General features: G+C 45.5%; 1 protein-coding gene and 1 pseudogene across 6 annotated transcripts; both read left to right on the forward strand.

Annotated features, from left to right (window-relative positions):
• The first annotated feature begins 8,913 nt into the window (after positions 1 to 8,913).
• SLC41A3 (solute carrier family 41 member 3) lies at positions 8,914 to 103,455 on the forward strand. Of its 6 annotated transcripts, XM_041764152.1 has the most exons (12): positions 14,921 to 15,077; positions 33,182 to 33,336; positions 33,425 to 33,468; positions 56,653 to 56,760; positions 73,479 to 73,550; positions 82,060 to 82,204; positions 85,141 to 85,287; positions 86,701 to 86,845; positions 87,991 to 88,070; positions 90,088 to 90,222; positions 101,194 to 101,342; positions 102,561 to 103,455. In XM_041764152.1, the coding sequence occupies exons 4-12, from the start codon at positions 56,731 to 56,733 to the stop codon at positions 102,768 to 102,770; spliced, it is 1,113 nt and encodes a 370-aa protein (XP_041620086.1). In that variant the 5' UTR covers positions 14,921 to 15,077; positions 33,182 to 33,336; positions 33,425 to 33,468; positions 56,653 to 56,730; the 3' UTR covers positions 102,771 to 103,455. The 6 variants fall into 6 exon arrangements, with proteins under 6 accessions (XP_041620083.1, XP_041620084.1, XP_041620086.1 ...); XM_041764149.1 differs by lacking the exon at positions 14,921 to 15,077 and adding an exon at positions 8,914 to 9,134 and having other exon boundaries at positions 33,182 to 33,468; XM_041764150.1 differs by lacking the exon at positions 14,921 to 15,077 and adding an exon at positions 14,535 to 14,613 and having other exon boundaries at positions 33,182 to 33,468.
• Positions 103,456 to 104,187: 732 nt separating this feature from the next.
• LOC121495156 lies at positions 104,188 to 110,778 on the forward strand (annotated as a pseudogene).
• Positions 110,779 to 144,179: the final 33,401 nt, after the last annotated feature.

The following is a 144,179-nucleotide window of genomic DNA, read 5'->3' on the forward strand; positions in this document are numbered from 1 at the left end:
ATAAAACTAAATGAAATGGAACGAACACACAAGTGGCAAGATAGTTAAAATCTGTGGTGACATGCTCATAAATTGAATCAGTCTATATGTGGAGAATAATTCATTATGGCCAAATTGTGTGCATCCTTGGAACACAAGGATGATTTAAAGAAAAACAGAATCACCTCCACTGACCATGAAAGGGCATTTTCATGTACCTGCATTCAAATATTCACTCTGTCACTTAATAACTCTGTGACATTGGATAAGTATATAACTTCCTCCCTGATCCTTAGTTTTTCACATCTATAGAGTGCAATCTTCATAGTCCTTACTTCCCAGGGTAATTGCAAGAGTTAGAAGACAATGAATAATAATAAAAAAAAAGACAATGAACCTGATGTGTTCAGCATGTTTATCTGTGATGTCAGTGCTCAGTGTCAGCAGATTCTGTTACTATTATTATCAGATTGAATCAATAGCTGATTCAGATATCTATCCATTTCTTTATTCCACAATTAGATTGAGTACCTACTATGTGCCTGATACTTTCCAAGAGGAAGTTTCTGCCCTGGCAAATTCTGGTAGATGAAAAACAGGAAACCAACAGTAAATAAGTCTAGTATATATACTGTAGTGGTAAGTATTTGGATAAAAATACAGCAGTGAGGGAATTGGGAATGCTGTCTTTGGGCGAGAGTGGAATGGGAGAGGTACTATTTATATAGATATTTGGGAAAGATCCTTCTGATTAGGTGGGATTTGAGTAGAGATCTGAAGGGAATGGAAAGACATAGGACATTGTTCAATATGTGACACTGCTTCCATCAAGAAATGGAGTTTATTTCTCCATCTCTTAAATTTGGTTGGCCTTGTGACTTTCTTTGACCAGTAAGATGTGACAGATGTGACGTTGCACCAGATCCAAGGCTTGGCCTCAAGAAGACATGAAGATGTCACTCCCTCTGCTTGGAAGCACCTCCTACCCTGTAAACAAGCTTGAGCCAGCCTGGTGGAGGTTAAGAGACATGTGGCTCAGCACTGATGGGCCCCAGAGGCATAGCCACCTAGATGGTCAGCAGCTGACTATGTGCATAAGCCCCAGAGGAGACCAGCAGATAGGCCACTCAACTGGGCTCAATCCAAATTATTGGCCCACAGAATCATGAGATAAATAAATGAATGTTGTTTCTAGTCATGCAGTTTTGGGGTGGTTTTTTATGCAGCCAAAGCTAACTGATAGAGATGATTTTAAGAAATGTAGTATCTGAATCAATGTTTAAGTGTGGCAATTAGACTCTAAGGGACATATGTAGAAGCAAGAACACCATTAGAAACCTACTCCTCTACTTTAGATGACAAGAGAAGGTAGTGGTGGAAGTGAGGGGGATTGACTTTTTTTTTTGACAATTTTTGAAAGTAGAACTAATAAGATTTGCTGATAGATTGAGTATGGGAGTGTGAAAGAAAGAAGAGTTGAGAATAATGTCAAGATGTTTGGTTTGCACTACTGAAGCCTGTAAGTGCCATTTAGTCAGATGCAAAGGACATAGAAGCAAGTTGGGAAGGAAGGTTTAGTGAGCTGGTTTTGGATGTGTGAAATTTGAAATGCCTATTAAGCATCTGCACTAGAGATGCCAAGGAGACAGATTACACAAGTGAAATTAAGGGGAGTGGTCCTGGTTGAAGATGTGGATTAGGGCATCATCGCCATTGAAACGGTGGGGTTGCTTGTTGACCCAGTTTATTCTGAGGGCTACAGTGATACATGGGTATTCCCCTGGCCCTAATACATAATAAAACTCTATTACATATATTTTAGAGCAACCAAAATGTCAAATGGTGGGGGAAGACTTGAATTAATGATTCTCAACCCTGCTTGTTCCATTATCTTTATTTTCTATGACAAATATTTTCTATCACTTTTTCATATCCCCCAAGATGGACAGATCATATTTCCAATCTATACATGTGACCTCAATGAAATTATTATTTTGCCCTCACTTTACTATAACTGAGAAATAAAGGAAAGGCATTTTAAAATAAATCATAAATGCTTCCCTGTATTGGTGTTGGGAGAGCTGGGGTTCCACCTAGGCTCTCGGCACCAACCTTAATGCGAATTTTACTCACAGCGATTGCAGACCGGTATCTGACCAAGGAGACCCGTGTGCCTTTGGCTTTGACCATTCGTGGAAGTCTCCAAGCACTGACTTTTTAAAAAGTTGCGGGGAAGGCAGGGCAAGATGTTGGAAGAGTAGGGTCCCCAAGTCACCTGTCCCCACCAAATTACCTAGATAACTTTCAAATGATCCTGAAAACCTATGAATTCGGCCTGAGATTTAAAGAGAGAACAGCTGGAATGTTACAGTGAGAAGAGTTCGCGCTTCTATCAAGGTAGGAAGACAGAAAAAAACTAAATAAATAAAAAAGCATCCAAGGGGGAGGGGCCCCACGAGGACCCAGGCTAAGGCTGCCCGGCCAGTGCCCCCAGGACAGGAAAGCCCAGGCCCGGAGAAGCAGGAGCTTTACCAACCTTACCGGACAGAAAGGCGCTCACAGGGAGCTCGGGCAGGACCCCAGGAGGGGCAGGGTTGCCCGCAGGCTCCCAGGGACACGAACAGAGGATCTGCGCCCCGAGGGAGAGCGCACCAGACCCCGCAGCCGAGCTCCCTAAAGGACTGCAGCCCCCGCCTGGTGGGGACCCGGGAGCAGCTGGGGGGGCGGCTCAGGCAGCGGCTCCACGCGGGGGTGCTGCGCGGCCCCGGGAGCGCGATTCCAGCAGCGCAGGCCCCAGAGCCCAGGGCGCCAGGGGACAGAGCCCAAATCCAGCTCTCCCCCCAGGATGGGCAGAGGCTAGGAGGGCCCAGGACAGCGAGGACGCTCCTGCCCCCAGCTGTGCAGATCGGCGCCCCCCGCCCCTGGAGCATCCAGGTCCCTGCAGACTGAGAGCTGCGGTAGTTACTGCGGGAGCTGAATTCAGGGCTGAAGAGCTGGCAGCCGCCACTGTTGTTCCTCCTGGTGTCACCTGTGCCTGGGACTGAGCAGGGGCCTCACAGGATAAACAACCCCCACTGAGCCCTGCACTTGGCAGGGGGCTGGGCAGCTCCCCCAGGTGCACACACCTGAGAATCAGCACAGCAGGCCACTCGCCTAGAAGACCAGCTGGAAGGACAGGGGAAAAGCAAGTTATTGACCAAGCAGCACTGGAAAATTCCAGGGGAAGTTGAGGGATTTACAGCATATAGAATCAGAAGATACTCCCCCTTGTTTTTTGTTTTCTGTTTGCTTCCCACCAACTTTTTTTCTTCTTATTTTTTTTCTTTCTCTTTTTTTCTCTTCTCTCTTTCTCTCCTTTTTCCAGTACAACTTGTTTTTGGCTACTCTACACTAAGCAAAATGACTAGAAGGAAAAACTCATCTAAAAAGAAGGAATCAGAAACAGTCCTCTCTCCCACAGAGTTACAAAATTTGGATTACAATTCAATGTCAGAAAGCCAATTTAGAAGCACAAAGAAAGCATAAAGGATTCAAGAGACTTCACGACTGCAGAATTTAGATCTAATCAGGCAGAAATTAAAAATCAATTAATTGAGATGCAATCCAAACTAGAGGTCCTAACGACGAGGGTTAATGAGGTAGAAGAATGAGTGAGTTACATAGAAAACAAGTTGATGGCAAGGAGGGAAACTGAAGAAAAAAGAGAAAAACAATTAAAAGATCATGAGGATAGGTTAAGGGAAATAAATGACAGCCTCAGAAGGAAAAATCTACATTTAATTGGGGTTCCCGAGGGCGCCAAAAGGGACAGAGGTCCAGAATATGCATTTGAACAAATCATAGCTGAGAACTTTCCTTTTTTAAATATGTAAATTTATTTTTTTATTGGTGTTCAATTTGCCAACATGCAGAATAACACCCAGTGCTCATCCCATCAAGTGCCCCCCTCAGTGCCCATCACCCAGTCAAATACAAAAGCTAACCTTACTCCTAAAGGAGCTGGAGAAAAACAGCAAATAGATCCTACACCCAGCAGAAGAAGAGAGTTAATAAAGATTCGAGCAGACCTCAACGAAATCGAGACCAGAAGAACTGTGGAACAGATCAACAAAACCAGGAGTCGGTTCGTGAAAAAATTAATAAAATAGATAAAGCATTAGCCAGCCTTATTAAAGAAAAGAGAGAGAGAAAAGACTTAAATTAATAAAATCGTGAATGAGAAAGGAGAGATCACTACCAACACCAAGGAAATACAAACGATTTTAAAAACATATTATGAGGGATCCCTGGGTGGCGCAGCGGTTTGGCGCCTGCCTTTGGCCCAGGGCGCGATCCTGGAGACCCGGGATCGAATCCCACATCAGGCTCCCGGTGCATGGAGCCTGCTTCTCCCTCTGCCTGTGTCTCTGCCTCTCTCTCTCTCTGTATGACTATCATAAATAAATAAAAAAAAATTAAAAAAAAAACATATTATGAATAGCTATACACCAATAAATTAGGCAATCTAGAAGAAATGGACACATTCCTGGAAAGCCACAAGCTACCAAAACTGTAACAGGAAGAAATAGAAAACCTGAACAGGCCAATAACCAGGGAGGAGAATGAAGAGTCATCAAAAACGTCCCAAGACACAAAAGTCCAGGGCCAGATGGCTTCCCTGGGGAATTCTATCAAACGTTTAAAGAAGAAACCATACCTATTCTACTAAAGCTGTTCAGAAAGATAGAAAGAGATGGAGAACTTTCAAACTGGTTCTATGAGGCCAGCATCACCTTAATTCCAAAACCAAAGACCCCACCAAAAAGGAGAATTCTAGACCAATATCCCTCATGACCATGGATGCAAAAATTCTCAACAAGATACTAGCCAATAGGATCCAACAACACATTAACAAGATTATTCACCATGATCAAGTGGGATTTATCCCCGGGACACAAGGCTGGTTCAACACTCGTAAAGCAAACAATGTGATTCATCATATCAACAAGAGAAAAACCAAGAACCATATGATCCTCTCAATAGATGCAGAGAAAGCATTTGACAAAATACAGCATCCATTCCTGATCAAAACTCTTTAGAGTGTAGGGATAGCAGGAACATCCCTCAGCATCCTAAAAGCCATCTACGAAAAGCCCACAGCAAATATCATTCTCAGTGGGGAAACACTGGGAGCCTTTCCTCTAAGATCAGGAACAAGACAGGGATGTCCACTCTCACCACTGCTATTCAACATAGTACTGGAAGTCCTCGCCTCAGCAATCAGACAACAAAAAGACATTAAAGGCATTCAAATTGGCAATGAAGAAGTCAAACTCTCCCTCTTCGCTGATGACATGATACTCTACGTAGAAAACCCCAAAGACTCCACCCCAAGATTGCTAGAACTCATACAGCAATTTGGCAGTGTGGCAGGATACAAAATCAATGCCCAGAAGTCAGTGGCATTTCTATACACTAACAATGAGAGTGAAGAAAGAGAAATTAAGGAGTCAATCCCATTTGCAATTGCACCCAAAAGCATATGATACTTAGGAATAAACCTAATGAAAGAGGTAAAGGATCTATACCCTAAAAACTATAGAACACTTCTGAAAGAAATTGAGGAAGACACAAAGGATCCCTGGGTGGCGCAGCGGTTTGGCGCCTGCCTTTGGCCCAGGGCGCGATCCTGGAGACCCGGGATTGAATCCCACGTTGGGCTCCCGGTGCATGGAGCCTGCTTCTCCCTCTGCCTGTGTCTCTGCCTCTCTCTCTCTCTCTCTCTCTCTCTCTCTCTGTGTGACTATCATAAATAAATAAAAATTAAAAAAAAATAAAGATTGAGGAAGACACAAAGAGATGGGAAAATATTCCATGCTCATGGTTTGGCAGAATTAATATTGTGAAAATGTCAATGTTACCCAGGGCAATTTATACGTTTAATGCAATCCCTATCAAAATACCATGGACTTTCTTCAGAGAATTAGAACAAATTATTTTAAGATTTGTGTGGAATCAGAAAAGACACCGAATAGGCAGGGGAATTTTAAAAAAGAACACCAGAGTTGGGGGCATCACAATGCCAGATTTCAAGTTGTACTACAAAGCTGTGGTCATCAAGACAGTGTGGTACTGGCACAAAAACAGACACATAGATCAATGGAACAGAATAGAGAACCCAGAAGTGGACCCTGAACTTTATGTCAACTAATATTCGATAAAGGAGGAAAGACTATCGACTATCCACTGGATGAAAGACAGTCTCTTCAATAAATGGTGCTGGGAAAATTGGACATCCACATGCAGAAGAATGAAACTAGACCACTCTCTTGCACCAGACACAAAGATAAACTCAAAATGGATGAAAGATCTAAATGCGAGATGAGATTCCATCAAAATCCTAGAGGAGAACACAGGCAACACCCTTTTTGAACTTGGCCACAGTAACTTCTTGGAAGATTCATCCATGAAGGCAAAAGAAACAAAAGCAAAAATGATCTACTGGGACTTCAAGGATACAATCAGTAAAACTCAAAGACAACCTACAGAATGGGAGAAGATATTTGCAAATGACGTATCAGATAAAGGACTAGTTTCCAAGATCTATAAAGAACTTATTAAACTCAACACCAAAGAAACAAACAATCCAATCATGAAATGGGCAAAAGACATGAACAGAAATCTCACAGAGGAAGACACGGACATGGCCAACACGCACATGAGAAAATGCTCTGCATCACTTGCCATCAGGGAAATACAAATCAAAACCGCAATGAGATACCAACTCACGCCAGTGAGAATGGGGAAAATTAACAAGGCAGGAAACCACAAATGTTGGAGAGGATGTGGAGAAAGGAGAACCCTCTTGCACTATTGGTGGGAATGTGAACTGGTGCAGCCCCTCTGGAAAACTGTGTGGAGGTTCCTCAAAGAGTTAAAACTAGACCTGCCCTACGACCCAGCAATTGCACTGTTGGGGATTTACCCCAAAGATACAGATGCAATGAAACGCCGGGACACCTTTATAGCAGCAATGTCCACAATAGCCAAACTGTGGAAGGAGCCTCGGTGTCCATCGAAAGATGAATGGATAAAGACAATGTGGTTTGTGTATACAGTGGAATATTACTCAGCCATTAGAAACGACAAATACCCACCATTTGCTTCAACGTGGATAGAACTGGAGGGTATTATGCTGAGTGAAGTAAGTCAATCGGAGAAGGACAAACAGTGTATGTTCTCATTCATTTGGGGAATATAAATAACAGTGAAAGGGAATATAAGGGAAGGGAGAAGAGATGTGTGGGAAATATCAGAAAGGGAGACAGAACATAAAGACTCCTAACTCTGGGAAATGAACTAGGGGTGGTAGAAGGGGAGGAGGGTGGGGGGTGGGGGTGAATGGGTGACGGGCACTGAGGGGGACACTTGACGGGATGAGCACTGGATGTTATTCTGCATGTTGGCAAATTGAACACCAATAAAAAATAAATTTATTATTAAAAAAAAGATGTGGTCTATGTATACAGTGGAATATTACTCAGCCATTAGAAACGAGAAATATCGACTATTTGCTTCAACATGGAGGGACCTGGAGGGTATTATGCTGAGTGAAACAAGTCAATCAGAAAAGGACAAACATTCTATGGTCTCGTTTATATGGGGAATATAAACATTAGTGAAAGGGAATAAATGGAAAGGAGAGAAAACGAATGAAAGTATCAGTGAGGGTGACAAAACATGAGAGACACCTAACTGTGGGAAATAAACAAGGGGTAGTGGAAGGGGAAGTGGGTGGGGCGTTGGGGTGACTGGGTGATGGGCCATGATGGGGGCACTTGGCGGGATGTACACTGGGTGTTATGCTATATGTTGGCAAATTGAATTCAAGTAAATAAATAAATAAATAAATAAATAAATTAAAATTAAAAAGTTGTGGCAAAATACACATGACATAAAATTTACCATCTCAATACTTCTTTTGTAAAGATTTATTTATTCATTTGAGAGAGAGTACACAGGGGCAGCAGGGAGAGAGAGGGATGGAAGCAGATTCTGCATTGAGTATGGAGCCCAATGGGGCTCGACCTCATGACCCTGAGATCAGATCTGAGCTGAAAGCAAGAATCCAATGCTTAACAGACTGTACCCCCTAGGGCGCCGGCATCTTAACCACTTTGAAGCATGCAGTTCAGTGGCATTAAGCATATTTACATTGTTGTATGATCATCAGCACTATCCATCTCCAGAACCTACTCATCTCCCCAAACTAACTCTCCCATAAACTTTTTATTTTTTTAAAGAGTTTACTTATTTGAGATAGAGAGTGAGAGTGCATGAGTAGGGGTTGAGGGAGAGTGAGAGGCAGGCTCCCTGCTGAGCAGGGAGACCAATGCAGGGCTCCACCCCAGGATCCTGGGATCATGACCAAAGGCAGGTGCTTAATTGACTGAGCCACCCAGGCGCCCCAACATAGACTTTTTAATAACAATGGCACATAAGGGGGCTCAGAGCTGATATGTCACTTGCAGCCAGAAGAAGATGCACATTATACAAGTATATCTGTGTCCTTGTACTACATACTCTACAACAATTTAGAATTTTGATAAATCCTACCATGCCTTAATCCTAGCTCAATTATGTTACATTATATTTTTCAGCATTAACGTGTTCCACATTAATATTTAAAACACACCACAAATTTTGTAATCCTTCATCTTTTTGATACACTGGTAGCCTCCAGGCATGGAGGGGGCCCAGGCTTCTTGGGCCTTAGAGAGCAAATGGTCTGCATCTCCCAGGTGAGGAGGCAGGCTTTCCTCAGGCTCTCATATTTGGTGAGTGGCTGACCCTTTGCCAGTTGCTTTTTATAGTGAAGTCAGCAGAACTTGTGGGACTATTTTTAGTGGCGGGCTCAGTGACCTTAGGCCTTCCTTCTAAGACCTGGGGCCTTGAAGCATCTTCCCAGCAGCCTGGATGTTGTGTCTCACGGTCCTATGAGCCCTGACGTGGCAGCAGCTGCGTGTGCTATCCTCCTCTGGGGGGCTGTTCCCTCCCGCATCTCCTGGCCTGAAGGATCCGGAATGTTGGCCTAGTTGCTCCTGACACTTCCACCTGGAGGGAGAACCAGCAGCTTCACGGAGGCCAACCCCGAGTCCATGCCCCTACCCAGTGCTGTAAGTCCCCTTGCATGATTCTCAGCAAAGGCAACAAGTCCATCCCTGGCTGTTAAGTAATTTGGAGGGTGGAGAAGACTCAGGTCTGCTGTAGGGATGTTTTCTAACAGAGGCATGAGCACCCCTTGCATTGTAAATGCAGCACTGCCGGACACTCCCTGGTGGGCAAGCCTCCTGCCTCCAGTCTGTTACAATGATTCTATGACATCGTGGATGTGAGCATGTGTTGGAATGTCCTAGTAAGTGCAAGGTACTATTTCCATTACAGCATGAACACTTGTTCATTTTTGTGCTTTTGCAAATTGCAAGAGGGTTCCATGCAGTGGCGCTGTCTTCCTTCCTGGTCGCTGTCGGTGCAAGGGTGGTGGTCTGGGCCCAGGGCAGAGAGAACTACTGCATTCCCGAGCCACCTCGAGACCTGTGTGGTTCTTCCTGTTGTCACTAAATCTCCATTAGTTCCCTGCAGAGCTCTGGAATGGGGTCACTGATTTGGCAGGACAAACAAGAACAATGGCTCACTTCTCCACATGTGAGTGAAGCACAGAATGGCCCTTGGGTATGGGAGGACAGGCAGGGGTGGTGCGCACTAAGCCAGCCCTGGGTTACTCAGCATGCCAAGCAGGGAACCGTGAGGGGCAGGTCCCAAGTGATCTGGAAATATCTTCATCATCATCACAGACCAAATTTCATTCCTTGGAACTTTACTGTTTCCTGTGCAAATCTGATATTACAAATTTAATATCAAAAAGCAGCTAATCCACTGAGCAGTCATCTTTGAACTGGGACACTAGATGAACCAGAGCATCTCCCTTATAAGCATGCATTTGTTCATGCATTCATTCACTTGTTTGTTTGAGAGCGGTAGTCTAGTCATCTTCAGATTCAGTCAGAACAGAGTGTGAATCCTGGCTCTGTCTCTCAAGGCTGTGACCTTGAACAAGTGTAATAGCTCTTTGGGACCTCAGTTTCCTCATCCATAAAAAGGCAGGTGACATTCCCCTCATGGGCTTGCTCCAAGGGTTAGCACTGATGGGCAGACAGCCATCTGCATTCAGAGTGAGTGGCTGGGAATCAGACTTCTGCTCTCCATCATTGCACCTTTTCATTTTCCTCAATCAGTAAATGTCTTTCCAGTGCTGCAGATGTCCCACTCAGGTTCCCCTCCATCCCTGGGCACACCTGCCTGACTTCCTCATGTGGGCCAGCAGTGATGCCTAAGAGGGCTTTCCCTGCCTGTGGGAGCCACCTGGCCCACCTTGTCTGACAGTTCATCAGGCCTGAGGGTCCAGCACTCTATTGTGCCCTGGAAGTAGCCTCTAAACCCATAAAACTTGGCAGAAGCTAGGATTTGGATCCCCTGCAGGAGGGGTATGTCTGAGGTTCCCAGAGGTCCAGACAGGACTGAGTTGCCCTCAGTGGTAACTTGCTTGGTAATGAAACTTTATTGACTGCCCTCCTTTCCCTGCCTCACCTCCCCACCTCCCTGGGATCACCTCCCAGATAAACTACTTGCACTTGGGTTCTCATTGCAAGGTCACTTCTGGGGGCTGGGAGGGAGGTAACTTAAAGCAAGTGTCTAATATATACTAGTGGATATGTTCAGAGATGGACAGATTCTCCTTATAGTCTAAGAGGTAATACATAGTCTAAGAGATAATATAGCACAATGACATAGTTAAGAGGCATTGTGGGGTTGGGAGGAAGGAGGCTAAGGGGCATGTTCTTGACTTTCCCAGGGGAGGACAAACCGAGCAGAGGCTCAGGGAGCCATCGCAGGGGCAACTTTACAAGGACAGGACTGGGCAGGAGGCTGACCTGCCTGCAAGGTGTGGTCTCTGCAGGGATGGCCCAGGGGCAGGCAGGCTTGTTGTGGGAAGGCAGTCAGGGCCCTAAACTTCAAATTCATTTTATGGGGTCAACCTGCGGGGCGGGGCACACCCCTCTGCTCTGGGCGGAGGGGTAGTCAGGGTCAGGGCTTGGCTAGCCCATCACATGGACCCTGGTGGGGCAGGGTGGGGGCCAGGGCAGGCCTTGAACTGGGGCTGCTGCCACCAAGCTGAAGGCCATCTGGGGAAGAAAAGGCCTGGCTGGGAATGAAGGATGGGTGCTGTGGTGGCAGAGGTACAGCAGGAAGCTGGGACAGACATAAGAAAAGCTGTGGGCAGGGTAAGGCCCAACTTGTGCCCCAAGCCTCCTGCAATGGTCCAGCCATATGCCTGGAATCAGCCCCTGCTTGTGGTGTGTCCTGTCAGAGCTTCAACAGAAATAACACAGTAGCAGGAAACATGTGAAGCCCTCACCACAGGCGAGGCACTGTGCTGAGGGCCTTACGTTGACAGCTTCCTTCCGTCCTCAACTCTCCGAGGTAGGCACTAATATTAACACCACTTCACAGATGAGAAAACGGAGGTTCATCCTGTTCCTAAGCACAGCTTGTGAAGTCATTGATCCCTTGCAATTATCCAGCTCAGGCCGCACAACAAAGTGTTACAGACCCAGTGGCGTATCCCATAGAAATTGATTTCTCAGAGGTCTGGAGCTTGAAGCCAAGCTAAAGATGCCAACAGGATTGGTTTCTGGTGAAATCCTCTTCCTGGCTTGTAGATGGCCACCATATTGCTGGGTCTTCACATGGCCTCTTCTCTGTGGGCACAGAGAGGGAGGGAGAGAGCGAGCGAGCCAGTTCTTGAGTCTCTTCCCCTAGTTGTTGGGATACCAGTCCTATCTGGTCAAAGTGCTGCCCATAAGACCTCATTTAACCTTTATTGTATTCCTAGAGGCCCTATATGCAAGAAGTCACATTGAGGATTAGGGCTTTACTATACAAATTTGGGGGTGGAGGGAACCAACATAATTCAGTCCACAATATCCTCTAACATTGTATAACTTTATTATTTACAAATGTCACTTAGTAAGTAGTGAGATCTATATATCTTAAATTTCCATCCCAGGACTACGTTTTGGCATAGTAGCTCTGTGCAAAAGCTACTCTGCTTAAAATTCAGATAGGCCTGCAGAGTCCTGAGGCAGTACTCTGGGCACTTATGAATGCTGTAAATGAGGAGAAGAGAATGGGGCACGAGCTAGGACCTGGTGCATACCACCTGCCACGTACCAAGGCCCTAAGGAATGGGTCCTTGGGTCCTAGCATGGCAATTGTCCTTTGGAGCTTAGCTGAGGCTGCGCCCTTTGCAAGAATGCTACATTCTCCATGTGGTTTCTTTACAACTGAGTTCAACTGTTAGTTGCTATTCATCAAGACACTTTTGTTGTTTTATTTTTCTCGCATTAGAGTTAAGTAGGAAATAAAATGTTTCCTGTACCCATAGTTATACTGAAACAAGATAAGCCCATCTCAAAAGTTACAGAGCCCAGAGCAAGATTACCGACGGGGGCACACAAACCATATGTTTAACGACATAGGCATATAAAACATGGCTGTAGAGTTGAATTGTTTTTCTTTTCTGGCCTTGACAAATGTAGCTCCATAGCAATTTGGGAGGCTGGGTTCAAGTGTAGAATCCTCGGACTCCTATGTAAAGATACAGGTGTGCCCCCAGCCTGTTCCTTCTCTAGGCACTGATCTGGGTGGGTATACATTCTGGAAGTGGGCTTAGAGTCACTCAGAATTCCCAGATCCTGGGGAGTTGGGAGCTTGATCTGGAAAGTTTAGGGTAGGGTTACTGGCTGCCGGTGGACATGATCCCTCTTTCCGTGGGGAGGGCAGGAGGTGTCAGGGGATGGCTGGGCCCTGAAGCCTAGCTGTGTACAGAGGTGTGTAGGCCATACAAACCAGGGATTGGGCAAGATGGCCTATATCCAGAGGCCCTCCTTATACGCAGAGTTGTCTTTGCTGAAGTAATATAATGTAGTACTAAATCTTGTTAAATATTTAGCTTTTCACTTGTCAATGCATTTCCACCCCTGTTTTGGAGTATCCTGCCGTTGGACTCATGTTCTGGCTCAGACCATGAGGGTGAACTTTACCTGAGGCTCTCTCCCTCCAAAATCTCTCATCCCTCTTTAGATCTTGGTTAGAAGAGGCCGCAGTCAAGACATCTTTGAGTCGTCTGGGAAAGTAGAACCAGACTGGGTATTGCTTATTTTTTTTTTTTGTTAGGTGCGATATTATGGGGATGTTTGAAAAAACAAACATTTATAGATTAGATAAACATACTCAAGTGTTTATTTATTTATTTTTTATAATCATTTATGATAGTCACACAGAGAGCGAGAGAGAGGCAGAGACACAGGCAGAGGGAGAAGCAGGCTCCATGCACCGGGAGCCTGACGTGGGATTCGATCCCGGGTCTCCAGGATCGCGCCCTGGGCCAAAGGCAGGCGCCAAACCGCTGCGCCACCCAGGGATCCCATACTCAAGTGTTTAAAGGTGAAATATGTTTGCTAGAATGTCTTAAAGTCACTCTGGTGGGGAGGGATATAGACGGGAACAAAAAGGCAAGAGGCAGACCATGATGGAAGCTGACCACGGCGGTGTGGGATCAGTTTACTGCCATACTTTTGCATGTGTGAGCATTTCTACAATAAAGAGGTCACCGCAAGAAGAAAGCGCTGTTCCTGGAGACTCAGTGGAGCAGGGGCTGCAGGCGAAGCATCCATTCCTTGGGAACGGCCAGTGTGCACAGTCCGCACAGCTCCTCTAGAGGCGGGATCCTCCAGGCCCCTTTCCTCCGCGATGTTTCACAGCCCGAGAGTCGGTTCTCTTCTTTGGAAACCAAGCCTCGGATGATTCCCTGCAACACACGAGGGGGGAGCTCAGAGCGCTCGGCCTCGGGGAGCCCGACCTGCGGGTCACTCCTGCTCCCGCGCTCTGCGGCCCGGGGCGGGGTCTGCACCGCCCTGACCTCCCGCGCGCTGCACCGGCCGCGCGACTGTCCGCCTGGGGGCCCGCCCCGCCGGGAGGGGAGTCTACGCAAGCCCGGCCTCCCCCTTTCACCCGCGCCCCGCCCCGCCGGGAGGGGAGTCTACGCAAGCCCGGCTTCCCCCGCCCCGCCGGGAGGGGAGTCTACGCAAGCCCGGCTTCCCCCGCCCCCCGCGCCCCGCCCCGCCGGGAGGGGAGTCTACGCAAGCCCGGCCTCCCCCTTCCCCGCCCCGCCCCGCCGGGAGGGGAGTCTACGCAAGCCCGGCTTCCCCCGCCCCCCGCGCCCCGCCCCGCCCCGCCGGGAGGGGAGTCTACGCAAGCCCGACCTCCCCCTTCCCCGCCCCGCCCCGCCCCGCCGGGAGGGGAGTCTACGCAAGCCCGGCCTCCCCCTTCCCCGCCCCGCCCCGCCCCGCCCCGCCGGGAGGGGAGTCTACGCAAGCCCGGCCTCCCCCTTCCCCGCCCCGCCCCGCCCCGCCCCGCCGGGAGGGGAGTCTACGCAAGCCCGGCCTCCCCCTTCCCCGCCCCGCCCCGCCGGGAGGGCATCCGGTCAGCCGGCCCTGCGCCGCGCGGGCGGGGACAGAGGCGCGCGAAGTCCGGGTAAACCGGGCTGGGGTCCAAAGGGGGGAGTTCGAGGGCGGCGGCGTGGCGGGGTGGCCCTCAGGGGGGGTCCACGCGAGGCGCCGGGTGGAGCCTGGGGTGGGGGAGGCGCCGAGAGGAAGGACCGCTCCGGGGGATCGCGGGGCCCGGCGGGGCACCCGGGGAGGCTCGGGGCTCGGGGAACGCGGAGGACCTGGGAAACCGAGGGCCGGGGTTTTAGAGGGGAGGCCCGGGGCCCGAGGGACGGTGATGTAAGGGAAAACCGGGAAGGGGAAGAAAAGGTGGTCCCGGGGGACCCAGGGCGGAGGCGGCGCCGCAGGAGGTAGCCAGGTGAGGACCAAGGCGGGGGCAGCGCTGGCCGAGCACCTGAGACCGACGGAGGCGAACCCAGGGCCCGGGGGCGCCACGCCCTTGCGGGTGGCAGGGGGCGTCCAGGCCGCGAGGAGTGCGCAGGTCTTGTTCAGGTCCGTCTGCGGCTCCCTCTCCCCCAGAAACTACCGAGGGGAGGGGCGGCCCTGCAGGTGCTTTTGATGCAGCTGTAGCTTGAGAAACACTGGTCTGAAACTTCCGAACTTTGAGGGGTTTGGACTGCGGGTGGGACTGGCCAGGTGTCCTGTGATACAAAGGCATTATTACGCTTAATCTTCACAACTCTGAAGTCGGCGCTGTGGTCCCCATTTAACAGAAATCGAACTTTTCCAAGGACCCGCATCTAGGAAAGGAAAGAGCTGGATTTTAGACCCTCAGGTAGGCCCCAGGGTGCTTCCACTGAAGCCCGTCCCCTGTGAAGCCCAGAGGCACTTTGACCTCACAGCCAGGTAGCGGGCTGCTGAGTGGAAATGGTTGTTCAGTGAGTAGTTAGGAGTGGCCCTGCCTCCTGGCTTGCAGTGAGCACTAGCGTGTATGAGGTACTGGTGACCAGGTCTCAGACCTGTCGTGCTCTGGAGTGCCCAGAAGGCCTTGGATTCAAGGCCAGCTTCTCCTTGACTCACTGGGATGCATACAACCGATGGGACGGACCCCTGAGAGGCATCTGGAAGGTCAGTGACCTTTATAGACTCATGTGACTGGCAGCCAGGTGGGCTCGGTCCCCCTGCCCAGCCACTCTCATGGCCTGTGCCCAAGGAAGGGGCCCCAAGCACTTGGACCCTGCAGGGCTCTTGCTCCACACTTTGACACCTTGGCCAGGTAGTTGCCTGTGGTGGGGGCTGTCCTGGAGCACTGCGTCCATATCGCATCCTCTGTGGGACAGGCTGGGTGGGAACCCCTGCCCTGGAGCCAGTGCCATCTCCCCGCAGCCTCACCCTTCTCCGTGGGCTGCAGGACAGGCTTTACCTGTGTCCACAGCCCACACTCCCGACGGGAGCCTCCCTCCGCAGCAGGCCTGTGCTCCAGGACCTGGTGTGTCCAACTGTACTCGTTGCTATTGATCCACATTTGAACACATCCTGCTTCTGAAATGCTCCCAGTTCTCGAGGCAGCTGAGTGCCTTTGACCACCATCCACGGGAACGTGAGGTCGCTGTGGGTGGGTCACGGTGTCCCCACATGTAAGGGGCACAGAGCAGGTGGGAATGCCTGCTGGGTGCCGACCACACTGGGCCTCGGATGCACGTTAGATGACTTTAGAGGGCCTTCCTCAGTGTGCTTGCCTCACGCGAGTTTCTCTTGGAGCTGCTCTGTGCGGTCCGCGTAGCTCTGCCTCGCACCTTGAGACACAGCCTCTTTCTCCGCAGTGGGGGAAGCCTTCAGTTTAGCACAGCTGCCGGCAGTTGCCTCCTGTGCCAGCCTGGTTTCTTGGCATATTTAGAAATCCATTTGTGTTCCACTTGAATCTGAACATGGTGTGGGTCATCCAGAGGGTTTTTCTCCCTTTGGGAGGAGAGAAAGAATCTTTGGGTTACATGTTTCTCTAATTACCTAGTTTTTCTAAATCCTTTTGGTCCTCTTTTTAATTAGTTATCTTGTCTGGCCATCTGTGCCCTCTAGTGGGTGAGCTTTCCTGCTGCCTGGTTATCCTGTGAGCAAGGGTGCTGGGGGATTTCTGCTCTTTCCAGCACTGTCTGCCTTGGCCACTCCTTCCTGTTTACACGCGAGGGGTCAAGGATGTGTCTTCTCTTGGTGAAGTGATTCAGTCGTGATCAAGCCGACACAGGGCCCAGTTCATTAAAGTTAATGAAGGAAGGATTCTCTAGTAGGCTATATTTCATCCTTTGTTGACTCTAATTCGTGACTGGTTTTGTCTGCTGTTTCATTTTATTCTTTATTGGTTTTATATGTTTTGTATTAATTTACCTTTTGTGTTTGGATACCATGAACTTGTGGCCCTTTGCAGATTCAACTTGTGAAGTGGCAGTTGTACTCTATTATTATTAAATGCTGAAGTTGTTGCTGATTGACTGTGGTGGTCTGTTTACATTTCGTTCCTTTGTCATTTAATAGTCCTTTGTCTGACGCCTTTGAAAATCTCTTATTTTCTGGCAAGCACAGAATGTTCCGGAGCCATCTTGATTTTTCTTCTGCCTCAAGTTAGAGGATTTATTGTCCTCCAAGGGCTCTGTCTCTGAGTACGGGAGATGAAAATCTGAGTGTCAGAGGTGCATGGAGGTATCCCCAGACTAAGGGGAATTGTTGCTTTGGACTGCTTTTAGAAGTGTCAGAGGCAGAAGGTAGATCCTTTTTTAAGGCTGGAGCTCACGTTGACTTTTAGAGTTTTGATGCTAAGTACCCAGCTATTCTTGAAGGACATAGGGTCATGAGCAGCTAAGATTTTCTCCCACATTGGCAATCCTCAACTCTCTCGCCCCCAGAGGGCAGGTGGAATGTAGCTGAAGTCACAGAGCTGGCCCATTGTCAGTTATCCTTTATGGGGGTCATTTGGGGTCACTCATGGGCCCTGATTCCTTTTAGTGGGGCAACCAATAGTGTTGCCATTGGTTTTTATGTTTTCAACATAAAAAAATCACTCTGAGGAAGAAACATGAACTTGCTTTGCCCGTAAGACCCTACAGGACTGGCAGCCCTGGGCTCACATCCTGCCATCCTCTTTCATCCAGGTACCCCAGACTTGTTGGCCTCTTTGCTATTCCTTCCTTGGAATTGCCACATTTGCCCTACTTTAGTGCCTTTATACTTGCTGCTGTCTCTGCTTGCAGGGCTCTTTCCCTAGACCTTTGCACAGTTGACATTTCTTTTAAGTTTTATTTATTTTTCAGTAATCGCTATACCTAACATGGGGCTCGAACTCACAACCCCAAGATCAAGAGTTGCATGCTTTTCCAGCTGAGCCAACCAGGAGCCCCTGTGCAGTTGGCGTTGTTGTATGTATGTATGTATGTATGCATGTATTTATTTATTTATTTATCAATGGGGGTTTAGTAAAATGTCACACCTTCTTCTAGGGCCTTCCTTGATCCTCCATCTGTTCCCTACCCTACACTTTCCTGGGATAGTCCCTGACAGTTCACTGTATTTAATTTGCCTCATTTATTTATTTGTTCTCCTGTTTATTTCTATCTCGGCCTCTAGAATACAAATTTCCTGAGAGTAGGACCTTTATCTGTCTTGCTTTTCAGTGTATTCTCAGTACCTGGAAAATGCCCAGCATAGAAGGAAAGAACAAAAGGTTATTTGTTGAATAGATGATGAATCATTCATGTACTGAGGGGGAGAGAAGGATGAATAGGTGGAGCACAGGGAGTTTTTAAGGCAGTGAAACTACTCTGTATGTTATTATGATGGATACATGTCATTATACATTTGTCCAAACCTATTGAGTGTACGGCGCAAGAATGAACTGGACTCAGGGTGATTATGATGTGTTGGTGTAAGTTCAGTATAACATGCTCCTCTCTCGTGTGGGATATTGGGGGGGGGGGTTATGGAACTCTGTATCTTTCACTCAAATTTTTTTATAATAAATTTATTTTTATTGGTGCTCAATTTGCCAACATACAGAATGACACCCAGTGATCATCCCGTCAAGTGCCCCCCTCAGTGCCCGTCACCCATTCACCCCCACCCCCTGCCCTCCTCCTGTTCCATTACCCCTAGCTCGTTTCCCAGAGTCAGGAGTCTTTATGTTCTGTCTCCCTTTCGGGTATTTCCTACACATTTCTTCTCCCTTCCCTTATATTCCCTTTCACTATTATTTATATTCCCCAAATGAATGAGAACATACACTGTTTGTCCTTCTCCGATTGACTTACTTCACTCAGCATAATACCTTCCAGTTCCATCCACATTGAAGCAAATGGTGGGTATTTGTCGTTTCTAATGGCTGAGGAATATTCCATTGTATACATAGACCACATCTTTATCCATTCATCTTTCGATGGACACCGAGGCTCCTTCCACAGTTTGGCTATTGTGGACATTGCTGATAGAAACATCGGGGTGCAGGTGTCCCGGCGTTTCATTACATCTGTATGTTTGGGGTAAATCCCCAACAGTGCAATGGCTGGGTCATAGGGCAGGTCTATTTTTAACTCTTTGAGGAACCTCCACACAGTTTTCCAAAGTGGCTGCACCAGTTCACATTCCCACCAACAGTGTAAGAGGGTTCCCTTTTCTCCGCATCCTCTCCAACATTTGTGGTTTCCTGCCTTGTTAATGTTCCCCATTCTCACTGGTGTGAGGTGGTATCTCATTGTGGTTTTGATTTGTATTTCCCTGATGGCAAGTGATGCAGAGCATTTTCTCATGTGCATGTTGGCCATGTCCATGTCTTCCTCTGTGAGATTTCTGTTCATGTCTTTTGCCCATTTCATGATTGGATTGTTTGTTTCTTTGGTGTTGAGTTTAATAAGTTCTTTATAGATCTTGGAAACTACCCTTTATCTGATAGGTCATTTGCAAATCTCTTCTCCCATTCTGTAGGTTGTCTTTTAGTTTTGTTGACTGTATCCTTTGCTGTGCAAAAGCTTCTTATCTTGATGAAGTCCCAATAGTTCATTTTTGCTTTTGTTTCTTTTGCCTTCGTGGATGAATCTTCCAAGAAGTTACTGTGGCTGAGTTCAAAAAGGGTGTTGCCTGTAGGCAACTCTAGGATTTTGATGGAATCTTGTCTCACATTAAGATCTTTCATCCATTTTGAGTTTATCTTTGTGTATGGTGCAAGAGAGTGGTCTAGTTTCATTCTTCTGCATGTGGATGTCCAATTTTCCCAGCACCATTTATTGAAGAGACTGTCCTTTTTCCAGTAGAGAGTCTTTCCTGCTTTGTCAAATATTAGTTGACCATAAAGTTCAGGGTCCACTTCTGGGTTCTCTATTCTGTTCCATTGACCTATGGAACAGGCTTTACCTGTGTCCACAGCCCACACTCCCGACGGGAGCCTCCCTCCGCAGCAGGCCTGTGCTCCAGGACCTGGTGTGTCCAACTGTACTCGTTGTTATTGATCCACATTTGAACACATCCTGCTTCTGAAATGCTCCCAGTTCTCGAGGCAGCTGAGTGCCTTTGACCACCATCCACGGGAACGTGAGGTCGCTGTGGGTGGGTCACGGTGTCCCCACATGTAAGGGGCACAGAGCAGGTGGGAATGCCTGCTGGGTGCTGACCACACTGGGCCTCGGATGCACGTTAGATGACTTTAGAGGGCCTTCCTCAGTGTGCTTGCCTCACGCGAGTTTCTCTTGGAGCTGCTCTGTTTTTGTGTCAGTACCACACTGTCTTGATGAGCACAGCTTTGTAGTACAACCTGAAATCTGGCATTGTGATGCCCCCAGATATGGTTTTCTTTTTTTTAATTCCCCTGGCTATTCGGGGTCTTTTCTGATTCCACACAAATCTTAAAATAATTTGTTCTAATTCTCTGAAGAAAGTCCAGGGTATTTTGATAGGGATTGCATTAAACGTGTAAATTGCCCTGGGTAACATTGACATCTTCACAATATTAATTCTGCCAATCCATGAGCATGGAATATTTTTCCATCTCTTTGTGTCTTCCTCAATTTCTTTCAGAAGTGTTCTATAGTTTTTAGGGTATAGATCCTTTACCTCTTTGGTTAGGTTTATTCCTAGGTATCTTATACTTTTGGGTGCAATTGTAAATGGGATTGAGTCCTTAATTTCTCTTTCTTCAGTCTCATTGTTAGTGTATAGAAATGCCACTGAATGCTGGGCAATGATTTTTGTATCCTGCCACACTGCCAAATTGCTGTATGAGTTCTAGCAATCTAGGGGTGGAGGGTTTTGGGTTTTCTATGTAGAGTATCATGTCATCGGCAAAGAGGGAGAGTTTGACTTCTTCACTGCCAATTTGAATGCCTTTAATGTCTTTTTGTTGTCTGATTGCTGAGGCGAGGACTTCCAGTACTATGTTGAATAGCAGTGGTGAGAGTGGACATCCCTGTCTTGTTCCTGATCTTAGGGGAAAGGCTCCCAGTGCTTCCCCATTGAGAATGATATTTGCTGTGGGCTTTTCGTAGATGGCTTTTAAGATGTTGAGGAATGTTCCCTCTATCCGTACACTCTGAAGAGTTTTGATCAGGAATGGATGCTGAATTTTGTCAAATGCTTTCTCTGCATCTAATGAGAGGATCATATGGTTCTTGGTTTTTCTCTTGCTGATATGATGAATCACATTGATTGTTTTACGAGTGTTGAACCAGCCTTGTGTCCCGGGATAAATCCTACTATGTCATGGTGAATAATTTTCTTAATGTGTTGTTGGATCCTATTGGCTAGTATCTTGTTGAGAATTTTTGCATCCATGTTCATCAGGGATATTGGTCTGTAATTCTCCTTTTTTGGTGGGGTCTTTGTCTGGTTTTGGAATTAAGGTGATGCTGGCCTCATAGAACCAGTTTGGAAGTACTCCATCTCTTCCTATCTTTCCAAACAGCTTTAGTAGAATAGGTATGCTTTCTTCTTTAAACGTTTGATAAAATTCCCCAGGGAAGCCATCTGGCCCTGGACTTTTGTGTCTTGGGACGTTTTTGACTGCTTCAATCTCTTCCCTGGTTATTGGCCTGTTCAGGTTTTCTATTCCTTCCTGTTCCAGTTTTGGTAGTTTGTGGCTTTCCAGGAATGCATCCATTTCTTCTAGATTGCCTAATTTATTGGCGTAGAGATGTTCATAATATGTTTTTTTAAAATCGTTTGTATTTCCTTGGTGTTGGTAGTGATCTCTCCTTTTTCATTCATGATTTTAATAATTTGAGTCTTCTCTCTCTTCTTTTTAATAAAGCTGGCTAATGGTTTATCTCTCTTATTAATTCTTTCAAAGAAGCGACTCCTGGTTTTGTTGATCTGTTCCACAGTTCTTCCGGTCTCGATTTCGTTGAGTTCTGCCTGAATCTTTATGAACTCTCTTCTTCTGCTGGGTGTATGATCTATTTGCTGTTTTTTCTCTAGCTCCTTTACGTGTAAGGTTAGCTTTTGTATTTGAGTTCTTTCCAGTTTTTGAATGGATGATTGTATTGCGATGTATTTTCCCCTCAGGACTGCTTTTGCTGCATGCCAAGGATTTTGAACGGTTGTATCTTCATTCTCATTAGTTTCCATGAATCTTTTTAATTCTTCCTTAATTTCCTGGTTGACCCTTTCATCTTTTAGCAGGATGGTCCTTAACCTCCATGTGTTTGAGGTCCTTTCAAACATCTTGTTGTGATTTATTTCTAATTTCAATACATTATGGTCTGAGAATAAGCAGGGGACGATCCCAATCTTTTGGTATCGGTTCAGACCCGATTTGTACCCAGTATGTGGTCTGCTCTGGAGAAAGTTCCATGTGCACTTGAGAAGAATGTGTATTCAGTTGAGTTTGGATGTAAAGTTCTGTAGATATCTGTGAAATCCATCTGGTCCAGTGTATCATTTAAAGCTCTCGTTTCTTTGGAGATGTTGTGTTTAGAAGACCCATCAAGTGTAGAAAGCGCTAGATTGAAGTCACCAAGTATAAGTGTATTATTATCTAAGTATTTCTTCACTTTGGTTATTAATTGATTGACATATTTGGCAGCTCCCACATTCGGGGCATGTATAGTGAGGATTGTTAAGTCCTCTTGTTGGATAGATCCTTTAAGTATGATATAGTGTCCCTCTTCATCTCTCACTATAGTCTTCGGGGTAAATTTTAGTTTATCTGATATAAGGATGGCAACCCGTCGTTTCTTTTGAGGACCGTTTGAATGGTAAATGGTTCTCCATCCTTTTATTTTCAGGCTGTAGGTGTCCTTCTGTCTAAAATGAGTCTCTTGTAGACAGCAAATAGATGGGTCCTGCTTTTTTATCCAGTCTGACACCCTGCGCCTTTTGATGGGGTCATTAAGCCCGTTCACGTTCAGAGTTACTATTGAAAGATATGAGTTTAGTGTCATCATGATATCTATTCAGTCCTTGTTTTTGTGGATTGTTCCACTGAACTTCTTCTTAAAGGGGAATTTTAAGAGTCCCCCTTAAAATTTCTTGCAGAGCTGGTTTGGAGGTCACATATTCTTTCAGTTCCTGCCTGTCTTGGAAGCTCTGTATCTCTCCTTCCATTCTGAATGAGAGTCTTGCTGGATAAAGTATTCTTGGTTGCATCTTCTCATTTAGGACCCTGAATATATCCTGCCAGCCCTTTCTGGCCTGCCAGGTCTCTGTGGAGAGGTCTGCTGTTACCCTAATACTCCTCCCCATAAAGGTCAGGGATTTCTTGTCTCTTGCTGCTTTAAGGATCTTCTCTTTATCTTTGGAATTGGCAAGGTTATCTATCAAATGTCGAGGTGTTGAACGGTTTTTACTGATTTTAGGGGAGGATCTATTTCCTGGATCTGAATGCCTGTTTCCCTTCCCAGATTAGGAAAGTTTTCAACTATGATTTGTTCAAATATATATTCTGGACCTCTGTCCCTTTCAGCGCCCTCAGGAACCCCAATTAAACGTAGGTATTTCTTCCTCAGGCTGTCATTTATTTCCCTTAATCTATCTTCATGGTCTTTTAATTGCCTGTCTCTTTTTTCCTCAGTTTCCCTTTTTGCCATCAACTTGTCTTCTATGTCACTCACTCGTTCTTCCACCTCATTAACCCTTGTCGTTAGGACTTCTAGTTTGGATTGCATCTCATTCAATTGATTCTTAATTTCTGCCTGATTAGATCTAAATTCTGCAGTCATGAAGTCCCTTGAGTCCTTTATGCTGTTTTCTAGAGTCACCAGTAGCTTTATAATAGTGCTTCTGAGTTGGCTTTCTGACATTGAGTTGTAATCCAGATTTTGTAACTCTGTGGGAGAGACGACTGTTTCTTTTGAGGTGAGTTTTTCCTTCTAGTCATTTTGCTCAGTGCAGAGTGGCCAAAAACAAGTAGTATTGGGAAAAGGAGATAAAGAGAGGAGAGAAGGAAAGAAAAGAGAAGAAGAAAAAAGAAAAAATGAAAAAAGAGAAGAAAAAGAGAAAGAAAAAGAAAGAAAGGGAAAAAAAGGGTGGGGGAAGGAAACAGAAATGAAAAAGCAAAAAACAACAACAAAACCAACAAAAAACCACGAGGGAGTATCCTCTGATTCTGTATACTTTAAGTCCCTTGACTTCCCCTGGAACTTGTCCGTCCAGCTGGTCTTCTGGGGGAGGGGCCTGCTGTGCTGATTCTCAGGTGTTAGCACTTGGGGGAGCTGCTCTGCCCCTGCCTGGTGCAGGGCTCAGTGGGGGCTGTTTACCCCGTGAGGCCCCAGGAGGAACAACCGCAGTGGCGGGGCCAGCTCTGCAGCCCTGGAGTCAGCTCCCGCAGTAACTCCAGGGCTCTCCGTCTGCAGGGCCTGGAGGCTCCGGGGCGGGGCCGCTGATCTGCTCAGCTCGGGGCAGGAGCGTCCTCGCCGTCCTGGGCCCTCCCGGCCTCTGCCTGTCCCAGCGGGGAGGCCGGATCCTGGGCTGTGTCCCGGCGCCCTGTGCTTGGGGGCCTGCGCTGTTGGATTCGCGCTCCCGCCCTGCAGCCCCCTCCACGGAGTCGCCGCCCGAGCCCCCCCGAGCTGCCCGAGCCCCCCCGAGCTGCTCCGGGTCCCGCCGTGCGCGCTGCAGCCCTTAGGGAGCTCGGGGCATCTCCCGGGGCGCAGGTGCCTGTTAGTGTCCCCGGGAGCCCGAGGGCATCCCCACCCTCCTGGGTCCTGCTCTAACTCCCTGCGGGCCCCTTTCCGCCCTGGAAGGTTGGTGCAGCTCCTGCTTCTCCGGGACCGGGCTCTCCTGTCCTGGGGACACTCGACCCGGCTTCAGCCCGGCTCCTTGGGGGCCCCTCCCCCTTGGAGGCCTTTGGTTTCTTTATTTCTACCCCACTCCCCGTCTTCCTACCTGGATAGAAGCGCAAACTCTTCTCACTGTAGCGTTCCAGCTGGCCTCTCTTTAAATCTCAGGCCAAATTTGTAGATTTTTCAGGATGATTTGAAGGTGATCTAGGTAATGTGGTGGGGACAGGTGACTTGGGGACCCTACTCTTCCGCCATGTTTCCCCTCCTCTCCACTAATTTTTTTTGTAAATAGCGTGCATCCATTGGGGAAAAGTCTGAACAATATAGATTTGTACAAAATCCAAAGGATTATATCTATGCCTCATGTCCCTCAAGCCATCCCTGTTTATATCCACAGCCCCTGTGTTGGCTGGCTGGGAGGCTGTGGTGCCTTTCAAGGGAAAGAGGAGATTGAGAAGCAGGATGGGGAAATTGAGAGATCTGTGTTAGGCCTCAGGTGCCTGAGACACCTCTCCAATCACCGAGTGGAGAGTTGGCTTTCCATGTCTGGATCTCGCCTGAGCTAGAGTCCTGTGTTCAGGAGGTAGCAGCAGCACATCATTGTTACTTTAGGCCTGGTTCTGGAGGAGGTCCAGACACAGCCTGTGCACAGAAGTGAGGAGCATCTGGAGTGTCAGCGCTGGAATGGGGGCAGAAGCCACACCAGGAAAAGAGACAGTAGGACAACAGTGGATAGGACAAAGTGAGGCATGCATGGAAACCTGGGAAGGGCCACCAGGAAAGACCCAGAATTTCAGGTAAACAATGAATCACTCTTCAGCATAAATGTGTCCCATTTGATCTGCTAAATCTGGCAGCCCAAAGCTGGAAGGAGAAGGGTGTGATGTCTATCTCAGCCTTCCCACGGTGATGCTGTGCAGGCCAGAGAGACCTGTGGGCCTGTACCACTTGTGATGAGCCCCCAGCCAGTTCCCCATTGTTGAGGCTGGACTGGCCCTCGTGGTTTTGTCATCACAGGGAGCACCTTAGCAAAAAGCATCAGGGAACTTGGAAGAATGAGCTCTATTGCTCACAGGTCCTGGAAGGGACATGGCATGCTTGTGAACCACACAGTATGCTCTTAGGGAGAGAGGGAGGGTGTGAGGACACGGGGCTCTGCTTTGCTAGGGTGGGATGACTAGGGTTTCATGGGTTCACTGTTGATTGGTTGACTTAAAACCTAAGAGCAAGAATTAGAATGAGGGAAGGGAGAAGTGGGATCCCTCAGGCAGTCAGCGATCAGGTTAGCCAAGACTTGCTGACAGAGGGCTCCGTGGGCGTGGTGGCCCGGCTGTTCGGTTGGTTTATTAGGAGCTGTGTCATACAGCTGGGTTCGTGGATGTCTTTGACATGGACACCTTGGCCATCGAAGTCTTCGTGTGAGGCACGCACTACAAAGGAGCCTCAGGGAGCCTCAGCAGAAACACAGCCCCAGCACCAGTAACACTGCATTTATTCTCCAAAAGAGCATTCTAGTTTGGAGAAGGAGGGTGGAATGCTTTACGGGCTTTAGCAGGAAGGTATTGGTCCGAATTTCCCTAGACTGAGCAGGAAGGGGGCAGTCCCAGTCCAGCCAGTTTCAGAACTGAGAGCAGGGCATTGTTCTTGAGGGTCAGCAGACTTTATCAGGAGGGATGAAAGGAGCAGGAGTTAAAGTCACAGGCAGGAGGGGGTGGAGGGCACACTGCTGGGGCCAGGATGTGGGGAGGCCCGGGTGGCAGGTCTCAAGTCCCTGAGAGTGTCTCATGGCACACTGAGGTCTGGGGAAACTGTTTGGCAGCATGTAGGTGACCGCTGGCCTTGGCAAGGGCCACATGTGCAGGAAGGAGCCAGATGGGTATTGAGCACAGAGACAAGGACACAGAGACAGTGAGGATGTGTCTGTTTCATTGTGTCCTGGGAGGGAGGAGAGAAATAGTGTGCAAGCTAGAGGGTGGGCATGAGGTCAAGGGAGCATGTTTGAGAAGATTCTAGAACAAGGACCTATTTTCATCAGATGATCCCACAGAGGTAGAGGGGGAGAAACTGAAAAGGCAGGAGAGAGGAGACCCTGGTGAGTGCAAGTCCTTGAGAGGCTGAGGTGGGCTTTGGGACTCCTCGCCCCCTTTATCCTGTTTCCTCTGCCATGTGATGCAGGCAGTAATAGACCTTCCTGGTGGGGGTACAGGGTATGGAGGTATGGACCGCATGGGTCATGGGTAGCTGTGTCTATTATTTGTTTGAAGAGATTGTGGATCTGGCACTGCAGGGACCCAGAGCCCCCCAGCCCTGTTCTAATTGTCCTTCATCCCTGTGGGTTCCAGGGGAGCTGCATAGAACGGCAGAATGGGGACCTGAGCCCAAGTTGACAGCTCTGCATGTGCTCCCAGTGATGGTGGGGCTGGGACTCATCTCTCTACCATGACCCACTTTGCCGCAATGGCCAGGCCTCCCAAGTGGGCCTGACTCAGTTTACCAGCATTTCTGCACAGCATGTGATGAATTTAAAGAGAGTGGTTGGTTTGTCTCAAGGGTCTAAGGTTCAGGCTTAGAGGGTCTAGGACAGGAAAGCCACTGGGAAGGTGGGGTGTGGGTCTCAGTTCTAGCGAATGACCTGCGCCTGGACCAGCCAGGTAAGGGTGGCTCCTGTGGGGGGCAGGACCAGGGAGGAGGCCAGGGTGGCACTGCCCTGGTGTGGCAAGAGGAGCAGACATTTCCTATCCCACTGCTGGCGCTGCTACAAAGCCTTTAGGACAGTGGACTCATGCAGGAATAAGTAATTCCCATTACCTTTTTTTTCTTTTCTTTGTGTGTGTGTGTGTGTGTGTGTGTGTGTGTGTGTGTGTGTGGTTTACTGCCTTTTTGAGCCGAGCAAAGCCTGCCTTGGCCCAAGTTCTATAGGCTTGTGTGTGGGGATTGTTCCTACCTTCAGAGGTGTCCCTAAAAGATGTGAGGCTTCCCCTGTGCCCTGCTTCCCCATTGCTCATTCAGACTGTGCTCACAGGCCCAGCGTCTCTGCTGACTCAATAAACCTGCTGTGCACAGTGCAGGCCCTGGCCCCTGCCAATGAGGAAATGGGGCTGGTGGCCTTGGGCAGCTTGTGGATACAAGTTAAAACATATAGCAACTTGTCTGTGCTGGGTTCTTCTCTCTGCTCTTCTTCAGTCTATAAATCCTGTGGAAAAGAAAAGTTTTACCAACACCTAGGCGCACTGTCAAGGATGACATAAGAAGCCATAAAAATTACATCTGTGCTAAAACTAGAGGTGGACAGGTATATACATTTTATTAAATAAAACAGCCTGGGATCTAGAACATTAAAAAAACAATAGTGTGTGTGTGTTTGTGTACACTGGAAGGGTATATACTAGACTTAGCGTTACTTATTTGGGGGCAGTAAAATTGTTGATGACTTGGGGTGCCACAGTGGCTCAGGCAGTGAGGCATCTGCTGTGAGCTCAGGTCATGATCTCAGGGTCCTGGGATGGAGCCCCACAACCGGCACTCTGTTCAGCCTGGGGGGGGGGTGCTGTTTCTCCCCCCCACCCGCACTCCCCATACTTCCTACCAAATAAATAAAATCTTTTAAAAAATGTTGATGATTTAAACTTCCATATTTATACCTTTTTGTGTTTTCTAAATTGTATTTCTTATGAACACATTACTTGTGTATTAAAAATCAAGTGGGTTGCCTGGGTGGCTCAGCGGTTGAGCGCCTGCCTTCGGCCCAGTGCATGATCCTGGAGTCCCGGGATCAAGCCCCACATTGGGCTCCCTGCATGGAGCCTGCTTCTCCTTCTGCCTGTGTCTCTGCCCCCCTCTCTCTCTCTCTCTCTCTCTCTCTCTCTCTCTCTCTCATGAATAAATAAAATCTTTAAAAAAATCAAGTGATTTTTATTTTGGAAAGGATGTCCTTTGAGAGTAGAACAGGGGGGATCATGGCATGTCACATTCTATGTGGCAGTGAAAAGAGATGGTCCCACAGTCTGGCTGATCATCTTAAGATTTGTGTGGAATCAGAAAAGACCCCGAATAGCCAGGGGAATATTAAAAAAGAAAACCATAGCTAGGGGCATCACAATGCCAGATTTCAGGTTGTACTACAAAGCTGTGGTCATCAAGACAGTGTGGTACTGGCACAAAAACAGACACATAGATCAGTGCAACAGAATAGAGAATCTAGAAGTGGACCCTCAACTCTATGGTCAACTAATATTCGACAAAGCAGGAAAGACTCTCCACTGGAAAAAGGACAGTCTCTTCAATAAATGGTGCTGGGAAAATTGGACATCCACATGCAGAAGAATGAAACTGGACCATTCTCTTACACCAGACACAAAGATGAACGTGAGAAACTTAACGTCGGGATAAACAAATCAGACACGGATGGATGGAGTGTGACTTTGCTAATCTAAATTGTAAAGTGAGCAGTACAGTATGTTGAGGACTGCACTCACAGTTGGTAACACTAAGGAAGGAATGAAACAAAAACCGAGGAGCTTGGACACTGGGCCTCTGTGATAAAGAACAGGGGCTATTATTGGACAGGGGCTCAGACACTTTGGGAAGCTGGTGGCCTTCTGTTTCTTGATCTTATTTTCCATAAATAATTCACGAATATTTTTTATTGAGCTACGAATCACATACCATAAAATTTACCCCTTCAAAATGTATGATTCAAGAGAACAGAAAATACATGTTTACACCAATATAATTGCTGAATTACACAGCTGTCTTTGGATTGGATAAGAGAAAAAAGAGCTACTAACAAAAATACATTTATACTGTTTTTTTTGTTTGTTTGTTTTATTTCTTTATGTAGTTACCTTTGCTCACGCTCTGGATTTCTTTTTGTCGATAAGAACTGCTATCTGGGTCCTGTCAGTTGAAGCCTGAAGGACTTTCTTTGGTGTTCCCCGTAGGCAGGTGTACTAGTGTCAAATTCTCTTGGTCTTTGTTCGTCTGGGAATCTCTCAATTTGGTAGCGTGGCAGGATACAAAATCAATTCCCAGAAATCAATGGCATTTCTATACACTAACAATGAGACTGAAGAAAGAGAAATTAAGGAGTCAATCCCATTTACAATTGCACCCAAAAGCATAAGATACCTAGGAATAAACCTAACCAAAGAGGTAAAAGATCTATACCCTAAAAACTATAGAACACTTCTGAAAAAAATTGAGGAAGACACAAAGAGATGGAAAAATATTCCATGCTCATGGATTGGCAGAATTAATATTGTAAAAATGTCAATGTTACCCAGGGCAATTTATACGTTTAATGCAATCCCTATCAAAATACCATGGACTTTCTTCAGAGAGTTAGAACAAATTATTTTAAGATTTGTGTGGAATCAGAAAAGACCCCGAATAGCCAGGGGAATTTTAAAAAAGAAAACCATAGCTGGGGGCATCACAATGCCAGATTTCAGGCTGTACTACAAAGCTGTGGTCATCAAGACAGTGTGGTACTGGCACAAAAACAGACACATAGATCAATGGAACAGAATAGAGAACCCAGAAGTGGACCCTGAAATGTAGGGTCATCTAATATTCGATAAAGGAGGAAAGACTATCCATTGGAAGAAAGACAGTCTCTTCAATAAATGGTGCTGGGAAAATTGGACATCCACATGCAGAAGAATGAAACTAGACCACTCCCTTGCACCATACACAAAGATAAACTCAAAATGGATGAGAGATCTAAATGTGAGACAAGATTCCATCCAAATCCTAGAGGAGAACACAGGCAACACCCTTTTTGAACTCGGCCACAGTAACTTCTTGCAAGATACATCCACGAAGGCAAAAGAAACAAAAGCAAAAATGAACTATTGGGACTTCATCAAGATAAGAAGCTTTTGCACAGCAAAGGATACAGTCAACAAAACTAAAAGACAACCTACAGAATGGGAGAACTCTGCTCACTCATACAGCCATTTGCAAATGACATATCAGATAAAGGGCTAGTTTTCAATTTGTCCTTCATTTTTGAAGGCTACCTTTGTCTTTACAGAGCTTTTGATTGGTGGTCTCATTCTTTAAGCACTTGGAATACGTCATCCTGTTGCCTCTGGCCTTGGTGGTTTCTTTTTTTTTTTCAATAAATTTTTTATTGGTGTTCAATTTGCCAACATACAGAATAACACCCAGTGCTCATCCCACCAAGTGCCCCCCTCAGTGCCCGTCACCCATTCACCCCCACCCCCTGCCCTCCTCCCCTTCCACCACTCCTAGTTCGTTTCCCAGAGTTAGGAGTCTTTATGTTCTGTCTCCCTTTCTAATATTTCCTACCCATTTCTTCCTTGGTGGTTTCTGATGAATATTAAGCTGTTAATCTTCTTGAGGAGCCCTGGTGCATGAAGGGGGGCTTCTCCCTGCCTTTAAGATTCTTTGTCATTGTTTGATGATAGTGTGTCTTTGTGTGGATCTCTAAATTTACTTTACTTGGAATTTGTTGAGCTTCTTGAATATGGAAATCTTTCTGAACATATCTGGAAAGGTTTTGCCTGTTATGTCTTCAGATATTCTGATCTCTCATCCCTTTCTGAGCCTCCTGTTATGCTGGCTGCTTTGATGGTGTCCCGTAGCCCACTGAGGACTGGTTCATTTTTCTTCATCTCATTTTCTTTCTGTTCTTCGGGTTGGATAATCTCTGCTGATTTATCTTTCAGTTGAGTGGTTCCTTACTCTCCCACCCAGGTCAACTGGCGCACTCCTCGAGGGAATTTTACATTTTGGTTATTTTATTTTACGACTCCAGAATTTCTATTTGGTTCTTTTAAAAGTAGTTTTTATCTCTTTATTGATAGTCCTTATTTGGTTAGACTTCATTTTCATACTTTTCTAGTTCTTCATGCATGGTTACCTAAGTTCTTTGAACGTATTTAAAAAGTTGATTTATTTTTTATTTTTTTAAAAATAGCTATTTAAAGTTCTTGCCTAGTTAGTCCAATGTCTGGGCTTCCTCATGATATATTTTATTAATTGCTTTTTATCCCTGTGCATAGCTCACCATGTCATGGTTCCTTGCAGGTCTCATATTTTTTTAAATTTATTTTTTATTGGTGTTCAATTTGTCAACATACAGAATAACACCCAGTGCTCATCCCGTCAAGTGCCCTTTCAGTGCCCACCACCCAGTGACCCCCACCCCCCGCCCACCTCCCCTTCCACCACCCCTAGTTCATTTCCCAGAGTTAGGAGGTCTCATATTTTTTGTTGAAAACTGGACATTTAAAATTCTGGAATGTGACAACTCTGGAAATCAGATGCTCCCCTCTTCTCAGGGTTTCTTGTTATTGCTGCTTGCTGGGGTTGTTGTCTTTAGTGACTTTGCTGAATTCTTCTTCAGCATTGCATTCTTGCTTTGCATTCTTTGTTGTACCTCTGCTGGTGGTCAAGTAAGGCGTGGCAGGAGATCTCCTGGAATGATGTGCATGGACCCCAGGAATCTCACTGTCTTTGCCTGGGGGACTCCGCACACGTCAGGCAGGCGCTGGCAGTGCCACCCCCCTCCTGCTCCTGCAGAGCCTCCAGATGAGCTGGAGGTCAGAGCTTTGGGCCTCCTCAGCTATTTCCTGAGCAGATGTCCAGCTGAATGTGAGTGGCCAGCTAGATTCCCTGCAATATTTAGCAACTGTTCAGAATTTACAAAGACAGCTCGTTCCCCAGCTTTTCCTTTTAGGCTTTTTGGTTAGTTATTATGGGCCCCAGCTGCCACCCATTGCCTCAGCCAGCTGTGTAGTACCTCTGATTGCTTCAACCAATGTTCCCCAGGCAGAAGGCATTTTCTCCTGAATGAATTGTAAGTTGGGTGAGATACCGCCAGTCTGTACATGGCAATTCCACCTGTTGGGTCAAATAATGACCATTTTTTTTTTTTTGAGAATGAGGCTTTGAAAGAGCTGGAGCTCATTCTGTTCTCCCTGGGCTGTTGGTTCTCAAGACTGCTGCAGAGCCAGAGAGCAGGGGTGGGACTGAGGCACAGTTACCTTATCACAGGCACCCATGTTGCTGTTCCTGCTGAGGACTCAGCATTTCTTTCTTCCTTGCACTGCTGCAAGCCTTTGATTAATTTCCAGATTTCTGAACAAGTGGATCCTGATAGTTTTTACTGGCTTTCTTGTTCTTTTATGGAGAAGAGAATTCTCAGAGCTCCCTATGCCACCAGTTTTGCTAAGTGTAATTTGTAAATATTTAGTGCTCTCTTCTAGAAAGTGTTTTTTCCTCAAACATGTGCCAATTAAATAAAAAGCTGTTTAAATAGGGGTTGCAGGAGACCATTGGAGCAGTCCCTGGGTGAGCCGTCTGCTGGGCAGGAGGGCCCAAGGACATCAGCCCTATGGTCAGGCGCTCTACTGACAGCCTCTGTTACCTTGTGTCTCCCAGGTTAAGGCTGCCCGGGGCTCAGCTCTGCTCACATGGATGGGACAGAGACTCGACAGCGGAGGCCAGAGGAGCTGGTTCTGCCACATACCCTCAGTCCTGGAAGACTCTCTGCAGCCTCAGAAGATGGACCTCTGAGTGTATCAGAGAGCCATGTGGTAGTCCTGAAACCACCGGGGTCTGAGCTTAGCAGGGAGACTGCCTTGTCCATTGGCCTTCAGGTGATAGTGCCTTTCCTGTTTGCAGGACTGGGACTCTCTGGGGCTGGCGTACTTCTGAACTATTTCCAGGTAAGAGGGAACTAAATGGTAATGGTGCTGTTTGGGGCATTGTTGAACTTCATACCTGAAGAGTAGGCATGTTGAGTCTAGCTTGAGAGACAAGGGGCAGGGCCTTATCTTCGCAAATACCATTTTGTTACAAATTGGGCAAGATTCTTGTAGTTCCTGGTGACAGAGACTAAGTTTAACCCAGGTTAAGCTTTAAAAAGACAATTTATAAGCTCATATAGTCGAAATAGCCAAGGGGTTGGATTTCAGGCGTGGCATGATCCAGGTGCTTAGATGATATCAGGATGCTGGCCTTTTTTCTGTCATTTAGCTGTGTTTTATTTTCAGGCGAGATTCCTTACCTAGAGGGGAGGATGGCCCTTGGCAGTTAATCCTTAGTACATGTGTTCTTAGAATAAAGAGAGACCACTTTGTCAATCTCTAAAAATTGATCCTGATGTCTACTCCTGTTCCAGTCACTATTCCCTGAGGGAGGACATTCTCTGCTTGGCTAGCTGGACTCATCATTTATTGAGTCATCATTTATTGTCATCATTTATTGAGGGGAGGCAGGGCCCCTTGATTTGCAGCCCTACCAGAATGCCACCTAGTGAGAACCCATCAGACAAAAAAAGTTACCAAAGTACCATGCCTTTCCTGTTCTACCATTAAAGCCTCAGCCTTCCACCAGGGAGATCATCAGAACCCCTCCCTGGAAAAGCATAATACCTAAGAATATTCTAAGTCATGACTGGCCAGATCTGTCCTATCACTCAGCAAGCAACAGAAAACAAAGATCATAGAGTGGGGCAGGCTGGAGGAAGCAGGACTGACACACGTGACAGCTCCCAGCCATGCCTCACTCAAGGCTCTAGGGACTCTGTGTGTGTGTGTGGGTGTCAACTTAGGCCCTGCCCCTCACTGATTTGAGTCCCAGTTCTGCCACTTAGCTGTAAGGCTGGTGGTTTATTTCTTATTTTTTTTTAAAGATTTTATTTATTTGTCAGAGAGTGAGCACACAAGTAAAGGGGAGCGGCAGGCAGAGGGAAAAGCAGGCTCCCTGCTGATCGAGGAGCCCAATGCGGGACTTGATCCAGGACTCTGGGATCCTGGTCTGAGCTGAAGATAGACACCCACTGACTGAGTCACCCAGGCGCCCCAAGGCTGGTGGTTTACCTCTTTTTTTTTTTAAGCAATGCTAATATCAGATTTCATATATAAGTCTGAATTTCTGTTTCCTCTTGAAAATTTGGTAACTATGTTGAACCTACATTGTCTCATGGCCATAGGCAGTTGTTGCTGCCTCCTTTAGATGCCACTATCCCCACACTCCCTCTTATCAAATCATCCCACTCCACTCCATCACCTGCATGGCCCCACCCTAGTCTGAGGTTCTCAGAGACCCTTCCAGCACCCAGTTGTCCAGTTCCTCATGACATCACACCTGTGACCACCAGCTCCATTTCCAGGATCCACCTGGACCTTGTCAGGCCCCAGGATGGCTCTCCTAAACTGGAGTCCCCATCCCAGTCTGATTCAGCCCCATTCCCCATGTTCGGTGTCCCCGTGACCTCCAGATCCCTCAGCCCCCTCTCCCAGTGACCTGGTGCCCATAACTGGTTGATTCCTCCCCACTGCACTCCCATCTCCTCCCCTGCCTCCTCACCACCCTCCTTCCTTAAGGTCCTGCTCCCTGCAGTCTGTGCTCTACACCTGAAATTCTCAAAAAGCCTCTTTTATTGCATGTTCCTGTCAGTATGACATCACTGAGCACATGTCCCTCACACACACACACACACACACACACACACACACCCGTCACACGTGTGCATGTATACATACATGTGTATATGGTCTCCCACAGTGGTTTAGGAAATGTGCGCCACACACAAGGTTATAAATTACGTTGGGAGAGGTCGCATAGCCATGAGCAGAACATTTAAGCCACTTTGTGACGGCAGCCTTAGCACACTATTATATTAAATTTAAAAGCACATCCGAACAGAAATGGCTAAATAAATTCTGGTGTATTTCTATAATGGAACACTGAACAACCATTAAAAATGGCTTAAATGAGAGAGACTTATTTTCTCATGGTTCTGGAGGCTGGAAATACCAAATCCAGGTGTCTGTCCTCAGGTTGGTTTCTCCTGAGGCCCCTGCCCTTGGCTGCCGCTGGCCATCTTCTCCCTGTGCCCTCGTGTGGCCTTCCCTCTGTGCTGTCTGTGTTCAAATGTCCTTTTCTTGTGAGGATATTGGTCAGATTGGATTGAGGCCTCCGCTTATGACCTCATTACAGTTTAATACCTCTTTAAAGCCAAATTTGGGGCAGCCCGGGTGGCTCAGTGGTTTAGCGCCGCCTTCAGCCCAGGGTGTGTGATCCAGCTAACCCAGGATCGAGTCCCACGTCGGGCTCCCTACATGGAGCCTGCTTCTCCCTCTGCCTGTGTCTCTGCCTCTCTCTCTCTCTCTCATGAATGAATAAATAAGTAAAATCTTTTTTTTTTTTTTAAGAAGCCCAATTTGTTGGCACCACATACAGTCATATTGTGAAGCATGGGGGCGGTTAGAACTTCAGTTTAGGGGAGGGGGTACGATGCAGCTCCTGACAACTTCAAATGATATTCCTCTCACAAAAGCTACAATAAATCTTCTTGACATTTAACAGGCTCCTGAGTAAGTGAGTTGGATGAATTATTGCCAGTAGAAGTGCTTGTGGCTACAAAGTGCCTGCACTTTGACAGATATCTTCAAATCACTTGCCCTGGGGGTGGGGACAGTTCTACTCCCTCCAGAACCAAAGGAAAATGCCTGATTCCCAGCATTTGGCAACACAGTTTTTATTATCAGATCCTTTGTTTTTTTTTTTTTTATTTTTTATTTTTTTAGTTTCTAATTAACTTTTATTGGTGTTTAATTTACCAACATACAGAAAAACACCCAGTGCTCATCCCGTCAAGTGTCCACCTCAGTGCCCGTCACCCATTCCCCTCCAACACCCGCCCTCCTCCCCTTCCACCACCCCTAGTTCGTTTCCCCGAGTTAGGAGTCTTTATGTTCTGTCTCCCTTCCTGATATTTCCCAACATTTCTTTTCCCTTCCTTTATATTCCCTTTCACTATTATTCATATTCCCCAAATGAATGAGAACATACACTGTTTGTCCTTCTCCGATTGACTTATTTCACTCAGCATAATACCCTCCAGTTCCATCCACGTTGAAGCAAATGGTGGGTATTTGTCGTTTCTAATTGCTGAGTAATATTCCATTGTATACATAAACCACATCTTCTTTATCCATTCATCTTTCGATGGACACCGAGGCTCCTTCCACAGTTTGGCTATTGTGGCCATTGCTGATAGAAACATCGGGGTGCAGGTGTCCCGACGTTTCATTGCATCTGAATCTTTGGGGTAAATCCCCAACAGTGCAATTGCTGGGTCGTAGGGCAGGTCTATTTTTAACTCTTTGAGGAACCTCCACACAGTTTTCCAGAGTGGCTGCACCAGTTCACATTCCCACCAACAGTGTAAGAGGGTTCCCTTTTCTCCGCATCCTCTCCAACATTTGTTGTTTCCTGCCTTGTTAATTTTCCCCATTCTCACTGGTGTGAGGTGGTATCTCATTGTGGTTTTGATTTGTATTTCCCTGATGGCAAGTGATGCAGAGCATTTTCTCATGTGCGTGTTGGCCATGTCCATGTCTTCCTCTGTGAGATTTCTCTTCATGTCTTTTGCCCATTTCATGATTGGATTGTTTGTTTCTTTGGTGTTGAGTTTAATAAGTTCTTTATAGATTTTGGAAACTAGCCCTTTATCTGATATGTCATTTGCAAATATCTTCTCCCATTCTGTAGGTTGTCTTTTAGTTTTGTTGACTGTATCCTTTGCTGTGCAAAAGCTTCTTATCTTGATGAAGTCCCAATAGTTCATTTTTGCTTTTGTTTCTTTTGCCTTCGTGGATGTATCTTGCAAGAAGTTACTGTGGCCAAGTTCAAAAAGGGTGTTGCCTGTGTTCTCCTCTAGGATTTTGATGGAATCTTGTCTCACATTTAGATCTTTCATCCATTTTGAGTTTATCTTTGTGTATGGTGAAAGAGAGTGGTCCAGTTTCATTCTTCTGCATGTGGATGTCCAATTTTCCCAGCACCATTTATTGAAGAGACTGTCTTTCTTCCAATGGATAGTCTTTCCTCCTTTATCGAATATTAGATGGCCGTACATTTCAGGGTCCACTTCTGGGTTCTCTATTCTGTTCCATTGATCTATGTGTCTGTTTTTGTGCCAGTACCACACTGTCTTGATGACCACAGCTTTGTAATACAACCTGAAATCTGGCATTGTGATGCCCCCAGCTAAGGTTTTCTTTTTTAAAATTCCCCCGGCTATTCGGGGTCTTTTCTGATTCCACACAAATCTTAAAATAATTTGTTCTAACTCTCTGAAGAAAGTCCATGGTATTTTGATAGGGATTGCATTAAACGTATAAATTGCCCTGGGTAACATTGACATTTTTACAATATTAATTCTGCCAATCCATGAGCATGGAATCTTTTTCCATCTCTTTGTGTCTTCCTCAATTTCTTTCAGAAGTGTTCTATAGTTTTTAGGGTATAGATCTTTTACCTCTTTGGTTAGGTTTATTCCTAGGTATCTTATGCTTTTGGGTGCAATTGTAAATGGGATTGACTCCTTAATTTCTCTTTCTTCAGTCTCATTGTTAGTGTATAGAAATGCCATTGATTTCTGGGCATTGATTTTGCATCCTGCCACGCTACCAAATTGCTGTATGAGTTCTAGCAATCTGGGGGTGGAGGCTTTTGGGTTTTCTATGTAGAGTATCATGTCATCGGCGAAGAGGGAGAGTTTGACTTCTTCTTTGCCAATTTGAATGCCTTTAATGTCTTTTTGTTGTCTGATTGCTGAGGCGAGGACTTCCAGAACTATGTTGAACAGCAGTGGTGAGAGTGGACATCCCTGTCTTGTTCCTGATCTTAGGGGAAAGGCTCCCAGTGCTTCCCCATTGAGAATGATATTTGCTGTGGGCTTTTCGTAGATGGCTTTTAAGATGTCGAGGAAAGTTCCCTCTATCCCAACACTCTGAAGGGTTTTGATCAGGAATGGATGCTGTATTTTGTCAAATGCTTTCTCTTATCAGATCCTTTGATCTTGAATAATCAGGTAGATGGAAAATTGCATTTCATTGTACACTCTATTAGTTTCCATCTGGATGTAACATGTTATCACCAAAGTTAGCAGCTTGGAATGGCATTCACTTATCATCTTGTGGGTGCTGTGGGCCACGAACCCTGGTTAGCTGGGTTTTCTGCTGCCAGGCGTCTCAGGAGGCCATAGTCCAGGTGTTGGCCCATGGTGGAGGCATCTTCCTGGAGTGCTCACATGGCTGTGGGAGGGATTCAGCTCCTGGTGAGTTGTTGGACTGAGTTCCTCACTGGCTGTTGCCCAGAGGCCACCTTCAGTACTTTCCCCACTGGACGTGTCCAGCATGGCTACTTCATCAAAGCGTGCAGTCTGAGAAGGAAGCAGCGTCTGCTAGCAAGACACAAAAGCCTGCCTTTTGTAACCTCCCCACAGAAGAACATCTTTCTTCTTTTGGCTACAAGCAAGTCACTGAACTCAGCCTGTGTTCAAGAGGAGATTACATGGTGTGTAGGCACTGGGCCGTTCTCGAGGCCCCTTGCAGTGTAATTTGCATTTCTTAGATTAATGAGTAAAGTTGAATATCTCTGGGCATTTGCTTCTATTCTTTGCCCATATTTTTATGGAGTGGCTGTCCTTTTTCTTATTGATATCTAAGGGCTCTTTATATATAGGGCAATTGGCCCTTTAATTGCAATATGGATTATAAATATGTTTCTCATTTTTCTATCTGTCTTTTGACTTTGCTTTTGGTGGTTTTTTCGCCCTGCATATTGCTTTAATGTAGTGAGATAAATACTCTTTCTTTTAAGGCTCTGAGCCCGTGTCTTTTGTAGAAACAGGAGCTGCCTCTCATCCAGCCCTCCAGCCCCTAGGTGCCCATATATTACAAGGTTTGGGAATGTGTTCACATGAAGAAGAAAGAACCCCATTCTTTGTGATGAGTCTGCACTACACATAGCAGAAGTTCAAACTGGTGGTCCACAGACATAGTGCTGGTCTGTAGAGTGGTCAGGAACCTTGGGCCCCATGTAAGTAGGGTCAGGGTAGAGAGGAGGGAGGGTCTGACACGGATCGTGCCTTAGAGATATGGAGCAGCCTAGACAGGGAGGAGGGCAGGGGGCTGGCAGGAGGGAGAAGCGAGGATGTGGAGAGTTCTGTGAGGTAAGGGATTGAAGCCTGGATTGAGTGCCACAGGGGATGAGGCCAGCCTGTTGCCTTCCCTTGGTGAGGGAGGATTCCCATCCTAGGGTTATGGGGATGACTGAACCCAGGGCACCCAGCCCTGGACTGTTAAGAAACACAGCAGGTTTTCCATTACATGTCCCCCTAGCCTGAGAGGGGATAGCAGATGCTGTGTAGGGCCCGCACAAGGGACTCCTTGGGAGCAGCATGAGCCTGCAGGGGCTGTGGGAGGCACTCTGTGATCTCAAGAAGGTGGAGGAGCCCCTGTTTCTGCAGGAGGGTGTGATTGGCTTATTCACGGGCTGGCAGGGAAATAGATGGAGCCCACTAGTCAGGGATAATAAGGTGCCATGGTAAGAAGGGCTGTGGGCACATCAGGGTGGAACTTGGGGTTTAGGCTACTCAGAGTCCTCCTGCTTTGCCCCCATTCACAGAAGCACCTAATACTGCTAGTTTGAGGCCTCACACCACATTGAGCCAGTGATGCCTTCACACTAACTTAAGCCTTGGTGGTGACTGGGACTTCTAGGGAACAGGCACACTGCCTCCCGCCCAAGTGAAGAAGTCTCTTGACCTGAGGGCTGAGGGCCCCATGGTGAACTTATAGGGCTTCCCCATTGCAGCTAATAAAGGCAGTGGAGGGGCCTGTGTTGGGGGTGCATGGAGTGTGTGTCCCCAGGAGCGTGAGTCCAGATTTAAACCAAAGCCAGATTAATCATCCCCCTGGCCCCACTGGAGGCTCATTTGACACCTTGTAGCTTAAATAGGAGTGGTTTGAGGAGACAGTGTGTGCCTCTCAGTTCCCCTGGCTGCTTGTGGTCTCCAGGGGAGGTGGGATTTTATTTATTGAGTCCTTCCTGTAAGGCCAGCACTATGTATCCTGAGAAGCAAAATGAGGGTCTGGCCATGATTTGTAATGTTGGAACACCAAGGAGGACAAGTGGTGTCCCAGGGAGGCCTTGCATTGTGGCCTTACTGCATGTGGGGACCATCTGTGATTTTGGTTTATATTTGGGGTGTCTCTGAGGCAAGAGTGCCCTGAGTTCCTTACCCTAAAAGGAACAACTCTTAGACAGTGGCCCAAGAGTTTCTAAGAGGTGCTGATGGAGCCATTTGCTGACCAGGGCATCCAGTGCTAAATGGCAGCCTAAAGCTTGGCTTCTTTTGCTGACTGTCGGGTGGGTTGTGTCCTTTATTAGGGACGTAAATATTCCACATGAGCTCCCCCCTGTAGCATGGTGCTCATACCATCCATAAAGTAGACAAACTCCATTGCAGTTCACTCAGTTGATGTCATTGGGGCTCCCTACATAGCCAAGGGGACTGGGGAGGGGTGACCTCCTCTGGTATGGTGGCATCCAGCAAGGGACTGAGGAAGAACAGGGGAGACCTCCCCCTGCAGGTGGGATAAGCCAGTGGCCTCAAGCTTGAGTCTCTCCTGCATTGAGGAGACCTCAGTAGCTATGCCTCCCAAGGCTCAATGCACAGCTGGATGTGGAGGGTCACACGCCAGTGTCTATAGGAACCTCTCTTTCCAGGAGAGCCCAGGATGTGGGCAGCATTTGTTACTTGGTTGGTGTATAGTGTAGACAAGGAGGATATTTTCTTGCATCTGAGGGCCTTGGGCACTGTATGTCCATTATGGATATGTGGTCCAGAGACTCCAGGAAGCATACGAGGAGGTTGCTAATGCTCTATCAGTGGAGTATTTGAGGGCACATGGGAATGCCTGTTGATTTTAATTGGGACAGATTCTAGAGCTTTTTGTCGGAGGTGTCCATTCAAGGCAGGCTTCTTTACAAGTGACAGCATAAACGGGCATAAGGAAAATGTGTAGATGAGGACTGTTGCCTCTGGAATCCAAAAAGCACTAAAAGATGTTGGTCTTGTATTAACTGTGTATGTGCTGAGAGTTCAGTAGCTGTTTTCTGATAGTATCATGAATGGAGTTGCCCTTGGTTGACCAAAATAATTTTCATGAATTTGCCAAGATGGCCAGCTTTGCCCTACATGTAGAGTAATGGCCCATCCTCTTTTTGTGAGCTCCTTTCTGAGTATCTGGATGTCCTTAATGAATGTGTCATGTGAGTCTCTTTGGAGGAGGACATCAGAATGTAATGTCAGATCTGTGCTCTTAGATAAAGGTGCAAATAGTTGAGAGTGTGCACACTCTGCAAAGAGTGTGCATGGAAGAGCTGGTGAGGTAGTGAGTAGCCTGGAAAAGTCTACGGTGCCCATTTGGAGTTGAAGGTCAACTGCGCCTAAGAGGCTGTTGAAATAGACACTGAGTAGAACATATTAGCCAGATCTCTAGTAGCAAAATACTGGTTGCTGATTGGGTGGAGTCAGTAATCTCAGTAATATTGGATGGGGCCTCAAGGAATGGAACCAGAGCATTGAGGCTGTGGTCATTCACTTGAAAGCACTGTATATTCTTTCCACCTTAAAGAACAGGCCAAATTTGATTTTTAAAAAGGAGAAACAGTAGCAGTCATCAACCCTTTACCAAGTAGGTCTTATATGATTAATTTCAATCCTTAAAGACCCTATGTTAGTTTATGTTGGACTATGTGAACTATTTGAGTTCAGCAGAAGGGGTTGTTTCATGGGATCCCATTTTGGCAATTTAATTTATAAGTCAGACTAGGTACCCCGAGTATCATAGAGCATTTGCCAAACACAGACTGCCCCTGACGGCACCTCCTGCTGAGGATATGGCCAGTTGGCAATAGTTCTTGGGAATGAGAGGAGATGGCAGTGGAACATGGAGCAGGCTAATACACAAGCTGGCTGGCAGTTAGCAGCCCCAGCCCAGGCAGCCGTGGCCATGACAGGAGCTGGTTGGTCAGCAGAGAGCAGCTGGAAAAAGCTGACCAGACTTGGGCTGTCCTCTTCATGATGCCAGGTATTGGTTCCCACCCTAGCATTATGGAGATGGCCAAACACATGACAAGCCAGCACTGAACAGAGGAAATCACAGAGTTTATCAGTCACATGTATTCACAGCCTGGGGGAGGAGGACACTGCCTACCACCCAGGGACACACAAGGTAGCACCGGGGAACAGAGTGAACTGCCAGGACCTTGAGGAGGCAGGCTTTGTAGTAACAATAGAATGAAGTGCCCTTGGTTCCCATGGGAAGGTGTGGTTGGCTTGTTTGACTAATTCTGTGGGATGGCGGGAACTAATACCCCGTACTGAGAGATAAGTGGGGACTATGCCTGATCTCCTTGATGAGGAGGATTTTTTTATAAATTTATTTTTTATTGGTGTTCAATTTGTCAACATATAGAATAACACCCAGTGCTCATCCCATCAAGTGCTCACCTCAGTGCCCATCACCCAGTCTCCCGCATCCCCCACCCACCTCCCCTTCCACCACCCTTAGTTCGTTTCCCAGAGTTGGGAGTCTTCCATGTTCTGTCTCCCTTTCTGATATTTCCAACTTATTTTTCCTCCTTTCCCCTTTCACTATTATTTATATTCCCCAAATGAATGAGAACATATAATGCTTGTCCTTCTCCGATTGACTTACTTCACTTAGCATAATACCCTCCAGTTCCATCCACATCAAAACAAATGCTGGGTATTTGTCATTTCTACTGGCTGAATAATATTCCATTGTATACATAAACCACATCTTCCTTATGCATTCATCTTTCGATGGACACCGAGGCTCCTTCTGCAGTTTGGCTATTGTGGACATTGCTGCTAGAAACATTGGGGTGCAGGTGTCCCGGCATTTCATTGCATCTGTATCTTTGGGGTAAATCCCCAACAGTGCAATTGCTGGGTCGTAGGGCAGCTCTAATTATAACTCTTTGACGAATCTCCACACAGTTTTCCAGAGTGGCTGCACCAGTTCACATTCCCACCAACAGTGCAAAAGGGTTCCCGTTTCTCCGCATCCTCTCCAACATTTGTGGTTTCCTGCCTTGTTAATTTTCCCCATTCTCACTGGCGTGAGTTGGTATCTCATTGTGGTTTGGATTTGTATTTCCCTGATGGCAAGTGATACGGAGCATTTTCTCATGTGCGTGTTGGCCATGTCTGTGTCTTCCTCTGTGAGATTTCTCTTCATGTATTTTACCCATTTCATGATGGGATTGTTTGTTTCTTTGCTGTGGAGTTTAATAAGCTCTTTATAGATCTTGGAAACTAACCTTTTATCTGATACGTCATTTGCAAATATCTTCTCCCATTCTGTAGGTTGTCTTTAGTTTTGCTGACTGTATCCTTTGCTGTGCAAAAGCTTCTTATCTTGATGAAGTCCCAATAGTTCATTTTTGCTTTTGTTTCTTTGCCTTTGTGGATGTATCTTGCAAGAAGTTACTGTGGCTGAGTTCAAAAAGGGTGTTGCTTGTGTTCTCCTCTAGGATTTTGATGGAATCTTGTCTCACATTAAGATCTTTCATCCATTTTGAGTTTATCTTTGTGTATGGTGCAAGGGAGTGGTCTAGTTTCATTCTTCTGCATGTGGATGTCCAATTTTCCCAGCACCATCTATTGAAGAGACTGTCTCTCTTCCAGTGGAGAGTCTTTCCTGCTTTTTTGAATATTAGTTGACCATAAAGTTCAGGGTCCACTTCTGGGTTCTCTATTCTGTTCCATTGATCTCTGTGTCTGTTTTTGTGCCAGTACCACACTGTCTTGATGACCACAGCTTTGTAGTACAGCCTGAAATCTGGCATTGTGATGCCCCCAGCTATGGTTTTCTTTTTTAAAATTCCCCTGGCTATTCGGGGTCTTTTCTGATTCCACACAAATCTTAAAATAATTTGTTCTAACTCTCTGAAGAAAGTCCATGGTATTTTGATAGGGATTGCATTAAACGTGTAAATTGTCCTGGGTAACATTGACATTTTCACAATATTAATTCTGCCAATCCATGAGCATGGAATATTTTTCCATCTCTTTGTGTCTTCCTCAATTTCTTTCAGAAGTGTTCTATAGTTTTTAGGGTATAGATCCTTTACCTCTTTGGTTAGGTTTATTCCTAGGTATCTTAATCATTTGGGTGCTTTGTAAATGGGATTGACTCCTTAATTTCTCTTTCTTCAGTCTCATTGTTAGTGTATAGAAATGCCACTGACTTCTGGGCATTGATTTTGTATCCTGCCACACTGCCAAATTGCTGTATGAGTTCTAGCAATCTTGGGGTGGAGTCTTTTGTGTTTTCTATGTAGAGTATCAAGTCATCGACGAAGAGGGACAGTTTGACTTCTTTTTTGCCAATTTGAATGCCTTTAATATCTTTTTGTTGTCTGATTGCTGAGGCTAGGACTTCCAGTACTATGTTGAATAGCAGTGGTGAGAGTGGACATCCCTGTCTTATTCCTGATCTTAGGGGAAAGGCTCCCAGTGCTTCCCCTTTGAGAATGATATTTGCTGTGGGCTTTTCGTAGATGGCTTTTAAGATGCTGAGGAAAGTTCCCTCTATCCCTACACTCTGAAGAGTTTTGATCAGGAATGGATGCTGTATTTTGTCAAATGCTTTCTCTGCATCTAATGAGAGGATCAGATGGTTCTTGGTTTTTCTCTTGCTGATATGATGAATCACATTGATTGTTTTACGAGTGTTGAACCAGCCTTGTGTCCCGGGAATAAATCCTACTTGGTCATGGTGAATAATTTTCTTAATGTGTTGTTGGATCCTATTGGCTAGTATCTTGTTGAGAATTTTTGCATCCATGTTCATCAGGGATATTGGTCTAGAATTCTCCTTTTTGGTGGGGTCTTTGTCTGGTTTTGGAATTAAGGTGGTGCTGGCCTCATAGAACGAGTTTGGAAGTATTTTGTCTCTTTCTATCTTTCTGAACAGCTTTAGTAGAATAGGTATGGTTTCTTCTTTAAACATTTGATAGAATTCCCCAGGGAAGCCATCTGGCCCTGGACTTTTGTGTCTTGGGAGGTTTTTGATGACTGCTTCAATCTCCTCCCTGGTTATCGGCCTGTTTAGGTTTTCTATTTCTTCCTGTTCCAGTTTTCGTATTTTGTGGTTTTCCAGAAATGTATCCATTTTTCTTCTAGATTGCCTAATTTATTGGTGCATAGCTGCTCATAATAAGTTTTTAAGATCATTTGTATTTCCTTGGTATTGGTGGTGATCTCTCCTTTCTCATTCATGATTTTATTAATTTGAGTCTTCTCTCTCTTCTTTTTAATAAGGCTGGCTAATGGTTTATCTCTCTTATTAATTCTTTCAAAGAACCAACTCCTGGTTTTGTTGATCTGTTCCTCAGTTCTTTTGGTCTCGATTTCATTGAGTTCTGCTCAAATCTTTATGAACTCTCTTCTGCTGGGTGTGGGATCTATTTGCTGTTTTTTCTGTAGCTCCTTTAGGTGTAAGGTTAGCTTTTATATTTGAGTTCTTTCCAGTTTTTGGATGGATGTTTTTATTGCGATGTATTTCCCCCTCAGGACTGCTTTTGCTGTATCCCAACAATTTTGAATGGCTGTATCTTCATTCTCTTTAGTTTCCATGACTCTTTTTAATTTTTACCTGATTTCCTGGTTGACCCTTTCATCTTTTAGCAGGATGGTCCTTAACCTCCACATGTTTGAAATCCTTCCAAACTTCTTCTTGTGATTTAGTTCTAATTTCAAAGCATTATGGTCTAAAAATATGCAGTGGATGATCCCAATCTTTTTGTATCAGTTAAGCTCTCATTTGTGACCCAGTATGTGGTCTATCATGGAGCAAGTTCCATGTGCAGTTGAGAAGAATGTGTATTCAGTTGTGTTTGGATTAAAATTCTGTAGATATTTGTGAAATCCATCTGGTCCAGTGTATCATTTAAAACTCTTGTTCTGGGATCCCTGGGTGGCGCTGCAGTTTAGCGCCTGCCTTTGGCCCAGGGCACGATCCTTGAGACCCGGGATCGAATCTCACATCGGGCTCCCGGTGCATGGAGCCTGCTTCTCCCTCTGCCTATTTCTCTGCCTCTCTCTCTCTCTCTCTGTGTGTGTGTGACTATCATAAATAAAAAAATTTAAAAAGAAAAACTCTTGTTCTTTGGAGAGTTTGTGCTTAGAATATATGTCGATTGTACAAAGCGCTCCATTGAAGTCACCAAGTATAAATGTCTTATTATCTTAAGTATGTCTTAACTTTGGTTATTAATTGATTGATATACTTGGCAGCTCCCTTATTTGGGGCATAAATATTCAGGATTGTTAAGTCCTCTTGTTGGATAGATTCTTGAATTATGATATAGTGCCCCTCTTCATCTCTTACTACCATCTTCAGGATAAAGTTTAGTTTATCTAACATAAGGATGGCTGCCCCTCGTTTCTTTTGAGGGCTATTTGAATGGTATATGTTTCTCCAATATTTTATTTTCAGGGTGTAGGTGTCCTTCTATCTAAAATGAGTCTCTTGTAGACAGCAAATAGATGGGTCCTGCTTTTTTATCCAGTCTGACACCCTGCGCCTTTTGATGGGGCCATTAAGCCCATTCACGTTCAGAGTTACTATTGAAAGATATGAATTTAGTGTCATCATGATACCTTTTCAGTCCCTGTTTTTGTGGATTTTTCCCTTGGACTTCCTCTATTACAGAATCTCCCTTAGTATTTCTTGGAGAACTGGTTTGGTGGTCACATATTCTTTCAGTTTCTGCCTATCTTGGAAGCTTTTTATCTCTCCTTCTCTTCTGAATGAGAGCCTTGCTGGATAAAGTATTCTTGGCTGCAGGTTCTTCTCATGTAGGACCCTGAACATATCTTGCCAGCCCTTTCTGGCCTGCCAGGTCTCTGTGGAGAGGTTTGCTGTTAATCTAATATTTCTCCCCATAAATTTAGAGATTTCTTGTCTCCAGGTACTTTAGGGACCTTCTCTTTGTCTTTGGATTTGTAAGCTTCACTATTAAATTTTGAGGTGTTGAGCAGTTTTTATTGATTTTGGGGTGGGGAATCTCTATTTCCTGGATCTGAATGCCTGTTTCCCTTCCCAGATTAGGAAAGTTTTCAGCTATGAAATACGTACAAATACATATTCTGGACCTCTGTCTCTTTTGGCGCCCTCGGGAATCCCAATTAAACATAGATTTTTCCTTTTGAGGCTGTCACTTATTTCCCTTAACTTATCCTCATGATCTTTTAATTGTTTTTTCTTTTTTTCTTTAGTTTCCCTTTTGCCATCAACTTGTCTTCTAGGTCACTCACTTGTTCTACCTCGTTAACCCTCATTGTTAGGACCTCGAGTTTGGATTGGATCTCATTTAATTGATTTTTAATTTCTGCCTCATTATATCTAAATTCTTCAGTCATGAAGTCTCTTGAGTCCTTTATGCTTTTTTTCTAGAGACACCAGTAGCTTTATACTTTTGCTTCTGAATTGGCTTTCTGACATTGAATTGTAATCCAAATTTTGTAACTCTCTGGGAGAGAGGACTGTTTCTGATTCTTTCCTTTGAGGTGAGTTTTTCCTTCTAGGCATTTTGCCCAGTGCAGAGTGGCCAAAATAAATTGTACTGGGAAAAGGAGAAAAAGAAGAGAAAAAAGAAAGAAAAAGAAAAAAAAAAATAGAAGAAGAAGATAAGAAAAAGAAAAAATGGGAGGGAAGCAAACAGAAAACAAAAAACAACGTGGAGTATCCTCTGATTCTCTATACTGTAAATCTCTCGACGTCCCCTGGGACTTTCCAGTTCTGCTTGGTCAATAACTTGCTTTTCCCCTGTCCGTCTAGCTGGTCTTCCGGGGGAGGGGCCAGCTGTGCTGATTCTCAGGTGTGAGCACTTGGGGGAGCTGCTCAGCCCCCTTCCTGGTGCAGGGCTCAGTGAAAGTTGTTTATCCTGTTTATCCTGTGAGGCCACTGTGAGGCTCAGTGGGGGTTGTTTATCCTGTGAAGCCCCGGAAGGAACAACAGTGGTGGCAGTCAGCTCTCCAGCCCTAGAGTCAGCTCCTGCAGTAACTACCAGAGCTCTCAGTCTGTAGGGACCTGGAGGCTCCGGGGCGGGGCTGCTGATCTGGTCAGCTTGGGGCAGGAGCGTCCTGGCTGTCCTGGGCCCTCCCGGCCTCTGCCCGTCGCAGGGGGAGCACTGGATCCTGGGCTGTGTCCCCCGGCGCCCTGGCCTCCACGGCCTGCACTGCTGGAATCGCGCTCTTGGCTGCAGCCCCCTCTGCGCTGAGCCGCTGCTGGAACTGCCACCTGAGCTGCTCCCCGCCCTGCTGGGCACTTTCTGCAGCCCTTTAGGGAGCTCGGCTGTGGGGTGTGGCATGCTCTCCCCCAGGGGCAGGTCCTCTCTTAGTGCCCCTGGGAGCCTGAGGGCATCCCCGCCCCTCCTGGGGTCCTGCTCCAACTCCCTGCGAGTGCCTTTTGGTCCGGGAAGATGGGTGAAGGTCCTGCTTCTCTGGGACTGGGCTTTCCTGTGCTGTGACCAGTCGCCAGGAGGCCTTAGCCCGGCTCCTCACGGGCCCCTCCCCCTTGGATGCTTTTTATTTCTTTATCCCCCACCCCTCCCGTCTTCCTACCTTGATAAAAGAGTGAACTCTTCTCACTGTGGCGTTTTTGTTCTCTCTTTAATTCTCAGGCCGAATTCATAGGTTTTCAGGATGATGTGAAAGTTATCTAGGTAATTTGGTGGGGACAGGTGACTTGGGGACCCTACTCTTCCGCCATCTTGCCCCTCCTTCATATGTAGAATTTAATAAACAAAACAGATGAACATAGAGGAAGTCAGGGAAAAATAAAATGAGACAAAATCAGAGAAGGAGACAAATCATAAGAGACTCTTAACCATAGGAAACAAACTGAGGGTAGCTGGAGGGGTGGTATGTGGAGGATGGGGTAACTAGGTGATAGGCATTAAGGAGGGCATGTGATGGAATGAGCACTGGGTGTTGTATGAGACTGATGAATCACTGACTTCTACCTTTGAAACCAATAATATAGTGTATGTTAATTAACTAAATTTTAAAGAAAAGAAATATACCATTTCTCTCTGCCTTCTACTGGTTCAGACTCTTGTTTGAACACATCGACCCATACCACAGATGGTGGGGAGCAGCAGATGAGAGAAGAGCAAGGAGCCAACCGCAGGGAGAGGTGGAAGCAGTCTGCACCCCATGTCAGAGCTTAGTCCTGCCTCTGATCCTGATGGAGTGTGATCTTGGGCAAACCCTCTCAGAGCCTTTGACTTCTCATTTGCAAAAACAGAAGGTTGTTCTTCCTGGTGAACATCCTAGAGATATTTTGCAATTTTGGTGATAGATTGAACGTGAAATGATTTAACATGAATGGATATTGGGAAGCACAGATGGCTATATAAGAGAATGAAAATCTTTCATTCGTTCATTCATTCATTTGCAGATCTTGGTGCCGTGTTTGGTTGGCTGGTCCTCACCTCTGCTCCTATTCCTTGGGTTTCCTTCAGAGCATTTACCACAGGTCATAATTACATTTTTATTTTTATGATTAGCTGCCACACTGAAAGGCTCTATGCATGTGTCTTTCAGCTAACAGATGTACCATGACACTTAGACCAAGAGTCTGGCAAACATAAGGCCCCCAGTACTCATTGTGGAATTAATGATGAATACCTTCGCTTGCTCTGAAGTTTGTGGCTGTGTGTCAGCCAGACTCTTTTGCAAGAGGAGCGCACTCCAGGAAGGGAGAGTCAATGTGTGTGCATTTCATGCTGCATCCGGGAAATGTAGACTTGTCCTCAGAGGTCTTCAGAAAAAGAGCTTTGGAAATTCTGGTGGAGATGTTGGGCTCTGGCCAGGAAACTGGGATGGCCTCAAATATGGTAAGGCATCTCACTTGGCCATAAGGTTTGGTGGGAGTTTGGCCTGAGCAGTGTGTGGAACCTGTAGAAGGAGCAGTATGAACATAGGCACAGCCCACGTGAATGTCCACGGGAAGTTCCTTCTAGGGAGTGTGGTTTGTGACCATGTTCTAGAAAGAGAGGGCTGAAATGGATGCTTCCCTCCTCCCCAATTGTGAAGAACCTTGAAATGTCTGACCACAGAATCTCAACTTCTCAGGTAATGAATTGACAGCTCTTAAGAATATTTGGGAAAGCAGGTGACTTGGAGATGTAATATAAAATGTTAATGTGAAGAACATGTGTTACTTCTGGTGGAAGATGGGTTAGGAAGTAGTAAAGACCCTGGTGAAGGTGGTGTTCATGTGCTGGAGAGGAGGGGATACACATGGGAGAGACAAGGGGACAGGCAGATTAGATGTGGGGTTGAGATGGTTGGGGGATGTGTGATCGGAGTGGGGTTTGGGTTTCTGGCAGAACGATTCATTGAGGCAGGAGGCTTGGGAGAGGGGTTGGAAAGAATGATCATGGAAGATTGATCGAGTTACGTGGGGGTTACATGGAGCTTGAAAGTTCAGGGGAGGCTTGGAAGTTGTTAGTTTATCTGAGATGAGAAAAGTAAAGAGTGGGGATGAGGCTCCCGAGATGTCCCCGTGACCTATTGCTACACAGTATATCCACACTCAAATTTAGTGGCTTTTTAAAAGCCAGTTGGATCATGAATCTACAGTTTGGATAGGGCTCTGTGAGAATGGATGTCTGCTCAGTCACAGAATCTGCTTGGTTGACTTGCTACGCATTGTGCACATTGCAGTCTAGTTCAGTCACAGGACATGAAAGTTGCTGCTGGCTGTCACTTGGAATCTCAGTTGTAGGTGGCCTCTCTGTGTGACCACTTGGGTTCCTCACAGCGTGGTGTTTAGGTTTCAAGCGTGAGCATCTCAGGAAATGGGAAGTAGAGACTCAGTTTCTCAAGAATCGGTCTTGGCATGGTGTCTCTTCTGCTCCAACTCTTCTGGAGTTGGAGAAACTCCAACTCTTGATGGGAGGAAAGTCCAAGATGGTTAGAGCTCATTATCTGGCTCCAAGGAAGGGCTTAAAAGTATCTGTTGAATGAATGAGTAGATGAATTGTGTAAGGATAGGTGCAGAGAGGAGCAGTATCTGGCATTTGAGGGAGATAATTGTTGGACAAGTTTGGCTGTAGTTGTGAGGAGGTGGGTAGGGTTGGGGAAGTCAGGAGGATCTAGATTGATGAAGACCATGAACTCCAGGCTAAGGGGATGGGACCTGAGTGTGGGTTAGACTGTTCAACAGAGGGTAGCCACCTGAGTTGCCCAAGAGGAACAGGAGCAGAAGTTGAGGCCTAGATCAGGGCCTGGTCTAGGTGAAGTCCCATGGGGTCAGTAGGTGAGTGTGCTTCTGACCTCAGGCCTCGTTTGGCTGTGGCCTTGATCCTTGTTCCAGCCAGCCCTCAGGCCTGACAATTCGTCCCTGGTACCTGTGGAATGAATGCACAGGGCACACTCAACAGTAGATAGAATCCCTGGCAGCAGAGGTGACATCCCAGCTAGTTCTCTGGGTTGGGGGAGCCAGTGGAGAATTAGGGCTGGTCTAACCTTTGTAGTGGATGAGAATGGTGGGGTCCCTTTTGAAGCATGTTTATAAGCCTTCTGGGCCGGTGGGAAAGAACAGGGCTGCATTTACTCTGTGAATGTATCTTCCTATGGCCATGAGCCTTTGGACTCTGAAGTCATGGGGATTGCAGGACATGGCTTCTTTCTTGGGTGCCTCCAGCCCTCTGGACCTTAAAGAATGAAACTCCTCAGGGGACGGTAGGAGTGTGTCCTTTATGGAGATTTCTCCAGGCCCTTCTCTGCCAAGCGTAGAAGCAGCCTGGGTTGCATGTACAGAGGTGGGCAGGATTCTTTGTGGCCCTCACCAAGGCCAGGCCTCCTGCAGCTCTATCTCCCTGGGTCCAGCCCAAGTCAGTGTGGGCTGGATGGCTGGATGCTGTCAAGGTCACTGGGAGAGACTTTGAGCCTCCTCACAACAGTCCAGCTGAGGGAGGTCCCGGCTGACACGGCAACCACTCTGAGCAGAACCTGATCTGAGGGAGTGGACAGAAAGCAGGAGCTCGCCAAGGCCCCGACTGAAGCTCTGAGTCACACTGGCCTTTGTTCCTTGCTTGCTCTCGCCCTTGGCTGAGGGGCAGTCGGGGAGCCTTCTGCCAGCTCAGAGCACTGGCAATGTTACCTGTGTGGACCTCTTAGGAAACGTACCCTGGTGTGGGCAAGGAGGACAGAGGATAGACTTGGACATCTTGCTCCTGCAGATGTGGTCGCAGCCTGACCATGGTGGTCACCCAGCTGAATCTGGAGTTTCGCTTCCAGGGCCAGAAGCTGCGAGGCTTCAGCTGTGAACTCACCCGTTCCCCCCATGGAGTCTTCCCTGAGACCATCTTCACTATCATTTGCCAGATTGTGGTGCCCATTCTACTCTCCGGCTTGGGCATGTTGACAGCCGGCCTGGTGATGAACACCATCCAAGTGCGTACTGGGCATATGAGGGCCAGCTCAGGGCCCTGGGTGGAGGGTGAGGAGAACCAGGCTCCCTGGGCATCACAGATAGGACTGGCCAGTGGACAGCAGAGGCTCTGAGTGGGGCTGCAGCCCTGAGCCTGGCCTGATGTCCAGGAGTCCCGCAATGGTGCCCGCCGCAGGTTCAGTAGCCTCCAGTAGCCTTGGGGAGGTTCAGATGCCATTTGCTCACTCCCTGAGAAAATTCGTTAGCCTCCCCCTCATCAGCTTCCCCAGCTATAGATGGGGTTAACGAATGCACCTGCATCATAGGGTTGTGAGGGTGGGCACTGTTCCCTCCAGCTACCCCCATCTCTATGGGGCTCTTCATGGGAGGGGGACAAGGTCTGGAGCCTGGGCTGGGGTCCAGGCAAGCCTGGGGATGTGGTGATCTCTGTTGGGTGGAGGCATTTGTGGGGAGGCCTCCAAGTGAGCATACACTTCACTTCTCCTGGTCTGCTTATGCCCTGGGGTTGGCTCAGGTGATGCTGTCTGAATCATCGAGGGTTGGCTCTGTTTGCCTAAACATCTTTATAGAATTAGTTTGTGATTCCAGAAAAACTAGACAATAAATGTAAGTGAAGAAGTGAGGGTGCCCATGATCTCTATCAACATTGTGGTGTGTATCTGTCAAGAAAGTATGGCATCATACTATATGATATGCTTTTTAGTCAGTGAAATTAAATTTAAATTTCATTTTGGAGGCCCTGGGGACATCTCAGCTAGTGTGTGCCTTCCTCAGTTAAACCCATATCTCCTTCCCGATGACCACTCAGCATTCCCTGTGCACCTGTCTCTGAGGTGGAAAGGGATACTCAGCACCCACCTGTCCCCTGGCCTCTGGATGAGGCTCATGATACCTCCTGGGTGACCTCTGCTTGCACAGCTCAGCAGATGGTGCTCCTCCGTCCTGGGGCTGGGGCAGCTTGCTGTCAGCATTCATTTGGGCTTGCAGCCTAGATACTCATCTCTCCCACCTCAGAGCTTCATCCCTTGAGCTGCTCCAGTAGTCTCACCCCTTCCCTAAGACCCTTCTGTGGATCCTGGGGAGAAAGGCTCTGCTCTGGGTCTCTCCTTTTTTGACCTTCCATGACCTCCTTGTGGAGCATGGGTTCAAGCCCCTCCAACCACCTTGCATTTCCCTTACTTGCTACGGCTGGGAAACTATTGATCAATCAGTTGAAGGATCTTGGTAGAGCCTAGAAGATGTGGTGGCATGTGAGGGGAAGATGGGCTTGGGATGATACGTGGCCAACAGTAGAGGTGGCACAGAAGGCCAGTCTAGGAAGAAGTCCAGCTGGAGGGCGGAACGCCTCTCTGGGCCTGTGTGTCTAGCGTGCACAAGAAGGGGTGTCTTGGGCTCAGGCCCAGAGCAGACTGGGGGAAGATTGCAATTTCAGTTCTTGAGCCATCCAGCATCAGGAGGCCCAGCAGCTGAGAGAAACAGAAAACAGCCCCGGAAGACACTGCTCATTCCTTCTCCCCACTTTGCAAACGTGCAGTGACTTCCGGGCAGTGAAATTCAAGGGCACTCAAGTTTGTGTGGCTCCTGCCTGTGCACCACAACCACCCTGCTCACAGCCGCTCAGTGGTGCAGGAAGCAGCCTTGCCAGTGCCGCTCCCCAAGGGAGGCCACAGCACAGGAGGGTGACCTGCCCCAGCTGCACCCAGGCTCTGCATGCTGGGGCCTTGGGGTGTGTGAGTCTGCATCAAGCACGACCGCCTGGCAAGTGCGCCGTATGGCCGCCCCTGGCACAGTGGGCTGGCCCCAAGGCCACGGTGCAGGTGCTGGCTTGACCTCTAGACTTGGGGCCAGGGGTCTCTGTTTATAGGGTCTGGGTTCAGTCTCTAGTGGGGCCCAGGGATTGAGACCCAGTAAGTGGCCAGAGTAGCAGTTCATTTTTATTTTTCAAAAAATTATTTTTCTGTTACACAAGGAAAGTACAAATGTTTCTCTTTTTTATAAAATAAATATTGCAGTTGAAGTTAAGCCCTCAGTCTCCATTTTTTCCTGGAGGAAGCCTCTGTTATCAGGTCATGTGTGTCCTTCAGACTTTATCAGGGTTATGTGAGTGAGCATGCACCCAGAGGCAGTGACTGTGGTTTTAACTGTTAGAGTCAGAGAGGATTCAGACAGGATGCCTGCTTTGTAGCACAGAGTATGTTAGGTGAATTCATTCATTCATCTGGTTCCTCATTTACTCACTCAGCATATTGTGTTGAATTCTGTGCCAGCTGCTCTTGGGCCTTGGGGGTGTCGCAGTGAGCAGAAACAGACCTGTCCCTGCCTTCCTGGCATTTGTAGCCTCGCGGGTGAGGCAGGTGCTCATTGGATCATCCCACAAAGGAGTATAAGGGAGCAGAGGCAGTGAGCCAAGAAAGAGGAAACAATTCATTCTTCCCAGAGGGGTCAGAGAATCTGTGATCAACAAGACAAGGGAGTTGGACCTTAAAGGACAATATAACAGTTTCTAGGATGATGTGAGAGGTAGCAAACGTTCCAAGCAAAGGGAACTCTGTGTGCAGAGATACAGATGAATGAGGGGGCATTTGCAAGGAGTGAGGAAGATCAAGTGGCCATGGTCATGGGTGGGGTCCCAGAGGTTCCCAGAGGGGTCAGAGAATCTGTGATCAACAAGACAAGGGAGTTGGACCTTAAAGGACAATATAACAGTTTCTAGGATGATGTGAGAGGTAGCAAACGTTCCAAGCAAAGGGAACTCTGTGTGCAGAGATACAGATGAATGAGGGGGCATTTGCAAGGAGTGAGGAAGATCAAGTGGCCATGGTCATGGGTGCTCTGGACAGGTGGGGAGGGGACCTATCTGCTCTGCTCAGGCTGTACGCGTAGTACAGACAGTCTTTTGGTTATTGGTGAGGCTTCTGTGGCAGGGGATGCTGAGAGAGGGGGGTTATTTTTACTTCTGAGTTGGTCTTGTGTGTTGGCCCAACAGAGAGTGTTTCAGAGCAGGCCAGCTTGCTAGAGGTGGGAGGAGGCTTGGGGTAGAGGATGCCAGCCTCAGGGGAGGCCAGAGCCCAGGCAGGGAGGCCTGCACCAGGAACTGGATGGCAAACTGACCTGTCTGGACAGGATATGGTGCATTGATAGGACAGTTGCACAGGGCACTGGGGCCGGATACTTCTGGGAGACCGGGAGGCTGCCAACAGACAGTAGGAGCACCTCCTTGCCTATGACTCGTTTCTGTTGCTGCAAACACATGGGCCACCCCAGACACACGTGTTTGCAAGGCAGCCTTGGACCCAGCTTGGCCTCCGGTTTTCCCAGCTGCTGAAGGCCAGAGAAAGAATGGGGCTCTCCTGAGGCCCACTGGTGCTCTTCACTGAATAGTATTAAGAAAATTCCATGGCTTTTTAATTCTGTGTTTAATTTAAACCCATTTAAGAAACTACTTGGTCTGACAAATGCAAAGGAACTTGCCACAACTTCTTTGAAGAAATTTGGAAGATGTGCCAACATGTGTATTCGGATTGATCTTATTTCTTTCCTCACCAGCACTGGCCCGTGTTTGTGGAGGTTAAAGACCTGTTGACATTGGTGCCACCCCTGGTGGGCCTGAAGGGGAACCTGGAAATGACACTGGCATCACGACTCTCCACAGCTGTAAGTAGACACCTGAGCGTCTAGGCCACCTGTCTCCTGGGGTTGGCCACTGAGCACCTGCCAGTCTCGCCTTGTAGCTCATTAGTGGGTGGGTTGTACTTTCTGGAAACACCAGTATCATGAAGGTTTGTTCTATCACGATGCTCCATCTGGTCACTCCTCCTGGCCTGCCATCCTGTTTTTCCATGGCCCAGCTAAACTGCTGACAAGGGCTGGACCCAGCCCTGTGTGCCACTGATTTAACCCAGTGCCGGGGCTGCTCTGTGTCCCTGAGCCCAGCTCCACACACACATACAAGCTGTAATGAGCAGCACAGGCTTACTGGAGGGTTTGGGAGAGGAGATGGAGGATTTGGATCACCATACTGCCCACCTCGGTTAGAGGATTTTATTCTCTAGAATGGCTTCTTGAATGTTCCATCAGCAGAGGGGTCTGTGGTTCACACTCTTCCTCTCGTGGTCACTCCTTCACCTCTTGTGGCTACCCTGGGAACTGAAAGTCTTCTTCCATTATGTAGAATGGTCTCTCCCCTTCTATGAAGCCCATCTCACATCCAGTATGTGCATGGTACCTGTGGCAAGAGGAGGTGTAGTATACACAAGAGAAGGAAAGATGAGTGATAGAGCTGGAATAGTGCAGGCAAGGGGCAGAGGCTGCCTGAGAAGTGGGTGAGGGACAGTCAGCTGGACAGTGGCCCCTGAGGAACCACACCCTCATCCATGGGGCCTGTGCCATGTGTCCATTCTCATGTGGACAGGGTCTTTGCAGGTGTGGTTAAGTGAAGGACCTTGGCCTGGGAGATGACCCTGGATTATCCAGGTGGGCTCCAGTGTCATCACAAGGGAGAGGAAGACAGGGGAGTTTCAGAAGAAAAAGTCATGTGAGGGATGCCAAGTCAGAGTATATGCTAGGCCACTGGATTTGAAGACAGAGGAAGAGCCAGGAAATGTAGTGCTACCTGCTAGGGAGGGAAAGAAACAGATTCCTCCCTAGAGCTTCCAGGGGAGTGAGGCCCTGTTGACACCTTGATGTTTGCCCCAGAAGGCTCATTTCAGACTCTGGGCCTCCAGAACTATAGGAGAATGCATTTGTTGTTTCAAACCATGAAATTTGTGATAATTTGTTACAATAGTAATAGGGAATTAATGCGTAGGGCTGGATCATTTCTAGCCTCATAGGACATTGAAATGTTTTAAGCAGCAGATAACATGATGCAGACACACACATGTATGATTACGTTGGTAAGTGTTTGAGAGGGAAGAAGTGTTGATTGCCATCTCTTCAGTTAAAGTATAACATTTTTATTTCATGATGCTTCCCTACATGTTAAACATTCTCTACGATGATCAAATCTTAGTTGTAATTTGTTTAAAATACATCAAACGGGGAGGGCAAAGACAACTGGTAGTATAATTCATTACAGGCGTCTGTCCAAGGAGAATACCATTATCATTGCAGTAGAACCTTTGAAGGTACTCCACACCCATTCTTTATTTTTGTTTAATTTTCTGTATTAGGTATAAATTAATAAAATAGAAACTCACAAATATTAAGTGTACAGGTCATTGGCTTTTGACAGATCTGTGTCCCTGTGTAAGTACCACCCCAGTCGAGATCTAGAACATTTCCTTCTCCTCAGGAGAGGTCTCTTGACATACTCTGTCCAGCCTCTCCTGCCATTCTGTCCTGGCAACTGTGATCCAGCTCCAGTCTCCTTAGATAAGTTTTGATTTCAATGAGCATTCATGATTTTAAAAAAATATTCTTAGAGCAACTTGAAGTACCAGAATTTTTTATATTGTTTTATATTTACTTTGTTTTATTTACGTTGTTTTATTGTTCCAGAACCTATGTTGTTCTGGATGTTTTAGGTAATGTAATAAATAAAGAAGTAAGAGCCTTGAATATTGAGAAGGAGGAAAAAACTCATTATTTTCTATAGATTTTGCCACGTTGGAAAAATCTAAGCAAATCAACTAGAAAACTATTAAACTAACAAGCTCCATAAAGTGATCTGGTTTCAAAATATCTGAATGAAATTTTAAAAATATATGTATCGACATACATAAATGTGTATCTGTGTATTCCTGTATACACTAGAAATAATCATTTATAAAATACAGTTAGAAAAGAGGTATCTTTCCAGCCATTAACTAATTTTAAAATATCTTCAGACTGAAGCCTCAGAAATGTTCAGGACTTATACAAATAAAACAGCAATACTTTACAAGGGAAATATAAATTTGGAGAGAGAGAGAGATCAAGTTCCTGAATGGGAAAAGTCAATGCTGTAAAGTTACCAATTTTCCTTGTTTTAGTTTATAAAATTAGTGCTGTTGCTATAAGTATGCCAGAGGGAATTAGGAGAACAATAGTATTTTAAAATTGACAATATTATTTTAAAGATGATCTGGATACATATGTGAGTGAGAATAGCCAAGGAAATATTAAAAGGAAAAGAGAAAGAATACTGATTTCCGCATTTATTTAGTTTTATTTTTTCCAATTTTTAAAAATAAATTTATTTTTTATTGGTGTTCGATTTGCCAACATATAGAATAACACCCAGTGCTCATCCCGCCAAGTGCCCACCTCAGTGCCCATCACCCAGTCACCCCCACCCCCGGTCCACCTCCCTTTCCACTACCCCTAGGTTCCAGAGTTAGGAGTCTTTCATATTCTGTTTCCCTTTCTGATATTTCTCACTCATTTTTTCTCCTTTCCCCCTTTTTCCTTTTTTTTTTAAATAATAAATTTATTTTTTATTGGTGTTCAATTTGCCAACATACAGAGTAACACCCAGTGCTCATCCCGTCAAGTGCCCCCCTCAGTGCCCGTCACCCATTCACCACCACCCCCCCCCCGCCCTCCTACTCTTCCACCACCCCTAGTTTGTTTCCCAGAGTTAGGAGTCTTTATGTTCTGTCTCCCTTTCTGATATTTCCCACACATTTCTTCTCCCTTCCCTTATATTCCCTTTCACTATTTTTTATATTCCACAAATGAATGAGACCATATAATGTTTGTCCTTCTCCGATTGACTTATTTCACTCAGCATAATACCCTCCAGTTCTATCCACGTTGAAGCAAATGGTGGGTATTTGTCATTTCTAATGGCTGAGGAATATTCCATTGTATACATAAACCACATCTTCCTTATGCATTCATCTTTCCATGGACACCAAGGCCCCTTCCACAGTTTGGCTATTGTGGACATTGCTGCTATAAAGGTGTCCTGGAGTTTCATTGCATCTGTATCTTTGGGGTAAATCCCCAACAGTGCAATTGCTGGGTCGTAGGGCAGGTCTATTTTTAACTCTTTGAGGAACCTCCACACAGTTTTCCAGAGGGGCTGCACCAGTTCACATTCCCACCAACAGTGCAGGAGGGCTCCCCTTTCTCCACATCCTCTCCAACATTTGTGGTTTCCTGCCTTGTTAATTTTCCCCATTCTCACTGGCGTGAGGTGGTATCTCATTGTGGTTTGGATTTGTATTTCCCTGATGGCAAGTGATGCAGAGCATTTTCTCATGTGCGTGTTGGCCATGTCCATGTCTTCCTCTGTGAAATTTCTCTTCATGTCTTTTGCCCATTTCATGATTGGATTGTTTGTTTCTTTGAATTTAAGAAGTTCTTTATAGATCTTGGAAACTAGCCCTTTATCTGATACGTCATTTGCAAATATCTTCTCCCATTCTGTAGGTTGTCTTTTAGTTTTGTTGACTGTATCCTTTGCTGTGCAAAAGCTTCTTATCTTGATGAAGTCCCAATAGTTCATTTTTGCTTTTGTTTCTTTGCCTTTGTGGATGAATCTTGCAAGAAGTTACTGTGGCCGAGTTCAAAAAGGGTGTTGCCTGTGTTGTCCTCTAGGATTTGGATGGAATTTTGTCTCACATTAAGATCTTTCATCCATTTTGAGTTTATCTTTGTGTATGGTGCAAGAGAGTGGTCTAGTTCATTCTTCTGCATGTGGATGTCCAATTTTCCCAGCACCATCTATTGAAGAGACTGTCTTTCTTCCAGTGGATAGTCTTTCCTCCTTTTTTTTTTTTTTTAAATTTTATTATTTATTTATGATAGTCATACAGAGAGAGAGAGAGAGAGAGAGAGGCAGAGACATAGGCAGAGGGAGAAGCAGGCTCCATGCACCGGGAGCCCGACGTGGGATTCGATCCCGGGTCTCCAGGATCACGCCCTGGGCCAAAGGCAGGCGCCAAACCGCTGCGCCACCCAGGGATCCCAGTCTTTCCTCCTTTATCGAATATCAGTTGACCATAAAGTTCAGGGTCCACTTCTGAATTCTCTATTCTGTTGCACTGATCTATGTGTCTGTTTTTGTGCCAGTACCACACTGTCTTGATGACCACAGCTTTGTAGTACAACCTGAAATCTGGCATTGTGATGCCCCCAGCTATGGTTTTCTTCTTTAAAATTTCCCTGGCTATTCGGGGTCTTTTCTGGTTCCACACATGATTTCCGCATTTTAAAATGTAGTATAATGCTATAGTAATTAAACTATTTTGAAATCAGTGTCAGTTGATACTGATACACAACAACAGAACATCCAGAAATAAACTCTAATGCATACAAATATGATCAATGGAACACTGACATTTTAAACCGGTGAAAAATGATGACTTTTTAAAGATTATTTTAGAGACAGAGTGTGAGTGAGGGAAGGTGGAGAGGAAGAGGGAGAGAGAGAATACTCAAACAGAATCCCACTGAGTACAGTGCCTGAGCAGGGCTTGATCCCAGGACCCTGAGGTCATGATCTGAGTCAAAACGAAGCATTGGTCACTAAACCTCCCAAGCTACCCAGATACCCCCAAAAAGGATAAATTATTATTAAATGGTGCCAAGATCATTGGTTAATTCTTTTTTTAAATTTTATTGGATTTCGATTTGCCAACATACAGTATGACACCCAGTGCTCATCTCGTCAAATGCCCCCCCTCAATGCCCATCATCCAGTCACAACTCTTAACTCTGGGAAACGAACAATGGGTAGTGGAAGGGGAGGTGGGCAGCGGCATCATTGGTTAATTCTTTAGAACTTTTCCTTATGTCATATATCAATATGTATGTTGAGTGGATTGAATAATTTAAAGTGAAGCATGATACCAGAAAAATACACCATTATTTTTAGAATCTGGTGATAGTTTTTTAAGAAGCATAACAAATACAAAACCCATAAAGGAAAGATGATGGCCTCTTCTTTTTTTTAATTATTTTTTTTATTGGAGTTCAATTTGCCAACATAGAGCATATCACCCAGTGCTCATCCCATCAAGTGCCCCCCCTTAGTGCCCGTCACTCAGTCACTCCAACCCGCCACCCACCTCCCTTTCCACTACCCCTTGTTCGTTCCCCAGAGTTAGGAGTCTCTCACATTCTGTCTTTCTCACTGATATTTCTGATGGCCTCTTCTTAACTGAATTGGAAACAATGTAATATGGTGGCCCTAGAAAACAAAGTACCCCAAACATTAGCTTAAACAGGTGGATTGTCTCACTGTTATGAGGGGCTGCATGTCCAGATCAAGGGGTTGGCAGGGCTGCTTCCTTCTGAGGGCCATGAGGGAGGATCTGTTCCAGGCCTCTCTCCCCGCTTCTGGGGGTTTGCAGGAAATTAGCAGCATTCCTTGGCTTGTAGATGCATCACTCCCATCCCAGCCTCATCACATGGCATTCTACCTGTGTTCCTGTCTGTGTCCAGATTTCTCCTTTTTGCCAGGAGGCCAGTATTAATGGGTTGGGTGCCCATCTTACTCCAGTATGACTTTGTCTAAACTAATTACATCATTGCAACCCTACTTCCAAATAAAATCACATTTTGAGGTACTTGGGGTTAGGACCTTAACATCTTTTGAGGGATACAATTCTACAACAGTTTCCTTGCATAAATTTAAATGGGGAATAACTAACAAGGGAAGAAGTTATAATATATGAAATTAACAGTTTATATCCTCAAGTATCTAAATAGCTCTTACATATCAATATAAAGACAAACCCTTCCAGTCAAAGTAAACAAAGGACGCAAATCATAAATTCATGTTAACAAATATATAAGACTATAAATCAATAGAGAAAAAATCTGTTATACTAGTCACCAGTAGATATTCATTAACCAATACTATTTTATTGCAAATCAAGTTGGTTTAGATGTGTATGAATATGTGTGTCCACTGTTGGCAGTAGTGCGGAGTATGAGGATTGTCCAGCACTGATGTTGGCACATATAATTTGGTAGTCTTTCAGAAGAGCAATTTATAAAACCACAAATATATGTAAACCCTTTGGTTTATATCTGGTGGTTATCCTAAAGAACCTGTTGATTACCCAGAGATATCAGTATAAGGATATTCCCCAATAGCTCTTTTTTTCCTACCTTTTATTTTTAAGTGATTAGAGATTCATAGGAAGTTGCTAAGATAGTACAGAGTTGACCTTTCCCCAGTGTTTGCATCTTAACATAGTTCTAGTACATTACTGAGATGAAGAATTTGACATGGACACTTGTGCAGAGTTCCTTGTCATTCGATCACATGTAGATTTGTGTGGTCATCACTATGGTCAAGAATCGGAATTGTTTCTCCACAGCCCTTTATAGTCACAGCACCCTTCTCCCAACCTGAATACCTGGCAACCACTTGTCTGTTTTCCACCTTTAAGGTTTTGTCATCTGAGAGGGGCTTAGTGTTACTAAGGATAATGTCCTTGAGTTCCATTCAAGTGGTTTGTTATGTGTATCAGTAGATCCTTGTTTATATAGCTTAGTAGGACTCCATTCCATGGTATGGATATACCACAGTTTGTTTAACCATTCACATATTGAAGGGCATTTTGGTTGCTTCCTGTTTGGGACTATCACAAATAAAGCTGTTATGATAATTTGTGTACAGGATTTTGTGTAGTTATAAGTTTTCATTTTTCTCTGACATGAATGCCTGGGAGTGAGATAGCTGAGCAGTATGGTATTTTAGCTTTAAAAAAAAACTACCAGAAAATTTTGTCAGTTCCCCCCAGCAATTTTTTACATAACCAGTTTTTCCACATCCTTGCCAGTATTTAGTATTGTCACTATTTTTAATTTTAGCTGTTTTATTCAGTTAGCACTAATATCTCATATTGTTTCCTGAAGACTAGTGTTGTTGGAAATCTTTTCATGTGCTTATTTGCCCTTCACATATACTCTTCTGAGAAGTATTCATTCATATCTTGTCCCATTTCTAATTGGATTGTTTTTTCTATTTTTGATTCTTGAGAGTTCTTTATACATTCTATACTTGAGTCCTTTGTCAGGTGGTTTGTAAACATTTTCTCCTAGTCCATAGCTTGTCTTTTCATTTCCCATCCCAACATGGTTCATTTAAAAATTTTTTAAATTGTGATAAAGTACACATAATAGGAAATTTACCATCTTAACCATTTCTGAGAGCATTCAGTTAACTGGCATTAAGTATATTCACATTGTTGTACAACTGTCACCACCATCCATGCAAAGATTGTTGGTTTTGGAAAACTAAATATTAGTCCTATCAAACAATGATTTCTCACTCTCCCTGCCTCAGCCCCTGGCAACCACCATTCTATTCTCTGTTACTATGATTTTGGCAAGTAGCCTCTGATATAAGTGGAATAATACAGTCTTTGTCCTTTTTTTAATATGTTTATTTTTTATTGGTGCTCAACTTGCCAACATATACAATAACACCCAGTGCTCATCCCATCAAGTGCCCCGCTCAGTGACCATCACCCAGTCACCCCCACCCCATACCCACCACCCCTTCCACCCTCCCCCCTAGTTCATTTCCCAGAGTTAGGAGTCTCTCATTTTCTGTCTCCATTTCTGATATTTCCCACTTACTTTTTCTCCTTTCCCCTTTATTCCCTTTCACTATTTTTTATATTCCCCAAATGAATGAGACCATATAATGTTTGTCCTTCTCCGATTGACTTATTTCACTCAGCATAATACCCTCCAGTGCCATCCATGTCAAAGCAAATGGTGGGTATTTCTCGTTTCTAATGGCTGAGTAATATTCCATTGTATACATAGACCACATCTTCTTTATCCATTCATCTTTCAAAGGACACTGAGGCTCCTTCCACAGTTTGGCTATTGTGGACATTGCTCTTATAAACATCAGGTGCAGGTGTCCCGGCGTTTCATTGCATCTGTATCTTCGGGGTAAATCCCCAGCAGTGCAATTGCTGGGTCGTAGGGCAGGTCTATTTTTAACTCTTTGAGGAACCTCCACACAGTTTTCCAGAGGGGCTGCACCAGTTCACATTCCCACCAACGGTGCAGGAGGGTTCCCCTTTCTCCACATCCTCTCCAACATTTATGATTTCATGCTTTGTTAATTTTCCCCATTCTCGCTGGTGTGAGGTGGGATCTCATTGTGGTTTGGATTTGTATTTCCCTGATGGCAAGTGATGCAGAGCATTTTCTCATGTGTTTGTTGGCCATGTCCATGTCTTCCTCTGTGAGATTTCTCTTCATGTCTTTTGCCCATTTCATGATTGGATTGTTTGTTTCTTTGGTGCTGAGTTTAATAACTTATTTATAGATCTTGGAAACTAGCCCTTTATCTGATACGTCATTTACAAATCTCTTCTCCCATTCTGTAGATTGTCTTTTAGTTTTGTTGACTGTATCCTTTGCTGTGCAAAAGCTTCTTATCTTGATGAAGTCCCAATAGTTCATTTTTGCTTTTGTTTCTTTTGCCTTCGTGGATGTATCTTGCAAGAAGTTACTGTGGCTGAGTTCAAAAAGGGTGTTGCCTGTGTTGTCCTCTAGGATTTGGATGGAATTTTGTCTCACATTAAGATCTTTCATCCATTTTGAGTTTATCTTTGTGTCTGGTGCAAGAGAGTGGTCCAGTTTCATTCTTCTGCATGTGGCTGTCCAATTTTCCCAGCACCATTTATTGAAGAGACTGTCTTTCTTCCGGTGGAGAGTCTGTCCTCCTTTATCGAATATTAGTTGACCATAAAGTTCAGGGTCCACTTATAGGTTCTCAATTCTGTTCCATTGATCTATGTGTCTGTTTTTGTGCCAGTACCACACTGTCTTGACCACAGCTTTGTAGTACAACCTGAAATCTGGCATTGTGATGCCCCCAGCTAAGGTTTTCTTTTTTAAAATTCCCCTGGCTATTCGGGGTCTTTTCTGATTCCACACAAATCTTAAAATAATTTGTTCCAACTCTCTGAAGAAAGTCCATGGTATTTTGATAGGGATTGCATTAAACGTGTAAATTGCCCTGGGTAACATTGACATCTTCACGATATTAATTCTTCCAATCCATGAGCATGGAATATTTTTCCATCTTTTTGTGTCTTCCTCAATTTCTTTCAGAAGTGTTCTATAGTTTTTAGGGTATAGATCTTTTACCTCTTTGGTTAGGTTTATTCCTAGGTATCTTATACTTTAGAGTGCCATTGTAAATGGGATTGACTCCTTAATTTGTCTTTCTTCAGTCTCATTGTTAGTGTATAGAAATGCCACTGACTTCTGGGCATTGATTTTGTATCCTGCCACACTGCCAAATTGCTGTATGAGTTCTAGCAATCTTGGGGTGGAGTCATTTTGGTTTTCTATGTAGAGTATCATGTCATCGACGAAGAGAGAGAGAGTTTAACTTCTTCATTGCCAATTCGAATCCCTTTTATTTCTTTTTGTTGTCTGATTGCTGAGGCTTGGACTTCCAGTACTATGTTGAATAGCAGTGGTGAGAGTGGACATTCCTGTCTTGTTCCTGATCTTAGGGGAACGGCTCCCAGTGCTTCCCCATTGAGAATGATATTTGCTGTGGGCTTTTCGTAGATGGCTTTTAAGATGTTGAGGAATGTTCCCTCTATCCCTACACTCTGAAGAGTTTTGATCAGGAATGGATGCTGTTTTTTGTCAAATGCTTTCTCTGCATCTAATGAGAGGATCATATGGTTCTTGGTTTTTCTCTTGCTGATATGATGAATAACATTGATTATTTTACAACTGTTGAACCAGTCTTGTGGCCCGGGAATAAATCCTACTTGGTCGTGGTGAATCATTTTCTTAATGTGTTGTTGGATCCTATTGGCTAGTAAGGAGTCTCTCATTTTCTGTCTCCATTTCTGATATTTCCCACACATTTCTTCTCCCTTCCCTTATATTCCCTTTCACTATTATTTATATTCCCCAAATGAATGAGGACAGACACTGTTTGTCCTTCTCCGATTGACTTACTTCACTCAGCATAATACCCTCCAGTTCCATCCACGTCGAAGCAAATGGTGGGTATTTGTCGTTTCTAATGGCTGAGGAATATTCCATTGTATACATAAACCACATCTTCTTTATCCAATAGCCAAACTGTGGAAGGAGCCTTGGTGTCCATCGAAAGATGAACAGAATTTACTTTCTTATTAACAGTAATATTCCATTGTGTGTATAGAGCACTGTTTGTTTATCCATTCATTCTTTAGTACACACTAGAGTAGTTTCCACCATTTGGGTATTGCAAATAATACTGCTATGAAAATGTGTATGTAGCTATATCTTAACATCCTGCATTCAATTCCTTTGAGGTACAATTTCTAGATCATGTGGTAATTCTATTTTTAATTTTTTGAGGAACCACAATACTAATTTCTGTAGGATTTGCACAATTTTAGATTACCAACAATGGTGCACAGGAGTTCCAAATTCCCCACATTATTTCCAGCACTTGTTACTTTCTGTTTCTTTGATAGTGATCATCCTAATGGGTGTGAGGTGGTACCTATTGTATTTCTGATATACATTTCCCTGGTAAATTAGTTATGTTGAGCATCTTTTCAGGTGCTTTTTAGCCATTCTGTGTTGGAGTAATGTCTATTCAAGTCCTTTGCATATTTTTAATTGGGTTGTTTGTTGTTGTAGTTTGTTCTTTATATATTCTGGATATTAATCCCTTATCAGATCTGTGATTTGCAGATATTTTCATGCATTCTGTAGGTTGCCCTTATACCCTGTTGATGGTATCCTTTGATGCAGAGAAGTTTTTAATTTTGATGTAGTCCAGTTTGTTTATTTTTACTTTTATTTTCTGTGCTTTTGGTATCATATGCAAGAAGTCATTGCCAGATCTAATGTCATAAAGCTTTTCTCCTATGTTTTCATAGAAGGCTTTTGTAGTTTCAACTCTTATGTGTAGGCCTTTGATCCATTTTGAGTTCATTTCTAGGTGTGATATTGGGGTCCCACTTGATTCTTTTGCATGTGGATATGCAATTTTCTCCAGCATGATTTGGTGAAAAGTTTGTCTTTTCCCCATGGAATACTTGCGGCATCCTTGTTGAATATCTTTCAACCATATATGTGAAGGTTTATTACTAGGCTCTCTAGTCTATTCCATTGATCTACATGTCTGTTTTTATGTTAGTGCCACACTGTTTTGATTACTGTAACTTTGTAATACGTTTTAAAATCATGGCATGTAAAACCTCCCACTTTTTCTTTCCTTTTTTTGTGATTATTTTGGTTATTTGGGGTTCCTTGAAATTTCATACGAATTTTTTCTTATGATTTTATTTCTTTAATCATGAGAGACACAGAGCAAGAGGCAGAGACATAGGCAGAGGGAGAAGCAGCCTGCCTGCGGGGAACCTGATGTGGGACTCGATCCCAGTACCCCCGGATCATGACCTGAGCCAAAGGGAAATGCTCAACCACTGAGCCACCCAGGTGCCCCTCATATGAATTTTATAAAAAGATTTTATTTATTTATTCATGAGACACACACACACACGGAGGGGGAGGGCAGAGACAGAGGCAGAGGGAGAAGCAGGCTCCATGCAGCGAGCCCGATGTGAGACTTGATCCTGGGTCTCCAGGATCACACCCTGGGCTGAAGGCAGCGCTAAACCACTAAGCCACTGGGGCTGCCCCTTATATGCATTTTTAAATGGATTATTCTCTTTTGCAAAAAAAATACCATTGTGATTTTGATAGAGATTGATAATAATGTCCATCTTTCATTTCTAGTTTTGCGTCTTTTTCCTAGTCAGTGTAGTTAAAGATTTGTGAATTTTGTAGATCTTTCCAAAGAACCAAATCCTGATTTCATTTTCTCCTTTTTCTATTCCCTCCCTCCCTCTCTTTCTTTCTTTCTTTCTTTCTTTCTTTCTTTCTTTCTTTCCTTCCTTCCTTCCTTCCTTCCTTCCTTCCTTCCTTCCTTCTTTCTTCTTTCTTTCTTTCTGTGTGTATTTTTCTTTCTTTCTTTTTGTGTATTTTTCTTTCTTTTTGTGTCTTTTTTTCTTTCTTTCTTTTTTCTTTCTTTCTTTCTTTTTTCTTTCTTTCTTTCTTTCTTTCTTTCTTTCTTTCTTCTTTCTTTCTTTTTCTTTCTAATTTTTTATTGGAGTTCGATTTGCCAACATATAGTATAACATCCAGTGTCATCCCATCAAGTGCTCCCCTCAGTGCCCGTCACCAGTCATCCCATCTGCCACCCACCGCCCTTTCCATTACCCCTTGTCGTTTCCCAGAGTTAGGAATCTCTTATGTTTTCTCACCCTCTCTGCTTTTTCTCACTCATTTTCTTTCCTTTCCCCTATAATCCCTTTCACTACTTTTTTATATTCCCTGTATGAGTGAAACCATATGATGATTGTCCTTCTCCGATTCACTTACTTCACCAAGGATAATACCCTCCAGTTCCATCCACATTGAAGCAAATGGTCGGTATTTGTCATTTCTAATGGCTGAGTAATATTCCATTGTATATATAGACCACATCTTATCCATTCATCTGTCGATGGTCACCGAGGCTCCTTCCACAGTTTGGCTATTGTGGACATTGCTGCTATGAATATTGGAGAGCAGGTGAACTGGCATTTCACTGCATCTTTATCTTTGGGGTAAATCCCCAGCAGTGCAATTGCTGGGTCGTAGGGCAGCTCTAGTTTTACCTCTTTGAGGAACCTCCACACAGTTTTCCAGAGTGGCTGCACCAGTTCACATTCCTATCAACAGTGCAAGAGGGTTCCCCTTTCTCCACATCCTCTCCAGCATTTGTGGTTTCCTGCCTTGTTAATTTTCCCCATTCGCACTGGTGTGAGGTGGTATCTCATTGTGGTTTTGATTTGTATTTCCCTGATGGCCAGTGATGCAGAGCATTTTCTCATGTGTTTGTTGGCAACGTGTATGTGTTCTTTGGTGAAATTTCTGTTCATGTCTTTTGCCCATTTCATGATTGGACTGTTTGTTTCTTTGCTGTTGAGTTTAAGAATTTTCTCTTTATCTTTGAAATTTGCAAGTTTCACTATTAAGTGTCGAGGTGAGGTGTTGAACATTTTTTTAAAATTTTTGTTTATTTATGATAGTCACACACACACAGAGAGAGAGAGAGGCAGAGACACAGGCAGAGGGAGAAGCAGGCTCTGTGAACTGGGAGCCCGACGTGGGATTCGATCCCGGGTCTCCAGGATCGCGCCCTGGGCCAAAAGCAGGCACCAAACCGCTGCGCCACCCAGGGATCCCGGTGTTGAACATTTTTAATTGATTTTTTGGGGGGTCCTCTATCTGTTGGGTCTGAATATCTGTTTCCTTCCCCATATTATAGAGGTTCTCAGCTATGACTTATTCAAATATACTTTGTGGTTCTCTCTCTCTCTCTCTCTCAGCCTCTTCTGGAATACCAATTAGATGTATAGTTTTCCTTCTCAAGCTATCATTTATTTCCCAAAGGCTTTCCTCATGGGCTCTTAATTGTTTTTCTCTTTTTTCCTCAGCTTCCTTACTTGCCATCAAATTGTCTTCTATGTCACTCACTCTTCCACCTAATTAACCCTAGCAGTTAAAGCATCCAGTTTGAATTGAATCTCAGTTAAAGTATCTTTAAGCCTGATTAGGTTTCAGTTCTGCAGTAACAGAGTCTCTAGAGTCCTTTATGCCACCAGTAACTTTATAGTCATACTTCTGAATTGAATTTCTGACATTGTATTTGAATCCACACTCAGTAACTCTGTGACAGAGAGTATTGCTTCTGGTTTGCTCTTTTGTGGCGAATTCTTCCTTCTAGTTATTTTGTCCAGTGTAGAGTGACTGTATGAGCGGGCTGAGTAAAAAATATTAACCACGTCCTATGTAAAATACACCCTAGAGAACTCCGAAGAGGTCAGAGGCCAGAAAATAAAGGAAAAAAGAAGAACAGAGCAAAATAAAACAAAAGGACCACTAGAGGTGGAACATACTGATGGGATTTGAGCCAGAGTTCAATGAACAGTTTATTGACCAAGTTGTGGACAGGATTATGGAAACCATCAAGGTGCAGTGAAGCACCCAGGACTGGCAACAACAGGAAGTGATGATTAGTCTAGGCCTAAAGGGGCAAGAGGATGGGTTGGAGTGGGGATGGTTCTCAGAACCCTGGAGAGCTGAACCTACAACCTGTCAGTTGTAGTAGGGCCATCTGGCTGGAGCTGAAGGTCTGTGTGAAGGAACACAGCCACGGGGCAGTGGGAAGTGCACAGAGATACACCTACCCCATTCTCACTTTTGCTGTCCTCCTGGGGCCTTTCCATGACTCCCATTGGTCAGAACCAACCAGAAACAACAAGGCAAGGGGGCTTGTATATGCAGCTCTATGTGTCAGCCTTCCAGGCACAATCCAGACCCAGGAAAGTACCTGGAGGGTACCTTTCATCATCACAGTCTGAATCGATGAAAACAGCCTGTTTGATGCAGCCAGTAAGGAAAGATTTAGAAAACCTAAAACTTTGATAGGATCCCATAGGATTTCACATAGAACCCTATGCCTGTTAGAAATTAAAAGGCGTTTTAAAATGTTCAAGTGTATGTGATCTAAATGCACATTTGGGAAGGGCCTCCCCAACCTCTTCTGCTGAGATGAATCTAAGTTGGTCACTCTAATAGATGCCCCAACTTTCACTGATTTTCTCTTTGCATTCTTAGCAAAAAGCCACCAAGCCTGTGCTTAGGCTGGCTTTGTTTGTTTGTTTGTTTGTTTTAAAGATTTTATTTATTTATTCATGAGAGACAGAGGCAGAGACACAGGCAGAGGGAGAAGCAGGCTCCCTGCAGGGAGCCCGATGCAGGACTCGATCCTAGGACCCCCGGATTATGACTTGAGTCAAAGGCAGATGCTCAACTGCTGAGCCACCCAGGTGCCCCTAGACTGGCTTTGTTGCTCCAGCTCTTACCCTAACATCTCTGGGACTGCCATTACAGGGTAGAGCTGTGTCCATCTCCTTGATTGAGACCTGGCCCCTGGGTCTCCTCCCTGTGGTTTATCCTACTGGCCTGGTCTTCACTATCTTGCCCTGCTTCCTTCTCTGCCTCTTACTGGCTTAATAAGTTCCCCACAGTCCTAGAAAATGGACCATCTAATGATGTTCACACCAAATCCCACCAGCATCCTGGACTATCTCAGCATCCACATAGATAACTCACCCCAAACCCAAGCCTCCCAATTTTTGGACAGCTTCCTCTCCAGTGACGTTCACCTCCATTCCACTTCAGCTGCCCAGGCCCCTTGCCTGGTCTTGAAATACTTATACATGCTCCAAAATCCTATTACTTAACATCCCACCTCTTCTCACGGCTTCCTTCCCTCTAGTGCTCTTCCTCCCTCATCTCTATGAGGTCTGCTAGCTCCCCAGCCCTCCCCTCCTCCTCCTGCACCTCTTAGCAACACTCCCTTTCCTGTTTAGCCTCGACTTGGAAATATCACATCTTGAGAAGGAATGCCTTTCTGATTCATACTCAGGGGTCATGGGCCAGTAGCACCCCTTAACTGAAGAGTACTAGAGTTGGAGTTGGCTGACTGATAGGAAACAACAAACAGGCATGCGGAGTCCAGTAAGCACCTAGTGCAGTGGGGAGCAGAGAGTGGAAACGAGCCTGCTGTTTGGCACAGGGCGGCTCTGTGGCTGTGTTCTGCTCCACCTTGGTCCCTTGTCCCTGTGAGCACCCCTGAGGTGGGTACCTGTCTATTTGTGAAGGAAGAGTCGCCTGGGACTCCATGGGTGTTCCTTGGTGCATCTGAGGAGTCCATCATGCCAAAAACAAAAGTATCCTCTTATTTGTTCATGAAAAGTAATTCCATTTTTCCCTTAGAGTTCAGGAACTTCATGAACTCAGTAAAAAGGAGCTAGGAAAATACATTTATCTATGTCCCAAATTTTGCTGGCAAGTGCTATGAAGTTAGGAGCTGACTACCATTTTTAAAGGAAGAAATCATATTTCTGATCTTGTTTTTTTATCCTGAGAGAAGAAGATTTAAGCATTTCTTAAATGGGATGATTTGCAGGGGTCATGTTGGGGTGATTAGTGGTCATCTGAGATGTGACTTGCTGGGGGGGGGGAGAAGGGAATTGTGGGTGTTGGGGAGAACATGGCCAAAGACCTGGCTGAGGGCACAAGCTGGCTTCCCAGGAGTCTTCTCCCTGCTGTCTGTGGATGAGCTTGAGAGTCAGGTGGCCCTGGAATGTCATGTGTACTTGAGCATGGGAGAGATGGTCTGTGACACCATCTTATTCTTAAAAGGACTTCTGTCCTTATGTTTTCCACCCCTAGTCAGTTTTGAAAGCTGGCCAGAATAACTTGTTCTAATGTCAATGAAATGATATTTGCTGATTTCTCTCCTGAGAGACTGCCTTTTCCAGGAAGGCTTGGCCTGGCTTTGTGCCTGGCCAGACTTACCCTTTGTCCTTTTCTCTCCATCCTAGGCCAACACTGGACAAATTGATGATCCCCAGGAGCAGCACAGAGTGATCAGCAGTAACCTCGCCCTCATTCAGGTGACTCTCTCCTTTGTCCAATCGATGAATCTCCTCCTCCCTGCTTTTGAATCTGCCAGGCCTGCTCCAGATAGGAAAGGTGACAACTAAGTAAGTGCTTATCCCTGCATTCTGGACTAAACTTCGGGAATGGGCCACCTGTCCACCCTGCACCTACCAGACCACACTCATACAGCACCTGGAGGCTCAGCTCAACTACAGGGCACCAGCATGTCTACCTGAAAGTAGATGCTGCTTCTAGGAACCTAAGGTCTCTCTAGCGACCACCCCCACCTGTCTTTTAAGACCGGCTTATTGAAAGATTCACCTGTACTTGCTCACTCCTCTTTCTCATAGCCTGGACGGAGCTAACAGCTCTCTCTTCCCCCTATTTTGACTGAAGTTGTGCTTGCCAAGGTCACTGACATCCTAATTGGCATACCTTTTGCTCACCTCATACGCATGATCCTACTTACTTTTTCTAGAGCATCTGTGATTCTTCCTGCCTGGAGGGTCCTCCTAGGTCACCATCCTGCCTCTAAGCCTGTTCCTTTTAGCCTTTGCAGGATACTTCCCCCCCCCTTCCTCTATGCCTTTGTCCCTTAAATGTTTCATGCTCAGTCAGACTTGTACCTCCTTCTAGCAGACCCTCATTGGGCTAAATTCTCATCCTCAGAATCTCAGAGTATTACAGAGTCAGGAAGTCTGGGGCATGGGGAAACTGAGAAGAGGTTGGCTCAAGGCAGGAGAATAAGTGGCTTCATCCAGATCCTATGGGATTCTTTGACCACTCAAACAACCCAGACTCAGATCAGATGGGCCTGGAGTTAAGGCTGTCATTTATCAACTGGGTGGCCTTGTGCAAGACACACAAGATTTGCTTAGCTGTATCTCCCTATCGAATTAGTTCACCTGAGTTCCAGAGTCCCTATTTCTAGCTACCCACTGGGCATCTCCATCTACCTGTCCCAGAAGCATCCCCGAAACAGCTTAGCCAGATCTGGCCTCATCACCTCATCTTCTCACACTTCTCTCTAGTGAAGTTCCCAACCCTAAAGAGTTTGATGGTTGAAAGCTCATTTTGGAGGTTGACCAGCTGGTGGCCCTTGGGCAAGTCACCTCACATTATGTATAAGATGGGCCATTGTGAAGTGTTAATTGTGGAGGGCTGTTGCACCTGGCCAGCTTGTGGTAGTCTCACAATTGTGGTTGCTGGGCCCATTAACCAGGCTAGAGACCAAGTTGCCCTCAGAATCTCTCTGCTCTTCATCCTTATGTCCAGTTGCTGAGGAGTCTGCCTCTGAGTTGTGCTTGAATCAGCCTTGCTTTTCCTCCTCACCTTGGCCTCTTGGTCTCTGGCCTCACTGACTGAAAACCTCTTCACTGTTCTGTCCCAGGCTTCTTCCTCTCCAGTCCTCCTCTGGATGGCCACCTGAGTGACCTTTTCTAAATCCTAAACCTGATCAAGAATCCTTCTCCTAAAGTTCTGTTACTGGTTGTTTTCATCCAAGTGTGGGTCCAGCCCAGAGATGCTCCTGGTTTGGTCCTGTCCTACAGCCTCATGTTCCTTTGCATATGTGGTTGTCTCTCCTTGGACTGTCCTTTCTCTTCTGTTCTCCCGGCAGTGAAGCTCCAGTTGGGTCTCAGGTCCAGCTCGACACTCGGTACTCTTTGGGGCCTTGCACATGCTGCTGGGGTGGCCCTGGTTGCAATTCTGTGTTTAGATGTCTGCCTTCTCCACTTGAGCTGAGTCATGTGGGCCAGGCCCATGGCCTGTGGCTAAAGAACTTTGGAGACTAAATGGGATGCTCCTGATACCCTTAACAGAGGGTCTGGCAAGGGGCAGGTAATAAACCCCTCAGTTATCGAATCCTGGTCCATAGGTGTGCACATTTCCACATGATTGATGCTTTTTTAAAAGAAGATTTATTTATTTATCTATTTATGATAGACAGAGAGGGAGAGAGAGAGGCAGAGACACAGGCAGAGGGAGAAGCAGGCTCCATGCCGGGAGCTCAATGCAGGACTCGATCCCAGGACCCCAGGATCACACCCCGGGCCAAAGGCAGGCACCAAACCACTGAGCCTCCAAGGGATCCCCTGATTGATTCTTAGCATTCATTAAGTCCCACTCTGGGCCAGGCACTAGCTTGGATATTGTCCTGATCATGCATGGATATAATTTTTTCTCTTCCATTTTTAGAAAAGCTTAACACTGAATCGTAAGTGGTACAATAAATTTCATAATTGAGCTTTTAATAACTGTATTCTATCACAGATATACCCACAGGGACGCCTGGGTGGCTCAGCAGTTGAGCATCTGCCTTCCGCCCAGCATGTGATCCTGGAGAACCAGGACTGAGTCTCACATCTGGCTCCCTGCATGGAGCCTGCTTCTCTCTCTGCCTATGTCTCTGCTTGCCTCTCTCTCTGTCTCTCATGAATAAATAAATTAAAAAAAACTCTTAAATAAAAACAAATATACCCACAATATTTAACAACTTGTAGGGCCCACGCAGAGCTGGTCTGGAAGGGCCAGTGCAAACTGTCCAAACTCAGCCCTGTTCCACTTCATTTGATTGTCACCACAAGGATGCACCTGTACATGTTTGTAGGCTTCTACTCGACAAATTATACTGCAATGAAATTGTTCTCTTTTTGCATGTACTTCTTAAGAACTCTTCCACAAGTTCACAAGGTTTGAACAATTTAAAGTTCTGGATTTTTCAAAGAAGGATTATAAAATATTTGAATTCTTAATAGCAAATAATAGCAACAGTATTAATATTTCAATTATTAGTTTCTCCATAACCTCACCAGCATTGAAAGTATTATTCTGAATGGCTTTCTGCATTTGCTGATATAAGTATGTGCCCATAGACAATACATGATACAACTTTGTGGTTTTTAAGCATAAAATGTATTGCACTGTACATATAATGTACTGCACTGTACATATAATTCCGTAACGTGTGCCTTTAAAGTGATTTAATGAATGGAAAATCACTTAGACTAGCAGATAGTAAGCACTTAGTAAATATCAGCTCCAGTCATCATTATCACTATTACGTGGTTCTTTATTCACATATGTGAATGTTTTCCTGGGAAAGTGCTAGATCATTAAGTATATGGATAAATTGTAGCCAGATTTACCGCCCCCCACAAATTCCTATATCAGTTTTACCATCTATGTATAGGAGAACCATTTTCCCATATATTTCTTAATGTGTATTTTTTCCATTTTTTTAATAATTTATTTTTGAGTGATGTTCATTTTAAAAATTTTTTTAATAATAAATTTATTTTTTATTGCATCCCGGGGATAAATCCCACTTGGTCATGGTGAATAATCTTCTTAATGTATTGTTGGATCCTATTTGCTAGTATTTTGTTGAGAATTTTTGCATCCATTTCATCAGGGATATTGGTCTGTAATTCTCCTTTTTGGTGGGGTCTTTGTCTGGTTTTGGAATTAAGGTGACGCTGGCCTCATAGAACCAGTTTGGAAGTACTCCATCTCTTTCTATCTTTCTGAACAGCTTTAGTAGAATAGGTATGGTTTCTTCTTTAAACGTTTGATAGAATTCCCCTGGGAAGCCATCTGGCCCTGGACTTTTGTGTCTTGGGAGATTTTTGATGACTCTTCAATCTCCTCCCAGGTTATTGGCCTGTTCAGGTTTTCTATTTCTTCCTGTTCCAGTTTTGGTAGTTTGTGGCTTTCCAGGAATGCGTCCATTTCTTCTAGATTGCCTAATTTATTGGCATAGAGATGTTCATAATATGTTTTTAAAATCGTTTGTATTTCCTTGGTGTTGGTAGTGACCTCTCCTTTCTCATTCATGATCTTATTAATTTGAGTCTTCTCTCTCTTCCTTTTAACAAGGCTGGCTAATGGTTTATCTCTCTTATTAATTCTTTCAGAGAACCAACTCCTGGTTTTGTTTATCTGTTCCACGGTTCTTCTGGTCTCCATTTCGTTGAGTTCTGCTCAAATATTTATGAACTCTCTTCTTCTGCTGGGTGTGGGATCTATTTGCTGTTTTTTCTCTAGCTCCTTTAGGTGCAAGATTAGCTTTTGTATTTGAATTCTTTCCAGTTTTTGGACGGATGTTTGTATTGTGATGTAATTCCCCCTCAGGGCTGCTTTTGCTGTATCCTAAAGATTTTGAACGGTTGTATCTTCATTCTCTTTAGTTTCCATGAATCCTTTTAATTTTTCCCTGATTTCCTGGTTGACCCTTTCATCTTTTAGCAGGATGGTCCTTAACCTCCACATGTTTGAAATCCTTCCAAACTTCTTCTTGTGATTTAGTTCTAATTTCAAAGCATTATGGTGTAAAAATATGCAGTGGATGATCCCAATCTTTTGGTACTGGTTAAGACCTGATTTGTGACCCAGTACGTGGTCTATTCTGGAGCAAGTTCCACGTGCACTTGAGAAGAATGTGTATTCAGTTGCGTTTAGATGTAAAGTTCTATAAATATCTTGAAATCCATCTATTCCAGTGTATCATTTAAGACAGAACATAAAGACTCCTAACTCTGGAAAACGTACTAGTGGTGATGGAAGGGGAGGAGGGCGGGGGGTGGGGGTGAATGGGTGATGGGCACTGGGGGGGGCACTTGACGGGATGAGCACTGGGTGTTATTCTGTATGTTGGTAAATTGAACACCAATTAAAAATAAATTTATTATTAAAAAAACTCTTGTTTCTTTGGAGATGTTGTGTTTAGAAGATCTGTCGATTGTAGAAAGCGCTACATTCAAGTCACCAACTATAAGTGTATTATTATCTTAAGTATGTCTTAAGTTTGGTTATTAATTGATATACTTGGCAGCTCCCACATTCGGGGCATAAATATTCATGATTGTCAGGTCCTCTTTTGGATAGATTCTTGAAGTATGATATAGTGTCCTTCTTCATCTCTTACTACCATCTTCGGGATAAACTTTAATTCATCTGATATAAGGATTGCTACCCCTGCTTTCTTTTGAGGACCATTTGAATGGTAAATGGTTCTCCAACCCTTTATTTTCAGGCTGTAGGTGTCCTTATGTCTAAAATGAGTCTCTTGTAGACAGCAAATAGATGGGTCCTGCTTTTTTATCCAGTCTGAAACCCTGCGCCTTTTGATGGGGTCATTAAGCCCATTCATGTTCAGAGTTACTATTGAAAGATATGAATTTAGTGTCATCATGATACCTATTCAGTCCCTGTTTTTGTGGATTGTTCCCTTTGACTTCCTCATTCTATTACAGCATCCCCCTTAGTATTTCTTGCAGAGCTGGCTTGGTGGTCACATATTCTTTCAGTTTTTGCATATCTTGGAAGCTCTGTATCTCTCCTATTCTGAATGATAGCCTTGCTGGATAAAGTATTCTTGGCTGCATGTTCCGCTCATTTAGGACCCTGAATATATCCTGCCAGCCCTTTCTGGCCTGCCAGGTCTCTGTGGAGACGTCTGCTGTTAATCTAATATTTGTCCCCATAAATATTAGAGATTTCTTGTCTCTTGCTGCTTTAAGGATCTTCTCTTTATCTTTGGAATTTGCAAGCTTCACTATTAAATGTTGAGGTGTTGAGCGGTTTTTATTCATTTTAGGGGAGGAATCTCTGTATTTCCTGGATCTGAATGCCTGTTTCCATTCCCAGATTAGGAAAGTTTTCAGCTATGAAATACATACAAATACATATTCTGGCCCTCTGGCCCTTTCAGCGTCCTTGGGAACCCCAATTAAACGTAGATTTTTCTTTCTGAGGCTGTCATATATTTCCCTTAACCTATCCTCATGATCTTTTAATTGTTTTTCTCTTTTTCCCTCAGTTTCCCTCCTTACCATCAAATTGTCTTCTATGTCATTGACTCGTTCTTCTACCTCGTTAACCCTCGTTCTAACGAACCTCTAGTTTGGATTGTATCTCATTTAATTGATTTTTAATTTCTGCCTGATTAGATCTAAATTCTGCTGTCATGAAGTCTCTTGAATCCTTTATGCTTTTTTCTAGAGTCACCAGTAGCTTTATAATTGTGCTTCTGAATTGGCTTTCTGACATTGAATTGTAATCCAAATTTTGTAACTCTGTGGGAGAGAGGACTGTTTCTGATTCTTTCTTTTGAGGTGAGGTTTTCCTTCTAGTCATTTTGCTCAGTGCAGAGTATCCAAAAACAAGCTGTACTGGAAAAAGGAGAAAAAGAGAGAAGAAAAAGAAGAAAATAAAAAGAAGAAAAAAATTTAAAAAGAGGTTGGGAAGCAAACAGAAAACACCAAATGAGGGGGAGTATCCTCTGATTCTATATACTGTAAATCCCTCAACTTCCCCTGGAACTTTCCAGTGCTGCTTGGTCAATAACTTGCTTTTCCCCTGTCCTTCCAGCTCCCCTTCTGGGGAGGGGCCTGCTGCTGATTCTCAGGTGTGTGCACCTGGGGGAGCTGCCCAGCCCCCTGCCAGGTGCACAGCTCAGTGGGAGTTGTTTATCCTGTGAGGCCCCTGCTCAGTCCCAGGTATAAATGGTGACACCAGGAGGAGCAACAACAGTGCTGGCGGCCAGCTCTCCAGCCCTGGAGTCAGCTCCCGCAGTAACTACCGCAGCTCTCAGTCCGCAGGGACCTGGATGCTCTGGGGGGAGGGGGGAGAGCGCCGATCTTTACAGCTCGGGGGCAGGAGCGTCCTCGCTGTCCTGGGCCCTCCCAGCCTCTGCCTGTCCCGGGGGGAGCGCCAGATCTTGGGCTGTGTCCCCGGCGCCCTGGGCTCGGGGGCCTGCGCTGCTAGAATCATGCTCCAGGGGCCGCGCAGCTCCCCATGGAGCCACCACCATAGCCGCCCCACCCCCAGCTGCTGCCGGGACCCCCCGGGGCGGCGTTCGCTGCAGCCCATAAGGGAGCTCGGCTGTGGGGTCTGGTGCGCTCTCCCTCGGGGTGCAGATCCTCTGTTCGTGCGCCTGGGAGCCTGCGGGCAACACTGCCCCTCCTGGGGTCCTGCCCGAGCTCCCTGTGAGCGCCTTTCTGTCCGGTAAGGTTGGTAAAGCTCCTGCTTCTCCGGGCCTGGGCTTTCCTGTCCTGGGGGCACTGGCCGGGCAGCCTTAGCCCGGGTCCTCGTGGGGCCCCTCCCCCTTGGATGCTTTTTTATTTATTTAGTTTTTTTCTGTCTTCCTACCTTGATAGAAGCGCGAACTCTTCTCACTGTAACATTCCAGCTGTTCTCTCTTTAAATCTCAGGCAGGATTCATAGGTTTTCAGGATCATTTGAAAGTTATCTAGGTAATTTGGTGGGGACAGGTGACTTGGGGACCCTACTCTTCCAATATCTTGCCCCGCCTCCCAAAACTACGTCTTGATAATGAATATACCCTAACTTCCTCTTTATCTTTTTTTTTTTCAATTTGTCTTGGCTGTTCTTGTACATCTTCTCATCTTTGTGAATTTTAAGATGAGTTGTTAAGTGCCATGAAAAGTCTTGTTGGGACTTTGATGGGAATTACATAGGCTAACTTGGGGAACATTTTTCATCCACATATATGGTAGAGTTCCCCGTTTATTCAACCTTCATATTTCCATTGAGACATTTGAATTACAGTTGACCCTTGGTTGACACAGGTTTGAACCATGCAGGTCTGTTTCTGTACAGATTTGTTTCAATAAATATAGTACCATAGATGTATGATTCCTTATGATTTTCTTAATTTTCTCTTCTCTAGCTTACTTTATTGTAAGAATACAGTTTATAAAACACATAACACACAAAATATGTGTTAATTGACTTTATGTTATGGTAACGCTTCTGGTCAATAGTAGGCTATGAGTAGTTAAGTTTTGGGGGAGTCACAAGTCATACACAGGTTTCAACTGCACAGCATGTCAGTGCCCCTAATGCCTATGTTGTTCAAGGGTCAGCTGTACTGATAACAGATGCCAGTATCTGATATTCTGACCTGCACCTCACAGTACTGGCTTGAGTGAGTGGCGGTGCTGTGTCTCCACTGAGATGAGATGAGATGGGAACTGTGGCTGGGATTGAGGAGAATGTAGAGAAAGGGGAATACTAGCACACAGGGCAAGTGCCTAGGAAGGAAAGTCAGGGAGAGAGATGGAAAGTGTGCACAGAGACTCCCAAGGTGTAACTGTGGGTCATGGAATGCTTTCACCTTGTAGGGGAGGTTGGTTGTCTGGGTAGCTGGAGATTACAGAGCACTTTTTGCCCAGAGCAGTGAGAGGAGCCATGAGCAAGAGACTGGGGGCCCTTGGCCAAGGGCTGAGGAAAAGATTAAGATTTCCTGATGGAAGATGGCACTGAACTAGCTGCAGAATAGGAAAACAGTAGTTTTCAAGGGAGTTGGATTGAAGCAAGGTGTCAGTCTTTGTCTTTCCCAGGTTGGAGAGGCCACTGGCAGATTTTAGGGCAAGGGAAGGGAGGTAATGATGAGTGGCATACTGACATCTCCAGGTCAGAGAGGAGGCGGAGTGAAAGGCAGAGAGGAGCAATGGTGGTCAGAGGCACCTTCCTTCATGTTTCTGATTTCTGCCCTGACAGGTGCAGGCCACAGTTGTGGGGCTCCTGGCTGCTGTGGCTGCCCTGCTGCTGGGTGCTGTGTCTAGGGAGGAGTTAGACTTTGCAAAGGTGGAGTTGTTGTGTGCCAGCAGCGTCATCACTGCCTTCCTCGCCGCGTTCGCCCTTGGTGAGCTGTGCCCCCACCCCAGTGACCACCCTCTCCTGGATCTCTCCCTGCCCCATTCCTCAGTGTTCTGCTCTCAGCTCTTTGTTTCAATTCCTTGAGATGTGAAAGATGGGAGTGCCGATGATGAAGCCTCACCTGTCCTGCCAGGGTAAGGAGGAGAGCCTGTTGGGTTTCTAAGACCCCTGCTAAATTAAAGGTGGGCAGGGAGGATGAGTCCGCTCCTAGGCAGGGTGTGTGTGCCAAGTGAGCTGTTGACTCCACTTCTCTTCCCTCTGCTTGTTTAAAAAACTGGACTTCACTCATTAGACACATTCATCTCCTCATTCATCCATCCACCCATCCTTCCATCCATTCACTTATTCATTCAGTCAGTCAGTCTGTAAACTTTTCTTGAGCATGGCTTGCATATGGGTCTGTGGTAGGCTCTGGAGGCTGCAGTCACGATGAGGAGCAAGGCTCAGATTTTAACTTCAATGTCATCTCTGCAGAGATGTCTTTTCTGACTACCTTTGAACAAATTCTGCCCTCTACCCTTCCCCCAGTTGCCACCATGCTCTTCTGCACCATGTACCTATTTTCCTTTATAGCACTTGTGAAAATCTGTAATTATCCACTTTTTCCATTCATTTTCTGTCTCACCTGCTAGCTAAAATGTCAGCTCCTCAGAGAGGGGCCCAGCTTCTCCTATTCTGCCCTGATCACACTGCCTGCCACACATCATCAGATCTTCCTACATGTATGCAGAAGGCAGGAAGACACAAGCATTGACAGATATAACCCTGTCTTCAGGGAGCTCATGCATGTCAGTGGCAACCACAGTGACTGGGCAGTTACTATAGAATGTCACCTAGTCGCTCATTACTCAGCACTTACTGAGTGTCTACTGCATGCCAGGCACCGCGGCAGTGCTAGGGATGCTCTGTTGAGTGACTGCACCATGTTGCAATATTTATATTCTGATGCAGAGTGAGACATCTGTACATGAGTACATAGATAATTTCAGCAAAGTGCCAAGTATCTCCTTTCAGAGCCCTCGCTGATCAGAAATCTAGGGAAGCCTCCCTCCCCTGCCCCCATTGACAGTTATGCTTTCTTTTCATGTCCTGTTTGTGTACTTCAAATGCTTATTCATTTATTGGGCACTGTCTGTTCTTCCACCCGACAAACATTTACTGTATGAGTACAGAGCCTGATGGTTATTTTCAGTACCTAAAATAGGCATATTACCAGCTCTTAAATGTTTGCTGAATGAATAGACTTAATTCTGGTTCTCTTCTGGACTGCCTGTCTGACCATCTCTTGCAAACCGTGTGCAAGTGCAGGAAAGAATAAGTGAAAATGTAAATTGGATTTGCATTTGCTCTTCTGTCCCCCAGCTGACTGCTCACAAAACACCTTTGAGCTCAGTGTTCTGTAAGATAATGTGGCAGGTTATTTGGTGGCCTCTCTTCCTTCCTCTGTTAATGTGTATATATATATATATATATATATATAATCAGGAGGGAGGGTAGGAGGGCAGAAACCCAGGAAGAGATCCACAAACTCTGCTTCCCTGGGTAGGATGTGTGCTCCTGGTCAGGTTCATGTACCAGTCTGGCCAAGGAAAGAACAGGATGAGTGCTCCATACCTTCTGGAGAATTAGAGCCCAGGAGATCTTTGACATGAAGTCTCCTCTGAAAACAACACAATCAGATGATTCAGGAGGGCACTCCTGTTCCTGTGGGACCCTGTGAGAATGCCATTTCTAGCTCCCATTTTATAGATGAGGAAACCGAAGTGCAGCTCAGCAGCATGGACATAGCCTCGTGATCCAGAGATGTGTAGACGTTCCAAAACATTGCTGGTGGCTCATAGTGGGACCTTAGCATGACTGTGCTGTAAAGCCAGGTGGTGGGAAGTGCTCTCAAACTGGTGGTGTCTATGTAGTCCCATGGGACTGTCACCAGACCATCAGCTGCGCAGACTCAACTTCACTTAGAACTGACATTTCAAAAGAGATAAAGTAGCTATGACCTGGTCACAAAATAAGGCACAGACTAAAGCCAGTGGTGGCAGCGTTAGTATGGCATTGAGGTGATAATTATATTTAGAGTTACAGAATCCCGGGTAAAGTGTTAAAACAACAATAGCCAAGATACAAAGTACCTTCTTAAAGACCCAGTGGATTAAGTCCTAGGCAGTGGCTGAGGGCTAGAAGATGGTACATGACACTCGCCTCAGAACCACAGGGTTGGGATGGGAAGTAAGACCCTGGGGGGTCTCCAGCACGAAACCTGAAAATCCAGCCACCTTCCCCTGCAGAGGCCACCTGTTGCCTGCACCTTGCCGGGCTCCTGTTCCCCAGAGATGCGGCCCCCCTGTGGGCACTGCACTGCAGTCTGCATGTGCTTCCACATCCTTCCCTCTCTTCCTACCCTGGGCCACCTACATGCCACCCCATGGCTCTCCCAGCACTCTCCGCCCCTGCCAGTACTCCCTCTCACAGACTTTGCTCCTAACAAACGTCTCCTGTGGCCAATCCCACTGAGGCACCTGTTTCTGCAGGGATGCCAAGGGACACAGGAGGCAATGCTCTGCCCCCGGGGCTCCACTGCTCAGAGCAGTTTCAAAGTCATTTTTCCTGTAGTGAAGGGCTGTGAACTTCGTGTCTGTAATTCTAGGTTTTTTTGGGAGCCCAGGAATCACCTTCCTGCTATCTCCCCCATGGGTTTGAGTGTACCATCAAAGCTCTCAGGCTGCTCCTTGACATTACAGCCACAAGTCACGGGGTCTTACCCGCACCCCCGCCTTCTCAGGCTCCAATGTAGCGGTCAAGCGGAGTGTCAGGGCAGCGTGGCTCCAGGCCAGATCTGTGTGGTTAGACGTGAGTTACCGAGCAGCCCCCTGACCACCTTCTCATCCTGTGCTTTGAGTTTCCTGTGTTTCTTCTCTGCAGGAGTGCTGATGGTCTGTATAGTGATTGGCGCTCGGAAGTTCAGAGTCAACCCAGACAACATTGCCACACCTATTGCTGCCAGCCTGGGGGACCTCATCACATTGTCCATTCTGGCTTTTGTTAGCAGCTTCTTCTATAATCACAGAGGTAAGGAGTGCCCCAGAGAGGAGGGGCCCATAGGCAAGGCTGGGTCCAACATCCGCACCCAGCTTGCAGCATTCAAATCAGGAAGCCGTCACACAGAAGGGAAACTCTGGGGTCTGCTGTAGGATCAGAAATCCTATTTTTCCAGAGGCAAAGCCTGAGGTCATTCAACAAGTTTGAGGTGTTCTCCAGCAGGTACCTGAAGCTCTCCCAACCATTCAGGTTGGCACATAGGTTATCAGTCTCCGCCTTAGGTCAAGGGTGCCAGAGGAGGCCAGGGAGGGCTGGAGGCTGGCCCTGGCCATTTCAGTGCATCCTCATAGGTTAACAGAGTTCAATGGGAAGGCAATTCACACTGGACGCATACAAACCCCAGGAAGGGACTCCCAAGGATGAATGTCACAGCGGCAGTAGCCTGTGCTCTCTGTACCCATGTGAGGCAGGAGAGGCCCATGGCTCCTCCGAAGGTAGCCCAGTGTCCTGGTCAGCAGCTGAGGAAGGCACTGACACATCTTATATGACAAGCCCTCGAGGCCAAGGGCCTGATTCTGCCAGGGGTCTCCCCAGGTCTGCCCTGGGAGCACCGAGCTTTGCTCACACCCTGGGCCGTGTAGATAGGCAGCATGCCTCTTGCCAGATGGTTCTCACCGGCTAGGTCTGCACAGCTGACTACTCCCCTCTGAGCATCACAGTGGTCACTTGCCCCCTAAGCTGGCCACCCATAATTGTTTGGATCTAGTTAAGTGTGGATTCTGAACATGGTCACAACCCTGAGTGCCAGGGGGCAGGTGGCATCAGTCCATTTTCATGGCTCACTCCAGCTTGAGAAAAGGACAGAGGGCATGAGTAGCTGCAAAGCTGGCCATGTTCTGGGCCCTAGGAGACTCTTGGTTGCCAAGAAGGTCACCTTGGGCTGGCCTCAGCCAGCAGCAGGACTGGCATCATTAACTCTGGCTTCAGTCCTGATTTCTGTGTGTTGGCTTGAATCCTGGTGGGCCACCTCTTTGCACTGTAGTCTCACATATGCCCATCTGAGGAGTAGCTGAGAACATGAAATGAGTTTGTGCTTGGGAAGCGCTGAGCACACAACTCACCCATGTCACAATTCCACCAATGCACCGTTAATAATAATAATAAGGTTGGGGTGGGAGGAGATGGAAGAGGGTACTTATGTCAAGAAAATAGCAAAAAAGAGAAGTGAGGACAAAGAGGAGCTTCTCCAAGTTGCTTTAATAAGATGGTAAAAAATTCTTTGAGAGATGTTAGGTGGTCTACCTTAAGCTGCCAGGGACAAAAGTGTCTCCTCAGACCTCTAGCACCCTTAGCTCTCAGCCTACCCCTCATCTTTGCAGCCTAGGCTCTGGCCCAGCAGGCCATGCTCATGTGCCCTGGCACACATCCCCTCTCTCCCCACAGAAAATCGATATCTAACACCGCTGGTCTGTATTGGCTTCATGGCCCTGATCCCCATGTGGGTCCTCATTGCCAAGCAGAACCCACCCATCATGAAGATCCTGAAGTTCGGGTGGTTCCCAATCATCTTAGCGATGGTCATCAGCAGGTGAGTGTGAGTGAGGGCTGCCACCACCTTCTCCCTTCCCATGCCACGCCCAGCCCTGTGGACAAGGAGAGTAGCCTAAGAGCTGCAGAGTTGGAGCCAGGGTGGCACTCACTTCCTCCATGATCATGGTGCTGGTTGAGTCATACCTCTTTGTTCTTCATCTCTTTCCCTCTCACCAAGAACCTTAGGCCTTCCTTATTCTGAGAGGCAGTCCTATTTACAATTTCAGGAGCACCGGAGAGCCAGGAAGAGCTGAACCTGGGAATATCAGATGAGTGCACTGCCGCCATGGTCCCCTCATGGTGCTGCAGGACCCTGGGTCTCCCCTCCTGGGATGCCAGAGCTCTCACTGGCCTCGACCCCTGCTAGGCTGCAGGGAGTCCCTCACCCCTGCTAGGCTGCAGGCTCCAAGGCAACAGCTCTGTGGACACCATTTGTACAGCAGAGCTGGTGGGACCTGGGGGGCTGAGGGATGAGTGGTCCTGGGCCCTTCAGCTGAGCTCAGGTCTTCCACCCTCAAACTCCATCCTCCAGAGCCCTTTCTGTTAGTAGACCTGGATGGGGGTCACCCCAGTCTTTTCTGAGGTGCTCTCTAACTGTAAATCTCAGGGAGATGCTGTTATGGTCTAGATGTTGTTGCTTCCAGAAAGCTCCTGGGATCCTTTTACGGACCTATTTAACCTGTCCAGGGCTGGAGGGGCAGGGCAGCTGTTGCTAAGCTACAGGGGCTGGTGGGAGTGAGGTCTTGTTGTGGCATCCTTGAGAACAAGGAGCATGAGGATGCTCCTGCAGGTTCCATTTTCTGCTCAGGAAACAAGCATTTCAGTGGCGGTTCAGGCGCTGTCACGTGGGAGAGCCCAGCCAGCTAGGTGGCCTTGGAACAGAGTTTGTCATACTTTTTTAATGGGCTGACATTATCTGACGGGCCTTTTGGAATAGCAGAGGCTCAGAACAGAGGTGGACCAGCAAGTGTGCGTAGTGCAGGGGACCCCAGGGAAACCAGCTTAGCTATAACAGATTTTGTGGAGGAATCAGGAGAGTATTCACTAAGCTGAGAGGGCAACGCTGATGAAACATCCCATATAGGGGTGAAGCGGGTCACCTACAAGGGTAAACTAACCATTTGTCCTCTACCTTCTCCCCAGTTTTGGAGGTCTCATCTTGAACAAGACTATTTCTAAACAGCAGTACCAGGGCATGGCCATATTTACTCCCATCATCTGTGGTAGGTCCTGGCAGCAGCGTCACCTGGGGCCCTGGGGCCGGGATGGTGGGACCCGCACAGCAGCCCCTTCAGAGATCTGGCCCCACACCCTCAGAGGCCGAGTCTGGAAACAGCCATGACCATGCTTCTGCTGGGCAGTGGCTGCTGGGTTGGCTTGTCTCAGGTGGAAGGAGACCCCCGAGGAGAAAGCCCTGCCCACTGCTCCGCCAGCCCACACCCTTTTCTTCATAGTCACCGCAGAGACTTGAGCTTCCCATGGAGCTAAATCCCCCACCTTGAAAGCACAGTGTCTTAGCCAGGGTTTACTGGCTCCTGCGGACTGCAGGTGGCTTCAGAACTGGGGTGTCATGGTTTGGCTTTATATGTTTTTAAACTTAGATTCATTGATGATATTAAAAACTCAGACATTTGTACATAAAAATGTGGACTTCAGTCTTCTCCTTAAAAAGTAAGGCTATGACAATAATGAATTTATGCTCTGGGTGAGGTGAGAACCAGCTCCCCCTGAGAGACGACTTGTGCTGACGGCTTTGCCTGAATCGCCTCCATTCCCCATAGTCTTTCACCTGACCCTTCACTGATTCATGTTCTAGGCTTAGACTCTGTGGGCATTTGTGGTGAGGACCTCTCTTTTAACCAAAGCTTGGTTCATGTCCAGCTTCTGATAAGGAGCTGTAAATGGGACCAGCTGGTTGGGAGAGGAACCAAACATGATGACTTATTGCGCACTTTGCTTGGTCCCGGGCCCTGGTGCTCTGGGACTGCAGAAACAGGCTTCAAAGACCCTTGAGCACTCCTTCTCCTTACTTCTGTGGGAGCCCTGGTGATAGTTCCTTGCATGTCAGTGGGCCACACAGCAGGTTTTTCTCCCAGCACAAGGGGCTGGCCACCTACAGGGCAGCAGTAGCCAGATAAGGCCCCAGTGTTTAAAACCTGGAAAGATTTCCATGGATGTCACCAAGTGAGATGCCTCTGGGGTCACATGAGTAGTTTGAATGCTCTCAGCAGGTGTGACAGTAACCGGGTGGTAAGGAGTAGCAGGGAACAGGTCACACTGCGGCACATGTTCCTGGTGTGGACAGAGTGGGGCCTGCTCAGCTCCAGCCAGTAGCTGCTTGGCAAGAATGGAGGTCTGGAGTGGCCTGACCTGACTTGTTAGGAGAAGCTAGCAATTAATGTGAGTTACTTCTTAAAAGTTTTTTCATTTTTTTTTTAAATCATGAGGGTCTAGCAAGATAGATCTGTAACTGTGCTCTGCCCATAGACCATTTTTTGTATCCAGGGCAGTTGGTTTCTCCCTCTGGAGCTCACTGGGGCATATCTGGCCCAGTGAGGGGTTGTTCCCCAGGGGGCTGAGGAAATAGAATGGGGGCAGTCCACCCACCCTCTAAAGGAGATGGCTATGGGTTGGCCCCATTCTCGGCCAGCCCCAAATCCTGGCCCTGAAGAGGTACCTTGGCATGGCTTCTGTCACCTGGGCCCCATGGTCCTGTCAGAGTGGGCACAGTCTGCTCACTGTGGAAGCAGGGGCCTCAGCAATAAGCCCCAGACCCGTTGCATCCGTTTTCTCCTCTTCCTTGCTGCTGTCCCCCACTTTCTTTTCTGTCTCCTTCCCACCTTAGGATAAAAAATATCCTTTCATGATCTCAGATGTTCCAGTCTGTAATCTGGTTCCTTGAGTGGCATATCAAGATACCTTCCATAGACCTTCCCGTCACTGTCCTCCATCCCCCCTCCCCCTTCACACTCATCCCTTTGCCCAACACATACATGTTAAAAACCTACTTTGCCGGTCATACTTCCTTCACCATAAGAGGTAGCTGTCAAGGTGATGCAGTTGTCACCTTGATACCTCACTCACAAAGTCCAGTTTACCCTTGCTTGGGGCCAAACAAGATCTGTGACCAAGTGGTAGGGATGAAGAAGAGATACAGTACTGAATCAGTCAAGGAAGGCTTCCTGGAGGACATAGACTTAAAATAAGGGAGGAGAAACAACATTCTTTTCCTCCTCCCAGGTGTTGGTGGCAATCTGGTGGCCATCCAGACCAGCCGGATCTCCACCTACCTGCACATGTGGAGCACGCCTGGTGTCCTACCCCTCTGGATGAAACAGTTTTGGCCTAACCCATGCTCCACGTTCTGTACCTCAGGTGGGTCTGGTGTGTTCCAGAGGCCACACAGCCACTTCTTTAAACAAGTAAAACTTGCTGTCACTGGACTCTGGTCTGTAGTGACAGATGCCTAAGACCAGTACCGACCTCAGCACGGATCATCTTCAAGGACGCAGCTCTTCCTCCCAGAGACTTGACTCTCCACCCTGCCTCTAGTTGACTTACTGATTCATTCAAGTATTTACTGAAGGTCTGGCAGGTCCTAGGTGCAGTGATGAGTCAGAGATACATGATTCTTGTCCACAGGGATATGCATAGTCCAGAAGAGCAGATAAACACACCAAAAAAGGGACCTTTAACTACAAATTGTGGTATCTTTTAAAATACAGAAGCACAGGGTGCATTGAAAGGAATTTCAGGAGATACTGAGATTTGGGTTTAGAAAGTTCCTCTCTGAGGATCACAGGGGGCAGGGGATGATGCGAGGGGAGGGTGGGGGGGATGCATGCAGGAGTGCTTGAGGTGGGGGTGGGGGCAGGGGGACGGCATGAGCAAAGGCCCAGAAGCAGGAAGGAGCTTGGTAAGTCTGAAGAAGTGAAAGGCCAGTAAGACCTGAGCATAATGAGCAGGGGAGGGGATGGAGGAAGCTGAGACCAGAGAGGTAAAGAGGAGTTAATTATTTTAGGGCCTTGAAGCTTGAGGAAGGGAGACTGGATTCTATTCTGAGAACCACTGGAAACCATCACAGGTCTTTTTTCTTTTGATTACTTTTAAAAATTGGATCTTTTCTCCCATTGCATTTTCTTTTATCATTTCCTTTCTGTTTCAAATACTAGCCATTCTTTTAGTATAAGTTTGCTGGCACATCCTAGAAGGATATTTTTGCTGGATGTAAAATTCTGGGTTGATGGTTCTTTTTCAGCACTTGAAAAATGTACCACTTTCTTCTGACTTCTCTGGTTCTGAGGAGAAATTGCTGTCATTCAAATTGTTTTTATTGTATACACAGGGTGACATTTATCTTTTGTTTTCCTTGCTTTATAGTCTTTGAGTTATGATGCACATTGGTGTGGATTTCTTAGGGTTTACTATCTTTGGAGTTCACTCAGCTCCTTGAATACATGGATTTATCTTTTGGCAAATTTGGGAAATTTTAAGCCATGATTTTTTTTCAAATATGCTTTCAGCCCCACTCTCTTCTTTTCCTCTGATATCCTGATGACATGAATGGGGGATCTTCTGTTACAGTCCCACAAGCCCTTGAAGCTCTGTTTGATTTTTCCCCAACGAATTTACTCTCTCTTGTTCAGACTGGCTAATTTCCATGTTTTTTCTTCAAGTTCACAGATTCTTTCCTCTTCCCTAACTCTGCTATTCATCCTTTCATTGATTTGTTTTGGTTTTTTTGGCTATTCTGCTTTTTCAGTTATAAAGTTTCCACATGGGTCTGCCTTGAATCTTGTTTCTTTCTGGAGACTTTGTCTTGTTTTGTTTTTTACCAAAACTTTCTATTTTCAACATTTGTTTCAAGTATATTTGTAATTGCTGGTTGAAGCACTTTTATAATGGATCCATTAAAATTGCTTTTAGATAATTCCATCTGCATCATCTCATTCTTAGTGTCTGTCGGTTGTCTTTTCTCATCACATTGAAATTTTATTTCTTTTATAAGAAGGGATTTCAGAGTGAATCCCAGGCATTCAAGGTATAGGTTACAAAACTCTGGGTCTCATCGAAGTCTTTTTCAGTTACCTCTCCTGACACTGCACCACTGAAGGAAATGGAATGCATTGCTTCCTTACTGCTGGGGAGTGGTTTGGGTAGAATCCCAGATTTCCACCCCCCTCCCCCACCATCCATACCATCTCCATTCACACACTGAGGGAAGAGAAGCACCTCATTGCTGGTGGTCTGACACCACCCTGACGGAGAAGGAGAGAGATGCCTTCTTATTGCTGCCCACATGGCCTTCACAGACAAGATGGGGTGGGGATCTCATTACCACCAAGCAGAGTACCACTTACTTTCCACTAAGCCTTTTCTATCACACCTCAACTGGAAATGATGAGTGCCATATTCCACCTAGAAGTCAAGGCACCAGCTTGGATCTTTGCTGATGGAAGTGGGGCTGTCATTTTTCCTGTGATGTTTGACTGGAATAGAGCAGTTGTTGTCTAAAAGTTTTGTGTTGTGCTAGGCTGTCCCTCTTTTGGCTCTTTGGTTAGACGAAGCAGGCTTGTATTGATTTTTTTTTTTTTTTTTTTGGTCTATGGCCATTGAAATTTCTGGGTTTCTGACTTCTCCAGCATCTGGTCTGGGATATATAAAGCAACACTCCCTCCAACACCAAAACAACTCAAGAACTCCCCTCTGTGTTCTTGGTCATGTCCCTAGGTCTCTGGCCAGCTCATCTTTCCTCTCTACCTTTTTATTTTATTTTTTAATAATAAATTTATATTATACTGGTGTTCAATTTGCCAACATACAGCATAACAACCAGTGCTCATTCCATCAAGTGCCCACCTCAGTGTCCGCCACCCAGTCACCCCCACCCCCTGCCCTCCTCCCCTTCAACTACCCATAGTTCGTTTCCCAGATATAGGAGTCTTCCACGTTCTCTCTCCCTTTCTGATATTTCCCACTTATTTTTTCTCCTTTCCCCTTAATTGCTTTTCACTACTATTTATATTTCCCACATGAATGAGACCATATAATGTATGTCCTTCTCCGATTGACTTACTCCACTCAGCATAATACCCTCCAGTTCCATCCACGTTGAAGCAAATGGTGGGTATTTGTCGTTTCTAATGGCTGAGTAATATTCCATTGTATACATAAACCACATCTTCCTTATGCATTCATCTTTCGATGGACACCAAGGCTCCTTCCACAGTTTGGCTATTGTGGATATTGCTGCTATAAATATCGGGGTGCAGGTGTCCCGGCACTTCACTGCCTCTGTATCTTTGGGGTAAATCCCCAACAGTGCAAGTGCTGGGTCGTAGGGCAGGTCTATTTTTAACTCTTTGAGGAACCTCCACACAGTTTTCCAGAGTGGCTGCACCGGTTCACATTCCCACCAACAGTGCAAGAGGGTTCCCTTTTCTCCACATCCTCTCCAACATTTGTGGTTTCCTGCCTTGTTAATTTTCCCCATTCTCACTGGGGTGAGGTGGTATCTCATTGTGGTTTTGATTTGTATTTCCCTGATGGTAAGTAATGCAGAGCATTTTCTCACGTGCGTGTTGGCCATGTATATTTCTTCCTCTGTGAGATTTCTCTTCATGTCTTTTGCCCATTTCATGATGGGATTGTTTGTTTCTTTGGTGTTGAGTTTAATAAGTTCTTTATAGATCTTGGAAACTAGCCCTTTATCTGATACGTCATTTGCAAATATCTTCTCCCATTCTGTAGGTTGTCTTTGAGTTTTGTTGACTGTATCCTTTGCTGTGCAAAAGCTTCTTATCTTGATGAAGTCCCAATAGATCATTTTTGCTTTGGTTTCTTTTGCCTTCGTGGATGTATCTTGTAAGAAGTTACTGTGGCCGAGTTCAAAAAGGGTGTTGCCTGTGTTCTCCTCTAGGATTTGGATGGAATCTTGTCTCACATGTAGATCTTTCATCCATTTTGAGTTTATCTTTGTGTATGGTGCAAGAGAGTGGTCTAGTTTCATTCTTCTGCATGTGGATGTCCAATTTTCCCAACACCATCTATTGAAGAGACTGTCTTTCTTCCAGTGGATAGTCTTTCCTCCTTTATCAAATATTAGTTTACCATAAAGTTGAGGGTCCACTTATGGATTCTCTGTTCTGTTCCATTGATCTATGTGTTTATTTTTGTGCCAGTACCACACTGTCTTGATGACCACAGCTTTGTAGTACAACCTGAAATCTGGCATTGTGAAGTCCCCAGCTATGGTTTTCTTTTTTAAAATTCCCCTGGCTATTTGGGGTTCTTAATGATTCCACCCAAATCTTAAAATAATTTGCTCTAATTCTCTGAAAAGTCCATGGTATTTTGATAGGGATTGCATTAAACGTGTAAATTGCCCTGGGTAACATTGACATTTTCACAATATTAATTCTTCCAATCCATGAACATGGAATATTTTCAATCTCTTTGTGTCTTCCTCAGTTTCTTTCAAAAAGGTTCTATAGTTTTTAGGGTATAGATCCTTTCCCTCTTTGGTTAGGTTTATTCCTAGGTATCTTATCCTTTTGGGTGCCATTGTAAATGGGATAGACTCCTTAATTTCTCTTTCTTCAGTCTCATTGTTAGTGTATACAAATGCCACTGAGAATGTGAACAGGTGCAGCCACTCTGAAAAGTGTGTGGAGGTTCTACAAAGAGTTAAAAATAGACCTGCCCTACAACCCAGCAATTGCACTGCTGGGGATTTACCCCAAACATACAGATGCAATGGAACGCCGGGACACCTGTACCCCGATGTTTATAGCAGCAATGTCCACAATAGCCAAACTGTGGATGGAGCCTCGGTGTCCATGGAAAGATGAATGGATAAAGAAGATGTGGTTTATGTATACAATGGAATATTCCTCAGCCATTAGAAATGACAAATACCCACCATTTTTTTCGACATGGGAGGAACTGGAGGGTATTATGTTGAGTGAAGTAAGTCAATCAGAGAAGGACAAACATTATATGGTCTCATTCATTTGGGATATATAAATAATAGTGAAAGGGAATAGAGGGGAAGGGAGAAGAAATGTGTGGGAAATATCGGAAAGGGAGACAGAACATGAGAGACTCCTAACTCTGAGAAATGAACTAGGGGTGGTGGAAGGGGAGGAGGACGGCGGATGGTGGTGACTGGGTGGTGGGCACTGAGGAGGGCACTTGACAGGATGAGCACTGGGTATTATTCTGTATGTTGGCAAATTGAACACCAATAAAAAATAAATGTATTATTTTTAAAAAGATAAAAAAATAAAAACTTAAAAAAAAAAAACAAGAAATGCCAGTGACTTCTGGGCATTGATTTTGTATCCAGCCACACTGCCAAATTGCTGTATGAGTTCTAGCAATCTTGGGGTGGAATCTTTTGGGTTTTCTATGTAGTGTATCAAGTCATTGGCGAAGAGAGAAAGAGTTTGACTTCTTCTTTGCCAATTTGAATGCCTATTATGTTTTTTGTTGTCTGATTGCTGAGGCTAGGACTTCCTGTACTATGTTGAATAGCAGTGGTGAGAGTGGACATCCCTGTCTTGTTCCTGAAATTAGGGGAAAGGCTCCCAGTGCTTCCCCATTGAGAATGATATTTGCTGTGGGTTTTCTGTAGATGGCTTTTAAGATGTTGAGGAATGTTCCCGCTATCCCTACACTCTGAAGAGTTTTGATCCGGAATGGATGCTGTATTTTGTCAAATGGTTTCTCTGCATCTATTGAGAGGATATTATGGTTCTTGGTTTTTCTCTTGCTGATATGATGAATCACATTGATTGTTTTACGAGTGTTGAACCAGCCTTGCATCCCTGGGATAAATCCCACTTGGTCATGGTGAATAATCTTCTTAATGTACTGTTGTATCCTACAGGCTAGTATCTTGTTGAGAATTTTTGCATCCACGTTCATCAGGGATATTGGACTATAATTCTCCTTTTTGGTGGGGTCTTTGTCTGGTTTTGGAATTAAGGTGATGCTGGCCTCATAGAACCAGTTTGGAAGTACTCCATCTCTTTCTATCTTTCTGAACAGCTTTAGTAGGATAGGTATGGTTTCTTCTTTAACGTTTCATAGAATTCCCCTGGGAAGCCATCTGGCCCTGGACTTTTGTGTCTTGGGAGGTGTTTGATGACCGCTTCAATCTCCTCCCTAGTTATTGGCCTGTTCATATTTTTTATTTCTTCCTGTTCCAGTCTTGGTAGTTTGTGGTTTTCCAGAAATGCATTCATTTCTTCTAGATTGCCCAATTTATTGGCGTATAGCTGTTCATAATATGTTTTTAAAATCGTTTGTATTTCCTTGGTGTTGGTAGTGATCTCTCCTTTCTCATTCATGATTTTATTAATTTGAGTCTTCTCTCTCCTCTTTTAATAAGGCTGGCTAATGGTTTATCTCTCTTATTAATTCCTTCAAAGAACCAGCTCCTGTTTTTGTTGGTCTGTTCCTCAGTTCTTCTGGTCCCGATTTCATTGAGTTCTGCTTGAATCTTTATGAACGCTCTTCTTCTGCTGGGTGTGGGATCTATTTGCTGTTTTTTCTCTTGCTCCTTTAGGTGTAGGGTTAGCTTTTGTATTTGAGTTCTTTACAGTTTTTGGATGAATGCTTGTATTGAGATGTATTTTCCCCTCAGGAATGCTTTTGCTGTATCCCAAAGATTCTGAATGGTTGTATCTTCATTCTCATTAATTTCCATGAATCTTTAAAATTCTTCCTTAATTTCCTGGTTGGCCCTTTCATCTTTTAGCAGGATGGTCCTTAACCCCCACATGTTTGACGTCCTTCCAAACTTATTGTTGTGATTTAGTTTTATTTTATTTTTTTTTTATTTTTTATTTTTTTTATTTATTTTTATTTTATTTTATTTTATTTTATTTTTGTGATTTAGTTTTAATTTCAAGGCATTATGTTCTGAGAATACACAGGGGATGATCCCAATCTTTTGGTACCGGTTCAGACCTGATTTGTGACCCAGTATGTGGTCTCTTCTGAAGAAAGTTCCATGTGCACTTGAGAAAAATGTGTATTCAGTTGAGTTTGGATGTAAAGTTCTGTAGATATCTGTGAAATCCATCTGGTCCAGTGTATCATTTAAAGCTCTTCTTTCTTTGGAGATCTTGTTCTTAGAAGACCTATCGAGTGTAGAAAGTGCTACATTGAAGTCACCAAGTATAAGTGTATTGTATTCTAAGTATGTCTTAACTTTGGTTATTAATTGATTGATATTCTTGGCAGCTCCCACATTCGGGACATAAATATTCATGATTGTTAAGCCATCTTGTTGGATATATTTTTTTTTAATTTTTATTTATTTATGATAGTCACACAGAGAGAAAGAGAGAGAGGCAGAGACATAGGCAGAGGGAGAAACAGGCTCCATGCACCAGGGGCCCGACGTGGGATTCGATCCCGGGTCTCCAGGATCCCGCCCTGGGCCAAAAGCAGGCGCTAAACCGCTGCGCCACCCTGGGTTCCCCTTCTTGTTGGATAGATCCTTGAAGTATGATATAGTGTCCCTCTTCATCTCTCACTACAGTCTTTGGGGTAAAGTTTAATTTATCTGATATAAGGATGGCTACTCCTGCTTTCTTTTGAGGGCTATTTGAATGGTATATATTTCTCTAATCTTTTATTTTCAGGCTGTAGGTGTCCTTCTGTCTAAAATGAGTCTCTTGTAGACAGCAAATAGATGGGTCCTGCTTTTTTATCCAGTCTGAAACCCTGCGCCTTTGATGGGGTCATTAAGCCCATTCACGTTCAGAGTTACTTTTGAAAGATATGAGTTTAGTGTATCTTGATACCTATTCAGTCCCTGTTTTTGTGGATTGTTCCATTGGATTTCTTCTTAAAGAGGAATTTTAAGGGTCCCCCTTAAGATTGCTTGCAGAGCTGGTTTGGAGGTCACATATTCTTTCAGTTCCTGCCTGTCTTGGAAGCTCTTTATCTCTCCTTCCATTCTGAATGAGAGCCTTGCTGGATAAAGTATTCTTGGCTGCATGTTCCTCTCATTTAGGACCCTGAATATATCCTGCCAGCCCTTTCTGGCCTGCCAGGTCTCTGTAGAGAGGTCTGCTGTTAATCTGATCTTTCTCCCCATATAAGTTAGGGATTTCTTGTCTCTTGCTGCTTTAAGGATCTTCTCTTTATCTTTGGAATTTGCAAGCTTCACTATTCAATGTCAAGGCGTTGAGTAGTTTTTATTGATTTTAGGGGGGGGTATCTCTCTATTTCCTGGATCCGAATGCCTGTTTCCCTTCCCAGATTAGGAATGTTTTCAGCTATGATTTGTTCAAATACATATTCTGGCCCTCTGTCCCTTTCCACGCCCTTGGGAACCCCAATTAAACGTAGATTTTTCTTCCTTAGGCTGTCATTTATTTCCCTTACTCTATCCTCAGGATGTTTTAATTGTCTCTTTTTTCCTCAGTTTCCCTCTTTGCCATCAACTTGTCTTCTCTGTCACTCACTCGTTCTTCCACCTCGTTAACCCTCGTCTTAGGACCTCTAGTTTGGATTGCACCTCATTTCATTGATTTTTAACTTCTGCCTGATTAGATCTTAGTTCTGCAGTCATGAAGTCTCTTGTGTCCTTTATGCTTTTTTCTAGAGCCACCAGTAGCTTTTTAATAGTGCTTCTGAATTGGCTCTCTGACATTGAATTGTAATACAGATTTTGTAACTCTGGGAGAGAGGACTGTTTCTGATTCTTTCTTTTGAGGTGAAGTTTTCCTTCTAGTCATTTTGCTCAGTGCAGAGTGGCCAAAAACAAGTGGTATTGGGAAAAAGGAGAAAAAGAGAGGAGAGAAAGAAGGACAGAAAATAGAAAAAGAAAAAAGGATGAAAAAAAGGAAAAAAGAGAAGAAAAAGAAAAAGAAAGAAAGGTGAAAAAAAAGGGTGGGGGAAGCAAACAAATCAAAAAGCAAAAAAAAAAAAAACACGGGGGAGTATCTTCTGATTCTGTATACACTAAGTCCCTTGACTTCCCCTGGAACTGGTCGGTCTAGCTGGTCTTCTGGGGGAGGGGCCTGCTGTGCTGATTTTCAGGTGTTAGCACTTGGGGGAGCTGCTCTGCCCCTGCCTGGTGCAGGGCTCGGTGGGGTTGTTCACCCCGTGAGGCCCCGGGAGGAAGCCACAGTGGCGGGGGCAGCTCTGGGACCCTGGAGTCAGCTCCCGCAGTAACTCCGGGGCTCTCCGTCTGCAGGGCCTGGATGCTCTGGGGAGGGGCCGCTGATCTGCTCAGCTCAGGGCAGTAGTGTCCCTGCTGTCCTGTGCCCTCCCGGCCTCTGCCTATCTCGGAGGGAGGCCGGATCCTGGGCTGTGTCCCGGTGCCCTGTGCTCCGGAGCCTGCGCTATTGGATTCGCGCTCCCGCGCGCTGCAACCCTTAGGGACCTCCGCGCACTCTCCCGGGGCGCAGGTGCCTGTTAGTGTCCCCGGGAGCCCGAGGGCATCCCCGCCCTCCTGGGTCCTGCTCCAACTCCCTGCGGGCCCCTTTCCGCCCAGGAAGGTTGGTGCAGCTCCTGCTCCTCGGGACGGGGCTCTCCTGTCCTGGGGACACTCGCCCCGGCCTCAGCCCGGCTCCTCGCGGGGCCCCTCCCCCTTGGAGGCCTTTTGTTTCTTTATTTCTTTTTCCGCGTCTTCCTACCTTGATAGAAGCGCGAACTCTTCTCACTGTAGCGTTCCAGCTGGTCTCTCTTTAAATCTCAGGCCGAATTCGTAGATTTTCAGGATGATTGGAAGGTTATCTAGGTAGTTTGGTGGGGACAGGTGACTTGGGGACCCTACTCTTCTGCCATCTTGCCCCGCCCCCCTCCACCTTTTTAAATCTTCTTATGTTTGATTTATATATAATGTTCAAGAGTTTTAATTGTATTTAATGAGAGGAATAGGAAGAAATATATCTAGCCATCTTGTATTAAGGGGAAATTCCTATTACATTTTCTGATTTGTCATTTATATATAGAAAATCTATTTCTTTTTCTCTATTATTTCTGTACCTTAGTTCAGGCTGCTATAATGGAGGTATAGAATGGGTCTATCATAAACACAAGAAACTTATTTTTTATAGTTTGGTGGGTGTAAGTTCAAGGTCAAGGCATTAACAAATTCTGTCTGGTGATGGCCTGCTTCCTGGTTCTTAGACAGTTGTCTTTTCGTTGTGTTGTTAACATGGTGGAAGGGGCGAAGAAGCCTTTTGAGGTCTCTCTTAAAAGATTATAAGCACTAATGGCATTCATGAATGTTGTGCCCTTATAACCTAATCATTTCCAAATACAATCACATTGAGGGTTAGCTTACAACACATGGATCTGGGTCGTGGAGGGCACCCAGTAATACCAGCATCTAACTATTTTACTGAATTTTTATTTATGTAGTGTTTCTATAGATTTTCTTGAGTTTTAGTGTCAGCTGCCAATAGCAATTATTTATTTTGCTTTTACTTTTTTTCCAAAGAATCTTCATAGCTTGTCTACTTTTTCATGAATAGATTTTGGAGTCTTGAGTATTCTCACCTTTCTCTACATATTATTTTATGGTAGTATTTTTAGCTTCTAAGCCTTATGATCATTCCTCCTCTTTCTTATTAGCTTGATGAAATATATTAACTCAGAGACAAGTGGAGACTTTTTATTGAAACTCTATTTCTGTTTGAGAAGTCAGTTGCATTCACATGTTACAGTTTTTAAAGTGTGAGTGTTTGGGGCAGAGAAGTCATACTTTTTGCAGAGTCTCAAATTCTTTGAGTGCTGAAGCCAAAAGAGAATGTGTCAAATAGATCCCAGAGGTATAGCATGAGGAAAGGGCTGCCTGAGGCCCCCCATGAATGTCCCACCCTTCCATGGATTACTAATTCCACATGCTGAGCCTTTGTTCTTCCACATTCCAGAGCTCTCTTCCACCTTAAGCCCCTTGCATGTTCTCTTTCCTCTGCCCAGAGTCCTCTCCTCCAGATTCATATGTTAGCTTATATGTCATCTTCTCTAGGGGGCTTCTAGTCTCTAGTATTCATCATACTAATATACACTTTGTTCTCTACTACCTTACCCTGGTTTATTTTCCCCTTAGAACTGGTCAATCTCAAATAATGTTTCTTGTTTGTTTCTGCTACTCACTTCTGGGTTTTTTTTCCTTCCCTAAAATGTCAGTTCCATGAGGGAAGGGACAGGATTGTATCCCCATCTGCTAGAACATGCTTGCCATGTAGTAGGTGCTCAGTAAACACCCATGTAGTAGATAAATGAATGTGGATGCCTCCCTGGAGACGGTCACATGCCAAGGTGGCCTCTGCTGTCCAACAGGTCATACAACATCCTTGGTTTTGTCTTTTCCAGAAATTAATTCCATATCAGCCCGAGTCCTGCTCTTTCTGGTGGTTCCAGGCCATCTGATTTTCTTCTACATCATCTACTTGGTGGAAGGCCATTTGGTCCCAAACAGTAAGATCTTTGTGGTGTTCTATCTGCTAGCAAGCCTAATCCAGGTAAGGATAACTATAGCAATATCAGAACAGCATTCGGTGGTTAGTTAGATTTATCTCCTTGTCCTGGGAAAGATGCTGAAGGGATAAGGGTGGTGGGTTCCTGGACATGGCAGGGTACAGCCCCCATCTTCTAAGAAGTCAACTTATGCAAGCCCAAGGGCATGATCCAGACACAGAGGTCACTCCACATTCTGCATTGCACACTTCACACTGCACATTACACACAACACATGCTATACTGCACACTTCATAAGGTACACTCCCGACAAGGAACACTCAGTACTACATATAGCATGCTGGACACACCTTACCAGAGGATCAGAGGATGATCCTGAAGTTGCAGCCAGTTGTCATGAAGCAAGTTGTTTGAGGAGATCTAGCTGATGAAATGGGCCATGCACATAACCCATCACAGATAGGGTGGGCAGAGACCCTGCTGGGATGTTGCTAAAAGGTATATGTGGACTTTAGTCAGGGTTGGATGGTTATAAGGACATGATGAAAGAGGTCAAGCTGATGCCTGCCTCTGGGTAATACTCTGCAGGCTGTCTGCCCAGACTAGATGGCCAGTGTCTCTCCTGGGACCAAGGTGTCCACAGAGATAATTGGGCACTGATGAGCAATTCTAGGAGGGCAATGCTAGAACCAGGGACTGACATTTTCAAAACTCCTTGAGTTAGGACACTTGCAGTTGCTGCATGTCCCTGACTCTGAAGGATAGGCTGGGGTACAGTGAGAAACTGTCTTGATCAGGGAAGGGGCTGGAGTCAGCCTGGGTCAGGGGACCAAGGAGCCCTGAAGTGAAATGCTAGGACTGTGCAGACTAGCCAGTAGCACTTTCAGGAATGGCTTACTGTCCAAAGCTGTTCATCCAAGGGCTTCCAGAAAACCCAAATTAAAGTCCCAGTAAGGTCTGTGTCTTGAGTTTCCAAGGACAGTGAGAGGAGCTGGTGTGGCAGAGATGGTCTAACACCTAAGGATGACACGAGCAGGGCCTGACCACAGAGAGGGAAGCTAGGCAAGTATGGATGAAGGTGGCCTTTCTGCCTCTGCATGAGCTCAGAGCTGGGCACTGACCCCAAGAAAAGTGAGAGGAAGGAAACTCCCTGGAATTGACATGGTCACCTTGGTTTCTGCCTTTGAAATCTGCTAGTGTTTCTTAGTGATACTTGGCTTTCTGACTTAGTTTTCACTTTTTGTGTGTGTCTTGCTTGCCAGGTGACAATTCTGCTGTATCTGGCAGAAGTGATGGTTCGGCTGACATGGCACCAGGCCCTGGATCCAGACAACCACTGTATCCCCTATCTCACAGGGCTGGGGGACCTCCTAGGAACTGGGCTCCTGACTCTGTGCTTTCTTATCAATTGGTTATTGAGGAGTGAAGCAGGGCTGGATGGCATCTCAGAAGCGGCATCTGGACCTCCCTAATGAACTCAGGCAGCCCCAGTTGCTCAGTAGAATTTTCCTTCACACCAGAAGGGTACAGAATACAGTTTCTCCCTGGCTGGGTCCTCAGGAAGGATGGTTGACATCCTGCCTCTGCAGTGGCCCTTTGTCAGTCTGCTAATGACACTGATGCACATCTTGACTCTGGAGTTGGAACCTGAGCCTGTGAGGGTGAGGGAGGTCTGAAATTAGAAGCTTTGTTTGTGTGTCGATGTGACTGCATGTTCCTGGACATAAGTGTGTACCCCTGTGCTTGGTGAGTGCACATAAGTGCACATGTGTGTGTGTGGAGAGCAGGGGACTCTGGCCTGAAGATGCTGAAGGAAGAGACATGTCCAGTGCACTCAAGGGATATGCTGGCCCTGTTCTGTGTCCATGCAGCTTGGATTGGGGAGGAGCAGGAAGGAGACGCCTTCTATGCCCAAGCCTCAGGACTGAGCTATGGCTTAAGCACAGCCTTCACTGGGTCCAAGCTTTGTGGGCCATTCTGCTGGTGTGCCTACAAATGTGCAACCCTTTCCAGGACAGCCTTCCTTGCACACCTCCTTCTGCTCCTAGTACTTAATCCTATCAGTGTGTTTTCTCCTTTTCTTTTTATGTTTAAGCAAAACTTCTGTTTAGATTTTAACAATCAGGGAAGTATAAAATAAAACATAGATTATATTATACTTGGCCTTTGTCTCTTTTATTTTTTTTTTGTATATTTTTTACTGGAGTTTGACTTGCCAACATATAACCCCCAGTGCTCATCCCGTCAAGTGCCTCCCTCAGTGCCCGTCACCCAGTCACCCCATCCCCCCGCCGACCTCCCTTTCCACTACCCCTTGTTCATTTCTTAGAGTTAATAGTCTGAAATGATTACTACAAATAAGGTAAAACAAAAAATAAATTTAAAAGAAAACTGAGAGAATGGGAAAGCAGAATGGGAGACTAGGAAACTCCAGCCCAACTTCCCCCAATGAAAACACCAAGTAAACAACACACTGACCAGAACAGCTTTGTGAGAGCTCTAAAAACCAGTTACATATCTGTAAAACCAAGTGAACACTCAACCAAGAAAAACCTATGCTCAAAAATGGGGATCCCATCATGTTCCCACCTTGATACCAGGGCCTACCATGTGCCAGAGGAATGCAAATCTGGGAGAGGGGAGCAGTCGTGCTTGCAGGAGCACTGGAGTGCCCTGTGCCTTCACTCATTTAACAGATGCCTGGTAGGGGGAGCACAGGACCACCCCCAAATGTCTCTTCACAACTAGTGATTAACAGAGCAAGCTCTCTGCTGACCTGAGCCTGTTACAAAGGCAGGGCTGTGTCCTGCAGAGGTAGATGAAGAACAGCATCAAGGGTGCCCTTCAGAAAGCAAAGAATGCACAACACCTCCTCCAGGCCTGCCCATGATGGCCTTCAGGCACCCAGAGCCCTGCGTCCAAGGGAAGCAGCTGCTGGCGGACATAGCCCTTCATGCTCTGCTGCATGATGGGAGTAGCTACTGGGTCCCTGGGGGATGTGCTCAGGGCATCCTCCAGTGGCCTGCATAGATGTCGGCCATCCTCTTATTTCGGGGGTCTTAGGCAAGAGCAGCTACCTAGGCATTTTGGCTGATCAAGCTGCAGACCCACCAAGAAAGCTGAGGGAGTGATGAGTAACATGTATACTTCTTTCCCTTACCCTTTTCATGGCAGGCACTGCGCATTTACACGGTTTTGTGTTCCTGCTGAGAAACTGCATCCTCTGCTCTTTCTTTAGGGTCCTGTAATGGAGAAGGTTTGACAGCTGAAAGGAAGGGAAGATTTCAAGTATGACCAGAGTCACCTAGGGTAGAACTAGACCGTGTGCAGGGAGTCTAGGGCAGAGCCAGATTGGTTGGCTTTTGACTCACAGCCTGGCTCCCTGCTGGGCCATTCAGGACAGATGACTCACCATGAATCAGTGGTGCAGGCCCAGGGTCAGGTGCAGGGCAGTGCTAAGGAAGGGGGTGAGCGTGGCTGCAGAGATTTCCTAGACCCTGATGAGGCAAGGCTTCCAGTGCCTGGATGATACCAGGATCTACAGGGCCAGAGTCCTAGAAAGAGAAAATGGATGAGTGGTATAAAGAGGAACTGTGGAGAGCAAAGAGAGGAAGTGAAAAAGGATGAAGGAGCAAATACATTACAGGCACCATATTTTTTCATTCCTTGGAACCCCCTGAATCCACAGACTCGTTTCCAATCGACAGCGCAGCAATGATTTCAGGGTGGGTGGGGGAAAGTAAAGTACAGAACTATTGGCGGTGATATCCTAGACCTCACTTCTCCAGGGTTGAGGTGCCCTGAATTCCAGATGATCTGTCCCTTCCTTAGGTCCTCCCCAGCCTGTGTCTTTTCCCCTGTGTATTGTGGAGGTTGACCTCTGACTTCGTACCTACAGTTCTATTCCAATATCCATAACAGTAGGGCCACATGAACACATGCTACGTGCCAGAGTTTGCCCAAGACGTTGGAAAGAGAGGATGGGGATGTACGTTCTGGAGAAGCTTGAGGAAATGTCAGAGTGTGGTGATACCAGGGGCATGATAGGAGGCAGGGCCAGGGTTGTGTGGCTGTACTACTGGATTGGAGGGGAGCAGAGACCCCTGGATTGCTCCCCAGAGTCTCTGTCCTGGACCTGATCAATGTCAGGTGGCAGGTGAGCAGGTCCATGAGAATAAGTCTGTGGTGGAGCCCCAACAGCCCCTTGACACAGCCCTCTAGAAATCCTACCATCCGAACTGGAGGGTATTATGCTGAATGAAATGAGTCAATCGGAGAAGGACAAACATTATTATGTTCTCATTCATTTGGGGAATATAAATAATAGTGAAAGGGAATAGAAGGGAAGGGAGAAGAAATGGGTAGGAAATATCAGAAAGGGAGATAGAACATAAAGACTCCTAACTCTGGGAAATGAACTAGGGGTGGTGGAAGGGGAGGAGGGCAGGGGGTGGGGGTGAATGGGTGATGGGCACTGAGGGGGGCACTTGGTGGGATGAGCACTGGGGTGTTATTCTGTATGTTGGCAAATTGAACACCAATAAAAAATAAATTTATTATTTTAAAAAAGTCTAAAAGAATAACAAAACAAACAAAAAAAAAAAAAGAAAGAAAAGAAATCCTACCATCCACTGAGAACTTCCAGAGCATGTGTGCAGAGGTCGCACTAAGAAGGAAACACATTTCTACATCACACTCAGGTGAGGTGTGGAGGGTGGCAAGGCCCAAACTAGAATGGAGCACATGCAGAGCCCCACAGCAAATAGTCTTTAATGAATCCAGCTGCACGAGAGGTCTTGGAGGAGGAGGCAAAGTGAGGACAGAGACATGAACATGATGTGACATGTCCTGTCAGTTATAGACTTTACTTCCCACCCACCACCTGGCACAGCCTACAGGTCTCCAGGCTCAGGTATCTGGGAGCGAGTTCTTGTGTCGCCACAGATTATGTGCCCTGGAGGTCAATGACAAGAAAGATCCTAACTCTTTCATGCATGATTCCCAAGTGATGTCAACCAGACAGAACCGAGATTGGACATTTGATTTTGGCAAAGAGGGGAAAGTGTAGGGAAAGGTACTTTTTAGAAAGTGAGAACAGATGTCCACAAACCCTGCACACTGAAGGCTTGTTTTCTACTATTATGGCACGAAATTATAAAGTGGGCAAATGTGATTCCTACACATAACTCATTTTCTTATCTGATTTCATATGCAACTTGCTCAGTCTTCAAATGTGCAGCTCTAACCCAACTTTCCCCAGGAAATCTCTCCTATTGGGTTTACTCAGCATTGTTTCCTACCTGGAGATTTTCCCATCTCATTCCTTCAATCCTCAAGGTTCTCCACACACAAATCTAGGGAAACATGGCATTAGCAATCTTGTTGTTAGGGAGGGGCCCAACCACTCCTCCTACTTTCATTGAGAGTGTGGTCAGTCATCAACTGTCTCCTGAATCTTTCTAGTGGATTCTCAGACCCTTACTGACTCGAAGCTAGAGAGCATTATTGTAAGTGTAATATGCCAATCACAGAAACACAAATACCATGTGTTTGACCACAAGGTATGTAAATAGTCCAAGTCATGGAAGTAGAGACTAGAGGATTGATAGCCAAGTACTGTCGGGAGAAGGGTTGGGAGGCGCTGTCATAGGCTTCAATCATGCATGAGAATTTGCCCCAACTCTGACAGATGTCGACCTGCATGGTGGAGGGTGGAACCTACATCCATACCTTTCACGATCTGTGGGCTGACCACGAGCATGTGTGCTTCCTATGTGTGTTCCACACAAAGGACTATGCCAAAATGAGTTCTTAAATGCGTATTATGTATCCTGGGTTGTTTGTCCACTGAAGCCCCTCAAAATATGGGGCAAGGTGTGGCCCTGTAGATGAGAATTTCTAGGCATGTAATGGATGAGGCACTTGTTCGGTGACTGATGGTCCAATAGCTCAGTGACAATTGCAGGTCACTAGCCCAGAGCTACAGGATTGGGATGTGGGCATGAAATGCAACTTTGATTTACCCTGTTCAAAATACGGTTACAATGGAAATTCGGTGAAGATACTTAGGTCCAGGTTCATGAACTAGAACAATATGGAAGGGTACATACAAAGTGATGATCAAAAGGTTTACTTTAGGATTTCCTTTCAATTTTCTTTTGGGAGCTTACTTTTGGTTTGGTGAAAGGAAGACCTTGAAGCTGTTTATTATGAATATTATATTCTCAGACATACTTGTCCTCCAGATTCTTTTTAGGGGTTATCTTTAATCCCTTTTGAGAAGATGTAGAAGTACCCTTGGGAAGATGATTGAAATAGGGTGCCAAAGAAGACATAGGTACAGCCAACAAGCACGTGAGAAAATGCTCCGCATCACTGGCCATCAGGGAAATACAAATCAAACCCACAATGAGGTACCCCCCACACCAGTGAGAATGGGGAAAATTAACCAGAGAGGAAGCAACAGATGTGGGAGAGGATATGGAGAAAGGGGAACCCTCTTGCACTGTTGGTAGGAATGTGAACTGGTGCAGCCACTCTGGAAAACTGTGTGGTGGTTCCTCAAAGCGTTAAAACTAGAACTGCCCTACAACCCAGCAATTGCACTGTTGGGGATTTACCCCAAAGATGCAGATGAGTGAAATGCCAGGACACCTGCACCCCAATGTTCATAGCAGCAATGTCCACAATAGCCAAACAGTGGATGGAACCTCAGTGTCCATTGGCAATGAATGGATACAGACGATGTGGTCTATGTATACAGTAGAATATTACTCAGCCATCAGAAGTGATGAATCCCCACCATTTGCTTTGACGTGGATGGAACTGGAGGGTATTATGCTGAGTGAAGTAAGTCAGAGGGAGAAGGACAAACATTGTATGGTCGCATTCATTTGGGGAACATAAAAATACTGAAAATGAATAAAGGGGAAGGGAGAGCAAATAAGGAGGAAATATCAGTGAGGGAGACAGAACACGAGAGACTCCTAACTCTGGGAAATGAACAAGGGGTAGTGGAAGGGGAGGTGGGTGGGGGGATGGGGTGACTGGGTGTCACACACTGTGGGGGGTACCTGACGGGATGAGTACTGGGGTTTATACTATATGTTGGCAAATCAAACTCCAAAAGAAAAAAATGTCATTTTTATGAAATTTCCCCAGTGCCTGAGAGAGAAGAGAACTCTTCAAGTGCCAGCAATAATTAGAAAGGAGGACAGAAAGCACGGAAGTTCTGGACACTGGGCAATTTGGAGAGGTCATTTGATGAATGCAGAATTTCAGATGGACAGCGTTTTTCTTTCCATACTTGAAATCTGTCCCTCCAACTCTGGGTTGGCTTCTCTGTCTGGCTGAAGAGGAACCAATGAAATTTTGATGACTGTCGTTTTGCTCCAGGGAAGTTTCTGTCAACATTTTCTTCTTATCTTCATGTTTCACAAAGTTATATCACATGAAAAGTGTTGGTCCCATGATAGGTATCCTGCTTGGACTTTTCTGAGACGTATGGATTTGTAGTTCAGGTACATGAAAGACAAGTTCTCTGTCATTAGTACTTCAAGTATTTATTTCTTCTAATTCTATGTCCCGTGTTTTCTTCTCCTTGTAGTATTTCCCTACACAGATGTTATATCCTTTCTCATTCTCCACAGTTCCTGACTGTTCTCATTGGTCTGTTTTGGGTTATATTTAAGTTTGTGAAAGTCCTGGGGCACTACCTGCAAGCTCACTGAATGCTCCGTGCTCAGGAGCTTACTAAATTCCTGTGTGGTTAGCATGATTTTAATGTCTACAGTTGCCATTTGATCCTTCCCCAGAAAGTCCACCTCTCTGCTTACAGTGGCCATCACTTCTCTTTTGTTTTTTTCTTTTCCTCTTGTTTCAGATTTTAGTCCTACTTACTGTCTTTGAGGTTTTGTGATATACATATAAACTGAAGTGGATCTTGAATCCACTTCAGTGGATTCCTACAACTCTCCATAGTAAAGTCACTTTTCTCCCATCCTTCTGATTTGGAAGGTCTAAGAAGAAAGACTGCCTTGAACCCCCTTGGTAGAGACCATACCGGGTCCTCCTCACTACCCATACAGTAGTCAAACTTCAGGAACTTGACTTTTAGGTCCACATGTCCCAGTTAAAAGAGACTTTAGACTCTTCGAATTGCACATCAGCTAGAAATCTAAACTTAAAATTGACGAGGGAGGTGACTCCCGGAAATAGATGGCATCTCAAGGGGACAGGTCTCTCAAGTTTACAGATCAAGATCTTTTCTTCTTAAAGATTTTTTTTACTTCTATATTCATGAGAGAAAGAGGGAGAGAGAAAGAGAGAGAGAGAGAGAGAGAGAGAGAGAGAGAGAGAGACACGCAGAGACAGAGGCAGAGGGAGGAGCAGGCTCCATGCCAGGAGCCCGACGTGGGACTGGATCCCGGGACTCCGGGACCAGGCCCTGGCCCAAAGGCAGGCGCTAAACCTCTGAGCCACCCAGGGATCCCCAGATGGAGATCTTAAAAGAATGCCTGATTTCCTGGCGGCGGGCTCCAACCGGGAGCGCCCAGGGCGGCGGGCAGGTGGGGCGCCTCCCTCAGGGGCTGCAGGTGCCCCGCCGAGCTCCCCGCGCCCGCCCGCAGCCCGCCGCGCGTGTCTGGCCCAGCAGGGGGGCAGGTGCACCGGGACCACCGGGCCAGGCCGCCGCCGCCTCTGCAGAGAGCGCCGGAGCCCGCTGAGGAGAGAGAACTAACACACCCGAGTGTGCTCTGTGCCTGTGAGCTCCCGGGTCACCTGGCCACTAGGAAAGACCACAAGGAGGCGGCCACGGGCGTGCCGGCCTCTGACAGCAAGCTCCTCCGCCTTGGCCTCGGCCTCCCTGCCCCGGGCCACGAAGGGCACCCTCCGCCAAGACTCTTTGCTGCCATGTCAGATCTGTTTCAGTGACTCCAGCTCCAGTCGAAGGCCCAAGCTGCTGCGCTGCAAACACACCTGTTGCTCCGTGGGCCTCCAGCAGAGGAGGACGAGCCACAAGGATGTGAGATGCCTGCGGTGCTGGGGCATCACCAAGTTGCCCCTGGGCTTCTCCGTGTCACAGCTCCCCAACGACCCTGAGGTCCTGGCGGTCACCACCATTCGGCACGCGTCCCAGCACACCCTGGGCTTCATCAGACTTCCCAGCGAAGGGGTGCTACATGCTGCCCTTGCCCATCTCCAAGGAGTGAGCGCTGCTGCTCAGAGACGTGGGCTGCCGCCTGCTGCCCCGGGGCCAGCAGAAGCCCGTCCCGGAGGGTGGTGACGATCCCTGGGGAACAGCAGCCCCGGCAGGGGGGTCGGGGGGACCGCCCCAGGAGGCGGCGGCGGGGTGCAAAGCTCCACCTGGTCCCGGGTGTGCACTGTGATCCTGTGGCCTGCGTCCTGGTCTTCCTCCTGGGCGTCGCACTGCACAACCTGTCTTGCATTGCTAAGCGCTTCACTGTGATATCCTGTGGCTGAGCAGGCCTGCCACAAAGTCTCTTGTGGGTGCCAACTAGGACTTGAGCAGGTGTTGGTAATGGGATCCCAGCGAGAAGGTGGGGGGGGGTGACGCTGAGCATTTGGTGCCAGCGCTGGCCTCGGGGCTGCCCTTGATTAAGGGAAGACAATCCCGGAGGGCAGAGGAGAGGTCTCCACAGGGTGCCAGGCAAATCATTCTGAGTGTTGGTGGCAACAGCTTCGAAGATGATTGCATGCATCCTCATAAGCATTTAGGAAATGCACCGTAATTTCTGATTGTTCAAAATCATGTTACGAGAGAAACGTTTTCTACTTAGACGTCAAACCGTGCAAGTGCATACGATGTGATTTTCTCTAAAGGTGGTAGCTTAAAACAAAGATGCTTTGTATACAAGTAGAATTAAACCTGAGAATCCAGGTAAAAATTCAGCAGTGACATGCAGTGCTGGTTTCTTTCCCCTTTTTAATGGAAATCCAGTCTCCTTTAGTTGCTAAGGCTTTTTATACCTTTTGAATGGCACCCAAATTAAAGTAAGTGAAGTGTAGGGTCATTTTTTGGAAGAAAACGTTTGCACAAGTGTTCCTGGTGTGTTGTGTTTTGTTAGGTACCTTCATTTTTCTTCCCTTGTAATTAGAGCTTCCTACCCTTTTATGAAACTGAAAGCCCAAAGAGGGAGCAGTAAACTGAGTAATAATGAGAAATACCTAATCCCACGGGAACCCTATAGGCCAATTGTTCTCAAGCCATCTCATAAGAATTTTAAATGTAAATATTGTGTATTTGTGTGTGCATGCATGCATGTGTCATTTGACTTACCTCAGGTTTTGAATCTTTTCAGAAGAATCCCAGGAGTAAGACGTCATGGGCCCAAATGGGTCCAGGGTCTGACACAGTGGCCACCTCTTGGGCACCGGGACCCGCTCAGTGAAGTGTCACCCACTCGTCATGTCCAACATTTGCTCCTCTTCCATGTATTCAAGTCCCATTATCTGTGAGGCACGAATGGAAAGTAACAGAAGACTCTATCTTTTCTCCTGGTTTGGAGGTGTCCTAGTAGATATGAGTGTTGTTCTCCCATGACAAACCCGGACTGACATTTTAATAGACAGTCCATGATTACTTTGTGAAAGATGTCGTGCTGTGAGACTTAAACCATTTAGGACTCTAGTTTCCTCTTGTTGGGATAAGTGAGAAGATCTCTTGTACTTCAAAATGTTTCTACTGAGAAAAGTGAAAAGGTAAACTAACAACTCACATTCCCCATTTAAGTGGATCAGTTCATCCTCAATTCTCAAATATTCTTAAATGTGTAGTGGCCTACAGATGGTTGCAAAGAAAGATCTGCTGGCATAAGTGGTAGAGATTCTTGTGCCTGGATGTGTGTGCATTCAGAAATAGCTGGGAACTTTTACAGTTCTAATTTCTTTTATGGAATTCATGAAGCAAGTGTATTTGAAAGCTCAAAGTAGAAATTAGGTTAAAATGCCATTTCATTGTGTGAGCTATTGGGCATTCTACAACAAATAGTCTAGGGTTTATTTGGTATTAATAAATTAGGTGTCATATTCACTGAATACTATCCTCTATTACGTAACCTAATATCCCATTGGGTCAGTGTCCACTTCCCAAAATCGGCCAGGCTGCCGTGACGTGTTGTCTGACCTCATTTCTATTCCTCTTGGAGGAAAAAAAATCCACCAAAACGTTTCATTAAGAATGTTACATTTCAAATAGACTTTACCCTTGGGATTTTCAGCCAGGCCATATTGGAGATAATTTTGTGAATGATATCTGCATCTGCTTATGTACAGTATGAAATGACTGGCCCTGTAGTGCAGTATGTCCTAGAGTCCTGTGTGTTAAGTCGGTTGGCTACAGACAGATGTGTGTGGCCATAGAGCCCTACGTTTCTTAGTGTCAAGCTGTAGAGTAAAATTGTCCGCGTAACTGAAGGACAATCCCATGCTACAGCTGCAGTTGAGCAGTGCAAAATTAATCAGCTCCCGGATATTCTTGACATTACGATTTAAGGTAACAGTAATAGCAAGATCAGAATTTCCTGTGTGAGTCTTACTGACATAAGAAATATTGTTTAAATGGATTCTGTCTCCAGTTACTTGTACATTGCCTCTTATGGTGCACCATTGTGCACACATGTAAGTGCGCGTGTGTTTGTGTGTGCGTGTCACACCTGAGCCTGCAGATAGAATTTTTGTAGACTGGCTGTTTCACTGTTAGCTGGCATCCCATTGCTCTGGCCACTTCTGGCATTCCATCACAACACGAACAACTCATCTGCCCTTTGCAACAAAAGTCCAGTGACACAATCCGCCGGAATTCACAGTTGCACATGAGTGAAACATTCACAACTGAAAGCACCGAGAGTCAGAGCCGAAGGCAATCCCTGGTGGCTTCATTCTGTACATGAGCCTGTGGAGGCCCACAGAGGTAGGTGGGCCCTTGACATTCTGCAGCAAAAGGGGATGAGAACCGCATTATAGTTTCTCTTGCTCCTTCTTATGCCTGTTGACATCTCTGTCGGGCCGTGAGCCTTTGGAGGGTGATGAATACTCTTTACAGACTCAGCTATCGCTGTAGGTTGTTTCTTTAAATATATATCTATATCTATATCTATATATATATAGATATATATTTAATTTTCCCATACTGTTCAGAATAATCTCTTAGATGATGAGTATATATATATATATATATATGTATATATATATATATATATATATATATACTATATATATTCCTAGATACGTTCATTAGATTACTCCTTTCTGCCCCTGGACGCTGCTGAGTAAGCATCGTTAAAGTCTCCCCTGCCACCGCCGTCACGTCTGAGTCAGAGTCTCCCAAAGAGCCCGAGAAGCTGCGGAAGCTCTTCATCGGAGGTTTGAGCTTCGAAACAACCGATGAGAGTCTGAGGACCCATTTTCAGCAATGGGGGATGCTTACGGACTGTGTGGTAATGAGAGACCTCAACACCAAGTGCTCCAGAGGCTTTGGGTTCATCACGTCCGCCACCTGGAGGAGGTGGACGCAGCCCTGAACGCCCGGCGCACGAGGTGGACGGAAGAGCCGTGGAACCAAAGAGGGCTGTCTCCCGAGAAGCTTCTCAAAGACCCGGTGCCCACTTAACTGGGAAAAAGATTTTTATTGGTGGCATTAAAGAAGACACTGAAGAACATCATCTAAGAGATTATTCTGAACAGTATGGAAAAATTGAAGTGATTGAGATCATGACTGACAGAGGCAGTGGCAAAAAGAGAGGTTTCGCTTTTGTGACCTTTGACGACCACGACTCTGTAGACAAGATTGTCATTCAAAAATACCATCCTGTGAACGGCCACAACTGTGAAGTAAGGAAAGCCCTATCGAAGCAAGAGATGGCTAGTGCTTCGTCCAGCCAGAGGCCGAAGTGGTTCTGGAAACTTTGGTGGTGGTCGTGGAGGTGGTTTTGGTGGGAATGACAACTTTGGTTGTGGAGGGAACTTCAGTGGTCGTGGTGGCTTCGGTGGCAGTCGAGGTGGTGGTGGATACGGTGGCAGTGGGGATGGCTATAACGGATTTGGTAATGACGGAAGTGGCGGAAGCTATAACAATTTTGGCAATTACAACAATCAATCCTCAAATTTTGGACCCATGAAAGGAGGAAATTTTGGAGGCAGAAGCTCTGGCCCCTATGGTGGTGGAGGCCAATACTTTGCCAAACCATGAAACCAAGGTAGCTATTGGTGGTTCCAGCAGCAGCAGCAACAGCTATGGCAGTGGCAGAAGGTTTTAATTACTGCCAGGAAACAAAGCTTAGCAGAGAGGAGGGCCAGAGAAGTGACAGGGAAGCTACAGGTTACAACAGATTTGTGAACTCAGCCAAGGACAGTGGTGGCAGGGCCTAGCTGCTACAAAGAAGACATGTTTTAGACAATACTCATGTGTATGGACAAAAAACTTGAGGACTGTATTTGTGACTAATTGTATAACAGGTTATTTTAGTTTCTGTTCTGTGGAAAGTGTAAAGAATTCCAACAAAGGGTTTTAATGTAGTTTTTTTGCACCCATGCTGTTGATTGCTAAATGTAATAGTCTGATCATGACGCTGAATAAATGTGTCTTTAAAAATATATATATAGGGGGGAGGGGCAAGATGGCAGAAGAGCAGGGTCTCCAAGTCACCTGTCCTCAACAAATTACCTAGAAAACCTTCCAATCATCCTGAAAATCTACGAATTCGGCCTGAGATTTAAAGAGAGACCAGCTGGAAAGCTACAGTGAGAAGAGTTCGCGCTTCTATCAGGCAGGAAGACGGGGAAAAAGAAATAAAGGAACAAAAGGCCTCCAAGGGGGAGGGGCCCCGCGAGGAGCCGGGCTGAGGCCGGGGCGAGTGTCCCCAGGACAGGAGAGCCCCGTCCCAGAGGAGCAGGAGCTGCACCAACCTTCCCGCGGAAAGGGGCCCGCAGGGAGTTGGAGCAGGATCCCCAGAAACGCGGGGATGCCCTCGGGCTCCCGCGGACACTAACAGGCACCTGCAGCCCGGGAGAGTGCGCCGAGCTCCCTAAGGGCTACAGCGCTCGGCGGGACCCGGAGCAGCTCGGGGGGGCTCGGGCGGCGGCTCCGCGGAGGGGGCTGCGGGGCGGGAGCGCGAATCCAAAAGCGCAGGCCCCGGAGCACAGGGCGCCAGGACACAGCCCAGGATCCGGCCTCCCCCGGGACAGGCAGAGGCCGGGAGGGCCAAGGACAGCGAGGACGCTCCTGCCCCGAGCTGAGCAGATCAGCGGCCCCGCCCCGGAGCCTCCAGGCCCTGCAGACCGAGAGCCCCGGAGCTACAGCGGGAGCTGACTCCAGGGTCCCAGAGCTGCCCCCGCCACTGTGGCTTCCTCCCGGGGCCTCACGGGGTGAACAACCCCCACTGAGCCCTGCACCAGGCAGGGGCAGAGCAGCTCCCCCAAGTGCTAACACCTGAAAATCAGCACAGCAGGCCCCTCCCCCAGAAGACCAAGGAGACGGACCAGTTCCAGGGGAAGTCAAGGGACTTAAAGTATACATAATCGGAAGATACTCCCGCGTGGTTTTTTTTGTTTTTTTTGTTTTTGTTTTTGTTTTGTTTTGCGCTTTTTTTTCTTTCTTTCTTCTTGATTTCTGATTGCTTCCCCTACCGCAACCCACCCTTTTTTTCTTTTTTTCTCCTTTCTTTCTTTTCTTTCTCTTTTTCTTCTCTTTTTCCCCTTTTTTTTCTTCTTTCTCTTTTTTCTTTTTCTCTTTTCTTTCCTTCTCTCTCTTTTTCTCCTTTTCCCAATACAACTTGTTTTTGGCCACTCTGCACTGAGCAAAATGACGAGAAGGAAAACCTCACCTCAAAAAAAAGAATCAGAAACAGCCCTCTATCCCACAGAGTTACAAAATCTGGATTACAATTCAATGTCAGAAAGCCAATTCAGAAGCACTATTTTACAGCTACTGGTGGCTCTAGAAAAAAGCTTAAAGGACTCAAGAGACTTCATGACTGCAGAATTTAGATCCAATCAGGCAGAAATTAAAAATCAATTAAATGAGATGCAATCCAAGCTAGAAGTCCTAACGACGAGGCTTACCGAGGTGGAAGAACGAGTGAGTGACATAGAAGACAAGTTGATGGCAAAGAGGGAAACTGAGGAAAAAAGAGACAGGCAATTAAAAGACCATGCGGATAGATTAAGGGAAATAAATGACAGCCTGAGGAAGAAAAACCTATGTTTAATTGGGGTTTCTGAGGGCGCTGAAAGGGACAGAGGGCCAGAATATGTATTTGAACAAATCCTAGCTGAAAACTTTCCGAATCTGGGAAGGGAAACAGGCATTCAGATCCAGGAAATAGAGAGATCCCCCCCTAAAATCAACAAAAACCGTTCAACACCTCGACATTTAATAGTGAAGCTTGCAAATTCCAAAGATAAGGAGAAGATCCTTAAAGCAGCAAGAGAAAAAAAGTCCCTGACTTTTATGGGGAGGAATATTAGGGTAACAGCAGACCTCTCCACAGAGACCTGGCAGGCCAGAAAGGGCTGGCAGGATATATTCAGGGTCCTAAATGAACATTCCAACCAAGAATACTTTATCCAGCAAGGCTTTCATTCAAAATGGAAGGAGAGATAAAGAGCTTCCAAGACAGGCAGGAACTGAAAGAATATGTAACCTCCAAACCAGCTCTGCAAGAAATTTTAAGAGGGACTCTTAAAATTCCCCTTTAAGAAGAAGTTCAGTGGAACAATCCACAAAAACAAGGACTGAATAGATATGATGACACTGAACTCATATCTGTCAATAGTAACTCTGAATGTGAACGGGCTTAATGACCCCATCAAAAGGCGCAGGGTTTCAGACTGGATAAAAAAGCAGGACCCATCTATTTGCTGTCTACAAGAGACTCATTTTAGACAGAAGGACACCTACAACCAGAAAATAAAAGGTTGGAGAACCATTTACCATTCAAATGGTCCTCAAAAGAAGCAGGGGTTGCCATCCTTATATCAGATAAATTAAAATTTACCCCGAAGACTATAGTGAGAGATGAAGAGGGACACTATCACATACTCAAAGGATCTACCCAACAAGAGGACTTAACAATCCTCAATATATATGCCCCGAATGTGGGAGCTGCCAAATATTTAAACCAATTAATAACCAAACTGAAGAAATACTTTGATAATAATACACTTATACTTGGTGACTTCAATCTAGCTCTCTCTATACTAGATAGGTCTTCTAAGCACAACATATCCAAAGAAACGAGAGCTTTAAATGATACACTGGACCAGATGGATTTCACAGATATCTACAGAACTTTACATCCAAACTCAACTGAATACACATTCTTCTCAAGTGCACATGGAACTTTCTCCAGAGTAGACCACATACTGGGTCACAAATCGGGTCTGAACCGATACCAAAAGATCGGGATAGTCCCCTGTATATTCTCAGACCATAATGCCTTGAAATGAGAACTTAATCACAACAAGAAGTTTGGAAGGACACAAACACGTGGAGGTTAAGGACCATCCTGCTAAAAGATGAAAAGGTCAACCAGGAAATTAAGGAAGAATTAAAAAGATTCATGGAAACTAATGAGAATGAAGATACAACCGTTCAAAATCTTTGGGATGCAGCAAAAGCAGTCCTGAGGGGGAAATACATAGCAATACAAGCATCCATTCAAAAACTGGAAAGAACTCAAATTCAAAAGCTCACCTTACACATAAAGGAACTAGAGAAAAAAGCAACAAATAGACCCCACCCCCAGCAGAAGAAGACAGTTAATTAAAATTCGAGCAGAACTAAATGATATCGAGACCAAAAGAAGTGTGGAACAGATCAACAGAACCAGGAGTTGGTTCTTTGAAAGAATTAATAAGATAGATAAACCATTAGCCAACCTTATTAAAAAGAAGAGAGAGAACACTCAAATTAATAAAATCATGAATGAGAAAGGAGAGATCACTACCAACACCAAGGAAATACAAACGATTTTAAAAACATATTATGAACAGCTGTATGCCAATAAATTAGGAAATCTAGAAGAAATGGACGCATTCCTGGAAAGCCACAAACTACCAAAATTGGAGCAGGAAGAAATAGAAAACCTGAACAGGCCAATAACCAGGGAGGAAATTGAAGCAGTCATCAAAAACCTCCCAAGACACAAGAGTCCAGGGCTAGATGGCTTCCCAGGGGAATTCTATCAAACGTTTAAAGAAGAAATCATACCTATTCTACTAAAGCTGTTTGGAAAGATAGAAAGAGATGGAGTACTTCCAAATTCGTTCTATGAGGCCAGCATCACCTTAATTCCGAAACCAGACAAAGACCCCACCAAAAAGGAGAATTACAGACCAATATCCCTGATGAACATGGATGCAAAAATTCTCAACAAGATACTAGCCAATAGGATCCAACAACACATTAAGAAAATTATTCACCATGACCAAGTAGGATTTATCCCCGGGACACAAGGCTAGTTCAACACTCGTAAAACCATCAATGTGATTCATCATATCAGCAAGAGAAAAACCAAGAACCATATGATACTCTCATTAGATGCAGAGAAAGCATTTGAAAAAATACAGCATCCATTCCTGATCAAAACCCTTCAGAGTGTTGGGATAGAGGGAACTTTCCTCAGCATCTTAAAAGCCATCTACGAAAAGCCCACAGCAAATATCATTCTCAATGGGGAAGGACTGGGAGCCTTTCCCCTAAGATCAGGAACAAGACAGGGATGTCCACTCTCAACACTGTTATTCAACATAGTACTGGAAGTCCTCGCCTCAGCAATCAGACAACAAAAAGACATTAAAGGCATTCAAATTGGCAAAGAAGAAGTCAAACTCTCTCTCTTCGTCGATGACATGATTCTCTACATAGAAAACCCAAAAGACTCCACCCCGAGATTCCTAGAACTCATACAGCAATTTGGTAGCGTGGCAGGATACAAAATCAATGCCCAGAAGTCAGTGGCATTTGTATACACTAACAATGAGACTGAAGAAAGAAATTAAGGAGTCAATCCCATTTACAATTGCACCAAAAAGCATAAGATACCTAGGAATAAACCTAACGAAAGAGGTAAAGGATCTATACCCTCAAAACTATAGAACACTTCTGAAAGAAATTGAGGAAGGCACAAAGAGATGGAAAAATATTCCATGCTCATGGATTGGCAGAATTAACATTGTGAAAATGTCGGTGTTACCCAGGGCAATTTACATGTTTATTTTTTTGTTGTTGTTGTTTATTTTTTTTTTTCAATTTACATGTTTAATGCAATCCCTATCAAAATACCATGGACTTTCTTCAGAGAGTTAGAACAAATTATTTTAAGATTTGGGTGGAATCAGAAAAGACCCTGAATAGCCAGGGGAATTTTTAAAAAAAAAACCATATCTGGGGGCATCACAATGCCAGATTTCAGGTTGTACTACAAAGCTGTGGTCATCAAGACAGTGTGGTACTGGCACAAAAACAGACACATAGATCAATGGAACAGAACAGAGAATCCAGAAGTGGACCCTCAACTTTATGGTCAACTAATATTCGATAAAGGAGGAAATTCTATCCAGTGGAAGAAAGACAGTCTCTTCAATAAATGGTGCTGGGAAAATTGGACATCCACATGCAGAAGAATGAAACTAGACCACTCCCTTGCACCATACACAAAGATAAACTGAAAATGGATGAAAGATCTAAATGTGAGACAAGATTCCATCAAAATCCTAGAGGAGAACACAGGCAACACCCTTTTTGAACTTGGCCACAGTAACTTCTTGCAAGATACATCCACGAAGGCAAAAGAAACCAAAGCAAAAATGAACTAGATCAGAAGCTTTTACACAGCAAAGGATACAGTCAACAAAACTAAAAGACAACCTACAGAATGGGAGAAGATATTTGCAAATGACGTATCAGATGAAGGGCTAGTTTCCAAGATCTATAAAGAACTTATTAAACTCAACACCAAAGAAACAAAGAATCCAATCATTAAATGGGCAAAAGACATGAAGGGAAATCTCACAGAGGAAGACATAGACATAGCCAACATGCACATGAAAAAATGCTCTGCATCACTTGCCATCAGGGAAATACAAATCCAAACCACAATGAGATACCACCTCACGCCAGTGAGAATGGGGAAAATTAACAAGGCAGGAAACCACAAATGTTGGAGAGGATGCGGACAAAAGGGAACCCTCTTAACTGTTGGTGGAAATATGAACTGGTGCAGCCACTCTGGAAAACTGTGTGGAGGTTCCTCAAAGAGTTAAAAATAGACCTGTCCTAAGACCCAGCAATTGCACTGTTGGGGATTTACCCCAAAGATTCAGATGCAATGAAACGCCAGGACACCTGCACCCCGATGTTTATAGCAGCAATGTCCACAATAGCCAAACTGTGGAAGGAGCCTCGGTGTCCATCGAAAGATGAATGGATAAAGAAGATGTGGTTTATGGATACAATGGAATATTACTCAGCCATTAGAAATGACAAATACCCATCATTTGCTTCAACATGGATGGAATTGGAGGGTATTATGCTGAGTGAAGTAAGTCAATCAGAGAAGGAAAACATTATATGTTCTCATTCATTTGGGGAATATTAATAATAGTGAAAGGGAATAGAAGGGAAGGGAAAAGAAGTTTGTGGGAAATATCAGAAAGGGAGACAGATCATAAAGACTCCTAACTCTGGGAAATGAACTAGGGGTGGTGGAAGGGGAGGAGGGCGGGGGGCGGGGGTGAATGGGTGACGGGCACTGAGGGGGGCACTTGACGGGATGAGCATTGGATGTTATTCTGTGTGTTGGCAAATTGAACACAAATTAAAAAATAAATTTATTTTTTAAAAAAAGAGCCACCAGTGGCTTTATAATTGTACTTCTCAAGTTGGATTTCTGACATTTATTAAATCCAAATTTGGTAACTCTGTGTCAGAGACAAATGTTTCTTGTCAGTTCTTTGGTGGTGAGTTCTTCCTTCTAGGCATTTTGCCCAAGGCAGTGGCTGTTTGAGATGGGTGAATCAAAATGATCAAACAGGACCTACGTAAAATACACCCTAGATGATACTGAAGAGGTCAGAGACAAGAATATTAAAAAAAAAGAAGAACAGAACCCAATGAAACAAAAGGGCCACTAACATGAAAATCAAATTTTATAACAAAGTAGTCAAAGAAATTAAAAGAAACAGGGATCCCTGGGTGGCGCAGCGGTTTGGCGCCTGCCTTTGGCCCAGGGCGCGATCCTGGAAACCCGGGATCGAATCCCACGTCGGGCTCCCGGTGCATGGAGGCTGCTTCTCCCTCTGCCTGTGTCTCTGCCTCTCTCTCTCTCTCTCTCTCTCTCTCTCTCTCTCTGTGTGACTATCATAAATAAATAAAAATTTAAGAAAAAGATTTAAAAAAAAGAAATTAAAAGAAACAAACAACACAAAAAAGAAGAAAAGAAAAAGAAATAAAGAAGAGAGGGAAAAAAAAAGGGGGGGATCTTGGTATTGAAGAGGTGGTCAGGGAGACATGATGTAGTGTACCTGAGGTGTCCTAGAGGGTGATTTTCTTGGTTCGGAGTGTATTTTGTTCTGTATGTTAGAAGATGGATAATCCCAAATGTATATAAACCAGGCATAATTAAATAAAGCCCCAACATTGCCCACAGAAATATAAAGAAGATAAAATAAGGGGGAGGTCATAAATGGAAGAGAGAGCATAATCTCACAGAATGAACCAACTCAAAAAAAAAAAAAAAAGAATGAACCAACTCAGCATTCCACTTGGTTCTAAGTGTATGTTGATCCTGTTTTATAAGGTATGAACTTCCACTATTGTAGAAGAAAATGAGACAGTAAGGAAAAAAATACAAAACAAAACCCCAAAATTTAATTGAATACCTTGAAGGGATCCAGAAGTGCCAAATATATCTAAGACATGTAATTGTAGAAATATGAAAGTCGAAACCATTAAAAAACTGGTAAAATATTGTAGTAAAGGTGGGAAAAGAGAAATACATTGGAAATTTGTAGTCTGATATAAAAAAGAGTCGGATTGGAAAAAGAAAAAGAAAAAAAAGACAAAAGGCCCTCTAGTTCTATATACTAATTTCCCTCAGTCCTGGAGCTTTCCAGCGCTACTTGGTCAATAACCTTGTTTTTCCCTTGTTCTTCCAGCCGTTCTCCTGGGGGAGGGGTGTGCTGTGCTGATTCTCAAGTGTGTGTGTGCCTGGGTGGACAGGCCCCACCCCTTGCCAGGTGCTGGGCTCAGTATGAGCTGTCTCCCTGGGGGCCTTGGTTCCCTAGAGGTCTTGCCTCTCCGAGGCACAAGGTGACAGAAGGAGGAAAAACAACCCCGAGGGCGGCCAGCTGTCCAGCTGTGGAGTCAGCTCCCCGTGAGTCACTGCCTGCAGTGCCCAGTCTGCACTGGCCTAGATGCTGCCGGGGCAGGCGCGGGTGCACTGATCTGCACAGCTTGTGGGGCGCCCAGCAGCAGGATGCTTGTTGCTTTCCTTTATCCTCCCTGCTTCAGCCTGTCCCAGGAGGAACCCAGAATCGCCGGCTTTATCCACCTGGGTGCCCTGAGCCCGGGCCCTGTGCTGCTGGACCCACGCTCCCAAAGCCTGCCTCTCCCGAAGGGAACAGAGTCCAGCCCTCTCACCTGGGCCGGCTCCCCTACCTGACTGGCTTCTCCCAAATGGGCGGGAGGGCTGCGGTGCTGCAGCCCTTTCCTGATATGCCTCTGCTGTTTGTGGTGAGCTTTCCCCCGGGGTGCCCCTCCTCTTACAGTGACCCTAGGAATCTGGAGGCTTCACTGCCCCTCCCTCTACTCGGCCTGATTTCCCAGCTAAGCACTTTTCCATCTGGGAAAACTCAGGCTCGGCTTATTAAAGTCCCTGCTTGTCCAGGGCTGGGCTTTCGTGTCCCAGGGGCTACCACTGCTCTGCTGTAGGCGGCCTACTCGCGGTTCTCCTCCCCCACTGTTTTCCTTTCTTTATTTCTCAGCTTTCCTTTTTTTTTTTTCATGACATAAGACATAAAGATTTAATTATCATTAAATTATAATGTACCTGCATTACTTTCTTCCTACAATCTAAACCTTGTTGTTCCATCATTACCAAATGAGAGTTTAATAAATTCATATTTTCAGAAATTAAGAAAGCATCATAAATAGCACATGGTTATAAATGCCCATTCATCCTGTTGAAGCAAGTTGTCACAGGGTGCCTGGAACATTTTACCACTCAATTATTTCTATGAGCTTTGAACAGACATATGTAGAGTCCTTTTGGTATACTATATACACAGAAGAACATGGGAAATATATATGAAAATGCTCTTGGTGTTTATTTCTGAGCAGTGATTTTCTTCTGTTTAGCCCTCAGTGATCACTGAAACACTTGAAAGATGACTTACATTTCACCTTCCCAGAGAACTGTTTATATAAAATTCTGTATCCAAAATTAAGACCTACAAAATTTAAAAAAAAATAGACTCTTCAGAGCTGGAACAATATTGATACCTACATGCATTTCAGGAAATTAGCCCACTTTAAGAATCATCCCACTGCTTAAACAATTGTATATTGGCCAAAGTAAAAATTCAAATCTCTTTTGATACAATGGATATGGTCATATCTTGAGGTAAAGGTTGTAGGATTCAAGCACTAGTTCTGTCATTTATTGACCTGTGTTCTGGGGCAAACCAGGTCCTCACTGTGGCTTATGATTGTCTGAATAATCTCACTGGATACTACCAAGTTTAACAGCCAGCAAAGACTATCCACCTGAATGAAACTATGGACCTGTGAAGTGTTCTATCTCTATATGCATAACTGGTTCTACTTAGGCACTGAAATATTGAGCTTGAAGGAGCGAGTAACAAGTCGGGTGCCAAATTACATTTTTAAAGGTAATTTAGGCACTATAATAGATGTCTTGAGGGGGATTCTTTCAAAATAAATAAATAAAGAGATTCTAGTGCATTATACCCTCAACATACTTTGAATTTATGAACATGCTGTGAATCTGGCCATCTGCAAGCAGGGTTAATCATAATATTCTCTCCCTGTCTGATTCATGATAGCACTTCATAAATGTCCAATTTTCAAAAGCTCAGACCCTGGAGAAACAGAAAACAAATAGTGGAGTTAATGTGCAGCAAGAGCAGCACTGCCATTATGCTAGCTTGGCACATCATTATTCGGAACATGGCATTAGCACCTTGCAAGGAGGCAGGATAGAGGAAACAGGTCCCTCATTATTTCTGAGAGCAGGACTTGAGCACCAGTTTGGAGATTTGAATGCTCCATTATCATCAGTCTATAGCTGGCATTTATGGATCTGTCATCCCACTGGAACATCAACTAATTACATTAATAATCAGATCTCATTTTCCTTTGTCTTTTTTATTTTAACCACAGAGTTTTCTCCGTGAAGGTCACTTGTTTTATGGCACTGCTAACACAGGCACATCATCATTAATACTTTAGCTAAAATGTTTCTGTGAAGCTGAAGGGCTGGTTCCTTGTGAATTTTAATCCATGTGGGTTTTTTTCTTTTTTAATTTTTTTATTTATTATTTTTTATTGGAGTTCAATTTGCCAACATATACCATAACTCCCAGTGCTCATCCCATCAAGCACTCCCCTCAGTGCCCATCACCCAGTCACCCCCACGCCCCTGCCCACCTCCCTTTCCACCACCCCTTGTTCGTTTCCCAAAGTAAGGAGTCTCTCATGTTCTATCTCCCTTTCTGATATTTCCCACTCATTTTTTCTCCTTCCCCCTTTATTCCCTTTCACTATTTTTTATATTCCCCAAATGAATGAGACCATATAATGTTTGTCCGTCTCCGATTGACTTACTTCACTCAGCATAATACCCTCCAGTTCTATCCACGTTGAAGCAAATGGTGGGTATTTGTCATTTCTAATGGCTGAGTAATATTCCATTGTATCCATAAACCACATCTTCTTTATCCATTCATCTTTCGATGGACACCGAGGCTCCTTCCACAGTTTGGCTATTGTGGACATTGCTGCTATAAACATCGGGGTGCAGGTGTCCTGGCATTTCACTGCATCTGTATCTTTGGGGTAAATCCCCAGCAGTGCAATTGCTGGGTCGTAGGGCAGGTCTATTTTTAACTCTTTGAGGAACCTCCACACAGTTTTCCAGAGTGGCTGCACCAGTTCATATTCCCACCAACAGTGCAAGTGGGTTCCTTTCTCCACATCCTCTCCAACATTTGTTGTGTCCTGCCTTGTTTTTTTTTTATGATAGTCACACACACACACACACACACAGAGAGAGAGAGAGAGAGAGAGAGAGAAAGAGAGAGAGAGAGAGAGGCAGAGACATAGGCAGAGGGAGAAGCAGGCTCCATGCACCGGGAGACTGACGTGGGATTCGATCCCGGGTCTCCAGGATCTTGCCCTGGGTCAAAGGCAGGCGCCAAAACCGCTGCGCCACCCAGGGATCCTGTTTCCTGCCTTGTTAATCTTCCCCATTCTCACTGGTGTGAGGTGGTATCTCATTGTGGTTTTGATTTGAATTTCCCTGACGGCACGTGATGCGGAGCATTTTCTCATGTTCTTGTTGGCCATGTCCATGTCTTCCTCTGTGAGATTTCTGTTCATGTCTTTTGCCCATTTCATGATTGGATTGTTTGTTTCTTTGGTGTTGAGTTTAATAAGTTCTTTATAGATCTTGGATACTAGTCTTTCCTATCTTGTTAGCAGCAAAAATGTTTCTCTGTGTAGCATTCCAGCTATTCTCTCTAAGTCTCAGGTCAAATTCGTAGGTGTGTAGGGTATTTTGAAAGTCATCTAGGTAAGTGCGTGGGATCAGGTGAGTTGAGGCCCCTCCTCTTCTGCCCTCTTGCCCCCTCCCTCTCCTGGAGAGTTTGACCTGGAGTTTCCTAAAATTGTGGAAGCTCAGGAATAGTCAAAGTGGGGGGAGATGGTATTTCAAATCAAGGATGGAGCTTCTCTTTTTTGAGCATGCTCGCTTTGCACTTTTCACGCTGAAATTTTTTCTGCCACCTGCATTAGGCAGGCAGTTTTCTTTTTTGTTTTCTGTTTTATGATATAACTTGAAACACATATGTCCTCATAAATGTCACACGTGCCCATGTAAACACTCTTCTAAACAGCAGCAGTTGGACCCACAGCGTGCAGAGGCACGTTCACTCTGAAGGCCCTCGATGACCAATCGCCATGGGGATATGATGATGCACACTTTGCATTCTATCCCAACTGTCACTCTCTTAGCTGAGCAACAGCCAAGTGGTGATAGCTGAGATGCTCCTCATGATGGGAAATCTGAATTGTTTTTCTACAGGTATGTTCACATTACTTTTCTTAAGACTGTTCCTTCCCCCGCGCTGGATAACTTTTACTGAAATCATATTCACGTGCTCTTTTGCAGTTCCACTCTCCAATTCGTCTACAGGGTTATAGAAAGGTGTTTTCTAATATTGTGCTGTTACTTTACACTGTTCATTATTGTATCAGGCCACTGAGAAGCTGTTGTTTTCTAAAGAGAGACCAGAGGTGGGCTCCCCCAGGCTTTGGTTTTGGTGGGTTATGCAAGGAAGCCCCTGCTGCCTCCCAATGCTGGGTCTAGAGAAGGATGAGGAGAGATCCCAGAGCACAGACTGGATGCACGGGAGAATGGGAGCAGGAAGGCACAAAAGCAGCCAGTGCAACCACACGCACTGTCAGCCAGGCCTTAGTCCACACTGCTCAGTCACTCACATCAGTAGTGAGACGCTGAACAGCACAGAATTAATCTTTCAACAACTAAAGCCCTAGCCCAGACGTCCCCCTTCCCATGAGCATGCTGGAACTGTTTGTCTAGAATTGGTGAGTTGAAGAAAGGCTAATTCTGGGCAGAGCCATCATATAACAGTTGGTTTGGGATGTCATGGGTTTGGAGTCAGCTTGAGGGTTGAAGAGACCACTGGTCATTGGGTGTGGTCACCTGGTCATTGAAAGGCCCAGGGAGAGGAAGCAGATGCTGGGAAGATGCTGGGGAGGATGGCCACTGTTGGATTTCCCTGAACCTCACATGGGCTTGGTTTGGAGGAAACCATCCTATCTTCTGTCAGGGATGAAACACAGAATCAGGAGGCTGAGCTAGGTTTCCAGCTCTTTTCCTGGCCCAGGCACCTACTCCAGGGCATGCACTGTATCCCTCGGCAATTGTGGGGCAGGAGGATTTGTGAAAATACAGAGTATTTCAGATCTCTCTCCCAGGGAACAACTACATTCCTGTCTGGGATCTAATACTCATCATTGTAGCCACCTCTGGGCATTCACTTAATCTCTCTACATTTCCAAAGCCTACACTGTAAACGATGGGCTGAAGCCCCTTCTCTGACCCCTCCGGGCGGGCTGAAGGGGGGATCACAGGAGCCGACGATACATATTATCTATGAGCCCTTCTGTGACATTGCCATGTAAAGGCTGAGGAGTCAGCCTCCATCCCCCCTGCTGTGGAGCCAGCCATGTCCCCTCTCTGGAAGCAGCCACTACCATGTGTGGAGCTCATTCTCTAGGCATTCAGTAGCTGAACAGCTACAGAGCAATTGTGAAGCGTCAGTCGTTTCCTTCCCTTAAGGCTTTCCTGGTAGGAAAGTGCTCTTAGCCTCCTAACTTAACACATAGAACAGCAATTTGTAGACCTGTATAACATTTCCACTTTGCAGAACAGGGATCTGAGGCACCGAGGGGTCCCCATAACTCTCTCAGCTATGTGTACCTGCTAAGTGGTATGGGAACCCGGGCCAATAGGTGTGGTCACTGGGCTGCGTGTCTAGAATATGTCAGCCAGAGAAGGTATCTGTCCACCAACCCAGTCTGTGGGCTGTGGAAGTCCAGGCCAATCTGTAACATCTTTCTAAGGTCAACTGTAATTCAGGAGTCTCTGCCGGGCAGCTGATGAAGAAGGAAAGAAGATTGCACTCTGACAAAGTTCCCTATGGTCTTCTGTCAGCAAGTTGCCAACCGTGCTCTGTATTGTTATGTATATCCCAGGATCTTGTTTGCGAGATTCAGGAAGAAATGGGCATCCCTAGTCCAGAAATATCAACTTCTGGCCCCCCTTCTGACCATTGGCGAAAGTCCACTTCTGGCCACACACGGGTACAAGGTACAGATGACCCAGATCAAGGTACTGTGGAGATTTTCTCACTTGGTTGACATGGAGGATTCTCTCTAAGTCTCATGTCCTTAAGACACAGGAATAAACATGCTGGGACACACTTCTCTGTGTTTGAAAAGAACGTTTAAAAACTAGGTTGTATGTTCAATGTGAGGACCCTGAGATCAAGAGTTGCGTGCCTCCTTGACTGAGGCAGCCAGGGGACCCATCTTTCCCTGTGAATTCACATGCTCAAATTTACATTTACTCAGACAATGGGTATAGTCAGTTCACTTTACTAGTAACCAATGTGTCCGGTGCAATTCACAGACCTTAGCTACTTTTTGGACATAGAGCATTATCGCTATCTCCCTGAAAGAGTGTTTCTGGATTTTAATCATGATTATTGCATTTAAATTCCATTTGCCAACATATAGTTTAACACACAGTGCTCATTCCTTCGAGTGCCCTCCTTAGTGGCCATCATGCAGTCATCCCATTGCCCCACGCACCTCCCCTTCTGCAACCCTTTGTTCATTTACCAGAGTTAGGAGTCTCTCATGGTTTCTCTCCCTCTCTAATTTTTCCTCTCAGTTCCCCTCCTTTCTTGATAACCCTTTTCACTATTGCTTATTTTTCACATATGAGTGGAAGCATATGATGATTGCCTTTCTCACATTGACTGACTTCAGTCAGCATCATGCCCTCCAGTTCCATCCACATCGAAGCAAATGCTGGTGTTTGTCCTTTCTGATGGCTAATATTCCATTGTATATTTAGACCACATCTTCCTTACCCATTCATGTGTCGAAGGAAATCGTGGCTCCTATACAGTTTTCCTGTTGTGGATATTGCTGGTATGAACACTGGAGTGCAGGTGGCAGAAGAATGAAACTAGACCACTCTCTTTCACCATACACAAAGATAAACTCAAAATGGATGAAAGATCTAAATGTGAGACAAGATTCCATCAAAATCATGGTGTTTCACTACATCTGTGTCTTTAAGGTAAATCCCCAGCAGTGGAGTTGCTGGGTTGTAAGGTAGGTCTAGTTTTAGTTTCTTGAGGAACCTCCACACATTTTCCCAGAGTGGCTACCAGTTCACATTTCCACCAACAGTGCAAGATGTTTCCCCTTTCCCCACATCCTCTCCAAAGTTTGCTGTGTCCTTCCTGCCTTGTTAGTTTCGCCAATCTCACTGGCATGTGGTAGTATCTCATTGTAGTTTTGATTTGTATTTACCCAATGGCATGTGATGTGGAGCATTTTCTCATATGCTTGTTGACCATGAGTATGCCTTCTTTGTAGATTTGTCTGCTTTTGTCCTCTGCCCATTTCATGATTAGATTTTTTGTTCCTTGGCGTTAAGCTTGATAAGTTCTCTATCAATCTCGGATACTAGCCCATTAACTAATATGTCATTTGCAAAGATCTTCTCCCATTCTGTAGGCTGTCTTATAGTTTTGTAGACTGTTTCTTTTGCTGTGCAGAAGCTCTTTATCTTGATGAAGTCCCAATAGTTCATTTTTGCTTTTATTCCCTTGCCTTCATAGATGTATCTTGCAGGACGTTGCTGTGGCCAAGTTCAAAAATGGTGTTGCCTGTGTTATCCTCTAGCAACTTGATGGATTCTTGTCTCACATTTAGATCTTTAATCCAGTTAGAGTTAATCTTTTTGTCTGGTGGAAAAGAATGGTGTAGTTCATTCTTCTGCACATGGCTGTTCAATTTTCCCAGCACCATTTATTGAAGAGACTGTCCTTTTTCCAGGGGACAGTCTTTGCTGCCTTCGAATATTAGTTGAACATAGAGTTGAACGCCCATTTCTGGGTTCTCTATTCTGTTGATCATATTGATCTATATGTCTGTTTTGTAACACCTTGACATTTAATTTGAAATTTGCCAAAGACAAGAGAAAATCCTTAAAGCAGTGAGAAATAGGAGATTCCAAACTTATATGGGGAAATTTATTAGATTAACAGCAGAGTTCTCCACAGAGAGCTGGCAGGCCAGACGGCCTGGCAAGATATATTCAGGGTCCTAAAGGGACAAGCAGCCAAGAATACTCTATCCTTCAAGGCTCTCATTCAGAAAGAAGGAGACATAAAGAGCTTCCAACATAGGCAGAAACTTAAAAAATATGTGACCACCAAACAAGCTCTGCAAAAAATATTAAGGGGGACCCTGTAAAAGAAAGAGGAAGCTCGAAGAAATAATCCACAAAACAGGGATTGAAGAGGTATTATGATGACACTAAATTCATATGTTTCAATAGTTACTCTGAATGTGAAAGGGCAAAATGATCCCATGAAAAGATGCAGGGTTTCTGACAGGATAATAAAGCAAGACAGATCCCTTTAGTCTCAAAGAGACTCATTTTAGAGCTAAGGACACCTCCAGCCTGAAAATGAATGTTTGGAGAACGCTTTACCATTCAAATGGTCCTCAAAAGGAAGCTGGGGTAGTAATCCTCATATTAGATAAAATGAACTTTATCCCAAAGACTTTAGTAAGAGAAAAGAGGGACACTATATCATACTTAAAGGATATATCCAACAAGAAGACCTAACAATCATGAATATTTATGCCCAAATTAACAAGGGCTTTAAATGATACAGTAGACCCAATAGATTTCACCTATATACAGAACTTTGCAACCGAACACAACTGAATACACGTTCTTCTCAAGTGCACGTGGAAGTTTCTCCAGAAGAGACCACATACTGGATCACAAATCAGCTCTCAACCGATACCAAAAGATTGGGATTGTCCCCTGCATATTTTCAGACCACATGATTTGAAACTAGAACTCAATCACAAGAGGAAATTTGGAAAAAAATAACCTCTTTTTTCTGTCTCATCAACAGATTCCTGTGCATTGACTTTGTACCCTGCCACAGTACTGAATTCCTCTACCAGTTCCACCCATCTTAGGGTGGAGTCTTTGGGTTTTGTACATACAGTATCCTGTCATCTGCAGATGGTAAGAGTTTGACTTCTTCTTTGACCATTTGAATGCCTTTTGTTTCTTTTTGTTGTCATATTCCTGAGGCTGGGACTTCTAGCACTATGTCAAACAACAGCGGTGAGAATGGGCATCCCTGTTGAGTTCCTAACCTTAGGGGAAAAACTTACTTTTTTCCTGCTAAGTGCCACAGGTGGCCATGTAGACAGACAGTAGCCCACACCGCATCACAAAGGCCCATACTGTGTAGATGTGCATTCACTCTGGAAGTTATACAATGGCCCGTTACCATGGGGATGTGATGATGCGCACAATCCCTTAATTTCCCACTGTTACTCTCAGAGCTGAGCAGTACCAGTGTGGTAATAGTTGTGGAGCTCCCCACGATGGGAAATCTGAACTGTTGCTCTGCAGGTATGTACCTATTCGAGTTCCAAGGCCTGTTCCTTCAAATTGGCTATGAAACCTTTACTAAATTATGCTCATCTTTTTAAACTTCTCATCATCTGATTGTATAGAGGGTTATGTAAAGATATTGTATAAACTTCCGTGTTACAGGCCTATTGTCCTTCTCCTCAAGCTGCCTGCCTTAATACCATCCTAAATTTAGGACAATGTGTGATTTCCAAATGCCAGTTTTGTATATATTCGCATCGAGACAACACACAGAAACACCCCCACACTGCTTTCAATGGGTCGGGAGAGTGTTGGTGCCATTTCAGCAAGAGTCACTCCATTTGGAGAATACCAGGAGAATTCCCACTCAAGTTTTCCTCAATATAGACGTCAGAATCTGAGGGCATATATTCCCAGTCTAAATCCAGAGATTCTTCTATAGAGTGAAACGGAATTCTTTTTTTTAATAATAAATTTATTTTTTATTGGTGTTCAATTTGCCAACATACAGAATAACACCCAGTGCTCATCCCGTCAAGTGCCCCCCTCAGTGCCCGTCACCCATTCACCCCCACCCCCCGCCCTCCTCCCCTTCCACCACCCCTAGTTCATTTCCCAGAGTTAGGAGTTTTCATGTTCTGTCTCCCTTTCTGATATTTCCTACCCATTTCTTCTCCCTCCCCTTCTATTCCCTTTCACTATTATTTATATTCCCCAAATGAATGAGACCATATAATGTTTGTCCTTCTCTGATTGACTTATTTCACTCAGCATAATACCCTCCAGTTCCATCCATGTTGAAGCAAATGGTGAGTATTTGTCATTTCTAATGGCTGAGGAATATTCCATTGTATACATAAACCACATCTTCTTTATCCATTCATCTTTCAATGGACACTGAGGCTCCTTCCACAGTTTGGCTATTGTGGACATTGCTGCTATAAACATAGGGGTGCAGGTGTCCCGGCGTGAAACAGAATTCTTGCAGGTTTTCTGGGTCAAAGTGCACACGTTCACTGGCTTTGGAGTGATACCTGGGACTGGGGTAAGATGGGAGAGCGTCATTTGTGGCCACAGTGAAATGGACTATTTGCAACTGAGGGATGGAGGGTTTGGCCAACGTTCTCAAGAGAGTCTTAGACTGGGATCTCCACCCTGTCCCCTGCCACCATGGTGTCTAGAGAGGGTGATGGATACTGAGAGTGGGGATGGATATGTAGGAGGTCAGAAGGAGCAACCAAGCCCACTCTCAGCCTGTCCTTAGTCCATGCCCCTCAGACCTTTGCCAGATAAATAGCAAGTCGCTGAGATTCACAGAATTCACTCATTCAACCATTCTGGGGTGGGACGGATTCATAGAGCTATCAGCTGAATTCAGTCTTGGCTTTTTCTCTAGTCAGACACTTCTTCCAGGGCACCCATTCTTTCCCATAGAAACTTTGGGGCAAGATTTGGGACATGGAGGTGAGTCATGATTCAGGGGCCCCAGGCATTTTCTCAGGGTCCTCAGGTTGGTCTTAGGTGGCCAGTGATCTCTATACCCTGAACCTAACTACCTTGGTGCCCCGGATCCATCATTCACCAGTGTGGCAAGTCTGGACGTGTTACTCCATCTCCTTAAATTTTAATCTACCTCAATTTCAATAATTCTACATAATTTCCCACAGCTTCACTGTAGGACATGAGTGACAATCCCTGTTTGCCAAGCCCTAAGAAGGCTGGTGTCGGATCACAGCAGATGTTAATAACATATTCTCCGTGATTTGGACACATCAGTCTCATGTCAAGGCTGAGGACTAAGCCTCCATCCTCCGTTACTGTGGAGACATTCAATTCCCCTCTCTGGATTCACTCATTACCAAGTGTCCAGCTCATTCTCTACTCATTCAAAATCTGAATGCTTACGGAGCAATAGTGAAGCACCAGTCATTTCCTTTCCTTTTGGTTTTATTGGTGGTCAACCAAATCTCGCCTCGTTTCCACATTCCAGAATAGGGAACGGAGGTGCAGAGGGCTCCCCACCACTCTCTGGGGTACATGGTCATCCTAACTAGGACTCCCGTCCTAGGTCGTCAGTTTTGCTCCCTGTGCCATGTGGCATCTCTCTAATAACTCAGCCAAAGTCATGTGATTGCCCACAAAACTTGTCTGTGGGGGTTGTAAGTGCACACCAACTGTAGCAACTTCCTGCCTCCAACTTTGATCCAGAGGGCTCAAGCTGAACAGCTGAACAGACTGAACCATGCAATTCCCTATGGTTTTCTGCCTGCAAGTGGCTGACAATTTTCTCCCCTCTGGCCAATTTCCAGAATTTTGCTCGGACTGCAGAAAAGGAAACGTGCTGGACACACCAAGAACATCACCTTCTGTCCTCAAAAGGCAGACCAGGCAAGGCCGCTTCTGGCCCCGCAATAAGGTCAATCCTGCAGCGGACACAGAGGAAGGTATTGTGGAAATTTCCTCATTAAGTCAATCCAGAGTACTCTCTTTCATTAAGGACCATATGCTTATGAGATAGCAAAAACATAATGTGACGGTCCTTTTTGTTGTTGTTATTTCCTGTGTACAAATTTAAATTCACTAAGTCAACTGGTGGTAGGAGAAGGGTCCGGATGCATTTCTAACTCAAAAGTGGGCTCACTCTACTAGTAAACAACTTCTCTAGTGCATCTTTAGACCTTAGCTGATTTTGGAATATTGGGAGGTCTAAAGGTCTCCCTGGACCACTGCTTCTAAACTTTTCAAACCAACTAACAGCCAGGATTCAGGGCAGGTTAAGGTACACATAAAGGTTGGACAGATAATGCAGAAAATCTCCATAAGCTACACCTCCACTTTCCCCTAAGGGATAGCTTCTTACATGAGTGTGGAACATTTCTTTCAATCAGAGAAACTACACCCATATATTTTTAAATGCAAAGTGCTGAATTTACACTAAAACTCATGCTTTGTGAGTTGACATTCTAAGAGCTTTGACAACTGCATCATGTCAAGGGTCCCCCCTCTGGCAATGCACAGAATCTTTACATCTACATCCACAGTAGCATGACGCACAATAGTTACAGGCGGACACTCCCGAAAAGGCCATCAACTGAAGAATTGATAAATAAAATGGCATATATGTGAGTGTGTGTGTCTGTGTGTTGCACACACAGTGTGAAATAGTAATCAAACATTCATACAATTGAATTCACAACGTGCTACAACATGAATCGACCTTGAGAAATAAGATATTTTGGAGCTGCCAGCTGAGAAAATCCTATATTTTATGATTCCCCCTGAAAGAACTCTACACAGCAGGCAATTTCTAGAGAAAGAAAGGGGAGGTTACAAGGGTTAAAGGCGGCGGGGTGGGGGTGAGAGGGCAGAGTTAGTTCCTCAAGGGTACAGAGGTATTTTTCGACTTGGTGAGAGTTTTGTGTGTAAATGGTAGTAGTGGACACAAAGAACTCTGAATGTCATTATCACCCCTGAGCGTGTACTTACACACGATGAGAAGCATAGACATTAGGTCAGTTACATCCCCCAAAACACAAGGAGTAATCCTATAGACTAGATGATGAATAGAGAAGCTGCATTTGTGAACGCATAGAAACCAGAGTAGTCCTATATTATGTGGAGAAGTGGAAATTTACCCTGGGCAGGGTGCTTCCCATGACCCTGTCACTGCAACAAGGTATGCACTTAGTGTTTGCCCTTCTTCACGTTGACTATTTCACACTGATTATGTCTCCTTAGCTAAAAAAGACATAGATTCTGTTTCCCACTTCTTTGCTGCTCCTCTCCTTTGCCTTCCGTCATCCACTAAGTAGGTGGGCCCAGGAGCAGCTCAGTCCTTCCTTGTTCACCAGTGAGTACAAGCGCTGTAGCCCTGTGTCCACCTCAAGCAAAGCTCCTTGAGTAATTCCTGAGCAACACCAGCAATGCGCTGACAGGTACCTGTGCCTTCCCTGTCTTGCAGAGGGCCCACTGGAGGTTTCTCCTGGTGGCAAGGCAGAGGAAGGGGCCCCATATCTCCCCAAGGTAAGATCAGCTTACTTTTCCTGATGTAGAAATCTCTCTGTCTCTCTCTCTGTTTCTGTCTCTGTCTCTGTCTCTATCTCTATCTCTCTCTCTCCTCTCTCCTCTCGGGTAGTTTTCCAATCAATGCAGATTGTAGGACGTCACAATGTACACAAGCAATGCTATGTGCAATTCCCTGTTTGGGGCCATGTCGAGTGAAAGTCTATAATCACCTGACAGCTGCAACAAGAGGCAAGAGAAATGACAGCACCAGTTACAACATGTAGAGTACAGAGCATTCTCATTCACAGAACCTTTTCTTCCTTGAAAAGGAATTTTGTACTTGCTGATCAGAATGGACTGGACAGGTCTGCCAGGCAATGGTCAAGCCTCTTCCCTTGGGTGTCCTCTTTAAATTGGAGGAGCCATTGACTCAAACACTGTATATGATCTGGTTTCCTGGACTCATCTTCAAAGCAGTGTATAGAAGGATATGACCCTCATAATGTCTTCTTTTCTCTCAATCACAGGTGGATGCAGGAGAAAAGGAGAGCTGTACGTATCCTAGACTCAGGGCATTTTCACATAGAATCTAGGTGATGAAGAAGGTGGGGCTGCCCTGGCTGCTTTGGAGAACCACCAGTTTCCGGGTTTTCACTGGGAGGGGGATAGGAGAATCACGAGAGCAACGGCCTCTCCTGGGAAGAACTAGAACCATGTTCTATAGACTCCAGAAGAAGTAGTTTTTTCAATGAGGTTTATGTGTATGAGGTTTGGAGGGAGTTATGCATGAGTCTCTGTAACATGAGTGTGAGAGGTGTCTGTGTGTGCGTGTGGTTGTGTGTGTGCATATTCCTTCTGGAGCTCTTTCTCACTTAAACAACAAACTGCAAGTGTTGAAGTTGTAAAGAAGAAAAAAAAAACCCTCCAAGGCACACTTTGCCTACATTGGCCCATTCCTCCTTCACAGCATTTGTGTCTGGAGGATTCTTCAAAATTACTTCACCTCACTAGATATAGAGCAGAGATGAATGGCCCAAGCCCTTCCCTTCCTATGTGGAAAGGTCACCATGCGAACCAACGCCTATGTCCCAATGTTGGTGCCCTGGGCTACTGACCTGCCCTTATCTCTCAGCCCCTGGGTCATCAGAGAGCAAGGGAGTTCCAGCATCAGAATCCATGACTGACAGTACCGGAGGCTACAGAGGTCCCACAGAATGCCCAAAAGTAGAACGAGGCCTCAGTGGCCCCAGAAAGCAGGGGAGTTAGAGGGTACTTCACAGCTGCTTGGGCATAGCATTGGTGTGTACTGCACCTAGAAGGCCCACAGAACTTCTGGTCAGCCCACAGATTCTCAGAGGGGAGAGGGCCCATGCAAGACAGTGCAGGAAACAGCAATCAGTGCTGGAGTCCTTGATCAGACACGGCTGAAGCAGAGAAGCAGCAGACAGATATTTCAGTGTGTTTGATGACATTTTCTTTAGGCATACAAGCGCTCGACTCCTGCAATCACACACCCAGGGGACAGTGGAAAAGAGGAACTCAACGGAAAACTTGGTCCTTAGCTTGGTGCTTAACACCCTTGTTTCAGTCTCCTGCACAGTCAGGCCAGAGACTGCGAGCACTCGCTGTGTGGTTCCTCTCGGCAATGACCCTCCCACTGGCTCCATGGCCCATGCCAGTATAATTACACCCAGACTCCATAGACCCCCACAGACACTCTCTCTCTCTCTCTCTCTCTCTCTCTCTCTCTCTCTCTCTCTCACACACACACACACACACACACACACACACACACTGCATAGGAAAGGAAGACTGGAGGGAAAATTCCACTTGACAGATAATTACTATATTCTATTCCTGATACCAAAACTACATGTTACGGTAACTAACTTGAATATAAAGAAAAGGAAAATGGCTATTTTTAAATGTTAGGATGTCCATATTTCAAATCTTCTGTATGTGATTTTCTTTAGGATGATTAATCAGTGAACAACTACAGTGGGATATTGGCCTAGGGTTGCTTTCAGCCTCCGAAAATGTTACAGAAGACATGATCAGTACAGTAGCAGACTGTGGGCATCCTGGGGGAAGAACTGGTTTGCAAAGAAGAGAGTGGCAATTTAGCTGAACCTCAAAGATACAGGAGGCGTCAGGGACTCTGTCGTTACAACATAGCATATATGTTAGGGTATATGCTCTTTTAGACTGACTTCTTCCCACCGAACAGGATTCCTCTCACAAGGAAGTGAAAGGTCCCGTTTCTCCCTTCTTTGCTCCTGCCCTCTCTGCCTCCCTTTGTCCACCAAGGAGGAGGGCCCCGCAGCAGCTCAATGCGTACTGACTCACCACCCATGTGCGCACTCCCACAATGTAACCATATCCAGCAAAGCTCCCAGACTACTTTCTGAGCACCATCACTGTGGCCCTAACAGTGCCTATCTATCCCCCTAGCTCCCACTGAGGACCTGATAGCCGATCTTCCTCCTTCCACCGAAGAGGAAGAAGCCCCAAAAGTCTCTAAGGTAAACTCTTTTGTCTAAGACAGACATTTTTTACTTTTTCAATAGAATGAAGCTGTGATTCTGAGCCAGGACATCTCAGATGATGTATCTAATTCTCTCAGTGTGGAGAGTTTCAAGGGAGAGTGTGTTACCAACTGATAACTGGTACAGTAGGGTATTTGATGTATGACAAGATCACGGACAAACGGTATGGTAGGGAGCATTTTCCTCAGCAGAAATGTCCGTCCTTGAAAGTGAGTTATTGGTTTCCTGATCAGAATGGACCCACCAGATCTTCTATGAAATGCTTGAGCTTCTTCAATGTCCTCTGTGTGTTACTCTTGGGTCAAAGACTCCGCCACTGTTTCATTTACTTTCCAAAAGAGAGCGAAAGACCTGCGTAAATGCTGTATAGAGCCATGTGCTCCTACATTTTCTCTCTAATTGCAGGTGAATGCAGGCAGGAAGGAAAGTGATCCTTTCTTTATCAAGGTCCATTTTCCATGTCAGAATATAAGGATGGAAGAAGGTGAGGACTCTTGTATGCACAGCCCCCCTAACACTAGGCTCAAGCTGAGTATGGATTTTGTGATGTATTGAGAGAAACAGTCCCCTAAGGAACATGTCCATGTTCTACACTTTCTGAAGTACTAGGTCTTTTAGGTGGTGTGGGTTGTGTGTGTGAGGGTTGGGTGTGGCTGTGTTTATCTCTGTGCTTTAACTGCCAATGCATGTGTGTGTGTGTGTGTGTGTGTGTGTGTGTGTGCATGTGTCTTTGTGGGTCTGTTTCCTCAGGACATATTTTCCAATAGCACAAGTCAAACTTCCCCCCCAAAAATGTCACCTTCACCACATTTACACTTCATATAGCAGTGTTGCATGCAATACCACATGCCTCCCTCTACACAGCGGTACCTCCAGTTTTGCTTAAAATTCTCTTTCCTCAGAAGGAGATCCTGCTGAGAGAATACCTCCAGCTCTTGCCTTCTATATGGAAACATAAAAGTAGCATTCCATATGCGCATCCCACTCCTGTGACTCTGGGCATGGATCTGCAGTCGTCCCTCAGTTATGGGAGCATCAGTCACGTAACAAGTCCCTCATCCATTAGATACCTGGAAATGCTTATCTATAAGGCCACACCGTGCCCCATATTTTAAGTGGCTTCAGTGGAAAAATAACCCAGGATACATAATACACATTTAAGAACTCATTTTGGCATAGTCCTTTGTGTGGAACACACATAGGAAGCACACATGCTCGTGGTTAGCCCACAGATCGTGAAAGGTATGGATGTAGGTTCCACCCTCCACCATGCAGGTCGACATCTGTCAGAGTTGGGGCAAATTCTCATGCATGATTGAAGCCTATGACAGCACCTCCCACTCCCTTCTCCCGACAGTGCTTGGCTATCAATCCTCTACTCTCTACTTCCATGACTGGACTACTAACATACTTTGTCGTCACCAAACACATGGTATTTGTGTTTCTGTGGTTGGCATATTACACTTACAATAATCCTCTCTAGCTTCGAGTCAGTAAGGGTCTGAGAATCCACTAGAAAGATCCAGGAGACAGTTGATGACTGACCACACTCTCAATGAAAGTAGGAGGAGTGGCTGGTCCCCTACTAACAACAATATTGCTAATGCTGTTTTTCCCTAGATTTGTGTGTGGAGAACATAGAGGATTGAAGGAATGAGATGGGAAAATCTCCAGGTAGGAAACAATGCTGAGTAAACCCAATGGGAGAGATTCCCTGGGAGGAGTTGTGTTGGAACTGCTCATTTGGAGACTGAGCAAGTTGCATATGAAATCAGAAAAGAAAATGAGTTATGTGTAGGAATCAGATTTGTCTACTGTATAACATAAATAGTACTGACATAATAGTGACATAATAGTAGAAAACATGAGTTCAGTGTGTGGGCTTTGTGAACATCTATTCTCACTTTCTAAAAAGTACCTTTCCCTACACTTTCCCCTCTTTGCCAAAATCAAATGTCCAATCTTGGTTCTGTCTTGTTGACATCACTTTGGAATCATGCATGAAAGAGTTAGGATCTTTCTTCTCATTGACCTATGGGACACATAATCTGCAGGGACACAAGAACTCGCTCCCAGATACCTGAGCCTGGAGACCTGTAGGCTGTGCCAGGTGATGGGTAAGAAGTAAACTCTACTAACTGACAGGACATGTCACATCACCTTCATGTCTCTGTCCTCACCCTGGCTCCTCCATCAAGGGCACTCGCGCAGCTGGATTCGTTAAAGACTGTTTGCTGTGGGGCTCTGCACGTGCTCCATTCTACTTTGGGCCTTGCCACCCTCAACACATGCTGTCATTTCCTCAAGCTTCTCCAGAACATCCATCCTCATCCTCTCTTTCCAATGTCCAGGGTAAACACTGGCACGTAGTAGCATGTGTTCATGTGGCCATACTCTTCACATCTCCAAGGACCTCACTTAAAGACTAAGGGGTATTGGACAAGTTACTGTCCTGTAGTTTTCTCTCATTCTCTCTAAATCTTCACAAGATAATGGGATGGAAGTGTAGGTTGGAGGACAGAGGTCAAGTTCCTCAATACATAGGAGAAAGACCCAGGATAGGGAGGTCTTGAGGAAGGGATAGATCATCTGGAATTCAGGGCACCTCAACCCTGGAGAAGTGGGGTCTAGGATATCACCGCCTATTGCTTTGCACTTTCCTTTCCCCCATTCACCCTGAAATCATTGCTGCACTGTCCACCTGAACAAGAGTCTGTGCATTCAAAGGTTCCAAGGAATGAAGAAGTATGCTGCCTCTAATGTATTTGCTTCTTCATCCTTTTTCACTTCCTCTCTTTGTCCCCATAGATCCTCTGTATACTGCTCATCCATTTTCTCTTTCTAGGACTCTGGCCCTGTAGATCCTGGTATCATCCAGGTACTGGAAGCCTTACCTCATCAGGGTCTAGGAAATCTCTGCAGCCACGCTCACCCCCTTCCTTAGCACTGCCCTGCACCTGACCCTGGGCCTGCACCACTGATTCATGGTGAGTCATCTGTCCTGAATGGCCCAGCAGGGAGCCAGGCTGTGAGTCAAAAGCCAACCAATCTGGCTCTGCCCTAGACTCCCTGCACACGGTCTAGTTCTACCCTAGGTGACTCTGGTCATACTTGAAATCTTCCCTTCCTTTCAGCTGTCAAACCTTCTCCATTACAGGACCCTAAAGAAAGAGCAGAGGATGCAGTTTCTCAGCAGGAACACAAAACCGTGTAAATGCGCAGTGCCTGCCATGAAAAGGGTAAGGGAAAGAAGTATACATGTTACTCATCACTCCCTCAGCTTTCTTGGTGGGTCTGCAGCTTGATCAGCCAAAATGCCTAGGTAGCTGCTCTTGCCTAAGACCCCCGAAATAAGAGGATGGCCGACATCTGTGCAGGCCACTGGAGGATGCCCTGAGCACATCCCCCAGGGACCCAGTAGCTACTCCCAGCATGCAGCAGAGTATGAAGTGAAATGTCTGCCAGCAGGCAGGGCTCTGGGTGCCTGAAGGCCATCATGGGCATGCCTGGAGGAGGTGTTGTGCATTCTTTGCTCTCTGAAGAGCGCCCTTGATTCTGTTCTTCATCTCCCTCTGCAGGACACAGCCCTACCTTTGTAACAGGCTCCAAGTCAGCAGAGCTTCCTCTGTTAATCACTAGTTGTGAAGAGACATTTGGGGGTGGCGCTGTGCACCCCCTATTCAGGCATCTGTTAAATGAGAGAAGGCACAGGGCATTCCAGTGCTCATGCAAGCACGACTGCTCACCTCTCGCAGATGTGCATCCCTCTGGCACATGGTAGGCCCTGGTATCAAGGTGGGGTCACGATGCAATCCCCATCTGGCTGGCAGCTTACCATTTCCTTGGGTTTCTTGACCCTAATGGACCCTTCTGGGACATAGGGGCAAGCTTCATGGCAATAGTTTTCCACGTGACCTTGGAGCTTCCATAGATTCTGTCCCAGTTGGCAGACAAAGCCATCAGGGAAAGCAGAGCCCTGTGCTCCCACTCAGACATGTCTTGCAGCTCAGTGTGTGTATTCTGCAAACTCATTCCCTATGTGCTACAGCAGCCTGGCGTACTGCTATGCCATGCACCACAGGCAGATGTGCCTAAGGTTCATCCAGAAAGAAACTCACTTGAGTGAGTTTGAGTGAGTTCACTTGAGTGCTCTCAGAGAGATTGGGCAAGTGACTGGCAAGCAACAGAAGCACCCTGCACTGACAGGGAGGCGGGCTCTTAGGGAAGGGCCCCGATGGCATCGCTAATAAAGCCTTCATTCAGGCCCCAGGGGATGGATGCAGTTTCTCTTCCTTCGTGTCAGGCTTGGGTTCTGCAAAGAAACTTCCATCCCAAGAGTTCAGAAAACCAACCTAAGAGAAATCCTAGAACTCCTATAAAAGCTGTAGCTAACAAAATGCCGTAATCTTGTACAACAGCATGTCCTGTTTCTCACAGGTGCAGAGGAGGAACTTCTTGCCATCTCCCAGACCTCGGGGCTCCAGAGGCCCTCATCGTAATGGACTGATGGGCCTTTGGTCTCCCGCTGCAGCTCTGCTGGTTTCCCAGGGGTCTTCCCATGAGGCAGAAACACACATGCAGGTACTGCTCAGGTGCACTTGACACTTGCAGGCCTCAGGAACTGATTTTTGCACTTCCAACAAGCAGACAAGACTCAGGAGCCCTGGAGACAAGACAGAGGGATCCTCTGAGATTGACACACCCTTTGAGTTGGGTTGAGAGTCAGTACTAATGAACTAGCAACTGAGGAGGAAGCAGCACCCCAGGTCTCACCCAGTGCATTTCGGGGAGTCTGGAGGCCGGTTAGTGTCACATCTCTAACTACAGCACTATACAGCCTTCCAGTTCTTTCCCCCTGCCTACTGCAAGGTCTGCTCCTCCTCCAGCTGTCTCTCCAATCCCAGAAGGAATGCACAGTGTGAGAGGTGCAAGAAGATGCAGGACTACCACGGCTCCATGACCACTCTACAGTCCAATTGAGGGGCAGCATCTGTGCATCCTCTGTTTCAGAGGTCACACAGCTCACCTGGCCTCCTCCTCTCTTGGTCAGAACCCCTTTCAGTCACCTGTTCACCATCACTGTCCCCAGCCCTGTCCATCTGGCTGACTGAGCCCTGCTCACTGCCACATGTCACTTTGGTCGGCCTGACCTACTGGGTCCTCAAAGCACTGCCCCTGGCCCCTCCACCTCACCAGGCAGGGAGTCTGCATGAGACTTCCAACTCCTGACCGGCCAGCTCCAGAAGCAGCTGCAGTTCCTGTCTCCCTCCATATAGGACTCCGGCCCATCCTGGATTACCCTCTACTGGGTTTAGTGGGCAGGCCCTCTGTAACACAAGGCCTCAGTTATAGCTGAAGCAGATGCCAGCTGTACCTCCCTGCTGCTCCCAGCACCTCTGAAATAGAGCCCCCACCTGGGATGTATAGATTTTCCTGTCTTCACTTGGCAGGGCTCCCTTCCCACTGGGGTCCTAGTGACCCTCCCCACCACAGCCTGCCCATCACTGCTGCTGCCATGTCCAGCCCCTCCTTGAGCATACCTGAAGGACTGTCGATCCCCAGCCAGCCCCTCACCCTGAGGTCAACGCCATAGACACCACTCTGTGGAAATGCGCTACTGCCCTTCAACTCACATCTCCTGGGCCCTGCCCTCTCAGAGCTCCTGACTTCTAGCAGAGGGCCCAGGACAACTGTCTGCCAGTATGCCTTTACTGATGGGTGTTACCAGGTGTCTACTCCTAGAGCCCTATCTCTGTGATGAACACAGCAAGAGCATCCTTGTAAGGAGGATGGCAATCTCAACTCAAGGATACATATGCATGTG

The sequence above is a fragment of the Vulpes lagopus genome, chromosome 7, assembly GCF_018345385.1.
Source record: "Vulpes lagopus strain Blue_001 chromosome 7, ASM1834538v1, whole genome shotgun sequence".
NCBI lineage: Eukaryota > Metazoa > Chordata > Mammalia > Carnivora > Canidae > Vulpes > Vulpes lagopus.

Bases quoted from the DNA above. Each gene is read 5' to 3' on its own strand.
- SLC41A3 (XM_041764149.1), top strand. From the start codon at position 33,214: ATGGATGGGACAGAGACTCGACAGCGGAGGCCAGAGGAGCTGGTTCTG. The intron at 85,288-86,700 runs GTAAGGAGTGCC...CTCTCCCCACAG, and splicing joins CTTCTTCTATAATCACAGAG to AAAATCGATATCTAACACCG. The intron at 88,071-90,087 runs GTAGGTCCTGGC...TCCTCCTCCCAG, and splicing joins ATTTACTCCCATCATCTGTG to GTGTTGGTGGCAATCTGGTG.